The sequence below is a fragment of the Rosa chinensis genome, chromosome 2, assembly GCF_002994745.2.
Source record: "Rosa chinensis cultivar Old Blush chromosome 2, RchiOBHm-V2, whole genome shotgun sequence".
In the NCBI taxonomy this organism is placed as follows: Eukaryota; Viridiplantae; Streptophyta; class Magnoliopsida; order Rosales; family Rosaceae; genus Rosa; species Rosa chinensis.
In genome coordinates, this window is record NC_037089.1 from 82,447,508 (window position 1) to 82,591,686 (window position 144,179).

At 37.9% G+C, this 144,179-nt stretch overlaps 6 protein-coding genes, 8 long non-coding RNA genes and 2 pseudogenes across 23 annotated transcripts in view; 10 read left to right on the forward strand and 6 right to left on the reverse strand.

Annotated features, from left to right (window-relative positions):
• Positions 1–7,520: 7,520 nt before the first annotated feature.
• Positions 7,521–8,171, reverse strand: LOC112185636 (annotated as a pseudogene).
• Positions 8,172–23,392: 15,221 nt separating this feature from the next.
• On the reverse strand, positions 23,393–24,172 carry LOC112185205. Its single transcript, XM_024323410.1, has 2 exons — positions 23,919–24,172; positions 23,393–23,768 (listed from the first exon to the last, which is right to left on the reverse strand). The coding sequence occupies exons 1-2, from the start codon at positions 24,170–24,172 to the stop codon at positions 23,393–23,395; spliced, it is 630 nt and encodes a 209-aa protein (XP_024179178.1).
• A 4,170-nt stretch (positions 24,173–28,342) lies between these two features.
• On the reverse strand, positions 28,343–31,084 carry LOC112185206 (disease resistance protein RPM1). Its single transcript, XM_024323411.1, has one exon. It carries the CDS (start codon positions 31,082–31,084, stop codon positions 28,343–28,345), a length of 2,742 nt encoding a protein of 913 aa, XP_024179179.1.
• A 6,592-nt stretch (positions 31,085–37,676) lies between these two features.
• LOC112183309 lies at positions 37,677–46,653 on the forward strand. 2 transcript variants are annotated; one of them, XR_005806145.1, is made up of 3 exons: positions 37,677–38,340; positions 39,016–39,086; positions 45,990–46,653. It is a non-coding gene; the product is annotated as an uncharacterized LOC112183309 (long non-coding RNA). The 2 variants fall into 2 exon arrangements; XR_002929829.2 differs by lacking the exon at positions 45,990–46,653 and adding an exon at positions 39,988–40,211 and having other exon boundaries at positions 37,678–38,340.
• A 4,148-nt stretch (positions 46,654–50,801) lies between these two features.
• LOC112185207 lies at positions 50,802–53,061 on the forward strand (annotated as a pseudogene).
• An 851-nt stretch (positions 53,062–53,912) lies between these two features.
• LOC112189151 lies at positions 53,913–56,040 on the forward strand. Its single transcript, XR_002931750.2, has 5 exons — positions 53,913–54,009; positions 54,107–54,159; positions 54,243–54,340; positions 54,642–54,740; positions 55,666–56,040. It is a non-coding gene; the product is annotated as an uncharacterized LOC112189151 (long non-coding RNA).
• Positions 56,041–59,067: 3,027 nt separating this feature from the next.
• LOC112186388 lies at positions 59,068–69,677 on the reverse strand. 2 transcript variants are annotated; one of them, XR_002930774.2, is made up of 4 exons: positions 68,717–69,677; positions 67,971–68,041; positions 59,651–59,707; positions 59,068–59,281 (listed from the first exon to the last, which is right to left on the reverse strand). It is a non-coding gene; the product is annotated as an uncharacterized LOC112186388 (long non-coding RNA). The 2 variants fall into 2 exon arrangements; XR_002930773.2 differs by lacking the exons at positions 59,068–59,281; positions 59,651–59,707 and adding an exon at positions 66,838–67,088 and having other exon boundaries at positions 68,717–69,673.
• On the forward strand, positions 61,798–62,567 carry LOC112186387. Its single transcript, XR_002930772.2, has 3 exons — positions 61,798–61,866; positions 62,149–62,222; positions 62,489–62,567. It is a non-coding gene; the product is annotated as an uncharacterized LOC112186387 (long non-coding RNA).
• Positions 69,678–74,166: 4,489 nt separating the features above from the next.
• On the forward strand, positions 74,167–76,909 carry LOC112185208 (disease resistance protein RPM1). Its single transcript, XM_024323413.1, has 2 exons — positions 74,167–75,379; positions 75,534–76,909. Exons 1-2 carry the CDS (start codon positions 74,167–74,169, stop codon positions 76,907–76,909), a joined length of 2,589 nt encoding a protein of 862 aa, XP_024179181.1.
• Positions 76,910–87,424: 10,515 nt separating this feature from the next.
• Positions 87,425–87,998, forward strand: LOC112186386 (ubiquitin-conjugating enzyme E2 10). The gene has a single exon (XM_024324783.2). The coding sequence runs from the start codon at positions 87,433–87,435 to the stop codon at positions 87,892–87,894; it is 462 nt and encodes a 153-aa protein (XP_024180551.1). The 5' UTR covers positions 87,425–87,432; the 3' UTR covers positions 87,895–87,998.
• A 2,083-nt stretch (positions 87,999–90,081) lies between these two features.
• LOC112190316 lies at positions 90,082–95,625 on the forward strand. Its single transcript, XR_002932350.2, has 3 exons — positions 90,082–90,211; positions 94,547–94,617; positions 95,490–95,625. It is a non-coding gene; the product is annotated as an uncharacterized LOC112190316 (long non-coding RNA).
• Positions 95,626–105,013: 9,388 nt separating this feature from the next.
• Positions 105,014–106,172, reverse strand: LOC112183356. The gene is made up of 3 exons (XR_002929848.2): positions 105,983–106,172; positions 105,680–105,812; positions 105,014–105,074 (listed from the first exon to the last, which is right to left on the reverse strand). It is a non-coding gene; the product is annotated as an uncharacterized LOC112183356 (long non-coding RNA).
• A 28,201-nt stretch (positions 106,173–134,373) lies between these two features.
• On the reverse strand, positions 134,374–134,833 carry LOC121051742. Its single transcript, XR_005806778.1, has 2 exons — positions 134,660–134,833; positions 134,374–134,552 (listed from the first exon to the last, which is right to left on the reverse strand). It is a non-coding gene; the product is annotated as an uncharacterized LOC121051742 (long non-coding RNA).
• A 2,689-nt stretch (positions 134,834–137,522) lies between these two features.
• LOC112189399 lies at positions 137,523–139,566 on the forward strand. 2 transcript variants are annotated; one of them, XR_002931909.2, is made up of 3 exons: positions 137,523–137,796; positions 138,437–138,512; positions 139,176–139,566. It is a non-coding gene; the product is annotated as an uncharacterized LOC112189399 (long non-coding RNA). The 2 variants fall into 2 exon arrangements; XR_005806777.1 differs by lacking the exon at positions 139,176–139,566 and having other exon boundaries at positions 138,437–138,752.
• A 1,042-nt stretch (positions 139,567–140,608) lies between these two features.
• Positions 140,609–143,824, forward strand: LOC112189398 (thylakoid membrane protein TERC, chloroplastic). Of its 5 annotated transcripts, none has more exons than XM_024328730.2 (5): positions 140,609–140,945; positions 141,270–141,691; positions 141,802–141,882; positions 141,995–142,051; positions 142,435–143,824. In XM_024328730.2, exons 2-5 carry the CDS (start codon positions 141,557–141,559, stop codon positions 142,555–142,557), a joined length of 396 nt encoding a protein of 131 aa, XP_024184498.1. In that variant the 5' UTR covers positions 140,609–140,945; positions 141,270–141,556; the 3' UTR covers positions 142,558–143,824. The 5 variants fall into 5 exon arrangements, with proteins under 5 accessions (XP_024184498.1, XP_024184500.1, XP_024184499.1 ...); XM_024328732.2 differs by having other exon boundaries at positions 140,609–140,899; XM_024328731.2 differs by having other exon boundaries at positions 140,609–140,895; positions 141,260–141,691.
• A 333-nt stretch (positions 143,825–144,157) lies between these two features.
• The window catches only part of LOC112185209 (DNA polymerase alpha catalytic subunit), a 1,558-nt gene continuing 1,536 nt past the window's right edge, over positions 144,158–144,179 (forward strand). For all 3 annotated transcript variants that reach the window (XR_005806762.1, XM_024323414.2, XM_040514896.1), the window contains exon 1: positions 144,158–144,179. This exon is cut by the window's right edge and continues 234 nt beyond it. The gene's annotated coding sequence lies outside the window, so the exon portion shown is untranslated.

Below are 144,179 nucleotides of genomic sequence, written 5' to 3' on the forward strand. Positions count from 1 at the left end.
AACCACTATGGATACCCAACAATGTCACTACAATCAATACCCAAAATTGCATTTAACCATTTCACCTAAAATCCATAACCACAGAAACACTCTCTCGACTAATATCATTTACAGAGAGTTGATTCTAAATCTCTCCATTATTTACCGACCAAGATCAACTCCATTGCAAACTTTAAGTGTTCCGCCTACTTAAACTTAAAACACAAAACAACCTCAAATTCACTTCAGTCCATCTCCACACTACGATCCAAAACTTAAGAAAACTAGTTCACAAAATCAATTTCCTTTATTTAAATAAAATTATGTCCACAAGTCATAGTCAGGTCAACAGACCAAGGTTTCCAAACGGAGAATTTCCAATCCAGTTGTCTTTGTGAATCACAAAATATCATTCAAAAATGATGCTCGTAACATCAACCACGTATATAAAACACGTTCCTCGAACTCGATTCAAAGTCAGAACCACTATTACTACCACAAGTCTCATTCCTACCAACAATCCTGATTTCATAATCATTATGGTACTTAGAGACAATCCCAAACATATTGTCTCCGTCACTCAAACAAAACCTTAAACTTTGGTTTCCGCACCTAAATCCTTGCCCCAACAAACTTGTTGGCATAGAGGAAAAGACACCACAACATTTTCCTCGAATCACATTTCATAGCACAACTCAAAACTGTAGAATAGGTTTACTCTACCATCACTAGGGATAGGCGCAAGACAGTTAACCAATCGAATACTCAAAGAAAGTACTAGGAGGCTAGTGTACAAAAGGAATAGCACCAGAAGAAACCAACTAGCTTTGTACCTTACACACTTGAAGAATACCACAACAATCTCGTTCCTAACTACAACACTACTCACAAACTCCTCATGAGTCAAGAATCTATTCAAAAACATCTATATGTCCAACTTAAGAAGGCAAAATTACTATCGATTAATACTCGTATCCACATTAGATACATGCATAGGTCAACACCATGCCTTCAACCAAACACTCCAACAACCAAAAGATCCTCATTTCCATAAAACAATTCTCACTTACTCAACAGAGTTAAATCCGAAGGTTCCCATTCCTCAAAGATTGTAACACGCGACAACTGAACTTATTCTAATACGAACCTTCACGACAACTTTACGGTTCTAAGTACTACCCCTTTGAATATCCATCACCTAAGATGTCACGCCTCGAATTTTGAATAAGTAATTCAAAATCCGAAACATGAAAAATCAACTACAACCCAAGTCACTCAAATTTCAAATCTCAAAATATTTATTACAACTCATTTATACAAAGTAAATTTGTAAAGCTCAAATTGAGCATCACTCACCTTACTATTACAATCACTGTAAAACTACAACAAATAATCTAACCCGCACGATCACGCCCTGATTCTCCTAACCTGCAAGATTACCCGCTACACAATTTGAATAGTGTACCGGGATTGCAACAACACCAAACCCGGTAAGATTTTGACAGCTCGTGAGTAAATAAGAAAGAATTGTTGATTTTATAACACATTTATTTTAACTCAAGTAAAAATCAACAATCTCAACATCTGCAAGGAAACATCAAAACAAAACACAAAAAATCCCCAACAAATACATTTCCACAATTCTCTACCCACATTACTACCACTTTGGTCCATCCCAACTGTTTGGATCCAACTATATCTCGGTTAATTATTTAACCGGCGGTCTTCGGACTTTTCCCTTGTCCTCAGAGCACTACATCTCGGTTATTATCTAACCGGCGGTCTTCGGACACCCAGTCCTCAGAGCACTACATCTCGGTTATTATTTAACCGGCGGTCTTCGGACTCCCAGTCCTCAGAGCACTACATCTCGGTTATTATCTAACCGGCGGTCTTCGGACTCCCAGTCCTCAGAGCACTACAATTCTACCCTCTAATCAACTCAGAAGATCAACATAATTATCACACACATTTATCGGTTAACATCATCATAAACAATCATGGTAATTTCCAATACAATATCATATCTCAACCAAATTATCATAATTCCACACCCACCTCAATGTCACACCATTCCATATATATATCCACGTAAATATATATATACGTAATCATCCGCACAGGGATAATCACTAATACCAACTATAAATCACACACAAGAAAATCAGGATATTCATTTTGTATAATTAAAACATTTTACTTACCTATGGACCGTAGTTGATCAAGTCCATATGATTAAAAACAAATATTTATTCCATAAATATTTTTCACACAATTACGACAAAATAAATTAATTAACAGTACTCGGTTCGTAATATGAACCGCGTGAGATTTACTCACCTCTAATCCCGCTGCGTCTTCAATTTTACAAAACACGCCACAACCGCTCACCAAGGAAGACCGTCAATCACCTAAATCCAATATGATCATAACTTAGCTAACAACTCATAATTAAAATAAAGATGATCCAACGGTCGGATCGAAATTATATGATGATCCAACAGTCGGATCCTCACGGATCGCCCATCGGATCATCCCCCAAAATTATCACGAAGATCCAACGGTCGGATCTTCCTGAATCATCCTTATCAACATCTCCACAAAATTTCATGAAAATCCGACGGTCGGATTCTCACGAATCGCCTTCCAAAACCCTAATTCACAATTATACGAAGATCCAACGGTCAGATCTTCTCCCGTGACCTCACAAGGTCACCGGGACAGTCATACGATCAACATATCAAAACTACAAGTCCATCGGACGGTCCGATCTTCGCAAAACATTAATTGGATTATCGAAATCGATCGAAACCGTAAAAATTCATAACTAAATCATACGATATCCAAAAATTATGAATTATATATGCAAACGATCGTATCGAAACGTAGAATCTAAAACTGTAAAGAAATCACTTTTTTGACCCCCGGAGGTGGCCGGAAAAGGCCGCCGGAAAAAGGGACAGAGCTGCCGCCGACCACTGCGAATGGTGTCGGGGCCTGGCTGCTCCTCTTCCTCTCATCAAGCCCAATAATTTTCATAACTAGTACGAAGTCTGAAAATGACCGGAAGTGGTCGAAAAAGCTACCTGTAAGTCACGGTTCGCCGGAATTTTTCCAGAAACTGGCAGCTGCTCTGTTCAACGTGAAAACGTCCACCACTCGCTTCGATTTCTTCATGAAAGTGATTCAGAACTTCATTCCGAGTGCATCTGTCCAAGAATCTCAAAGATTGAACATCTAGAACTCAAGATATCGGCGTTGACTCAAAATTGAGCAAAAACCGGTTCTTCCTTGCTACGGCGGCTACCGGCGGAGATAGGTTGAAAGGAGGCCATGGGGAGGTGCGCAAGGTTGAGGCGAAGCTACCCTGAAAATTTCATGACCTATGGTGGCCGGATGAGGAAGAAATGGAGGAAGGAAGAATTTTGGCGATTTCCGGCCGGTTTCGCAGCCAGCGCCCGACTCCCTCCCATTTTTGATTTTTTTGACTTTTTTCAGAAATTTCCGAAAATTCATATATTTATACTAAATTGGAATTTCTTCAAAAAATCATAACTATTTCATACGTTCTCCGATTTTTGCTTTCCACATATGCACGCGATCATATCGACGAGTTCTACAACTTTCATGAAGGAAATTTTCTCAAATTCGGTACGTATAAAAAGTCACTTTTTGAGACACCCCTAAATGACGTACGATTTCAAAATAAAATTGTTTCGAGCTAAAATCACAACCCTCAAAGCTTCGTACTTCCTTCCATGACCACGAAATCATTCTAAAATGTCCTCGGAAAATCAATTGAATTTTCGGGGTATTACATAAGAAGTATAGTATGTTTGGCTAATACACGTATAACACTTAAAACACAGTATAAGTCAAATACAAGTCCATATTAATCAAGTCAATACTACATGGAAGGTATTCACGTTCCTAAAATGACCTAGCGGCCTAAACAACTCCCAGCTCTCACACATACCCAATGACTTAGCCAATACCGAAGAGCACACGATGGGGATCCGCTGCAGACGGGCCATCACTCGGAAGCTATTGACACATCACCGAATATGTACCTTACGCTCTGATACCAAACTGTCACGCCCCCGATTTTGAATAACCAATTCAAATCCGAAACATGAATAATTACAATTACAAATAACGTCCTGAATTTTTTTCTCTCAACAATCACACTTCACACCTCTCATTAATACAATAAACCAAATCCTCAAGTTATTTATTACAGCACACTCTCACCAATCAAATTGTAAGGCTCAAATGAGCTTAACTCACCTCACTATTACAATTTATGTAAATCTATAACAAATACTCTAACCCGCACGATCACCGCCCAGATTCTCCTGACCTGCAGGATTACCCGCTACACAATTTGAATAGTGTACCAGGATTGCAACAACACCAAACCCGGTAAGCTTTTGATAGCTCGTATGAGTAAACAAGAAGGAACTGTTGATTTATTAAATTATAATTCTTACAATTCAAGTAAAAATTCAACAGTAATACGTCTGCAAAGAGACATCAAACCACTCATGGAAAACCACAAGGAATACATTTCCGCAATCCTCAAATCACAATACACCACACTGGTCCTACAGACACCCAACCCACATAACACCACTTTGGTCCATACTTCGGTTAATAATAAACCGTCGAACTTCCCCCGTCCTCAGAAAAAAATACTTCGGTTAATAATAAACCGTCGAACTTCGGACACCCCCGTCCTCAGAACAAAATACTTCGGTTAATAATAAACCGTCGAACTTCGGACAGCCCCGTCCTCATAACACAAACACTCCGGTTATCCTTAACCGTCGAACTTCGGACATCCCCGTCCTCAGAACCCTACATTCTCCACTCTATACCTCCTCCAATATAAATCATGATTATCAACAAGAACTCATTAATCATGTTCATCACATATAAATATGGTACGTCACATCTCAATCCAAAATAAATAAATCATCACCATTTCACACTCTTCAATGTCACACCAATCCGTATATAATCACGTAAATATATATATATATATATATATATATATATACGTAATCACCCACTCAGGAGTGACCACTAATACCAACTATAGTTCACACAAGAAAATCGGGAAATTCATTTTGTATAATTAAATCATTTTACCTACCTATGGACCGTAGTTGATCAAGTCCATATGATTTAAAACAAATATTTATTTCATAAATATTTTCACACAATTACAACAGAAAATAAATTAATTGAAGGTACTCGGTTCGTAATATGAACCACGTGAGGTTTACTCACCTCTAAATTCCCGCTGCGTATTCTTAACAACTCAAACAACGATTTCACGAATCGTCCGCCAAATCAAACCGTCGATCACCTAATCCAATATGATCATAACTTAGCCAACAACTCATAAACAAAATTAAACGACGATCCAACGGTCAGATCGAAATTATATGTTGATCCAACGGTTGGATCCTCACTGATCGCCCTTAGGTTCATCCTCCAAAATTATCACGAAGATCCAACGGTCGGATCTTCCTGGATCTTCCTTATAAACATCTCCACAAAATTTCATGAAAATCCGACTGTCGGATTCTCATGAATCGCACTCCGAATTACTATTTCACAAATATACGAAGATCCAATAGTCGGATCTTCACTCATGACCACACAAGGTCACTGGGATAGTCATACGATAAACATATCAAAACTACAACTCCACCGGACGGTCCGATCTTCCCAGATCATTAATCGAACAATCGAAATTGATCGAAATCGTAAAATTCATAACTAAATCATACGATATCCAAAAATTATGAATTATATATGCAAACGATCGTATTGAAATGTAGAATCTAAAAATGTAAAGAATTCACATTTCTGACCCCCGGAGGTGGCCGGAAAAGGGCCGGAGTTAGGGTAGAGCCGCTGCCGACCACCGCCAATGGTGTCGGGGCTCGGCTGCTCCTCTTCATCTCATCAATCCTAACCACTTTCCTAACTAGCATGAAGTCAGAAAATGACCGAAAGGGGTCGAAATTACCTAGAACAGTCGAGGTTGCCGGAATTTTTTCAGAATCCGGCGAAGAATGCAGAAACTGGCGAGCTTGATTTCGAAGTAAAAACTTCAACTTCAGGCCTCGATCCCTTCTGGACAGTTGTTAAGTACATCAAGGGGAACTCACTGGTTCAAGAATCAATCAAAACGATGCTCTACAACTCGAGATATCACGATCGAAAGGTTTTGGTTTTCGATCGAAAACCGGTCGAGCTCCGACGAACGTGAATCCCGTCACTCCAGGTGCAATCCTTCTGGGATGATGATCTGCAGGTTGAGGCGAGTTCATAGAGGTAAGGATCGGAAGTTTTGGTGGCCGGAGCTAGGAGAAAACCAGCGTTGACTCAAATCGAACTCAAATCGGTTTAAGCTCCCCGCCGCCGCTACAGGCCGCGCCGCCTCTACAGGCCGCGCCGCCGTGCAAGGCTGCCACAGACAGGTGCGCAAGGACCAGGCGAAGCCAATGGAAGAAGTCTGGTGAGGATTGGTGGCCGGAGGAGGAAGATATGGCGGTGGAAAATTTCGGGCGATTTCCGGTCGGGGGAGGGGCTGCAGCTCTCAGTTTCTATTTTTGGAAATTTCTGAAAATTATTTCGGAAATTTCCGAAAATGGAAGCTTTATACTAATTTGGAAACTTTTTCAAAAAATCATAACTAATTCATACGAACTTCGATTTTTGCGTTCTGCATATGTACACGATCGTATCGACGAGCTCTACAACTTTTATGAAGTAAGTTTTTCTAAATTCCATAAGTATAAAAAATCAACTTTCGCGTGCCCCTAAATAACGTACGTTTTCGAAAATAAAAACGTTCGAACTAATTCCACAACTTCTCCAAGCTTTGTGCTCGCTCCCAAGTCCGCGTAATCATTTCTAAAAATCCACGGAATTTAATTTGGATTTTTCGGGGTATTACATAAAATGTGATTTTTTTTCCCCTCTTTTGTGTCTTAATTGGTAATTTATCATGAGTTGACAAAGTCAATTATTACTTGAAAAAAAAAAGAGGTCCAAATGTCAATTTTGGAAGTATGAATAGAAGCTCCCTTAATCCAAAGATTGAAACAAAGCTCCCTTATTATTAGGTCTTATTTATTGGAAAGGCTCTTATTTGGAGCTTATAGTTCTGTTCAGCTACTCTATAAATTATATGCTCAATCAATACTCAGCTATCGTTAGATTTAGATTCAATAATGAATAATAGCTAAGAAAGTAAGTAAATTTCAACTACCTTATTATTCTCCACCTTGTGATCTAAATCCAACAGTAGTTTAGCACAACTGAGCAGAGATTTCATGCATCAAGTATGTAGACATGACTGTAAAGCCTATTTGACAATATAGTTTAATTATATATACATGCGTGTTCACGCATGTACGTGGAAGGCCCCTCCTTTAAAAGAGGTACAATTTGCATTATTTTTTAACTCTGCTCATTGGAAACTGTCTTTTTTTTTCTTTTTCTTTTTTTTCAGACACAAGGGATGTGTTTCATAGTCATAACTTAAATTTCGCATAACAATTCAAAGCAATTTCTGTTCCGAGGGCAGAAAACTCTCCCTTTTGGTCCATTTATGTGAAGAACAGATCACAACAATACCATTCATACGTCTGATCAAAAGATCAATGCCAAAGGGAAAGATGCCGTCCTCACAGAGTCCTAGCAGCACACTAGCCCATGGCGTACTTCTGGGTCCAGCTCAGTGGTCTCATACTTGTTCTTGTCGGTCTTGTACATATGGGCAATCTCTGGCACCAAAGGATCATCAGGATTTGGGTCTGTCAACAGGGAGCAAATCGAAAGCAATACCTTCGATATGGTCAGCGCAGGACTCCACTGTTCCTTCAAAATGTCAAGGCAAATGCTGCCGTTGCTATTAATGTTTGGGTGAAACACCTTTGTCCTGAATGCAACCTTTGGTGGCTTAAAAGGATAGTCTGGAGGAAAGTGTATGGTGACAAGAAACACTCCACCTGCGTAGGGACTGTCTGCAGGACCCATGATTGTCGCCTGCCAGTGAAACATGTCTTCTGCAACTGGGCCAGCGCTGCAAGAGGTAGGGGGATCTTTCTGGAGATCCTTGAGCTCCTTCAAGATCCGCTTGGACGCCATCACCTGAAAGACCCTCCTGTTTTGTTTAGTCCAGCTATGCGTGTGTAAAAGGTTTCGCTCACGCATGCATTATAATTTTCATACAATGTAATACCGATAAGTCATATTTTAACTGCAGCTTGCCGGCATACAAATTTAAGATTTCCGATGCTATATATATTGTGCTAAAGGGTTGTCAAAAATTGCTCCGAGATTGGAAAAACTTATAGGACCAGAAGACCACCGTTTGTGTAAAGTAAACTTCCAAGGAAATGTAGGGTGTATTGTTGAATGAAAATCAAAATAAAGGCTTGCTAGAGCCTAGGGTAAATAATTTTTTTTTCAATAGCTAGAACCTAGTGAGAGATCTCTGCTCTAAATTTAAAAAATAATAATAATAAATAATAAAAAAACCAAAATGGGTGGACATATTGCCAATACCCAAAATAAAGAAGTGTATACAAATATATCATGAAAGTAATTACAAACCTATATAGGCAAACAAAAATAAAACTAATAATTAAAATACATGCACGCTAGATATATGGTGATCATATGCCAAAAAAAAAAAAAAAAATCTGATGGAGATCAGTCCTCCTGCTTTTCCTTGTTTACTTTTATAGCCTTCCTCATGACCTCCGGTTAATCTTCCCTCCACCACTACCAAGAGCCAAAGACAGAGCCTCAAAATGGTTACACTGAAGTTCATTGGCCTCAAGCAAAATATATTACTGTAATACCCGCAATTTTAATTTCGTCTCGTAATATTGTGCAAATTGATTTATGTGCTTTTGCACGAATATTGCTCGAAATAATTCATCATTTTGAATTAATCGAAGTTTCGAAATATTCGTTTTGACAAAGAGTTCGAAACTATTCGTTTCAAGAAAATCGACTTTTTCTACGTAAGGAATTTGGGAAAATTTCCTTCATGAAAGTTGTAGAGCTCGTCTATACGATCGCGTGCATATGCGGAACACAAAAATCGGAGTTCGTATGAATTAGTTATGATTTTTTGAAAATATTTCCAGTTTAGTATAAATTTCCAAAATTGGAAATTTCCAAAATCATTTTTCTGCGTTTCCATTTCGGGAAACCCCGAAACCCATTCTCTCTCTCTTCCTCACGAAACCGAAGACGACGGAAAACAGAGCAAATGAGCTCCGGCCGATTTCTCCACCCTCCGGCCACCAAACGATGCCAAACCACCTCCCTTGCCTTCGCCTCGACGCCTCCTCTCCACCGGACTCGATCGTTTCCACCGGGAAAGCCTCAAACTCCGGCAGACTGGAGTTGCTAACTTTGAAACAAAAACGGTCAACCCCGTTTTTCTCCTAGCTCCGGCCACCAAAATTTCCGATCCTTAGCTCCATGAACTCCCCTCAACTTGCTGATCATCATACTAGAAGGATCGCACCTGGAGTGACCGGTTTCAAGTTCGTCGGAGATCGGTCGGTTTTCTATCCGAAACCAAAATCTTTCGATCGGGATATCTCGAGCTGTAGTGCATCGTTTTGATTGATTCTTGATCCAGTGGGTTCGCCTTGATGTTCTTAACAACTCTTTAGAAGGAATCGAGGCCTGAAATTGAAGTTTTTACGTCGAAAATCGAGCTCGCCGGTTTCTGGAAATGTTCCGGCCACCTTCATACGGTTCAAGGTAATTTTCGACCCCTTCCGGTCATTTTCAGACTTTGTGCTAGTTATGAAAATTGTTGGGCTTGATGAGAGGAAGAGGAGAAGCCAGGCCCCGACACCATTGGCGGTGGTCGGCGGCAGATCTGCCCTTTTTCCGGCCACCCTTTTCCGGCCACCTCCGGGGGTCAAAAATGTGATTTCTTTACAGTTTTATATTCTACGTTTCGATACGATCGGTTGCATATATAATTCATAATTTTTGGATATCGTATGATTTAGTTATGAATTTTTACGTTTCGATCGATTTCGATAATCCAATTAATGCTTTTCGAAGATCGGACCGTCCGATGGACTTGTAGTTTTGACATGTTGATCGTATGACTGTCCCGGTGACTTTGTGAGGTCACGGGTGAAGTCTGACCGTTGGATCTTTGTATAATTGTGAATTAGTGATTTGGAAGGCGATTCGTGAGAATCCGACCGTCGGATTTTCATGAAATTTTGTAGAGACGTTTATAAGGACGATTCAGGAATAGCCGACCGTTGGATCTTCGTGATAATTTTGGAGGATGATCCTAAGGGCGATCCGTGAGGATCCGACCGTTGGATCATCTTTATTTTTGAATCTGACTGTTGGATCGTCGTATAAATCCGATCTGACCGTTGGATCATTGTATAAATTCGATTAGACTGTCAGATCGTCATTTATTTTATTTTATGAGTTGTTGGCTAAATTCAAGTCACTTATGATTTGGTGTTTGACGGTTTGATTTGGCGGACGAATTGTGATTCTTATTCGAGTTATAAGAAGACGCAGCGGGATTAGAGGTGAGTAAACCGCACATGGTTCATTCACGAACCAGAGTTCTAAATATTTATATTTAATGCTATAATATTTATAGCTGTTAATACATGTGCGAATGACTTTATACATAAATAAAATATACGTGTTGTTGGGTTGTGTTGAGTTTATTGTTGAAAAGCAACATATTGTGAGAGGTGTTGAGTTTATTGTTGAGAAACAATATATTGAGAGAAGTGTTGAGTTTTATTGTTGAGGAACAATAAATTGTTGGGTCATGAGGTGACCATGGCATACTATTAGGGAACCACGCTCTCGCGCCGGGTAGGTGGAACTGATAGTATTAAATCATGAACCACGCTCTCGCGCCGGGTAGGTGGAAACGATCAGTTAGAGCTCTAGTCTGTCTGCCTAATGTTGTGTGACCTTATGAGCAAAATCGAGAGTAACTCATAAGTGTCTATATATATATATTTATATATAAGAGTGAGAAAGTGACGTGGTTTTGTGGTGACCTTATGAGAGAAATTGAGAGTAACTCATAACTGTCTATATATATATATATATATATATATATATATATATATATTGGAGAGTGAGAAAGTGAGGTGGTTTTGTGATTGTGATATTATTACAATTTCATTTGCTTGAATTGAAATTGTTATATTAAAATTGTGCAATCCTTTCGTTTACTCATACGGGCTGTCAAGCTCACCGGGTTTGTGTTGTTGTAATCCCGGTACACTATTTATATTGTGTAGCGGGAAATCCTACAGGTCAGGAGAATCGAGAAGGTGATCAGGCTGCTTAGAGTAGTGGCATTTGACTTACAGCATTATTGTGAGTTTCGTTATGTTCATTTTGAACTTATCAATTTGGAATTTGTGATAGTGTGCTGTAATAAGAAATTGAGGAGTTGGGTATTGTAATATTGAGTGGTGTGAGGCGTATTACTCTGAAAGAAAAATTTAGATTGGTATTTGTATTTTTTTTTAATTATTTCATGTTTCGGATTTGAATTTATTATTCAAAATTCGGGGCGTGACAGTTTGGTATCAGAGCGTAAGGTGCATATTTGGTGACATGTCAATACCTTCCGAGTGATGGCCTGTCTGCAGCGGATCCCCATCGTGTGCTCTTCGGTATTGGCTAAGTCATTGGGTATGCGTGAGTGTTGGGAGTTGTTTAGGCCGCTAGGTCGTTTTAGGAACGTGAATACCTTCTCTGTTGTATTGACTTGGTTAATATGGACTTGTATTTGACTTACACGGTGTTTTAAGTGTTATACATGTATTAGCCAAGCATACTATGCTTCTTAGGTGATGGATATTCGAAGGAGTAGTACTTAGGACCATAAGTTGTCATGGAGGTTCGTATTAGAATAAGTTTAGCTTCCGCAGGTTGTAATTTTCGAGGAATAGAAACCTCTAGATTTTACTCTAATGAGTCAGTGAGAATTGTTTTATGGATGTGAGGTTTCTTTGGATGTTGAAGTGTTTGGTTGAAGGCATGATGTTGATCTATGCACGTATCTAGTGTGGATACGAGTATAAATTGATAGAACTTTGCCTTCTTAAGATGGACGTACAGATGTTTTGATGGGATGTAAGTATTAAGGATTAGATATCCTGTTCGATAATGAGATGTCTCAGTGGAATTTTGGTGATTGACATGAGGTACGTGTTTAATGTGACTCTCAGGCAATTATGCTGACTTTGTGTGAGATTGAATTCTTAGTGTAGACTAAGAAGGTTGTGTGGTGATTTTATATACACTACGTGATGAACTTTTAGAATGAAAAGTTATGAGTAAAAGTATGGGTTTTTCCCTTATGTCTATAGTAGACTTATGCATATGGCAACCTTTGTAGCAGTACCAGTAGTGTTTTTGTAACAGTTTTTATGGCAGTGCTTGTAGTGCTTGTAGTGCTTGTGTGACGTGACCATTTGTTAGAATTTATTTTGGTTAGAGTGTTAAACAGTGAATGAGATTCTTGACTCATGTGGAGTTTGTGAGTAGGGTTGTGGTTAGGGAAGAAATTATTGTGGTTAATTCTTCCTTGTGCTTTTAAGTTGTTAAGCAGGGTTTAAGGTGCTAGACCAGAGTTTTATTTTGTACTCGATGGTTAGAGATGAGCGACCATTGTTTGGGCTGTCGCTGAGTACTATAATTCCTTCAGAATCAGGATTGTTGTTAGAATTGGAACTAGTAGTAGTAATAGTGATTCGGAAACTGAATCGAGTTTGCGGGATGTGCCTTATATACGTAGTTGATGTTGCGAGCATCATTTCGGAACTATACTTTGCGATACACAAAGACAACTGGATTGGAAATCCTCCGTTTGGACACCTTGGTCTGTTGACCTGACTATGACTTGTGGACATAGTTTTATTTAAGTAAAGGGAATTGATTTTGTGAATTAGTCTTCCTAAGTGTTGGATCGTAGTATGGAGATAGACTGAAGTAAATTTGAGGTTGTTTTGTGTTTTAGGTCTAAGTAAAGTTTTGCAATGGAGTTGATCTTGGTCGGTAATTAATGGAGAGATTTAGAATCTACTCTCTGTAAATGATATTAGACGAGAGTGTGTTTCTGTGGTTATGGATGATAGGTGAATTTGGTTAAATGCAATTTTGGGTATTGATTTTGGTGACATGGTTGGGTGTCCATAGTGTTTCAAGTGAATTACTATGTGATTTGGAGTTTGATTCAGATTCTGAATATTGAAATTATAGGGTTTGAATTGTGGTAAGTTGATGGAGCAATTGATTGATGAAATGGTTGAGATGTTATTGAAGGAATGGATGAATTTCAAAACTTTTTAATTAGTGCGGAATTAGTTTAACCATTAAACTACTAACTAAACATAAAATCCATTCCTTTAACCCATGATCTTGGCTTATTGTGATATGTATATAAACATAGCATGTATAGTAAGGAAGAACAAAGAGGGAGTTTATGTTCTACTCACCCTTGGAGCGTGATCTCAATCCGATCCAAGTGAACCACCAAAGTTCCTCTCCTTGATCTCTCCTTGTGTGTGTTTCCTCCACCTTGAAGCACCTTGAATTAAGAACTCCTTCTTGTACTCCTTCTTGTGCTTGTGATCTTCTCCTTGATGTAATAAGTAAAGCCACAAAAAGATATGGCCTCTAAGGATCTTCACCAAGTGAATCAAGAGATGAAGAAAGATGAAAGAAAAGAAGAAATTATGCAAGTGTTCTTCTTTCCTTTAATTTTGTAATGGACCAAGAGAGAACTCTTTCTCTCTCTCTCAAATCTCAAATCTGAAAATAATAGTGTGGAGACACACTTATTATTATGTCCATGCTTTCACTTTTATATAATAGGAAATAACTCCAATTACTAAAAGAAAAATATTGGCTTTCATAAAGCCAATATGTTGGCTGGTCCATACATGTTATTGGGCACTAAAAATGTGTCTTGGGCTTTCATTTAAATCTCATTTAGTGAAGCCCAAGTCCACACCAAAAACCCGACAATCGTTTAGGCCCAATAGGTTCGGTTTTACCCGAAAATCCTAATTATGTCCAAATAATAAATCTAATTAATTATTTGGTCATAACCAACTCTTGTTTAATCTTCTTCATATACAATCTCAATGATCCACTTATATGGTGTGCGATCTCTTAGGTTCTAATTAACAAGGCAGTGAAGTTTATAGAAACCATTCTATTTTGTTTACGAATCAAAAACTCCATTTTTGATTCTCCCTTGTTATTAGGATTATAAATGTTTATTAATCCTCGGGGACTTCACAAGTCATGAGTGACGTCTTGCAACATATCATGACTACCCTAGTTAATGTAGAATGACAAAGAACCTATTCAATTGGAATTACAATACAATACGGTCCTTCTCTAACACTATGTTCTAAATCACATCATCGGGGTATGGAATTGATATGTCAATCCCCTAATGTGATTCTCATTCTTATGTGATTCTTAGAATGTGATTAGAAACTCCTTTTTAATCTCATTCAATGCTTTGGCCAAAGACTTATTGAATCACATCTTTGAACATACACCTTATTTACTTAAGGATAGAGATTCCTTATTGTACACTCACATGTCTCCATGACCGAATTGATTATACCAATGAATGCATCTATTATATCCATTAAGGGACACAATATTATTGCATCATCAAGAAATAATCAATTCACTCATAAGACAACTATGGTGTCTCAGGTCAAAGGACTAATTTGTATTATTGCAATTTAGAGTTCAAGTTTGACATGTAAGTAAGACTCCATACAAGAACTCTAATGATCGCGTTCAGTGTACTCTTTAAATTAAGAGCACCCACATACTTGTATTAGTGTCTCCACACAAATGACAAGAGACATATCATCCTCCATATTGAGCATACATAGTATGTGCTAGTCTTTCCGGATTATCAATGTCCAAGTGATAATCCTATGACTAGGAACCTTTTAGGATAAGAGTGTGAAAGAGTAAAGGTCTCACACATCTAACTCTTTAGATTACTTTCTCTTTAACTCATATTCCATGGACCTTGTTCAATCAAATATCAAATATAAGCAATGAACAATAAACTTGCCCTTTTGATTAATAATAATTACAATAATAATTACATCAAAATGATTGTTTTAGGACACAATTCCTTCAATCTCCCACTTGTACTAAACCCAATCAGCCATGAAACGTACACCCATCTTCTCAAGATGTTGTTCTAGCTTTGCTTGTGATAAAGGCTTAGTGAATGGATCTGATATGTTATCAACAGATGCTACTTTGAGAATGTTAATGTCTCCACGATTAACAATCTCCCTTATGATATGGAAACGTCTTTCGATGTGTTTGGATTTTTGATGAGACCTTGGTTCCTTGGCTTGAGCAATTGCCCCATTGTTGTCACAATAAAGTGGAATCGGTGACTCAATGGTAGGAACAACATCAAGTTCAGTGATGAACTTTTTCATCCAAACTGCTTCCTTTGCAGCATCTGATGCTGCAATGTATTCTGCCTCAGTAGTGGAATCTGCAGTAACGCTTTGTTTGCAGCTTCTCCAATTTACTGCACCTCCATTCAAGGTGAAGACAAACCCTGATGTGGATTTTCTGTCATTCACATCAGATTGAAAATCTGAGTCTGTGTATGCTTCCACTTGCAACTCTGATTGCAAATCACCACCTCCATAAACGAGGAATAAATCTTTAGTCCTTCTCAAGTACTTAAGGATATTCTTAACAACATTCAAGTGTTCTAAACCTGGATTGGACTGATATTGACTAGTTATGCTTACGCCATAACTAATATCAGGTCTTGTGCATAGCATCGCATACATGAGGCTCCCTATTGCAGATGCATATGGGATCTTGCTCATCTTTTGCACTTCCTCAATCGTTTGTGGGCACATTTTCTTAGAAAGGTGAATGCCATGTCTGACAGGCAGAAAACCCTTCTTAGATTGTTCCATGTGAAATCTATTCAGCACTTTGTCTATGTACAAGGATTGAGATAATCCAATTAATCTCTTTGATCTATCTATATAGATCTTTATTCTTAATACATAGGCAGCTTCTCCAAGATCCTTCATAAGGAAGGTTTTGGACAACCAAATTTTAATTGAAGATAACATTCCTACATCATTCCCAACAAGTAGGATGTCATCTACATAAAGTGCAAGCAACACAACAACACTCCCACTGACCTTCTTGTAAACACAAGGTTCATCCATACTTTGTGTGAAATCAAAAGATTTGACTGCATCATCAAAACGGATGTTCCAACTCCTTGAAGCTTGCTTATATCCGAATAGATTTAACCATGGCAACAGGAGAGAACGTATCTTCATAGTCAATGCCCTCTCTTTGCTTATAGCCCTTTGCCACCAACCTAGCTCTGTAGGTCTCTATTTTACCATCTGAACCTATCTTTTTCTTGAAGACCCATTTGTTTCCAATTGGTCTAATACCAGGTGGAGGGTCAACGAGAGTCCAGACTTGATTGGTATACATAGAGTCAATCTCGGATTCCATGGCTTCTTGCCATTGCTTTGAGTCAACATTTGACATTGCTTCATTATAACTAGAAGGATCATACAGGTTTTCATTGTCACCAAGGAGATTTAACTCCCCAAGGCTTTCATGACACAAACCATACCTCTTGGGAGGTATCCGGATCCTACTAGAAATTCTTGGATTTTGTGTTATAGTTGGTTCAGGAAGTTGTTCAATGGGAAATGGAGTGTTAGTTTGTGGCTTGTTGGACACTTCCTTGAGTTCTACCATTTGCTCAACATTTCCATCAAGGACGTAGTCCCTTTCAAGGAAAGTGGCATTCCTGCTAACAAACACCTTTTGTTCTTCAGGTTGATAGAAATAATATCCTAAACTATCTTTAGGATATCCCACAAATAAACACTTGCTTGATCTAGCTTCAAGCTTGCCTGCTTCTAGTCTTTTGACATAAGCTGGACAACCCCAAATCTTAATATGATTGAGACTTGGTTTCTTCCCATGCCACATCTCATATGGTGTAAGAGGGACGGACTTGGAAGGCACTTTATTCAACAAATAAATTGCTGTTTGAAGTGCATATCCCCAAAAGGATATAGGTAAATCAGTATAGCTCATCATGGAACGAACCATGTCTAACAAAGTTCGATTTCTCCTTTCAGAGACACCATTGAGTTGTGGTGTTCCAGGAGGAGCTAATGAAGAAACAATGCCTTCTTGTTTGAGATAATCAATAAACTCATTGCTTAAGTATTCGCCTCCTCGATCAGATCTTAGAGCCTTAATACTTCTGTCGGTTTGTTTCTCAACTTCATTCTTAAATTCTTTGAACTTTTCAAAGGCTTCAGATTTGTTCTTCATAAGGTATAAATAACCAAACCGAGAATAATCATCGGTAAAGGTTATGAAGTATGAGAACCCACCTCTACTAATAGTGGACATGGGACCACATACATCGGTATGTATTAGGCCTAGGAGTTCTTTAACTCTTGTTCTTTGTCCACCATAATGTGACTTGGTCATTTTTCCTTTTAGACAAGACTCACAAGTAGGCATAGGATCAGATCCTAATGACTCTAAGTATCCATTTTTGGATAATTTGTGAATTCTATCTTGGCTAATATGACCAAGTTTAAGGTGCCACATCTTAATGGGGTTAACCGTTTCTCGAGATCTCTTAGATCCCAAAGCATTTTCCTTCATACAGTTAATACTACCATCTAAAGCTAGATGAAAGAGACCATCAATAATATTAGCATGACATATCATGCATTCATTAATAGATACAAAACCACTTAGTTTATCAAAAACTACTCTATAACCATCCTTCAAAAGCATGGAGATGGAGATAAGGTTCTTTATACATATAGGAAGATAAAGACAATTATTTAACTCCAATGTATCTCCTGATGGTAACTTCAAAATATAAGTCCCCACGGCTTTGGCGTCAACTCTTGTGCCATTTCCTACACGTAGGGTGATTTCTCCAGCTTTAAGCTTCCTTGCTCCCACTAGGTCCTGCAACGAAGTGCAAACATGGTGGGATGCAACTGAATCAATTATCCAAGTGGAAGTATTATTAACTGTAAATATCGATTCAATCACATTGATCGTACCTTCTGTTGAAGACTTATTCTTCAAGGATGCAAGATAAGCTTTGCAATTCCTCTTCCAGTGCCCATCTTTGTTGCAAAAGAAACAAATACCTTTTGGTTCCTTTTGTTCCTTCTTCTTCTTCTTTTGGACTACTCCCTTAGGCTTTATCACTTGTTTCTTCTTCCCTTTGCCTTTACATTTGGACTTACTGGATGAAGAAGAAGCGATAATAGCCGCACTCCCACTCTCTTTCTTAATTTGCTTCTCAGCTATTACCAGCATATTAAGAAGATCAGAAAGAGTATGATCCATTTGTTGCATATTATAGTTCATTATGAACTGAGAAAATGAATCATCTAGGGAGGAAAGAAGAAGATCTTGAGCTAGCTCCGCATCAAGTGCAAATCCAAGGTCTTGAATTTGCTCAATAAGGCCTATCATTTTTAGACCATGTTGATGAACAGGTGCACCCCTCACATGCTTTGTCTTAACAAGCTCATTGACTACTGTGAAGCGCACATTTCTATTTCTCTCACCAAACAATTCAGTGAGATGAAGTAATATAGAACTGGCGCTATCCATATTCTCATGTTGCTTCTGAAGTTGTGAGTTCATGGATGCAAGCATAACACATTTAGCTTGAGTGTCATCATCCTTATGCTTTTGATAAGCAACACGTTGCTCATCGGTTGCATCTTGAGCCAAAAGAGTGTGAGGGGGTGCATTTTGTAAGACATAAGCGATCTTATCGAATGTCAATACAATTTTCAAATTGCGGAGCCAGTCATTGAAGTTTGGGCCCTCAAGACGATTTTCATTGAGAATTTTGGTGATAGGGTGTCCTGACATATTGCAATCTACATAACATAAAAAATAAAATAAATAAGATTTATTTTAAAACCAAGTGACTCGGGTCTTAAGAATCAAATGGCACCCTCTCACTATTTTATCAAATTCCAAATCCCTCAAGGAATTCGAGAGTATAAATTAAAACTCTTAGTGAGTATGGAAGACTCATATTCATTAAGCCAACCGCATCATAATAGAACTATAAGTCAACTTAATTTCCATGAGAGGATACTCTTATCCAATCACATCAAATGTGAATATCCATAACTTTGGCCTCTAAAGTAATTAAGTCTCACCATAATAGGATATTGATAAATTACTTTAGTTAAGCTATACCCATCATCTCATGTAAGTATAGAGATCAAAAATTAAATCTCATCATAATAGAATATTGACCAAGATTTGTCCCTACCTTACAACATCAAATGTTGAATAACCTCTGTTTAATGCTCCTAGCAAGAAATACCTCCGTTCGGAATGATATTCACATGCAAGAACATCTAATAGGAGATTACAATGTTGGAAGGCCACAAAGAAGCATTCATAATGTCTTCTTCGTTTTTCAACTTAATATCACTTTGAGGGAATTTTAAGGTCTCATCTTTAATAATCTTATTAATAACAATCACATTGCATTTGCTTTGATCCTATTGCAATCACACATTCATTATACTTGATCTATAATAAAATACTCCCACTAATTGTTTTCAGAAAAACAATTTGATTTCATCAAAAACATTTTTCAAATGGAATCATGGGAAATATAAAATTACTTGATCAAGTGCAATGGACATGCAATTATAATAGGTTACATAGGATGATTATGGACTTGTTGTTTGATCCAACATGAGCCAACATGTTGGATCAAGGTTATGTTTGGGTGGTTGATTTTAATTACGCGTAACGATTACGAAAATTAAATAACTAAGCTAAGCTATTACACTTTGCACTTGAACTTCTTTCAAGGCTAGATGACTTCAAACTTCTTCTTTGGATCATCCTCATGTGCATCCATCTTCGATTACAAGAGTGGATTAGGGGCATACAAGCTCCCATTTAAATTTAATCAAACTTGAATAAATTAAATAAGCTACTTAGTTACACAACCAAATGAATTAACTACTTTAATTACATAACCCAAATGAATTAACTACTTTAATTACATAACCACATTCATTCAAAATGAATAGTCGGCCAATCACATGCTCAATTATATTTGGCCATAGTCCATAATCATCCTTTAATTAACCAAGATTAATAAGGTTAATTAAACAAGCATAATTAACTCAATCAAAATAAGTTAACCACTAAATTACTTTAATTTAATGCAAGTAAATTAGTTGAGTGATTTAGGGGATGATGATGTCTTACATCATGCATCACTAACTTTTGGTGAGTAATTTAGGGGATGATGTCTCACATCACTTTTGATGAGTGATTTAGGGGATGATGTTTTACATCATGCATCACCAACTTTTTGGTGAGTGATTTAGGGGATGATGTTTTACATCATGATTCACCAACTTTTGGTGAGTAATTTAGGGAGACATGTCTCTTATCTTATTCCAACTTTTGGTGGGTAATTTAGAGAAACTAATAGTAAAGATGACTAACTCTACCAACCTTTTGGTGAGGGAATCATGGAAATGATTTTATGTCATCACTAACTATTGGATAAATTTCAATTCATGAATTTATGGATCAAAAGTGAAAGCAAACACCATGAAAAATTAGCTAGTTCATAACTAGTTTAGACATGTTCCAAAGCTGGAAATAAAATTCCAGTTTTGTGTTCTTCCATTGAACATTTGTTTACTTCATCTTTGAAGCCAAAAATCATGCATACCCTAAGGCATATATAATCTAATATGTTTCTAAGATTAACACCTTAATTAAGAAACATATAGAATCCCTTAATACATATCTCATATGCATCAAAGTTTCATAAAACTTAAACCACTTCTTACATGTAATTTCCAGAAAACTTTTTCTAGCTATCATAAAATCTACCTTACATCACATGCTTCATAACTTTTATGATAAAGCAAATTTTATGATCTAAATTACATATTACTCTAAGCTTAAGAAAATCACATCAACCAACATACTTAGCCATGTTTATAACATATCAAAATTAAGCCAATGGCTCTGATACCAATTGAAGGAATGGATGAATTTCAAAACTTTTTAATTAGTGCGGAATTAGTTTAACCATTAAACTACTAACTAAACATAAAATCCATTCCTTTAACCCATGATCTTGGCTTATTGTGATATGTATATAAACATAGCATGTATAGTAAGGAAGAACAAAGAGGGAGTTTATGTTCTACTCACCCTTGGAGCGTGATCTCAATCCGATCCAAGTGAACCACCAAAGTTCCTCTCCTTGATCTCTCCTTGTGTGTGTTTCCTCCACCTTGAAGCACCTTGAATTAAGAACTCCTTCTTGTACTCCTTCTTGTGCTTGTGATCTTCTCCTTGATGTAATAAGTAAAGCCACAAAAAGATATGGCCTCTAAGGATCTTCACCAAGTGAATCAAGAGATGAAGAAAGATGAAAGAAAAGAAGAAATTATGCAAGTGTTCTTCTTTCCTTTAATTTTGTAATGGACCAAGAGAGAACTCTTTCTCTCTCTCTCAAATCTCAAATCTGAAAATAATAGTGTGGAGACACACTTATTATTATGTCCATGCTTTCACTTTTATATAATAGGAAATAACTCCAATTACTAAAAGAAAAATATTGGCTTTCATAAAGCCAATATGTTGGCTGGTCCATACATGTTATTGGGCACTAAAAATGTGTCTTGGGCTTTCATTTAAATCTCATTTAGTGAAGCCCAAGTCCACACCAAAAACCCGACAATCGTTTAGGCCCAATAGGTTCGGTTTTACCCGAAAATCCTAATTATGTCCAAATAATAAATCTAATTAATTATTTGGTCATAACCAACTCTTGTTTAATCTTCTTCATATACAATCTCAATGATCCACTTATATGGTGTGCGATCTCTTAGGTTCTAATTAACAAGGCAGTGAAGTTTATAGAAACCATTCTATTTTGTTTACGAATCAAAAACTCCATTTTTGATTCTCCCTTGTTATTAGGATTATAAATGTTTATTAATCCTCGGGGACTTCACAAGTCATGAGTGACGTCTTGCAACATATCATGACTACCCTAGTTAATGTAGAATGACAAAGAACCTATTCAATTGGAATTACAATACAATACGGTCCTTCTCTAACACTATGTTCTAAATCACATCATCGGGGTATGGAATTGATATGTCAATCCCCTAATGTGATTCTCATTCTTATGTGATTCTTAGAATGTGATTAGAAACTCCTTTTTAATCTCATTCAATGCTTTGGCCAAAGACTTATTGAATCACATCTTTGAACATACACCTTATTTACTTAAGGATAGAGATTCCTTATTGTACACTCACATGTCTCCATGACCGAATTGATTATACCAATGAATGCATCTATTATATCCATTAAGGGACACAATATTATTGCATCATCAAGAAATAATCAATTCACTCATAAGACAACTATGGTGTCTCAGGTCAAAGGACTAATTTGTATTATTGCAATTTAGAGTTCAAGTTTGACATGTAAGTAAGACTCCATACAAGAACTCTAATGATCGCGTTCAGTGTACTCTTTAAATTAAGAGCACCCACATACTTGTATTAGTGTCTCCACACAAATGACAAGAGACATATCATCCTCCATATTGAGCATACATAGTATGTGCTAGTCTTTCCGGATTATCAATGTCCAAGTGATAATCCTATGACTAGGAACCTTTTAGGATAAGAGTGTGAAAGAGTAAAGGTCTCACACATCTAACTCTTTAGATTACTTTCTCTTTAACTCATATTCCATGGACCTTGTTCAATCAAATATCAAATATAAGCAATGAACAATAAACTTGCCCTTTTGATTAATAATAATTACAATAATAATTACATCAAAATGATTGTTTTAGGACACAATTCCTTCAGTTATAAGATTAGTACGAGTAACTCTAAGGATGTGGGTTTTCCTAGTTAACTCAGGAAATATTTAGCTTTATTAGTTCCTAATTCTAGCGACGGAATTATTTGTGTTTGGTTTGGCTAAGAGGATGCTAGCTAGACCACTAAGTGACTTAATTGATTGTTAGGTTTTGAATGATTGTTTTTATTTACGTCATTCTGAACAATGCGTGCAATAGAATCGGCTAAGGTTTTGATAATGTATTGGATGACCAAGGTTCGATCCTTGGTGTCGTTGTTAGTTTAACAAAAAGAAGAAACGACATACATCCAATCTTATTGATTTAGTTATATTACAAAATAAACAAACAGAGGACTACACTATTCTAAGCTAGGTCAGCAGCTCCGAATGGGTTGAGGCTGAGCTCAAGAGAAACAGGTGAGCCACTGTTGTAACTGCCTGAGCCACCGGAATAGTAACCAAATGTGCTACCTTCCTCGGATGTAGTCTTCGGGTTACCAAGGATGTCTTCACCGTGCTCAGGGAACAGGGGAAGAGTCTCGACCTCCTGGTGATCTCCTCCACGTCGTTCCATGAATGATGGTCCTCCTGTTGTACAAAAATAGGTAGTATTGGTATTAGCGTTGAAAGGTGAGGAGGAATATGGGTCAACACCATAGCCGACGCATGACCTAAGGGTTAGATCGATCAATCCATCATCACCAGTAGAACCAGTGGAATCAAAGTTGAGATCGATGGATCTGCCACCATCAGTAGAACTTGTGGATCCAAATTTGAGATCGAGGGATCCACCAACCCGAACGTTCCGAATTTCCTTCAACTTCTGCCTCTCACGAGCCTTGAGGTTCTGGAACCAAAAGAAGACGTTCTTGTTCTCGATCTGCCCATACGGTTTCAGATGGAGACAGATCCCTTGAATCTGCTCTGGAGTTGGGTTTTTAAGCGCCCTGTCGTAGTAAAGCTCCTGGAGGATCCTCAGTTGAGCTGGTGTGGGAGTCCACCGGTTATTGGTTGGCCTGATAGGCGTGTTGGTACTACTCCCGGCTGCTTGGTCGTTTCCTCCATCCTCGACTTGTTGCTGGGCTTGTAGTTCCATTTGCTGTTGGGTTTGAAGCTTCATTAGTTGCAGAGTTCGTGGTTCCATGGTGATGAGTTGAGAGAAAGTGAAAATTGAAGAACGAAGTTTGTTGAGTGTTTAAGGGAAAGTGTGGTTAAAAGGATTGAAGTTGATAAAGTGGAGTTGGGGATCTGAAGTTCTCAGATGAAGGAAGAGGTTGAGTCTTTCAGATGGAAGAAAAGGATCTGAGAGAGAAGGATTGAAGATTGGTGAAGGAAAGACTGGAGATTTGAGAAGAGAAGGCTGAAGAGTTTGAGAGAGAATGGCTAAAGCTCGGAATGAAATTCTTTTCCTTTAGAGTGAACAGTCGTTTCCTCAGAATGTACCTATTTATAGAACGAGGTGAGCAGATCTCCACCGTTGGATGAACGATCTCAGAAATTCAATCTACGCGTTGGATTAAAAGTTGCCTGAAAACACGGAAAGGCTGTTGGCGCATGGAGAGCGTGTAATGGGACCGAGGGAATCTCGAGGCGCTGTGGCAGACAGCTTTAGCCGAAAGTAAAAATTGACTGCCGTAAATCACGGAAGGGATAAGCCGTGGCAAGTGGGCCCTACCTGGACTTGTCTCGGATCAATGCACTCACTGTAGTTGTGGGTGGAGGCCCGGTGGGCTGAGTTTCTGAAATAGTTTTGGCGAAATTCATGGGCCGGATTCTACAACAGTTTTGGATATGTTGGGCCGGATTTCTGTAACAGTTTTGGACATGTTGGGCCGGATTTCTGTAACAGTTTTGGATACGTTGGTCTGGATTTCTGCAACAGTTTTGGGTGTTTTGGGCCGGTTTGTTGAAACAGTTTGAAACCGCTTGGTTTAAATAAAAGGATTGGTATGGATATTAACGTGAGCAACTCGTGCTCGAGTGGTTGAGTGTAGAGTTCGTGTACAAGAGGTCTGAGGTTCGAACCTCGCCTCTCGTTTATTTTTATTATGTTTGTTTATGACATAATAAGTATAAAATTTGTACACATTCTATTAAGCACAGCTTGTGCTCCAGTGGTTGGGGGCAAAGCTTTTGTACAACAGGTTAAGGTTTCGAACCTTGCCTTCTGTTTTATTTATTTATGTCACTTGTGACATAATAAATATAACACATGTGCATATATTAATGAGAGCAGCTCCTGCTTCCGTGGTAGGGAGCAAAGTCTTGGTGTATAAGGTCGGGAGTTCGAACCTTACCTCTTACATTATTTTTTTGAATCGTGTATACGCTCAGTATAGGGACGTATTTTTATACATCAAGTCATATCCTTGGTGTATACGCTCAGTATATGGACGTATTTTTATACGTCTAATCGTATCCTTGTAGTTTTCTACAGTTTATTCTGTATAAACTACAGAAAACTTTAATCGGGAGGAATGGCCTCGCGATTAAATTTCGGGACGAAATTTCTTTAAGGAGGGTGGATTGTAATACCCGCAATTTGAATTTCGTCTCGTAATATTGTGCAAATTGATTTATGTGCTTTTGCACGAATATTGCTCGAAAAAATTCATCATTTTGAATTAATCGAAGTTTCGAAATATTCGTTTTGACAAAAAGCTCGAAACTATTCGATTCAAGAAAATTGACTTTTTCTACGTAAGGAATTTGGGAAAATTTCCTTCATGAAAATTGTAGAGCTCGTCGATACGATCGCGTGCATATGCGGAACACAAAAATTGGAGTTCGTATGAATTAGTTATGATTTTTTGAAAATATTTCCAGTTTAGTATAAATTTCCAAAATAGGAAATTTCCAAAATCATTTTTCTGGGTTTCCATTTCGGGAAACCCCGAAACCCATTCTCTCTCTCTTCCTCACGAAACCGAAGACGACGGAAAACAGAGCAAAGGAGCTCCGGCCGATTTCTCCACCCTCCGGCCACCAAACGATGCCAAACCACCACCCTTGCCTTCGCCTCGACGCCTCCTCTCCACCGGACTCGATCGTTTCCACCGGGAAAGCCTCAAACTCCGGCAGACTGGAGTTGCTAACTTTGAAACAAAAACGGACAATCCCGTTTTTCTCCTAGCTCCGGCCACCAAAATTTCCGATCCTTAGCTTCATGAACTCCCCTCAACTTGCTGATCATCATTCTAGAAGGATCGCACCTGGAGTGACCGGTTTCAAGTTCGTCGGAGCTCGGTCGGTTTTCGATCCGAAACCAAAATCTTTCCATCGGGATATCTCGAGCTGTAGTGCATCGTTTTGATTGATTCTTGATCTAGTGGGTTCGTCTTGATGTTCTTAACAACTCTCTAGAAGGAATCGAGGCCTGAAATTGAAGTTTTTACGTCGAAAATCGAGCTCGCCGGTTTCTGCATTTTCTCGCCGGTTTCTGGAAATTTTCCGGCTACCTTCATACTGTTCATGGTAATTTTCGACCCCTTCCGGTCATTTTCAGACTTCGTGCTAGTTATGAAAATTGTTAGGCTTGATGAGAGGAAGAGGAGCAGCCAGGCCCCGACACCATTGGCGGTGGTCGGCGACGGCTCTGCCCTTTTTCCGGCGACCCTTTTTCGGCCACCTCGGGGGTCAAAAATGTGATTTCTTTACAGTTTTAGATTCTACGTTTCGATACGATCGTTTGCATATATAATTCATAATTTTTGGATATCGTATGATTTAGTTATGAATTTTTACGTTTCGATCGATATCGATAATCCAATTAATGGTTTTTGAAGATCGGACCGTCCGATGGACTTGTAGTTTTGATATGTTGATCGTATGACTGTCCCGGTGACTTTGTGAGGTCACGGGTGAAGATCCGACCGTTGGATCTTCGTATAATTGTGAATTAGTGATTTGGAAGGCGATTCGTGAGAATCCGACCGTCGGATTTTCATGAAATTTTGTAGATACGTTTATCAGGACGATTCAGGAAGATCCGACCGTTGGATCATCTTTATTTTTGGATCCGACCGTTGGATCGTCTTTATTTTTGAATCTGATCGTTGGATCGTCGTATAAATCCGATCTGACCGTTGGATCATTGTATAAATTCGATTAGACTGTCAGATCGTCATTTATTTTATTTTATGAGTTGTTGGCTAAATTCAAGTCACTTATGATTAGGTGTTTGACGGTTTGATTTGGCGGACGAATTGTGATTCTTATTCGAGTTATAAGAAGACGCAGCGGGATTAGAGGTGAGTAAACCGCACATGGTTCATTCACGAACCGGAGTTCTAAATATTTATATTTAATGCTATAATATTTATAGCTGTTAATACATATGCGAATGACTTTATACATAAATAAAATATACGTGTTGTTGGGTTGTGTTGAGTTTATTGTTGAAAAGCAACATATTGTGAGAGGTGTTGAGTTTATTGTTGAGAAACAATATATTGAGAGAAGTGTTGAGTTTTATTGTTGAGGAACAATAAATTGTTGGGTCATGAGGTGACCATGGCATACTATCAGGGAACCACGCTCTCGCGCTGGGTAGGTGGAACTGATAGTATTAAATCGTGAACCACGCTCTCGCGCCGGGTAGGTGGAAACGATCAGTTAGAGCTCTAGTCTGTCTGCCTAATGTTGTGTGACCTTATGAGCGAAATCGAGAGTAACTCATAAGTGTGTATATATATATATATATATATATTTATATATAAGAGTGAGAAAGTGATGTGGTTTTGTGGTGACCTTATGAGAGAAATTGAGAGTAACTCATAAATGTCTATATATATATATATATATATATATTTGAGAGTGAGAAAGTGAGGTGGTTTTGTGATTGTGATATTATTACAATTTCATTTGCTTGAATTGAAATTGTTATATTAAAATTGTGCAATCCTTTCGTTTACTCATACGGGCTGTCAAGCTCACCGGGTTTGTTGCAATCCCGGTACACTATTTATATTGTGTAGCGGGAAATCCTACAGGTCAGGAGAATCGAGAAGGTGATCAGGCTGCTTAGAGTTGTGGCATTTGAGTTACAGCATTATTGTGAGTTTCGTTATGTTCATTTTGAACTTATCAATTTGGAATTTGTGATAGTGTGCTGTAATAAGAAATTGAGGAGTTGGGTATTGTAATATTGAGTGGTGTGAGGCGTATTACTCTGAAAGAAAAATTTAGATTGGTATTTGTATTTTTTTTTAATTATTTCATGTTTCGGATTTGAATTTATTATTCAAAATTCGGGGCGTGACAATTACAATCGAAGGAAAAAAAAAGTAACGAAATGATTGAATTGAGTGCTTAATTACCTCCATTTTGATGGAGAAAGATCTTTGAATCCATCAGATTGGTAGCTTCCTGGATGCCGAGAATAATGAATGACTCCAACATGCTTTAAATCCTCACGTCGTTCGCTGTCTGTTTCAAACTCAGCAATGAATTCATTGGGCATGTCAAATAGAAGCAATTCTTCCAGCAATTCAAGATCACCACTTGAAAATGGAAGTAACTTCAAATCCGGACATCTCGAGATGGTTAGCTTCTTGAGCATAGGCATTGCCTTCTCACCTATTGAGATCAAATTTAGCTTATCAAATTTGTCTATACTTAATGCCACTAGTTTCTTGAAAGTTTCATCTCCGAAACCCAACACCTGGCCAGTGTAATAGTCAACCAAATCGAGCTCCATGAGGTTGGGCAAATCTTGAAGGGCCGTAAGTGGCTCAGCGTCAGCATCCATCTTTGACCATTTTAAACCAATCTTTTTGAGACTGGTAAGCTTGGGAATCCACTCTGGTACCCTTTTTAGCCGCCCTTTTAAATATAGATGTTGGAGAAGGAGAGGCGGGGAGCCGGATTGCATGTGATCCAAGTCAAGATATTCATCCTCGCTTGTTGCTCTTACATCCAATGTCGAAAGATCATCCATTTTCTGAATGGTGCAACACAATTCTCTTCCATCTTCTCTATGAAGATCTACCAGCCCCAACCTTCTAAGATCTTTCAACTCTCCTAAGGCTTTCAAGAATTTTTTGTTGGTGTTTACCTTAATCAGAGACAACTTTTGTAACGAATTTGAAATAGATAAAGCACTTATTTTGCTAGTAGAAAACTCCACTCCTTGTGCAGCTCCAAACATCATATTATTGTTGACAGCATTGCAATACACCAAAAGGTGGCGCAAATGGTGGAGTTTACCAATCCCTTTTGGCAAATTGGTCACCAGGGTGTCTTTAAGTTCTAAGGTTTCCAACAATCCAAGCTTCTCTATGGATCTTGGAACACTTTCAATGTTGGTTTGCCTGACACTCAAGTACCTTAATAAGGTGAGACTAATTACAGATTCCGGAAAGTTCACCAATTCAGGTACACCTTGCAAACCGAAGACCCGTAAGAGCTTACAGGCTTTAAGCACCATATGAAGCTCAGACCTATTGGCTGTCTGCCGGAAAACTAGTAAGGTACGAGTATGAGTCATACGACTCAGGTCTATGTTCCTTAACAAATTGATATCACACTGAACTGAAAGGCGTCGAATTTTCTCACCTGAATCCCGAACAATATTTCCAACACTCTTGGCTTCCAAAACAGTGATGAAATGCTTTGCTTTGGAAATGATGAACTCACGAACAAGGTTGGAAACACGACAATTCTTGACTCGTCCATCGATTTCCCTCGCACTGACCACAACCAAATTTCTGTCAATGAGATTAGTCAGAATAGTCTGTGCAACTGCCTCCACCGTTTTTACTCCGTCTGGTCTCACAAATCCTTCGGCTATCCACAACCGTATTAGCCTCTCTCGGCTGATGGTTTCGTCTTCTGGAAACATACCGAAGTACAGGAAACATTCTTTGTGATTGCTTGGCAGATCCCTATAATGTGAAATACTGCTAGCAATGGAGAGATCGGATCCTAGTGTGTCATGCATCTTCTTCCACTCAACTGCTACTCTCGGCGTCCTTGCTAGCAAAGTGCCGATTTGTGAAATTGCCCAGGGCATACCTTCACACCTCGTTACAATCTGTTCAGCCCAGTCCTCCAGATGGGTTGGACAAATATTTCGTACAACATCAGGAAAGGCCTTCTTGCAGAATAGCTGGTTGGCTTTCTTCGATGATAACCCAGCACACAAATCATGAATATAATTGGAGGAAACCGGAGCTACATCAATGTTCCGAGTAATTACGATTAGTTTACTACCCTCCGTTTTTGGTAGTGCATTTACAATGGATTCGAAAGCTTCGTGGCTCCAAACATTATCCAGGACAACCAAAAACTTCTTATTCTCCAAAATTCTTCTCAGTTTCTCTTGAAGGTCACTGATATCTTCATGAGGATCTACTTCCTGCTTAAATCTTCTTAACAACTTCGGCAGGAGTTGGTCAAGATCGAGTGGCACATCAATCCAAGCTTGAAAATGAAACAAGCTGCTGACCCTTTCGCTTTGGTAAACATTCTTTACGAGTGTAGTTTTGCCGGAGCCTCCAGGACCTACAATCACAATTGTCAAAAGCTCTGGATTTCTTTCTCCCAAGTGTTGGAAAAGTCGTGTTTTCTCTTCATCATAGCCCACTATTTCATGGTCTTCAAGAAATCTGTGGGTCAAAGTTGCCCCCTGAGGTCCTGTGCTGGAGCTTGGGCGGCCTTCTTGGGGACCATTTGAATGTACTGAATCTAGTAACGTAACCAAATTCAGGTCTCGTTCCAGTTCATCAATGCTGGAGGATAACTTACTGCTTGCTATCCAGTCGGGGATGAAATGATCAACGTTGTGCGCCAGCTTAGAGAACCGATTGGTATGGGAATGCTGTGAAACCTGAAGCAGGTACTCGTTAATAGCATCCTCAATATTACAAGCCAAATCTTGGACCTGTTTCTCCCTAGCTTGGGGATTTGTGTGATTATCCCACTGTTGCAACCTCGCCAAACAATTCCGGGCCCTTTCAAGATCCTTACGGACACTACTCGTACGACTGTGTAATTGGTCGGTGCAGATTATCGCCGTCTCAACTAACAGCAATGCGGCTGAAATAGCATCAGCCATTTTTTGTCTAGAAAGACAAATTTCTAGCTTGGACAAAATTGCTTCCTAGGTGGTGAGACTGGAAACTGAATTGGACTTTTGATTTAGTAATTCAGGGGATAATAGATCTATTGGGAAATAAAGAGATATGGCACGAGCCTTGTACAAATAAATCTTAGAACAAAAAAAGAACTCTAAGCCAAAAGAACAACCAAATTGGGAAAAAACTGGAAAAGATCGATAAGGAGGTTTGGAGAGGAAGAGGTTTATGGAATAATTTTGGTGCATGAAGGCTTCATATGAAAGCTGTCAGTACTTGTGTAGTTGTGTTGGTACTATATTTGTACAGTGCTGGTGTGAGTACTATATTTATAGAGATACTGAGAAGCTTTAGACAAATAACTAAAACAGCAATTATCTTATTTTATTCTTTTATTTTATTTTCTTTTAAATAAGTATACCTCATAATTATTGATCAATAAGATGTCATTGTTACTCTCAATTATCCTATTTTATTCACCAAAATATATGCGAAGTGCATATGCAACTTGTAGCTCTTAGAAATATTAACTCTGGTTGAAAAGTCGATTCAAATATAAACACAGATAATTTCCTTGGGAATAATTAACATTATAGAGAGTACTACTCGTTGATTTATATAGGCATTAGATTAATACCAAGATCACAACCAACTCTTTTTTTTGTTTCGAAGTTATTAAGAGAAAAAATAAATTTATCGTTAATTGGGTATTTCATCTGTCATGTCCGACTCGATAAAATGGATTGTCCACACATAAAGAGGTGGGTCATAATTATTACGGAAAACCAGCATGGCCAAATGATCTTTTATATATTTTTCCAGTAGTAATTTTAGGTACTATTGCATATAACGTAGGCTTAACTGACTTTTAAGTTCTTATCAATAACTGAAGAGAAGAAAGGGATTCAAATTTCGCGTCTTAAATGATTAAATGAAATGGGCAGACTAGAATTAGTCGTGTTCTATGAAATATTATAGTATATATGGTAGAAAGAAATATCTGAATCTTTATTTGAACACAACAAATGCCCAAATAACATAGAAAATTATAAAGAGTACAATGCAATATATAGAAAACACGGTTTTCCAGTCAATACTATGACCATGAAAGAGCGGTCCTCCTCCTCTGCCTAACTGTTATGAAAAATTCCCATCATACCATATCGAACATCATATTTTATATTAAAAGAAGACTATTCCGTTCAAACAAGCTGGACATGCATGCAGAATCAATTTGTCATTTAGCTTTCTTTATCCACCACCACCACAAACTCTCTCTCTCTCTCTCTCTCTCTCTCTCTCTCTCTGCAATGACCAAAATATTGAGTTTCGAGGAAATATTGTGGTCCCGAAAACGGAAATATCATGGATATATCGATTTCGGTAAATAATCAAGAAAGATGATGGATATTTGAAGAAAAATATGAAAATTTTAAGTAAAACGTTTGGATATATGTTTGTTTTTATCAATTATCTAATATATATGAAAAGAAAACCTTGAATAAACATTGTTATATAATGAGTTGTAATAATTTAAAATGAAACAGTAAATGCTGAATCGCCGACAACTCTTAAATTTTTTGAAGGGTTAAATACTACTTACTCCCTATACTTATAGGGTTTCATCGTTTCAGTCTCTGACCTTCGAATTTTACCTAAAAAGTCCCTGAACTCCCAATTGGTCCCTGCCGTCAAGCATCGGTCAAAAACTCTATTATTTTCCCCTAAAAAGTCTATTATACCCTCATTTACTTAAAATATATATATATATATATATATATATATATATTTGTCTTCCCCCCTTTTTTATTTTTTATTTATTTTATTTTTTTCTTTTTACATTTTCTTCGTCCAGCACTCTCGCCTCCTTATGTTCGTCTCCCCATCAAGATGGTTCCAATCCACAAACATTCAAGAGGTGAAATGAAAAAAAGAAATAAAAGAGAGAGAAAATAAATTAAGAAGAAAAAAAAGTAAGTGAGGGCATAATAGACATTTTCAATAACTTTAACAGAAAAAATGTAACAGAAAAAGTAACTTAGAACCACACTGAAGACCTACGATCGAGGTACAAAATCTTCACAATCTTCATCATCTCTATTTGTAGAGACTTGAGTATATTGTGAAGAATAGTAATTAAATGAAACCTCCCCTGTGAAGAAAGAAACTTGTAGTTTCCTTCGGTGCAAGGAATCAACGGGACAGACTAGAATTAGTCATATTCCAAGAAATACAATAGTATGGTAGAAATAAATATTTGAATCTTTATTTGAACACACCTAACGCCTAAATAACACAGAAAATTATAAAGAGTACAGTGCAATATATAGAAAACAAGGTTTTCCAGTCGTTACTATGACCATGAAAAAGTGGTCCTCCTCCTCTGCCTAACTTTTATGAAAAATTTCCCATCATACTAAATCGAACATCATATTTTCTTTCAAAAGAAGACTTTTCCATTCAAAGAATCTGGACATGCATGCAGAATCAATTTGTCATTTAGCTTTCTTTATCCACCACCACCACCACACACATACACACACTCTCTCTCTTCCTCCCTGCAATGACCAAAATATTCAGTTTCGAGGAAATATGGAGGGTCCCGAAAATTTCGACAGAAATATCGTGTATATATTTATTTCGGTAAATAATCAAGAAAGATGATGGAAATTTGAAGAAAAATAAGAAAATTTTAAGTGAAACGTTTGAATATGTTTGTTTTAACAATTATCTACTATAGATGAAAAGAAAACCTTGAATAAACATTGTTATATTGTGAGTTGTAATAATTTAAGAAGAAACAGAAAATGCGGAATCACCGACAACTCTTAAAATTTTTGAAATAAACATCTAATTTTTTTTATGGCTGGAAACTCAATGGAAGGCTAGGCCATCACGCCTTACATACATTCTTTGTACATATCATACATTACACCTTGAATTACATGAATAACTTAGAACCACACAGAAAAACTATGAGAGGTACAAAATCTTCACTATCTTCAACATCTCTATTTGTAGAGACTTGAGTGTATTGCAAAGAAAAGTCATTAAATGATAGCTCCCCTGTGAAGAAAGAAACTTGTAGTTTCCTTCGTTGCAAGGAATGAATTGGGCAGACTAGAATTAGTCGTATTCTATGAAATACGATAGTATCTTACAAAGAAATATTTGAATCTTTATCTCTAACGCCCAGATAACACAGAAAATTATAAAGAGTACAGTGCAATATATAGAAAACACGGTTTTCGAGTCGATAATATGGCCATGAAAAAGTGGTCCTCCTCCACCTAAGTTTTATGAAAAATTCCCTACCATACCCGATCAATCATCTGATTTTCTATCAAATGAAGACTTTTCCGTTCAAAGAAGCTAGACATGCATGCAGAATCAATTTGTTAGTTAGCTTTCTCCATTTACCACCACCACCACCACAGCCACACACACACACACACACACACACACTCTCTCTCTCTCTCTGCAATGACCAAAATATTGAGTTTTGAAGAAATATTGATGGTCCAAAAAAAGGAAATTTCGAAGGAAATATCGTGGATATATCGATTTCGGTAAATGTTAAAGAAAAATGATGGAAATTGGAAGGAAAATATGGAATTTTTAAGTGAAACTTTTGGGTATGTTTGTTTTATCAATTATCAATTATCTATGAAAGAAAACCTTTAATTAAAATTGTTATATAGTGAGTTGTAATCATTTAAGATGAAACGGTAAATGCGGAATCGCCGACAACTCCTAAATTTTTTTAAATAAACATCTAATTGTTTTTTTGATGGCTGAAAACCCAATGGGAGGCTATGCCATCACACCTTATATACATTCTTTGTACGTATATATCATACATTACACCTTGAATTACATGAGTAACTTAGAACCACATAGAAGACCTATGAGGTAAAAAAATATTCACTATCTTCATCATCTCTATTAGTAGAGACTACAGTGTATTGTGAAGAAAGTCATTAAATGATACCTCCCCTCTGAATAAAGAAACTTGTAGTTTACTTCGGTGCAGGGAATGAATGGGGTAGACTAGAATTAGTCGTATTCTAAGAAATACAATAGTATGGTAGAAAGAAATATCTGAATCTTTATTTGAACACACGTAACGGCCAAATAACACAGAAAATTATAGTGCAATATATAGAAAACACGGTTTTCCAGTCGATACTATGACCATGAAAAAGTGGTCCTCCTCCTCCGCCTAACTTTTATGAAAAATTTCCCATCATACTAGATCGATCATCATATTTTCTTTCAAAATAAGACTTTTCCATTCAAAGAATCTGGACATGCATGCAGAATCAAATTGTCTTTTAGCTTTCTTTATCCACCACCACCACACACATACACACACTCTCTCTCTCCCTCCCTGCAATGACCAAAATATTCAGTTTCGAGGAAATATGGAGGGTCCCGAAAATTTCGACAGAAATATCGTGTATATATTTATTTCGGTAAATAATCAAGAAAGATGATGGAAATTTGAAGAAAAATAAGAAAATTTTAAGTGAAACGTTTGAATATGTTTGTTTTAACAATTATCTACTATAGATGAAAAGAAAACCTTGAATAAACATTGTTATATTGTGAGTTGTAATAATTTAAGAAGAAACAGAAAATGCTGAATCACCGACAACTCTTAAAATTTTTGAAATAAACATCTAATTTTTTTTATGGCTGGAAACTCAATGGAAGGCTAGGCCATCACGCCTTACATACATTCTTTGTACATATCATACATTACACCTTGAATTACATGAATAACTTAGAACCACACAGAAAAACTATGAGAGGTACAAAATCTTCACTATCTTCAACATCTCTATTTGTAGAGACTTGAGTGTATTGCAAAGAAAAGTCATTAAATGATAGCTCCCCTGTGAAGAAAGAAACTTGTAGTTTCCTTCGTTGCAAGGAATGAATTGGGCAGACTAGAATTAGTCGTATTCTATGAAATACGATAGGATCTTACAAAGAAATATTTGAATCTTTATTTCTAACGCCCAGATAACACAGAAAATTATAAAGAGTACAGTGCAATATATAGAAAACACGGTTTTCGAGTCGATAATATGGCCATGAAAAAGTGGTCCTCCTCCACCTAAGTTTTATGAAAAATTCCCTACCATACCCGATCAATCATCTGATTTTCTATCAAATGAAGACTTTTCCGTTCAAAGAAGCTAGACAAGCATGCAGAATCAATTTGTTAGTTAGCTTTCTCCATTTACCACCACCACCACCACAGCCACACACACACACACACACACACTCTCTCTCTCTCTCTGCAATGACCAAATATTGAGTTTTGAAGAAATATTGATGGTCCAAAAAAAGGAAATTTCGAAGGAAATATCGTGGATATATCGATTTCGGTAAATGTTAAAGAAAAATGATGGAAATTGGAAGGAAAATATGGAATTTTTAAGTGAAACTTTTGGGTATGTTTGTTTTATCAATTATCAATTATCTATGAAAGAAAACCTTTAATAAAAATTGTTATATAGTGAGTTGTAATCATTTAAGATGAAACAGTAAATGCGGAATCGCCGACAACTCCTAAATTTTTTTAAATAAACATCTAATTGTTTTTTTGATGGCTGAAAACCCAATGGGAGGCTATGCCATCACACCTTATATACATTCTTTGTACGTATATATCATACATTACACCTTGAATTACATGAGTAACTTAGAACCACATAGAAGACCTATGAGGTAAAACAATATTCACTATCTTCATCATCTCTATTAGTAGAGACTACAGTGTATTGTGAAGAAAGTCATTAAATGATACATCCCCTCTGAATAAAGAAACTTGTAGTTTACTTCGGTGCAGGGAATGAATGGGGTAGACTAGAATTAGTCGTATTCTAAGAAATACAATAGTATGGTAGAAAGAAATATCTGAATCTTTATTTGAACACACCTAACGACCAAATAACACAGAAAATTATAAAGAGTACAGTGCTATATATAGAAAACACGGTTTTCCAGTCGATACTATGACCATGAAAAAGTGGTCCTCCTCCTCCGCCTAACTTTTATGAAAAATTTCCCATCATACTAGATCGATCATCATATTTTCTTTCAAAAGAAGACTTTTCCATTCAAAGTAGCTGGACATGCATGCAGAATCAATTTGTCATTTAGCTTTCTTTATCCACCACCACCACAAACTCTCTCTCTCTCTCTCTCTCTCTGCAATGACCAAAATATTCTGTTTCGAGGAAATATGAAGGGTCCGAAAAATGAAAATTTCGACAGAAATATCATGTATATATTTTGTAATACCCCGAAAAATCCAAATTATTTTCCGAGGACATTTTAGAATGATTTCGTAGTCATGGGTGATTGTACGAAGCTTGGAGAAGTGTGGAATTAGTTCGAACGATTATATTTCGAAAACGTACGTTAATTAAGGGCACGCGAAATTGACTTTTTATACGTACAGAATTTGGGAAAACTTCCTTCATGAAAGTTGTAGAACTCGTCAATACGATCGCGTACATATGCGGAACGCAAAAATCGGAGTTCGTATGAATTAGTTATGATTTTTCGAAAACGTTTCCAATTTTATATAAAGCTTCCATTTTCGGAAACTTCCAAACTTATTTTCATTTCTTTCCCTTCTGGGAAACCATTGTCCCTTTCTCTCTCTTCCTCCCGCGTTCAAGACCGACGGAACTGGACGAATTTCGTCCGGTTAGTTCTTCCTCCTCCGGCCACCAATCCTCACCAAACTTCTTCCATTGGCTTCGTATGGTCCTTGCGCACCCGTCTGTGGTGGCCTTGCATGGCGGCGCGGCCTGTAGCGGCGGTGGTGATCTTGTTTCGATTTGAGTTCGATTTTAGGCAACGTCTGTTTTCTCCTAGCTCCGGCCACCAAAACTTCCGATCCTTAGCTCCATGAACTCGCCTCAACTTGCTGATCATCATAGTAGAATGATCGCACCTGAAGTGACCGGTTTCACGTTCGTCGGAGCTCGGTCGGTTTTCGATCCGAAACCAAAATCTTTCGATCGGGATATCTCGAGCTGTAGTGCATCGTTTTGATTGATTCTTGATCCAGTGGGTTCGCCTTGATGTTCTTAACAACTCTCTGGAAGGAATCGAAGCCTGAAATTGAAGTTTTTAAGTCAAAATCATGTTCGCCGGTTTCTGCATTTTCTCGCCGGTTTCTGGAAATTTTCCGGCCACCTTCATACTGTTCAAGGTAATTTTCGACCCCTTCCGGTGATTTTCAGACTTCGTGCTAGTTATGAAAATTGTTGGGCTTGATGAGATGAAGAGGAGCAGCCAGGCCCCGACACCATTGGCGGTGGTCGGCGACGGCTCTGTCCTTTTTCCGGCGACTCTTTTCCGGCCACCTCCGGGGGTCAAAAATGTGATTTCTTTACAGTTTTAGATTCTACGTTTCGATACGATCGTTTGCATATATAATTCATAATTTTTGGATATCGTATGATTTAGTTATGAATTTTTAAGGTTTCGATCGATTTCTATAATCCAATTAATGTTTTTTGAAGATCGGGCCGTCCGATGGACTTGTAGTTTTGATATGTTGATCGTATGATTGTCCCAGTGACCATGTGTGGTCATGGGCGAAGATCCGACCGTTGGATCTTCGTATAATTGTGAATTAGTGATTCGGAAGGCGATTCGTGAGAATCCGACCGTCGGATTTTCATGAAATTTTGTGGAGATGTTTATAAGGACGATTCAGGAAGATCCGACCGTTGGATCTTCGTGATAATTTTGGGGGATGATCCTAAGGGCGATCCGTGAGGATCCGACCGTTGGATCATCATATAATTTCGATCCGACCGTTGGATCATCGTTTAATTTTGTTTATGAGTTGTTGGCTAAGTTATGATCATATTGGATTTAGGTGATTGACGGTCTTCCTTGGTGAGCAGTTTTGGTGTGTTTTGTGAAATTGAAGACGCAGTGGGATTAGAGGTGAGTAAATCTCACGTGGTTCATATTACGAACCGTGCACTTTTAATTAATTTAATTGTCGTAATTGTGTGAAAAATATTTATGGAATAAATATTTGTTTTTAATCATATGGACTTGATCAACTACGGTCCATAGGTAAGTAAAATGTTTTAATTATACAAAATGAATTTCCTGATTTTCTTGTGTGATTTATAGTTGGTATTAGTGATTATCCCTGTGCGGATGATTACGTATATATATATATTTACGTGTATATATATATGGAATGGTGTGACATTGAGGTGGGTGTGGAATTATGATAATTTGGTTGAGATATGATATTGTATTGGAAATTACCATGATTGTTTATGATGATGTTAACCGATAAATGTGTGTGATAATCATGTTGACCTTCTGAGGTGATTAGAGGGTAGAATTGTAGTGCTCTGAGGACTGGGAGTCCGAAGACCGCCGGTTAGATAATAACCGAGATGTAGTGCTCTGAGGACTGGGAAACCGAAGACCGCCGGTTTGATAATAACCGAGATGTAGTGCTCTGAGGACAGGGGAAAAGTCCAAAGACCGCCGGTTAAATAATAACCGAGATGTAGTGCTCTGAGGACAGGGGAAAATTCCGAAGACCGCCGGTTAAATAATAACCGAGATATAGTTGGATCAAAACAGTTGGGATGGACAAAAGTAGTGATATTGTGGATTAGAGGATTGTGGAAATGTATTCGTTGTGGATTTTCCGTGTTTTGGTTTGATGTTTCCTTACAGATGTTGAGATTGTTGGTTGTTTACTTGAGTTAAAAGAAATATGATTTAAAATCAACATTCCCTTCTTATTTACTCACGAGCTGTCAAAAGCTTACCGGGTTTGGTGTTGTTGCAATCCCGGTACACTATTCAAATTGTGTAGCGGGTAGTCTTGCAGGTCAGGTGAATCGAGAAGGTGATCTGGCTGCTTAGAGTAGTGGGATTGGAGTTACATCTTTATTGTGAGGTTTTCATTTAAATTTGGAGAGAGTGTGTTGTAATATTAAATTCTTGAGGATTTGGTTTATGTATTAGTGAGTGAGGTGAGTTGTGTTTATCTCTGAGAAAAAAATTCAGAACGTTTAATTGATTACGTTGTTTAATTCATGTTTTGGATTTTGAATTTTTTTATTCAAAATTCGGGGCGTGACAGTTTGGTATCAGAGCGTAAGGTACATATTTAGTGACGTGTCAATACTTTCCGAGTGATGGCCGTCTGCAGCGGATCCCCATCGTGTGCTCTTCGGTATTGGCTAAGTCATTGGGTATGTGTGGGTGTTGGGAGTCGTTTAGGCCGTTAAGTCGTTTTAGGAACGTGAATACCTTCCCTGTAGTATTGACTTGGTTAATATGGACTTGTATTTGACTTATACTGTGTTTTAAGTGTTATACGTGTATTAGCCAAGCATACTATACTTCTTAGGTGTTGGATATTTGAAGAAGTAGTACTTAGAACCGTAAAGTTGTCTTGTAGGTTCGTATTTGAATAAGTTCAGTTGCCGTGAGTTATAATCTTTAAGGAATGGGAACCTCTAGATTTAATTCTGTTGAGTTAGTAAGAATTGTTTTATGGAAGTGAGGTTCTTTTGGATGTTGAGGTGTTTGGTTGAAGGCATGATGTTGGCCTATGCACGTACCTAGTGTGGATATGAGTATGAATTGATGGAATTTTTGCCTTATTAGTTTGGACATACAGATGTTTTTGATTTAATTCTTAACTCATGTGGAGTTGTGGGTAGTGTTGCGGTTTGGGAATGAATTATTGTGGTTAATTCTTCCAAGTGTTTGTAAGTTGTTGAGCAAGGTTTAAGTTGTGAGAACGGAGTTTGACCTCGTGTTTGAGTGATTGAGACGAACGACTATATATATTTGAGGTTGTTTTGTGTTTTAAGTTTCAGTAGGCGGGGTACTTAAAGTTTTGCAATGGAGTTTGACTTTGGTTGATAGATAATGGGGAGAATTGGAATCAACTCTTTGTTATTGATCTTGGACGAGAGTGTGCGTCTTTGATCATTGATAGGTGAATTTGGTTAAATGCAATTTTGGGTATTGATTTTGGTGACATGGTTGGGTATCCATAGTGGTTCAAGTGAATTACTATGTGATATGGAGTTTGATTCGGATTCTGAATATTGAAATCTTAGGGTTTGAATTGTGGTAAGTTTGATGGAGCATGTTTTAGAGGGAATGGTTGAGATTTTATAAGATTAGTATGTGTAACTCTAAGGATGTGGGTTTTCCCTAGTTAACTCAGGAAGCGTTTAATTTTATTAATTCCTAATTTTAGCGACGGAATTGTTTGTGGTTGGTTTGACTCAAATGATACTAGCTAGAGCACTGTGTGACAGAATTGATTGTTGGGTTTTGAATTGATTGTTTGTGATACATTTTTATGAACGTTGTGTGCAGCAGAGTTGGCTAAAATTTTAAAAGAGTATTGGATGACCAAGGTTCGATCCTTGGTGTCGTTGGTTTAACGAAAAGAAGAGACGACATGCACACAATCTTATTGATTTAGTTATATTACAAAATAAACAAAAAGAGGACTATGCTATACTAAGCCAAATCAGCGGCTCCGAATGGGTTGAGGCTGAGCTCAAGACAAACAGGAGAGCCACTGTTGTAACCGCCTGAGCCACCAGAATAGTAACCAAATTCGCTACCTTCCTCGGATGTAGTCTTCGGGTTACCAAGGACGTCCTCACCGTGCACGGGGAACAGAGGAAGAGTCTCGACCTCCTGGTGATCTCCTCCTCGATGTTCCATGAAAGATTGTCCTCCTGTTGTGCCAAAAGAGGTAGTACGCGTATTAGTGTTGAAGGGTGAGGAGGAATATGGGTCAACACCATAGCCGACGCATGACCCAAAAGTTAGATCGATTGACCCATCATCACCAGTAGAACCAGTGGAACCAAAGTTGAGATCAATGGACCTACCATCATCAGTAGAACTTGTGGATCCAAAATTGAGATCGAGAGATCCACCAACCCGAACTTTCCGAAATTCCTTCAACTTCTGCCTGTCACGAGCCTTGAGGTTCTGGAACCAAAAGAAGACGTTCTTGTCCTCGATCTGCCCATACGGTTTCAGATGAAGACAGATCTCTTGAATCTGCTCTGGAGTTGGGTACTTGTGACCCTTGTCATAGTAGAGCCCCTGAAGGATTCTTAGTTGAGCTGGTGTGGGAGTCCACCGGTTAGTAGTCTGCCTGATAGGCGTGTTGGCACTACTCCCGGCTGCTTGGTTGTTTCCTCCATCCTCGACTTGTTGCTGGGCTTGTAGTTCCATTTGTTGCTGGGTTTGAAGCTCCATTAGTTGCAGAGTTTATGGTTCCATGGTGATGGGTTGAAGGGATGTGAAGATCGAAGATTAAAGTTGTTGAGTGTTTGAGGGAGATTGTTGTTAAAGGGATTAAGGTTGATGATGGTGTGTTGGAGATCTGAAAGTTCAGAGGAAAGATGAGATTGAATTAACTTGATGGAAGAGAAGATTGGGAGGAGAAGGAATTGATGATGAGTGAGGGAAGGACTGGAGATTTGAGAAGAGAAAGGCTGAAGAGTTGAGAGAGAATGGCTAAAGCTTAGAAGAATTTTCTCTTCCTTTGGAGTGAACAGTCACTTTCTCAGAATGCACCTATTTATAGAACGAGGTGAGCAGATCTCCACCGTTGGATGGACGATCTCTGAGATTAAATCTACGCGTTGGATTAAAGTCGCCCGAAAACACGGAAAAGCTGTTGGCGCGTGGAGAGCGTGTAGGGGGACAGGACGAATCTCGAGGCGCTGTGGCAGACAGCTTTAGCCGAAAGTAAATTTGACTGCCGTAAATCACGGAAGGGATAAACCGTAGCAAGTGGGCCGTACCTGGGCTTGTCTCGGATCAATGCACTCACTGTAGCTGTGGGTGGAGGCCCGATGGGCCGAGTTTCTGAAATAGTTTTGGCTAAATGCATGGGCCGGATTTCTGCAACAGTTTTGGATATGTTGGGCCGAATTTCTGCAACAGTTGTAGATATGTTGGGCCGGATTTCTGTAACAGTTTTGGATATGTTGGGCCGGGTTTCTGCAACAGTTTGGGGTATTTTGGGCCAGATTGCTGAAACGGTTGAGTTTAAATAGAAGGATTGGTATGGATAATAACGTGAGCAGCTCGTGCTCGAGTGGTTGAGTGTGGAGTTTGTGTACCAGAGGTCCGAGGTTCGAACCTCGCCTCTCGTTTATTTTTATTATGTTCGTTTATGACATAATAAGTATAAAATTTGTACACATTATATTAAGCACTGCTTGTGCTCCAGTGGTTGGGGGCAAGGCTTTTGCGCAGCAGGTTAAGGGTTCGAAACCTTGCATCCCCTTGTATTTATTTTTATGTCGCTTTTGACATAATAAATATAACACATGTGCATATATTATTGAAAGCAGCTCTTGCTTCAGTGGTTGGGAGCAAAACCTTGGTGTAGGAGGTCTGGAGTTTGAACCTTACCTCTTACATTATTTTTTTTTAATCGTGTATACGCTCAGTATACAGACGTATTTTTATACGTCGAGTTGTATTCTTAGGATTTACGCTCAGTATACGGACGTATTTTTATACATTGAACCGTATTTCAGTAGATTTCTACATTGTTGATAAAGTTGGAGATAGTATAGTCAAGCGTGGTAGTTAAAGTAAGAATTGTGGTGATCAAGTTTGGTGCTTGGTTAGTGTTCTGTATAATTTACAGAAAACTTTAATCGGGAGAAATTGTCTCGCGATTAAATTTCGGGAAGAAATTTCTTTAAGGAGGGTAGATTGTAATACCCCGAAAAATCCAAATTATTTTCCGAGGACATTTTAGAATGATTTCGTAGTCATGGGTGATTGTACGAAGCTTGGAGAAGTGTGGAATTAGTTCGAACGATTATATTTCGAAAACGTACGTTAATTAAGGGCACGCGAAATCGAATTTTTATACGTACAGAATTTGGGAAAACTTCCTTCATGAAAGTTGTAGAGCTTGTCAATACGATCGCGTGCATATGTGGAACGCAAAAATCGGAGTTCGTATGAATTAGTTATGATTTTTCGAAAAAGTTTCCAATTTTATATAAAGCTTCCATTTTCGGAAACTTCCAAAATTATTTTCATTTCTTTCCCTTCTGGGAAACCATCGTCCCTTTCTCTCTCTTCCTCCCGCGTTCAAGACCGACGGAACTGGACGAATTTCATCTGGTCAGTTCTTCCTCCTCCGGCCACCAATCCTCACCAAACTTCTTCCATTGGCTTCGTATGGTCCTTGCGCACCCGTCTGTGGTGGCCTTGCACGGCGGCGCGGCCCGTAGCGGCGGTGGTGAGCTTGTTTCGATTTGAGTTCGATTTTAGTCAACGTCTGTTTTCTCCTAGCTCCGGCCACCAAAACTTCCGATCCTTAGCTCCATGAACTCGCCTCAACTTGTTGATCATCATACTAGAAGGATCGCACCTGGAGTGACCGGTTTCACGTTCGTCGAAGCTCGGTAGGTTTTCGATCCGAAACCAAAATCTTTCGATCGGGATATCTCGAGCTGTAGTGCATCGTTTTGATTGATTCTTGATCCAGTGGGTTCGCCTTGATGTTCTTAACAACTCTCTAGAAGGAATCGAAGCCTGAAATTGAACTTTTTAAGTCGAAATCATGTTCGCCGGTTTCTGCATTTTCTCGCCGGTTTCTGGAAATTTTCCGGCCACCTTCATACTGTTCAAGCTAATTTTCGACCCCTTCCGGTGATTTTCAGACTTCGTGCTAGTTATGAAAATTGTTGGGCTTGATGAGATGAAGAGGAGCAGCCAGGCCCCGACACCATTGGCGGTGGTCGGCGGCGGCTCTGTCCTTTTTCCGGTGACTTTTTCCGGCCACCTCCGGGGGTCAAAAATGTGATTTCTTTACAGTTTTAGATTCTACGTTTCGATACGATCGTTTGCATATATAATTCATAATTTTTGGATATCATATGATTTAGTTATGAATTTTTACGGTTTCGATCGATTTCGATAATCCAATTAATGTTTTTTGAAGATCGGGCCGTCCGATGGACTTGTAGTTTTGATATGTTGATCGTGTGACTGTCCCAGTGACCATGTGTGGTCATGGGCGAAGATCCGACCGTTGGATCTTCGTATAATTGTGAATTAGTGATTCGGAAGGCGATTCGTGAGAATCCGACCGTTGGATTTTCGTGAAATTTTGTGGAGATGTTTATAAGGATGATTCAGGAAGATCTGACCGTTGGATCTTCGTGATAATTTTGGGGGATGATCCTAAGGGCGATCCGTGAGGATCCGACCGTTGGATCATCATATAATTTCGATCCGACCGTTGGATCATCGTTTAATTTTGTTTATGAGTTGTGTGGCTAAGTTATGATCATATTGGATTTAGGTGATTGACGGTCTTCCTTGGTGAGCGGTTTTGGTGTGTTTTGTGAAATTGAAGACGCAGCGGGATTAGAGGTGAGTAAATCTCACGTGGTTCATATTACGAACCGTGCACTTTTAATTAATTTAATTGTCGTAATTGTGTGAAAAATATTTATGGAATAAATATTTGTTTTTAATCATATGGACTTGATCAACTACGGTCCATAGGTAAGTAAAATGTTTTAATTATACAAAATGAATTTCCTGATTTTCTTGTGTGATTTATAGTTGGTATTAGTGATTATCCCTGTGCGGATGATTACGTATATATATATTTACGTGTATATATATATATATATATATATATATGGAATGGTGTGACATTGAGGTGGGTGTGGAATTATGATAATTTGGTTGAGATATGATATTGTATTGGAAATTACCATGATTGTTTATGATGATGTTAACCGATAAATGTGTGTGATAATCATGTTGACCTTCTGAGTTGATTAGAGGGTAGAATTGTAGTGCTCTGAGAACTGGGAGTCCGAAGACCGCCGGTTAGATAATAACCGAGATGCAGTGCTCCGAGGACTGGGGAAAAGTCTGAAGACCGCCGGTTAAATAATAACCGAGATGTAGTGCTCTGAGGACAGGGGAAAAGTCCGAAGACCGCCGGTTAAATAATAACCGAGATATAGTTGGATCCAAACAGTTGGGATGGACCAAAGTAGTGATATTGTGGATTAGAGGATTGTGGAAATGAATTCGTTGTGGATTTTCCGTGTTTTGGTTTGATGTTTCCTTACAGATGTTGAGATTGTTGGTTGTTTACTTGAGTTAAAAGAAATATGATTTAAAATCAACATTCCCTTCTTATTTACTCACGAGCTGTCAAAAGCTTACCGGGTTTGGTGTTGTTGCAATCCCGGTACACTATTCAAATTGTGTAGCGGGTAGTCTTGCAGGTCAGGTGAATCGAGAAGGTGATCAGGCTGCTTAGAGTAGTGGGATTGGAGTTACAGCTTTATTGTGAGGTTTTCATTTAAATTTGGAGAGAGTGTGTTGTAATATTAAATTCTTGAGGATTTGGTTTATGTATTAGTGAGTGAGGCGAGGTGTGTTTATCTCTGAGAAAAAAATTCAGAACGTTTATTTGATTAAGTTGTTTAATTCATGTTTCGGATTTTGAATTTTTTTATTCAAAATTCGTGGCGTGACATATTTATTTCGGTAAATAATCAAGAAAGATGACGGAAATTTGAAGAAAAATATGGAAATTTTAAGTGAAACGTTTGAATATGTTTGTTTTTATCAATTATCTACTATAGATGAAAAGAAAACCTTGAATAAACATTGTTATATTGTGAGTTGTAATAATTTAAGAAGAAACAGAAAATGCTGAATCACCGACAACTCTTAAAATTTTTGAAGTAAACATCTAATTTTTTTTTTTATGGCTGGAAACCCAATGGAAGGCTAGGCCATCACGCCTTACATATATTCTTTGTACATATCATACATTACACCTTGAATTACATGAATAACTTAGAACCACACAGAAAAACTATGAGAGGTACAAAATATTCACTATCTTCATCATCTCTATTTGTAGAGACTTGAGTGTATTGCAAAGAAAAGTCATTAAATGATAGCTCCCCTGTGAAGAAAGAAACTTGTAGTTTCCTTCGTCGCAAGGAATGAATGGGGCAGACTAGAATTAGTCGTATTCTATGAAATACGATAGTATGTTACAAAGAAATATCTGAATCTTTGTTTCTAACGCTCAGATAACACAGAAAATTATAAAGAGTACAGTGCAATATATAGAAAACACGGTTTTCCAGTCGATACTATGGCCATGAAAAAGTGGTCCTCCTCCACCTAAGTTTTATGAAAAATTCCCAACCATACTAGATCGATCGTCTGATTTTCTATCAAAAGAAGACTTTTCCGTTCAAAGAAGCTACACATGCATGCAGAATCAATTTGTTAGTTAGCTTTCTCCATTTACCACCACCACCACTACAGCCACACACACACACACACACACACACTCTCTCTCTCTCTCTCTCTCTCTCTGCAATGACCAAAATATTGAGTTTCGAAGAAATATTGATGGTCCAAAAAAAGGAAATTTCGAAGGAAATATCGTGGATATATCGATTTCTGTAAATATTCAAGAAAAATGATGGAAATTTGAAGGAAAATATGGAATTTTTAAGTGAAACTTTTGGATATGTTTGTTTTATCAATTATCAATTATCTATGAAAGAAAACATTTAATAAACATTGTTATATAGTGAGTTGTAATCATTTAAGATGAAACAGTAAATGCAGAATCACCGACAACTCATAAAATTTTTTAAATAAACATCTAATTGTTTTTTTGATGGCTGAAAACCCAATGGGAGGCTATGCCATCACACCTTATATACATTCTTTGTACGTATATATCATACATTACACCTTGAATTACATGAGTAACTTAGAACCACATGGAAGACCTATGAGGTAAAAAAAATTTCACTATCTTCATCATCTCTATTTGTAGAGACTTCAGTGTATTGTGAAGAAAGTAATTAAATGATACCTCCCCTCTGAATAAAGGAACTTGTAGTTTACTTCGGTGCACGGAATGAATGGGGTAGACTAGAATTAGTCGTACTCTAAGAAATACTGGTAGAAAGAAATATCTGAATCATTATTTGAACACACCTAACGACCAAATAACACAGAAAATTATAAAGAGTACAGTGCAATATATAGAAAACACGGTTTTCCAGTCGATACTATGGCCATGAAAAAGTGGTCCTCCTCCACCTAAGTTTTTTGAAAAATTCTCTACTATACCAGATCGATAATCTGAGTTTCTATCAAAAGAAGACTTTTCTATTCAAAGAAGCTAGACATGCATGCAGAATCAATTTGTCAGTTAGCTTTCTCCATTTACCACCACAGCCACACACACACACACACACACACACACACACACACTCTCTCTCTCTCTCTCTCTCTCTCTCTCTCTCTCTGCAATGACCAAAATATTGTGTTTCGAAGAAATATTGATGGTCCAAAAAAAAGGAAATTTCAAAGGAAATATCGTTGATATATTGATTTCGGTAAATATTTCAAGAAAAATGGTTGAAATTGGAAGGAAAATATGAAATTTTTAAGTGAAACTTTTGGATATTTTTGTTTGATCAATTATCAATTATCTATGAAAAGAAAACCTTGAATAAACATTGTTATATAGTGAGTTGTAATCATTTAAGATGAAACAGTAAATGTGGAATCGCCGACAACTCCTAAATTTTTTTAAATAAACATCTAATTGTTTTTTTTATGGCTGAAAACCCAATGGGAGACTATGCCATCACACATTATATACATTCTTTGTACGTATATATCATACGTTACACGTGGAATTACATGAGTAACTTAGAACCACATAGAAGACCTATGAGGTAAAAAGATCTTCACTATCTTCATCATCTCTATTAGTAGAGACTTCAGTGTATTGTGAAGAAAGTCATTAAATGATAGCTCCCCTCTGAATAAAAAAACTTGTAGTTTACTTCGGTGCAAGGAATGAATGGGGTAGACTAGAATTAGTCGTATTCTATGAAATACGATAATGTGGTATAAAAAATATATCTGAATCTTTATTTGAACACACCTAGCGCCTAAATAACACAGAAAATTATAAAGAGTACAGTGCAATATATAGAAAACACGGTTTTCCAATCGATACTATGACCATAATCATCCATGTACTTCAAAATTGCATAAGCCACGTCCAAATTTGATAAATTCAGCTAATTGTGCCAACAACTGATAACGTGGCACCAACATGTTTGCGCAATTTTAGAGTCAGGGCTCGCATGAATGGCTAAATTCCTAAAATAAGTTAAATAACCTTTGTGCTAAATTCACATAAAATTTTTAAAAAAAAAAATCCTTACCATGTAACCTATTGCTTCTTCATCTTCATTCTATGTTCTGAAATCCAAAAGGGTAGCGAAAGCCATGACTATGTTGATGTATTCTTGTTCCTTTTCAATGGTAACGGCCGCATAAGCTCAGTCTCGGACATGGCCAAACTCTTTACTTCACATGTTGTCAAGGTCACCATAGTGACCACCGCTCAAACTACACTACTACAAAAAGTTAATCACACAACACTAATCACACAACGGAACAGAAATCATCTGTTGTGTGTTTAAGTAAATTTTATTGCACAACGGTGTTTGTTATATTCTGTTGTGTGAATGCCAACAAAGTGAAAACTTTTTTATCAAAACTACATTGCACAACAGAAATGAAGTAATGTCTGTCGTCTGAGTCTTAAAAAATTTAGCGGCAGATTTCCCTCCACTTTGGAGTCTTGGTTGGCTCTTGAAACACTGAAAGTTGGGCTACTAGGACAACGGGTTTTACTATTTCCGTTGTGTGATTGAAAAACTAGGCATCAAAGTTTGTGGAAGCTTGCTTGAATGTCTTCCCCTAGATAAGCCTAGTGCAAGCTGTTGTAATTGTACAACAGGTTTAAGATTTTCTGTTGTGTGAAGATGGAACTGGGCGGCAACATTTTGAGGTAAAATGCTGAAAGCGCCATGTTTCCCTCCATGATTTCACATTTTGATTTTTAGTGATGCACTCAGACAACGGTTGGTGATGTTTCTGTTATGTGAATAACTTTGAATTTTTTGCTAGGTTTAATTGCCATGCCACATCGTGTCCAAAAGGGAAAAGAAAGAAAACAAAACCTAGCTAGCCTCTCGATCCTCTCTCTCGACAGAAAACATCTCGACCTCTCAGGTTTTGAACCCTCTCGACCCTCTCTCTCTCAATTAGAGTTAGATTGTTGTCCTTCACCATCCCCCTCCGCCTAAAATGTCTGCGGTGCCCCTAATTCACTTTTTCTTTCTAAAAAATTGGGATTATGGTTTTTTGCTGAATCCTCAAATTGTGCTGAAGAGATTAGCGGTGGTTTGGGTTCGGCAAACTAAAGACCATCTCGCTTCAATTTGTCATCAGTCCCTTCAATTTCAAGTCCTTCACCTCCATCAGTCCATCGTTTCCTTCTCTCTTTCACCGGTTATTCTCTTAGCTGACCCTTCCTCTCTCAAGCTTTCACTTCCATTTCCTAATCCTATTTCTATTAGACTCATAAAATCCCTCAATCTCTGAAGAGCTAATTTTGATTTCAATTTTTATCAGGACGCGAACAATCTCAGATGCTCTCAAATACTCGGCTCAGATGCTCTTCGAGCTCCGAATCTCGAGGCTCTCTCCCTCACTCCTCTATTCTGTTCACGAGTCATGGTGGGTCGAGCCCTGAATTCCGACCACCTTGGACAGCCCATACGAGCCGGTGACCGTGTCACTAGACCTCAATTTGCTGGACAGAGATCCCAGAGTTAGCCGCTGTGGTATGGGCTTCGAGCCGAGAAAATTATGATTCAATTTCGATATCCTAGTCTTAAGGTTAGTAGTGATACTAATTGCCTTCAATTCTAGTCTTAAGATTATAGCCATCTTAATTTTCCTATTGCTGTAAATCATGCCATCCTATTAAAGCACCTGTCGAGATGATGCCTTCTGATATATGCCATGTACTTCAAGTATATGATTTGTGAAAACATTAATGTTGTATACTGTTAGTATGCTGATCCCCTACATAAGAACTATTTGTTCTGTAAAACCCATTTCACTTTTGTTCCTGATCCCCTACATAAGAATTGAGGAAGATGAAGAAGAAATAGTAAAGATTTTTATTTTTTATTTTTTTGGTTTTTGGCAGGTGAGGTTTCTTTGCCAGGTGGGAAAACAGAGGATGGAGACAAGGATGATGGTGACACAGCAACAAGAGAAGCGAAAGAGGAGATTGGTTTGGATCCTAAGCTTGTGAATGTTGTCACTGTTCTTGAACCATTTTTGTCAAAGGTAATAGCTTTTATCTTTTTCGGTTTGATCAAACACTTGGTGGTTGATGTTATTTGTGTTACGTCTGTATATGACTGAGCTTACTTCAGTCTATTCCAAGTATGTAAAGCTTGGAGCTTTGGGTTAGTACTAAGTTTCAATTGGTGCCTTGAGCTTTTCTCTGTAGTTGAGGTTAAAGCTTGAGACTTTCAGTTAGTACTTTTGTTTTTGCAAACGAAAGTTTAAAGTTTGGAAACTTAGTCCAGAAAAAAAAAAAAAAGAGGAAATAGATTGATAGATTAAAGGGGACTATAATGAGTGTCAGACCAAATTAAGAATTTTCTAAGAGAGGTTATTAGAGGTGTAATGTCTATTTAGTTGCTTCCTGCCGTTCTCATTTTTTTTACTACTTTTCATGCGTATCTTATTTTGAAACTAGAATTTCAAAATATTTGATGTTCTTGTAATCCAGTTTGGGTTTGATGCCATACATCTATGCACATAAGGCATTCCAAAATGTAGGAAGTTCTAATGGGAAAGAGAGTGGTTAGTCTGATTAGTTGCATAAGTGTCTAAGATTGAATCACAAAGATAGGACTAGGGAAAGAGCAAGTACTTGGTGTTATTTCCTCAACTGATGTAATGCAGCATACCACGGACTCCAACTTTCAACTTGAAAAAGGTTTCTAGACTTAAATAAGTTATCCTTGGATTTCTGTGCAGCACCTACTGAGAGTTGTACCTGTTATCGGTATACTTAACGATAAGGAAGCATTCAAGCCTGCTCCAAATCCGGCCGAAGTGGAATAAGTATTTGATGCTCCCTTGGAAATGTTCATCAAGGTTTTTTTCTCATTAGTTTCACTTCTGTCCTAGTCAACATATGAAATTGCTTTCGTCTGTTTTATTGATCATTGTGTATCCATTTGCTTCAGGATGAAAACAGGAGGGCAGAGGAGAGAGAGTGGATGGGTAACAAATACCTGATTCATTTCTTTGACTATGAAACCAACAACAAGAAGTACATGATATGGGGCTTAACTGCTGGTATCTTGATTAGGGCTGCATCAATTGTATATGAACGGCCTCCACCTTTTGTTCCTTTTATTACTTGAACTTTGTATTGAGATGGTCTGCAAGCCTGCACTGTGTTGGGCCATTATTTTTTTTTGGTATATGGCTTTGGTGCTTTTAGTATCACGACTTTCTTCTTGTTCATTTTTTCAAACTACTCAGCTTCATGAATTTTGGTCTTATATAACTCAATTCAGACTATTATACTTAACTGCTCGGTTTCTTAGTTATTCAACTTGAATTTCTGTTTTGTCTTTGTTGTGGAAGGAAGAAAATGAAACACCTGGATGGACCCAACTGAAGCTTCCTGGTCAAGCTCCTTCTGCACGTTGTGGCCATACCATCACATCTGGAGGACACTATGTAATTGACATTTCACAAGTTTTATTAGTTTTTCTGTCTTTGTTTTGTGCCTGTCAATAAACTGATGACAAAATGTCAATTAAGATTAAGATCCTCCTTTGAATTCACATAAAAAATGGAGAGTGGGAAATCCTGAAGTATTCATGAATTTGATTATCTAAAACCTTTTGTTTCTTCAATCCATATTACCCACACAAACACAATAATTTTGACAATCCTGTACCACTGGCACCCTGAAGTTTATATTTCTGACATTATTCATGGACAGTTTTAATTAGTACTTTGGTTTAGTTTATTTTGTAATGCAATATTGTTATTATGGAAAAATTGTATATGGTAGATAAATTTAGTTAGGCTGAAAGTAAATCTTAAAATTTGGGAGGTAAATTTGTCAGTTGCCCAATATAAAATACCCTATCTCTAGGCAGGAAGACACTCATTTTCTGAACCATGGCAGTAGCATAAAACTGAAAAGATTTTTGCAATTATTGAATAAAATAGGATGTTTTCAACTGTATGTAAAATTTTCAGCTCTGTCGTTCTAGGGTGGGTGGAAGGATCATAATTTAATAATGGTGTTGGAGATATATATTAACTTATCGTAGAATTTTTTTATTATTTATTTATTTATTTTTATATTGAAGTTCACTCTATTTTGTTGATGTTCTTTGTAACTGAGTTCAAAACCATTTATGCAGCTGTTGCTATTTGGAGGCCATGGAACTGGTGGCTAGTTGAGTTGTTATGACATCTATTACAATGACTGCATCATCTTAGACAGGGGTGAGTGCTTCTTGCCTTTACTCTCAAATTATTAGCTGATACTGAGTTGACTATCATAATGTATTGACCATCCATCTTTCACCATGCTACTATGATGTATTTACTTGCTAGATGATACAGTAGACAAATGTATACAATGCCCCACTCCCCACCCAAAACACACATAAGGGAGTAGAAAAAAGGGTGCAAAAGTAGAGTAATATCCTTCTTACCATGTGGATAGAGATTCTCTAATGCTCTTATTGTTAATTGGTGGTTCCCTTGTATACCCCCAAGACAACATTAATGTTGAAATCAGGAAAAGAGACAGTTGTTTTGTTCATAACCATATATCTCTACACCGACATGCATCAACTCTTCTTGCAGACAGCGATAAAATTATACGGTAAGATGATCAGTTTTAGTCCTCGATAAAGGCTTGATAGAGGTTGGGTTTCTGTTTCATACAGCTAATAAAACCTTTTTTTCTGTTGAAACGGAAGAAAAGAAGAGAAGAAGAAGAAGAGGTACTTTACCTGTAAATTGATCATCCCAGGTACTTTACCATGGCATCTAATTTGTTTGATTTTTTTCATTTACCATGGCTTCTAATTTGTTTCATTTATTCTTTGAAAGTAGTTGATTCCTTTCATCTTCGGGGAGCCGCTACTACCATCTAGATTCACTGTTAGTCAAGCTCAACCTGAACAATCGAAATCAAGAACAGTGAAAGCTTGGTAAGATTTCAGTTAAGTAAAATCAAGATGAATATCATAGTTGTTCATCTTCTGTTCATATACCCAAAGTGATTACCTTTAATTCACTTTCCGTTTTTATGTTTTCAGCTGTAGTAACTAATTTGTCAGCTTTTATTATCTTTCAAGACAAAACCTTTTATTGTTTCTTTGTTTTGTTAATCGAAGTTAGCTAACGATTGGATCTAAGAGGGATGTGGGTCTGGGTTTGTTTTGGATTGCTCATCTATCTTTTTTTTTTTTTTCCTGTCTGATATTGGGTTTTTGGTTTGAAATGCTCCAGGAATTGCAAGTTTAGTCATCGTGTTGGAAGGGAGTGTGAAAAAAGAAGAGGTATTCGTTCACAGCGACCGTTGCGTTATCATTCATCTACTCAAAAAAGGTAATCGTTGGTGACTTCCTCTTCCGTCTTAATCTGGTGTTTGAATGATTGATTACTGATTCACTGTTTCATTGTCTTATGTTTGATGCTCGGGTTGGACTGAAAGTCAGTAAGAGAGTTGGTTGTTGAAGTTTTAGATTAAAAATCCGTGTATACATATGTATATAATATTTTATGTATGTATATATATGATTGTTGTCATCATCAATCCAGTTGTTCTGATATTTCTTGATGAAATTTGCCAATTTTTCATTCTCTATACAAAATTGATCTACTATTTCATATGTTGAAGTAGAAATAAAATGCCTAATTTGTAATACAGTTTATGATGTTCGAAAGAAGAAGTTATTGAGAAAATAAAGTTTTATACATGACTCATTGCCTTTGCTGCCATCCCTTTGGTTTATTTCCATGTAGAATTTGCGGTAGTTACATAATTACCTTTGTATGGGCTGCCTTTCCATAGGTATTTCCTACACGCTAACTATTGAATTTGAAGTTTGTATACATATATATACACACAGAATTTTATATGTGTGTGTGTGTGTTATAATAATAATCATCGTCATCAACTCATTCCTTTTGGTGTTTATTGATGATACTTGCCAACTCTTTGTTTTCTAAACAAAATTGACGATCGAAAGATAGACAGAGAAAAAAAGAGAGAGAGAGAGAACAGTTTTTCTTCTCTTTGTTAAATCTGAAATTTTAGAGTCTGAGATTTTGATCTGTTGTTGGGCATCTATCCCACCTTCTTCTTCATGAGCAGTGCTTATAAATTGTTAGAAGCTCAATGTAATATGTTCAGATATGCGTACGTACTTTGATAGAGTATCTAATAGTTATCTAGTTTGCCTCTTTTACCAATCCTCAAGATCTCATTATATGTTTTATTGATCTGCCATGTTTTTTTTTTATAATGCAGAAATAGGATGCTTGCAACTGCTGCAACTGCCCTTGGCATCCAAGTTGGGTGTGGATTCAGGCCTAAGATTCCATGTAGGAGATGAATGTAGAGCTATGAGGGGGGTGCATAATCACAGGCCATATTACTTTCTTATATGCAGAGGCAGCTGCTGCAACTGTCATGGGCATCCAAGTTGGATGTGGATTGCATTCAAGAGATGAGTCTGGAGCTAATGTTGCACAAGATAATGAACTTGTCCATCAGATTCTTCAAGCATATGCTGCACAAGATGGAAATTGGATTGCTCGTATTGCAGCATTACTTGTGGGTGAGGATTGAACACAATCTTGTATAGCTTATGAAATTGGAAGGCATAGTTCAATGAAATGTTTAAATGCTTGTAATGTTGTATATGGTGAATGGATTAGAGTTTGTTTAATGTATCAAAGTTACTTTTAACATTAATATAAAATTATTGTTTATTGGTAATAATCTCTAGCATTGAATTTGTACAATTTCACCTAGCATTGATCTCATACAACACAATACAAAACAATGTGTTGTATGACTGTAAAGAGTTCAAAACTAAGGCTTTTCTTACAACAGTCATTGGCTATTAGTCAGTTTGATTACAATAATCACACCACAGTTAACTAAATATAGTTGTTGTGTGAACTAACAACCAACAACATAAGAAAACAAAATTTTGTTGTGTGAGATTCATAACACACAACGGAAATAAGGTATCTCCGTTGTCTGAGTAAATCATCAGACAAGGGAGATACTTTCACTTCGGTTGTGTGTTACTTACCTCGGACAACAAAGAGAGAGTTGTATCTGTTGTCTGTTATTAATCTCAGACAACAAAGAATTAGTCATACCTGTTGTGTGTTATGAATCTCAGACAACAAAGAATTAGTCATACCTGTTGTGTGTTATGAATCTCAGACAATGAAAAAATTTCATCTTCTGTTGTCTGAATGTGACGAGGCATCGCCGCGCATGCCATGCCAGGCACATGCTGCGCAGAACTCACACAACGGAAATAGGTATTTCTGTTGAGCAAACTATTATCACACAACGGTGCAATCACCGTTGTCTGATTTTTCAATCACACAACACTCACTTAGACCACGGTGAGCTTGGTCATCACACAACACAAATCCACCGTCGTCTGATAACCTTTTTGTAGTAGTGCTAATCACGCCTCGATTTTTTAAAAAATTAAAAATCAAGATAATCTTACAATTATATTTGACGTGAATGGTTCAGTCATCAATACAAAATACCTAAAAAGTTTTTTCCTTTTAAACCAAGTACATACTGATGCCTTGAATACACAATGTCTATATAGACTTGCTCCGTAGAGTCATATATTGCATTACACAAGTTTACGAATTAAGTTGCAATAACAAAATAATAAGTAAATGCTCCTCAAAGCTCACTACATAGCGGAAGTCTTAACATTAATAAAGCCACAATATTAGCTTCCTACCCATACAGCTACTACTAGAACTCAACTTCACCCTCGATTACCCTGACCTACAAATTAACCCCTACACCATCGAATAATGCACCGGGTTGCCACACAACAAACCCGGTAAGCTTTTAAAAGCTTGTATGAGTAAACTCAAATACAAGAACCACATAACTAGCATGATTAACGAGGCAAACCTTTCAACTCAAATAAAATAACTCACACCAAGATCACGAGGAATCCACCGATTCAATTTAAGGAAGCAACAGACAAAAATCCTGAGGAAAACGTTTCAACTCAAGGCAAAGAAACACACACCAAGATTCCTTAAAAACCTAATATTCTTTTCCCAAAAGAAATAACATAAGTCACACCGTGGCAAATCATAGAAAATGTTAACCTAACAAATCAATATGAAAATCTAGTCCAACCTGGACAATAAAAGTCAACTCAGTGACAAAATCATATGAATCATTAACCTAACAATTCAATATGAAAGTCTGGTCCAACCTGGACAATAAAAGAAAGTACACAACCGAAACTCTCTTTTAAAAACATATATCCACAAGTGCCATAATACAAAGTTATGCCCCATGACAGTACTATAAAACCTTATTATAAAAACAGAATAAGAAACCAGCATACACCTCCAAGTACACCTACATTTTTGAAAGTCCACACACTTTTATTCTTTTGTAAACCTAGAACTCTGAAGAATCAATAAAAGAACTACAGAGTAGGTTTTTGCGACCTATTCTCTCAAAAAGAGATAAACATGGTCATTTCATTCCCCTTATAAAAAAGAGGAATAAAGACCGAAAATAAAATAATGAATAAAAACTTAAATTTTGATAGGCCGAGAACAACCAAGCAAACCCTAACCCATTAAGGCCAAAACAATCAGCCCAACACGAAGGTGACAGGTCCAACCAATTCTTGACCTAACTAGAGGGAAGATTGGTCCAAGCTAGCCCGCCCTCCACTTCGTCTTGCTCCCCTGCAATGCAGCTGCAGTCACCGCGCGCCGACCAACTTGTCACCGTCGCCATAGCACCAGTAGTCCTGTACCGTCACCATAGCCTATGTTGGTTCCCGACAAAATAATTTTTTTGTTTGGTCTTGACTTTCTTTTGAATGTACCTAAGCTTAATTAGAAAATTTTAGTTATCTAATGAACATCCGATTGTTGTTATCTAAATTTTATGGGTCTAACCGTCTAACACTGCAGTGACTGCACTATTTTCCTTGTGAATTGTTCATTGTTCTTGTAGTTTACTTGAATTAAGGTATATGGGTATTGCAATGTTTAGGGAAATTTCCATATCATATTTTCTAGAAGAAAGAGTATATTATTTCCAAATGGCAGTAAATTAGCCAGTCTAATATTTTGTTCGTTTATGCAATATTCTTCATACAAGATGCTTCCATATTATGCCTTGGCGTATGCACTTGGTGGATGTGACAGATAATTTATTAGCTAGAAGAGCTTCAAAGATAGGATGCTTATATTAAAATGTGCATTATCTAGGTTCTTTAATAACAAGGGGAAAGTTGCATGCAATTTCACTTAGCAACTTGGACCTCTAAAATTAATCCATAGAAGTCGTACTCGATCAGTCAAGTTGCTTCATAATATATGATATCGATTGATACGGACGAAAATGTTTTTCTTTCTATTTTTAACTAGGGGTGGGTTCGGTACGGTACCGGATCTTGAAGCTCAATACCACGTACCGTACCAAACTAAGTTGGTACACAAAAAAGCCTACCATTACCGGCCACAGAAGTCGGTATACCAACTTTTCGGTATACCGATATCTCGGTTCGGTTTCGGTTGGTTGGGCCTAGTACCGAGTTTAAAATTGGGCCAGATTTCAGCTAAGGCCCAACTAAAATTTTAAAAGCCCAAACCTGTCAACAAATGAAAAAAATGCAATCCTCACATCAATTTGAAGGGCCAACCTGGAAATGAAAAATAAACTAAAAACTCTCATACATCAACTTCACTACTTGAGTTCATCACTTATTCACTCATACATCAACTCCCTTCATCACTCCATAGTTCATACAATTTTTAAGTCAATAATTCATAGTTCACAGTTCACCCAAATGAGGCCTTGATTAGTTGATTCTGCAAATTCAGTTGAGTACCTATAGCTGCAAAAAAGAAGAAGATAGAAACAAAACATACAAACATCAAACATAAATATAACAGTTCACAATAGCTTTCAGTTTCTGTCAAATGCACCTATCATCAACCTAACGAGGATATTATTCCTAAAATTTCATAAAAATGGAATCTTTCACTGTATTTCATGCTTTTTCCTAAGCACACATTTGGCAACAGACACAAACCAACTTCAACTTCTTCTACAGAAGTTCAAAACTTCAAATATCTTAGAAAACCACAACACAGGTCTATCATAAAACTAAAAAATCCACAACCTTTCTCACAAATTCAAAAATTTAGCAGGAAACGAAAAAAAATAAAAGAACAAGCTTTACCAACAAAAAAAAAGCACATACCCAGAGCTGAGGCTTCACTCATCTGAGAGCTCCTCACGTCTCTCCTTCTCCATCAGCCTAAAACAACCAACAGCAAAAAAGAGCACATAAAATTAGTAAAACTATTAGAGAATCCATAAACAACCGGGTGCTCAAGCAAAAATCCAAAAGGGTATTCCAATTCACAACACCCACCAATCAGGCAAGCAGAATCAAGAAAAACAAATCCTGAATCTAGAATTGAATAAAAAAGATTAAGTCTTTGGATATCAAACTGGTATAAAGGGGACAAAAAACACAAAAAACCCAGAAAAAAGAAACGTATTACTAGCATCTTCATGAGTCAAACAAAGATCTGAGCAGCAGCACTGACCAAAAAGAGAGTACGAGGACATGAATCGAATGAATTGATACGAGATTTTCTGGGTTTGATTCGAATCGAACTTCAAAGGAGAGGTCCAGAGGCGGAGAGTTCTGGGTTTGAATCGAAAGAACTTCAAAGGAGAGGTCGAGAGGGCGGAGAGGCGGAGATTTCTGGGTTTGAATCGAAACGAGAAGCAGAGAGAGGGCGGAGCCGCGGAGAGGCGGAGATCGGGAGATGTCTGGGTTCGAGCCTTCGGGGCCTCGAGGGAAAGAGTGGCTGAGGGGAAGAGTGAGGGAACTGGATTAGGTTAATAGGTTCTGTACTCTAATCAACGGTTATAATAAGATTTGAAATCAAACTATTAATGATCAACGGTTCAGATCGATAGATGTAAAATATATTTAAATAAATAAATAATATATATAATATACGGTACGGTACGGTATACCGTATTTATCTGAAAATCAGTACCAGTACCGTACCATTATCTAGAAATCGGTTCGGTACTACCGTACCAAAGTCTCGGTAACTGACATAGTTGGTTACCAACATTGTTGGTTCGGGTGGTAATCGGTTGGTTGGTTTGGATCGGTAGAATTTGCCAGCCCTATTTTTAACTAGTCAGGAATTTTTTTTCAAAGTCATTCTCACAAGTTCTTCATTTGTTGAACGAGTATTGCTATTCACTTAGATCTCCGCTTTTAATATTTAGACCTCCATATATTCCTAATTTTATACATCAAACTTTCAATTTTACTCTCATTTTGTCTTTTCTATTTTTCTGTCCATTCCACCTTCACACAACCCACCTCCATCTCTACCTTCACATGTCTCTGGTAACATAAGATTAGCCACCTCTCTCTCTTAGGGGTGGGCTCGCGAAACCGAAAACCGAAAAAAACCGCACCGATACCCGAACCGCAGCCGAAAAAAACCGCACCGAAAAGCACCGCACCGAACTAGGAAAAACCGCACCGCACCGCACCGAATCTGTTCGGTTCGGTTTTCGGTTTCGGCCCGGAAAAACCGAACCGAACCGCAAAAAACCGAAACACTGTTCATTAGGGCAAAACGACGTCGTTTTGTTTATTAGGGTTTACTTACCTAGTTACCTCCGCACCTCGCTGTCGCCTATCGCTTCCTCTGTTCCTCACTTCCTCGGCTAAACTCTCTCGAGTGAAGTCGCCTACTCGCCGTCTCGCCCAGTCGCCCGGCCTCGCTTCCTCTGTTCCTCACTTCCTCGGCTAAACTCTCTCGAGTGAAGTCGCCTACTGGCCCAGTCGCCCGGCCTCGCTTCCTCTGTTCCTCGCCCAGTGGCTAAACTCTCTCGGCCCCGAGTCTCTCAATCGTATCCTCGCCGCCACCGGACGCCGCTAATCAATTCCGGCGACACACAGACCGCAACGCTGGAAGACTGGAACTCCGTCTTTGATTTCCACCGATTTCCATCTCTCTTTCCATCGGTTAGGTTAGTCGAACTCCGTCTTTGATTTCCATCGATTTGTGTGTAGCTAGTTGATTGTATGAGCTAGTGTCTGGGCTCAGCGATAATGGACTTTGATTTTGATTATCTTCAGTTTCGATTTATCTGTTTATCTGTATCGATTTCAGTATCTGGGTTTGGGTGTTTGGGATTGGGTATCGATTTATCTGTTTTCAATTAATTTCAGTATCGATTTATCTGTTTTCGGTGTTTGGGGCTTTAATTTGGGATTGGGTTGGTGGTTTGCAAATTTGTTTACTGAATTGAATATTGATAATTTCTGGACTGAGATTTTTGATTTTGTGTGGATTACAGGTTTCGATATTGATAATTTCTGCAATGAGATTCTGCATTGAAGAAGACTCGGCTTCAGAGATTGAAGAATTCCAGGTTAGGTCTGATCCAAATTGAAAGGGTTTCTTGATTTCGTGGATTACTTGATGCTATTTGGTTTTTGATCTGGACATTCTCTTGTGCTATTGTTGTAGATTAGCTTGGAATTATAGTAACAGATTTGGGCTAGACTTTGGTCAGTTGGTGTTTATAGCTATGATCTTTCTGGATAAGGTAAGAGCCGAGGCATGGAATTGTGGAATGTTTATGTCATGTTGTGTATATTGTGGAATGTTCTTGCTGGACATGGAATTGAGACATTGAGTATGTTAGTTTCAGGTACTCTGCATTTGTTTTGGCTGAGTGGTTCTAGACTTTCAGCCCCGATGAATAAATCATCTTCATCATCTCAGGTAGCATTTTTTTGTTTAAAATCAGTTTATGTTTGTTGATGTAAGCTAATTGCAGTAAGCTAATTGCAGTAAGCTATAAATCTGGGCTATATATGCAGTAAGCTAAATATTTTACTGTTATATATATGCAGTATGCTAATCAAAATCTGCTTATATATATGCAGACTGCAGTAAGCTATAAATCTGGGCTATATATGCAGTTAGCTAAATATATTACTGTTATATATATGCAGTAAGCTAATCAAAATCTGCTTATATATATGCAGTAAGCTAATTGCAGTAAGCCAAATATATATGCAGTAAGCTAATGAAGAGGCAATCAAAATCTGCTGCTACTAGTTCCAGTGCTAATCCGAAATCAACTTCTTCATCTCAGGTAGTACCAATCTAAATCTCTGCAGTTTGTTTTTCTGTTTTGTGCTGGCATTATTGCAGTTTCTGCCTTTTGAGTCTAGCCACACACTGAAAAAATCAAATCAATTTTGAAAATAGGCTTTCCTATTACACTGAAAAAATCAAATCAATTCTGTTCTGTTTTGCAGATCAACACTAGTGTTGGTGAATCTATAACACCAATAACTCCCCATGAAGGAACTTCTACTGCAACTCCGGAAGTTCAAGGAACTCAAGCAACCGAGCTTGAAGATGAGATTATGCTATTGCCCTCATTCATATGTTGATGTTGGTTCGTTTTTTTTTTTTATGTTTAATCTTTTAGTCAACTTATAAATTTTTAATTTGTGAGGTTAGTGTTGATGTAATGATGGACTTTTATAAACTTTGGACTCTATATTTTTTGACAATTTCATATATTGATGTTAGAATTTGATGGACTATATGAAATTATGAATTGAATTATATGGACTATGGAGTATCGAATTAGAGATTATTGTTTAGTGAAGTACAAAACATGCATTAGTAAACTTGTAAACTTCTTGTTATAGATTATAATTACAGGTTTATAGAAACAAAAACTTCTCGAGTTACAATACCAAAGGTGTATTAGGTAAAATCTGTTTTTCAAAAAAAAAAAAAAAAAAAAAAAAAAACCGAACATGGACCGAACCGACCCGAACCGATCGGTTCGGTTCGGTTTTAAGTGCCAAGTTTCCAAAACGAAAAAACCGCACCGAACCGCACCGAATGTTATTTCGGTTCGGTTTTCGGTTTAGGCTCGGAACCGAACCGATCGGAACCGAACCCACCCCTACTCTCTCTCTCTCAAAATAATGAAATATATTAGAGTAATAAAAGTCTTAATCTGCTGCAAACATAAAATTTCTAGAAAGAAATCCGAGGCTGTCCCACTGACCTCGTCCATTAACAATTTCCCAGAATATGCAGCCATCTAGACCTGGTTATTTCAGGAGCACGGCCCCGTTCACATGGTCACCTACTGACCAAATGATATTTGGTCAGTCACCGTTCGATTGAGATCAGACGGTTGACAGCTCTCATCTCATATTTCATCACTTAGCTGTCAACCGTCCGATGTCAATCGAACGGTGACTTACCAAATAATATTTGGTCAGTAGGTGACCAGGTGATCATGACTGTTCAGGAGCATATTTGAAGTGCTTCTTCTCTGATCTCTAGTGAACGAGATTATGAGATCTATGAAGCAGTCGGAAAGTAACCCTAGATTTCCAAGCAATAAACCTAAAACAAGAATTCTGGAGTCCACCAGAGATAGTTGAGAAAACACTTAATTTGATTGATAATATGATAAAAGATATGTTCTGCAACCGTTTAAGGTTGCTTATATATGAGAAAAGAAACCCTAGGGCAACTAACAATGAAACCCTAAAGCTTACGGGTCAAAATGAAACAAATCCCAATCAACTAGAAAACCAAAAATGCTGAAAAACAGTAAATTGCAGTTTTGAGGCCCGAAAGTGACTATTATGAACACGAACGATTCAGGTTGGACAGATTCGGTTTGTTCATTGATTTAATCTAGTTCGATACCTTAACGATCATCAATTTGGTTGAAAATTTACAGAAGTGATCTATACATTATGACCTAAAAACTGAACGGTCGAGATGTGGATATGCAATTGAAAAATGAGTCTATTCAAGAAAATTCGCATATTTTAAAATATGCAGAGGTCCTTAGCAGAGAATGATTGCATATACGAACGGTTTAGGTTGGACAAATTTGGTTCGTTCATTGATTTAATCTAATTCGGTACCTTAACGATCATCAATTTGGATGAAAATTTGCATAAGTGATCTATACATTAGGACCTAAAATCTGAACAGTGAGTCTATTCAATGAAATAAGCAAATATTAAAATATGCGGAGGTCCTTAGTAGAGAAGGACTGCATATATGTGTGTGTGTGTGTGTGTGTGTGTATCACTACACCAAAAAGGTTAACAGACAACACTTTTTGCACAATGAATAAAAAAAGTGTTGTGTGATGAAGAAAAGTGAATCACACAACATGTTTACTAAACTTTCGTTGTATAAGGTGGTTAAAATTCTGAAGTTTTTTTTAGAAGGTCATTGCAAAACGGTTACAAGAATAATCTGTTGTGTGAATCATAAAAAAAATAGCGGCAGATTTCCCCCTAGATCGACTCAAATTTGGCTCCAAATTGGTACTACATGATACAACAGTATAGTTATATATGTTGTCTGAGTATAGCATGCAAAACATTCATACAACGGTTTTGTACTTTCTGTTGTGTGATAAAGTGGGAAATATTTGCATATGCCTTTATTTGGCCCAAAATGGCACTGAAGCCCCCCAACAACCTCTAAGTTTTGATTGAAATATAGCACCAGATTGATGATCCCATAACCAAATGAGTTGTTTCCGTTGTGTAAATGAGCATTGCCTAGCTTGTTACTTCGGTTGCATATTATAGCGGGAACTTTTCCCTCTTCGGAACCTTAGCTGAGGTCTAATTTGTTCACAATCAGACAACAAAACTTCGTCTTTATGTTGTCTGATTCATAAAGCAAAAATTAAAATCCCGCCTTTGACAACTTAATTCGGTAGGTAGCTAGGTTTATTGGATTTGCTGTCTCCCCGTCAACACTTTGTCAAAACAACCGTTTCCTCTCGTCGAGCAGCTCTCTTCTCAACTTCATCAAAAACCACCACTCTGTCATGAAAACACCATCTGTCATGAAAACACATCTCGATTAGGTCTATCCCGTTGAAGCCATGCCAACCCATTCCCTCTCTCATCTCCCCTCACCAGCAAACCAAAAAGGAAGAAACTCGGAGTTTTGATTCTAAGCAAAATCACCACGAGGTAATTCCCACCTCAACCAAAACGGTGCGGCTTTAAGTTTAATTAACATACAGAAGCACTGACCTTGTTGTTCTTGCGCAACCGACTTGAAACCACTGAGCAGATCTCTCTCTCTCTTTCTCTTTTCTCTCCGTCACTCGCTATTAATGCTGCTCCAGCCACGAACAGGTCTGTAGTGAGCAGTTTGATGGCGGATCCTACCAGACTTAACCTCCACCTAGATCTGTCGAAGCTTGTGGGTTCAGGTAAGATTCCAATTCCACAAATTCTCATTCTCTAGTTTTGGTCTGTTCGCCCCATTCTACCATGTTTGGATTTCCTGATTTTGATTTTAGGGTTTTTGAGGATATTATGGTTTTTTGTGGATTTTTTTCAAGGGAAAAGACTGTTGCTTTAGGAAATTGGATAACTGATTTATCAAAATGGAGATAAGGTTTTTGACATAAGTAAATTGTTCAGATAATATTGTAACAAATAGCAGTTCTATTTGATTAGAGTCCTGGGAACAAAATAGTATTTGATTGGTTTAGACTTACAATTTATAATATCTAAATTGGTGGTGAGTTGATGGTGTTAGTGTTAGGAATATGATTTGATCTTTTCATGATATTGTTAGACCCCAGAAAGTGAATTTAGTTTACGCTTAGCAGATTCAGTGTTCTTTTTGCCTTTGCCTTGATTGAAGATGTATATTCTGTGCAGTAAATTGATTGTAAATTCATGGAAAAATAGAGGGTTCGGTTACAATAATGAAAGTTTGGAGTATCATGGTGACTTTCAGTTTCCATTGGCTTGTATTGCTTGAATGTTGAATGTCAATCTTACATTCCTAGATGAAATGTAGTGATTTTTCTTCAATTAGTATTCCAGAGGTCAAGGATAGTATTTCAAAGAGGCCTGATTGTTTTTTGGACTAAATACTGTTTAGTCCTTGAGCTTTAACCATAAAACACTTCAGTCCCTGACTTTCTAATTTCACACGTTTAGTCCCTGTACTTCAAACTTTCAGACCAATAGGTCATTCCTGTCTAAAAGTTGCGGCGAAATGTCTATTATGCCCTAAGTTCTTTTTTTTCTTAATTAATTAATTAAATTTTGTTTTTTTGGAAAATGAATTTTTTTTTTTTCCCTTTCTTTCTTTCTGTTTATTTTTTTCTGTTTTTTCCCCTTTCTTTGTTTCTGTTTGAAAACTAAGAATAAATAAAATAAAATAAAAGAATAAATAAAATAAAAAAAGGAATAAATTTATTTTAAAAAAAAGAACTGAGGGCATAATAGACATTTCACCGCGACTTTTAGACGGCAAGGACCAATTGGTCTGAAATTTTGAAGTACAGGGACTAAACGTATGAAATTAGAAGGTCAGAGACTGAAGTGTTTTATGGTCAAAAACTCAAGGACTAAACAGTATTTAGTCCTTGTTTTTTTGTGTACAACACACTAATCCTCAAGAATTTAATATTACAACACACTCTCTCCAAATTTAAATGAAAACCTCACAATAAAGATGTAACTCCAATCCCACTACTCTAAGCAGCCTGATCACCTTCTCGATTCACCTGACCTGCAAGACTACCCGCTACACAATTTGAATAGTGTACTGGGATTGCAACAACACCAAACCCGGTAAGCTTTTGACAGCTCGTGAGTAAATTAGAAGGGAATGTTGATTTTAAATCATATTTCTTTTAACTCAAGTAAACAACCAACAATCTCAACATCTGTAAGGAAACATCAAACCAAAACACGGAAAATCCACAACGAATACATTTCCACAATCCTCTAATCCACAATATCACTACTTTTGTCCATCCCAACTGTTTTGATCCAACTATATCTCGGTTATTATTTAACCAGAGGTCTTCGGACTTTTCCCCTGTCCTCAGAGCACTACATCTCGGTTATTATTTAACCGGCGGTCTTTGGACTTTTCCCCTGTCCTCAGAGCACCACATCTCGGTCATTATCTAACCGGCGGTCTTCGGACTCCCAGTCCTCAGAGCACTACATCTCGGTTATTATCTAACCGGCGGTCTTCGGACTTCCAGTCCTCAGAGCACTACAATTCTACCATCTAATCACCTCAGAAGGTCAACATGATTATCACACACATTTATCGGTTAACATCATCATAAACAATCATGGTAATTTCCAATACAATGTCATATCTCAACCAAATTATCATAATTCCACACCCACCTCAATGTCACACCATTCCATATATATATACACGTAAATATATATATATATACGTAATCATCCGCACAGGGATAATCACTAATACCAACTATAAATCACACAAGAAAATCAGGAAATTCATTTTGTATAATTAAAACATTTTACTTACCTATGGACCGTAGTTGATCAAGTCCATATGATTAAAAACAAATATTTATTCCATAAATATTTTTCACACAATTACGACAATTAAATTAATTAAAAGTGCACGGTTCGTAATATGAACCACGTGAGATTTACTCACCTCTAATCCCGCTGCGTCTTCAATTTCACAAAACACACCAAAACCGCTCACCAAGGAAGACCGTCAATCACCTAAATCCAATATGATCATAACTTAGCCAACAACTCATAAACAAAATTAAACGATGATCCAACGGTCGGATCGAAATTATATGATGATCCAACGGTCGGATCCTCACGGATCGCCCTTAGGATCATCCCCCAAAATTATCACGAAGATCCAACGGTCAGATCTTCCTGAATCGTCCTTATAAACATCTCCACAAAATTTCATGAAAATCCGACGGTCGGATTCTCACGAATAGCCTTCCGAATCACTAATTCACAATTATACGAAGATCCAACGGTCGGATCTTCGCCCATGACCACACATGGTCACTGGGACAGTCATACGATCAACATATCAAAACTACAAGTCCATCGGACGGCCCGATCTTCAAAAAACATTAATTGGATTATCGAAATCGATCGAAACCGTAAAAATTCATAACTAAATCATACGATATCCAAAAATTATGAATTATATATGCAAACGATCGTATCAAAACGTAGAATCTAAAACTGTAAAGAAATCACATTTTTGACCCCCGGAAGTGGCCGGAAAAGGGTCGCCGGAAAAAGGACAGAGCCGTCGCCGACCACCGCAAATGGTGTCGGGGCCTGGCTACTCCTCTTCATCTCATCAAGCCCAACAATTTTCATAACTAGCACGAAGTCTGAAAATGACCGGAAGGGGTCGAAAATTACCTTGAACAGTATGAAGGTGGCCGGAAAATTTCCAAAAACCGGCGAGAAAATGCAGAAACAGGCGAGCCATGATTTCGACGTAAAAACTTCAATTTCAGGCTTCGATTACTTCTAGAGAGTTGTTAAGAACATCAAGACGAACCCACTGGATTAAGAATCAATCAAAACGATGCACTACAGCTCGAGATATCCCGATCGAAAGATTTTGGTTTCGGATCAAAAACCGACCGAGCTCCGACGAACGTGAAATCGGTCACTCCAGGTGCGATCCTTCTAGTATGATGATCCGCAAGTTGAGGCGAGTTCATGGAGCTAAGGATCTGAAGTTTTAGTGGCCGGAGCTAGGAGAAAACAGACGTTGACTAAAATCGAACTCAAATCGAAACAAGCTCACCACCGCCGTGCAAGGCCACCACATACGGGTGCGCAAGGACCATACGAAGCCAATGGAAGAAGTTTGGTGAGGATTGGTGGCCGGAGAAGGAAGAACTGACCGGACGAAATTCGTCCAGTTCCGTCGGTCTTGAACGCGGGAGGAAGAGAGAGAAAGGGACGATGGTTTCCCAGAAGGGAAAGAAATGAAAATAATTTTGGAAGTTTCCGAAAATGGAAGCTTTATATAAAATTGGAAACTTTTTCGAAAAATCATAACTAATTCATACGAACTCCGATTTTTGCGTTCCGCATATGCACGCGATTGTATTGACGAGCTCTACAACTTTCATGAAGGAAGTTTTCCCAAATTTTGTACGTATAAAAAGTCGATTTCGCGTGCCCTTAATTAACGTACGTTTTCGAAATATAATCGTTCGAACTAATTCTACACTTCTCCAAGCTTCGTACAATCACCCATGACTACGAAATCATTCTAAAATGTCCTCGGAAAATAATTTGGATTTTTTGGGGTATTACAAAATATATAAATGATATTTCTGTCGAAATTTTCATTTTGCGGACCCTTCATATTTCCTCGAAACTGAATATTTTGGTCATTGCAGAGAGAGAGAGAGAGAGAGAGAGAGAGAGAGAGAGAGAGAGAGAGAGAGAGAGAGAGAGAGAGAGAGTTTGTGGTGGTGGTGGATAAAGAAAGCTAAATGACAAATTGATTCTGCATGCATGTCCAGATTCTTTGAATGGAAAAGTCTTCTTTTGAAAGAAAATATGATGATCGATCTAGTATGATGGGAAATTTTTCATAAAAGTTAGGCGGAGGAGGAGGACCACTTTTTCATGGTCATAGTATCGACTGGAAAACCGTGTTTTCTATATATTGCACTATAATTTTCTGTGTTATTTGGCCGTTACGTGTGTTCAAATAAAGATTCAGATATTTCTTTCTACCATACTATTGTATTTCTTAGAATACGACTAATTCTAGTCTACCCCATTCATTCCCTGCACCGAAGTAAACTACAAGTTTCTTTATTCAGAGGGGAGGTATCATTTAATGACTTTCTTCACAATACACTGTAGTCTCTACTAATAGAGATGATGAAGATAGTGAATATTTTTTTACCTCATAGGTCTTCTATGTGGTTCTAAGTTACTCATGTAATTCAAGGTGTAATGTATGATATATACGTACAAAGAATGTATATAAGGTGTGATGGCATAGCCTCCCATTGGGTTTTCAGCCATCAAAAAAACAATTAGATGTTTATTTAAAAAAATTTAGGAGTTGTCGGCGATTCCGCATTTACCGTTTCATCTTAAATGATTACAACTCACTATATAACAATTTTAATTAAAGGTTTTCTTTCATAGATAATTGATAATTGATAAAACAAACATACCCAAAAGTTTCACTTAAAAATTCCATATTTTCCTTCCAATTTCCATCATTTTTCTTTAACATTTACCGAAATCGATATATCCACGATATTTCCTTCGAAATTTCCTTTTTTTGGACCATCAATATTTCTTCAAAACTCAATATTTTGGTCATTGCAGAGAGAGAGAGAGAGAGTGTGTGTGTGTGTGTGGCTGTGGCTGTGGTGGTGGTGGTGGTAAATGGAGAAAGCTAACTAACAAATTGATTCTGCATGCATGTCTAGCTTCTTTGAACGGAAAAGTCTTCATTTGATAGAAAATCAGATGATTGATCGGGTATGGTAGGGAATTTTTCATAAAACTTAGGTGGAGGAGGACCACTTTTTCATGGCCATATTATCGACTCGAAAACCGTGTTTTCTATATATTGCACTGTACTCTTTATAATTTTCTGTGTTATCTGGGTGTTAGAAATAAAGATTCAAATATTTCTTTGTAAGATACTATCGTATTTCATAGAATACGACTAATTCTAGTCTGCCCAATTCATTCCTTGCAACGAAGGAAACTACAAGTTTCTTTCTGCACAGGGGAGCTATCATTTAATGAGTTTTCTTTGCAATACACTCAAGTCTCTACAAATAGAGATGATGAAGATAGTGAAGATTTTGTACCTCTCATAGTTTTTCTGTGTGGTTCTAAGTTATTCATGTAATTCAAGGTGTAATGTATGATATGTACAAGGAATGTATGTAAGGCGTGATGGCCTAGCCTTCCATTGAGTTTCCAGCCATAAAAAAAATTAGATGTTTATTTCAAAAATTTTAAGAGTTGTCGGTGATTCCGCATTTTCTGTTTCTTCTTAAATTATTACAACTCACAATATAACAATGTTTATTCAAGGTTTTCTTTTCATCTATAGTAGATAATTGATAAAACAAACATATTCAAACGTTTCACTTAAAATTTTCTTATTTTTCTTCAAATTTCCATCATCTCTCTTGATTATTTACCGAAATAAATATATACACGATATTTCTGTCGAAATTTTCGGGACCCTCCATATTTCCTCGAAACTGAATATTTTGGTCATTGCAGGGAGGGAGAGAGAGTGTGTGTGTATGTGTGTGGTGGTGGTGGTGGATAAAGAAAGCTAAATGACAAATTGATTCTGCATGCATGTCCAGATTCTTTGAATGGAAAAGTCTTCTTTTGAAAGAAAATATGATGTTCGATTTAGTATGATGGGAAATTTTTCATAAAAGTTAGGCAGAGGAGGAGGACCACTTTTTCATGGTCATAGTATCGACTGGAAAACCTTGTTTTCTATATATTGCACTGTACTCTTTATAATTTTCTGTGTTATTTAGGCGTTAGGTGTGTTCAAATAAAGATTCAAATATTTATTTCTACCATACTATTGTATTTCTTGGAATATGACTAATTCTAGTCTGTCCCGTTGATTCCTTGCACCGAAGGAAACTACAAGTTTCTTTCTTCACAGGGGAGGTTTCATTTAATTACTATTCTTCACAATATACTCAAGTCTCTACAAATAGAGATGATGAAGATTGTGAAGATTTTGTACCTCGATCGTAGGTCTTCAGTGTGGTTCTAAGTTACTTTTTCTGTTAAATTTTTTCTGTTAAAGTTACCGAAAATGTCTATTATGCCCTCACTTACTTTTTTTTTTCTTAATTTATTTTCTCTCTCTTTTATTTCTTTTTTTCATTTCACCTCTTGAATGTTTGTGGATTGGAACCATCTTGATGGGGAGACGAACAGAAGGAGGCGAGAGTGCCGGACGAAGAAAATGTAAAAAGAAAAAAATAAAATAAATAAAAAATAAAAAAATAAAAAGGGGGGAAGACAAATATATATATATATATATATATATATTTTAAGTAAATGAGGGTATAATAGACTTTTTAGGGGAAGATAATAGAGTTTTTGACCGATGCTTGACGGCAGGGACCAATTGGGAGTTCAGGGACTTTTTAGGTAAAATTCGAAGGTCAGAGACTGAAACGATGAAACCCTATAAGTATAGGGAGTAAGCAGTATTTAACCCTTCAAAAAATTTAAGAGTTGTCGGCGATTCAGCATTTACTGTTTCATTTTAAATTATTACAACTCATTATATAACAATGTTTATTCAAGGTTTTCTTTTCATATATATTAGATAATTGATAAAAACAAACATATATCCAAACGTTTTACTAAAAATTTTCATATTTTTCTTCAAATATCCATCATCTTTCTTGATTATTTACCGAAATCGATATATCCATGATATTTCCGTTTTCGGGACCACAATATTTCCTCGAAACTCAATATTTTGGTCATTGCAGAGAGAGAGAGAGAGAGAGAGAGAGAGAGAGAGAGAGAGAGTTTGTGGTGGTGGTGGATAAAGAAATCTAAATGACAAATTGATTCTGCATGCATGTCCAGCTTGTTTGAACGGAATAGTCTTCTTTTAATATAAAATATGATGTTCGATATGGTATGATGGGAATTTTTCATAACAGTTAGGCAGAGGAGGAGGACCGCTCTTTCATGGTCATAGTATTGACTGGAAAACCGTGTTTTCTATATATTGCATTGTACTCTTTATAATTTTCTATGTTATTTGGGCATTTGTTGTGTTCAAATAAAGATTCAGATATTTCTTTCTACCATATATACTATAATATTTCATAGAACACGACTAATTCTAGTCTGCCCATTTCATTTAATCATTTAAGCGCGAAATTTGAATCCCTTTCTTCTCTTCAGTTATTGATAAGAACTTAAAAGTCAGTTAAGCCTACGTTATATGCAATAGTACCTAAAATTACTACTGGAAAAATATATAAAAGATCATTTGGCCATGCTGGTTTTCCGTAATAATTATGACCCACCTCTTTATGTGTGGACAATCCATTTTATCGAGTCGGACATGACAGATGAAATACCCAATTAACGATAAATTTATTTTTTCTCTTAATAACTTCGAAACAAAAAAAAGAGTTGGTTGTGATCTTGGTATTAATCTAATGCCTATATAAATCAACGAGTAGTACTCTCTATAATGTTAATTATTCCCAAGGAAATTATCTGTGTTTATATTTGAATCGACTTTTCAACCAGAGTTAATATTTCTAAGAGCTACAAGTTGCATATGCACTTCGCATATATTTTGGTGAATAAAATAGGATAATTGAGAGTAACAATGACATCTTATTGATCAATAATTATGAGGTATACTTATTTAAAAGAAAATAAAATAAAAGAATAAAATAAGATAATTGCTGTTTTAGTTATTTGTCTAAAGCTTCTCAGTATCTCTATAAATATAGTACTCACACCAGCACTGTACAAATATAGTACCAACACAACTACACAAGTACTGACAGCTTTCATATGAAGCCTTCATGCACCAAAATTATTCCATAAACCTCTTCCTCTCCAAACCTCCTTATCGATCTTTTCCAGTTTTTTCCCAATTTGGTTGTTCTTTTGGGTTAGAGTTCTTTTTTTGTTCTAAGATTTATTTGTACAAGGCTCGTGCCATATTTCTTTATTTCCCAATAGATCTATTATCCCCTGAATTACTAAATCAAAAGTCCAATTCAGTTTCCAGTCTCACCACCTAGGAAGCAATTTTGTCCAAGCTAGAAATTTGTCTTTCTAGACAAAAAATGGCTGATGCTATTTCAGCCGCATTGCTGTTAGTTGAGACGGCGATAATCTGCACCGACCAATTACACAGTCGTACGAGTAGTGTCCGTAAGGATCTTGAAAGGGCCCGGAATTGTTTGGCGAGGTTGCAACAGTGGGATAATCACACAAATCCCCAAGCTAGGGAGAAACAGGTCCAAGATTTGGCTTGTAATATTGAGGATGCTATTAACGAGTACCTGCTTCAGGTTTCACAGCATTCCCATACCAATCGGTTCTCTAAGCTGGCGCACAACGTTGGTCATTTCATCCCCGACTGGATAGCAAGCAGTAAGTTATCCTCCAGCATTGATGAACTGGAACGAGACCTGAATTTGGTTACGTTACTAGATTCAGTACATTCAAATGGTCCCCAAGAAGGCCGCCCAAGCTCCAGCACAGGACCTCAGGGGGCAACTTTGACCCACAGATTTCTTGAAGACCATGAAATAGTGGGCTATGATGAAGAGAAAACACGACTTTTCCAACACTTGGGAGAAAGAAATCCAGAGCTTTTGACAATTGTGATTGTAGGTCCTGGAGGCTCCGGCAAAACTACACTCGTAAAGAATGTTTACCAAAGCGAAAGGGTCAGCAGCTTGTTTCATTTTCAAGCTTGGATTGATGTGCCACTCGATCTTGACCAACTCCTGCCGAAGTTGTTAAGAAGATTTAAGCAGGAAGTAGATCCTCATGAAGATATCAGTGACCTTCAAGAGAAACTGAGAAGAATTTTGGAGAATAAGAAGTTTTTGGTTGTCCTGGATAATGTTTGGAGCCACGAAGCTTTCGAATCCATTGTAAATGCACTACCAAAAACGGAGGGTAGTAAACTAATCGTAATTACTCGGAACATTGATGTAGCTCCGGTTTCTTCCAATTATATTCATGATTTGTGTGCTGGGTTATCATCGAAGAAAGCCAACCAGCTATTCTGCAAGAAGGCCTTTCCTGATGTTGTACGAAATATTTGTCCAACCCATCTGGAGGACTGGGCTGAACAGATTGTAACGAGGTGTGAAGGTATGCCCTGGGCAATTTCACAAATCGGCACTTTGCTAGCAAGGACGCCGAGAGTAGCAGTTGAGTGGAAGAAGATGCATGACACACTAGGATCCGATCTCTCCATTGCTAGCAGTATTTCACATTATAGGGATCTGCCAAGCAATCACAAAGAATGTTTCCTGTACTTCGGTATGTTTCCAGAAGACGAAACCATCAGCCGAGAGAGGCTAATACGGTTGTGGATAGCCGAAGGATTTGTGAGACCAGACGGAGTAAAAACGGTGGAGGCAGTTGCACAGACTATTCTGACTAATCTCATTGACAGAAATTTGGTTGTGGTCAGTGCGAGGGAAATCGATGGACGAGTCAAGAATTGTCGTGTTTCCAACCTTGTTCGTGAGTTCATCATTTCCAAAGCAAAGCATTTCATCACTGTTTTTGGAAGCCAAGAGTGTTGGGAATATTGTTCGGGATTCAGGTGAGAAAATTCGACGCCTTTCAGTTCAGTGTGATATCAATTTGTTAAGGAACATAGACCTGAGTCGTATGACTCATACTCGTACCTTACTAGTTTTCCGGCAGACAGCCAATAGGTCTGAGCTTCATATGGTGCTTAAAGCCTGTAAGCTCTTACGGGTCTTCGGTTTGCAAGGTGTACCTGAATTGGTGAACTTTCCGGAATCTGTAATTAGTCTCACCTTATTAAGGTACTTGAGTGTCAGGCAAACCAACATTGAAAGTGTTCCAAGATCCATAGAGAAGCTTGGATTGTTGGAAACCTTAGAACTTAAAGACACCCTGGTGACCAATTTGCCAAAAGGGATTGGTAAACTCCACCATTTGCGCCACCTTTTGGTGTATTGCAATGCTGTCAACAATAATATGATGTTTGGAGCTGCACAAGGAGTGGAGTTTTCTACTAGCAAAATAAGTGCTTTATCTATTTCAAATTCGTTACAAAAGTTGTCTCTGATTAAGGTAAACACCAACAAAAAATTCTTGAAAGCCTTAGGAGAGTTGAAAGATCTTAGAAGGTTGGGGCTGGTAGATCTTCATAGAGAAGATGGAAGAGAATTGTGTTGCACCATTCAGAAAATGGATGATCTTTCGACATTGGATGTAAGAGCAACAAGCGAGGATGAATATCTTGACTTGGATCACATGCAATCCGGCTCCCCGCCTCTCCTTCTCCAACATCTATATTTAAAAGGGCGGCTAAAAAGGGTACCAGAGTGGATTCCCAAGCTTACCAGTCTCAAAAAGATTGGTTTAAAATGGTCAAAGATGGATGCTGACGCTGAGCCACTTACGGCCCTTCAAGATTTGCCCAACCTCATGGAGCTCGATTTGGTTGACTATTACACTGGCCAGGTGTTGGGTTTCGGAGATGAAACTTTCAAGAAACTAGTGGCATTAAGTATAGACAAATTTGATAAGCTAAATTTGATCTCAATAGGTGAGAAGGCAATGCCTATGCTCAAGAAGCTAACCATCTCGAGATGTCCGGATTTGAAGTTACTTCCATTTTCAAGTGGTGATCTTGAATTGCTGGAAGAATTGCTTCTATTTGACATGCCCAATGAATTCATTGCTGAGTTTGAAACAGACAGCGAACGACGTGAGGATTTAAAGCATGTTGGAGTCATTCATTATTCTCGGCATCCAGGAAGCTACCAATCTGATGGATTCAAAGATCTTTCTCCATCAAAATGGAGGTAATTAAGCACTCAATTCAATCATTTCGTTACTTTTTTTTTCCTTCGATTGTAATTGTCACGCCCCGAATTTTGAATAATAAATTCAAATCCGAAACATGAAATAATTAAAAAAAAATACAAATACCAATCTAAATTTTTCTTTCAGAGTAATACGCCTCACACCACTCAATATTACAATACCCAACTCCTCAATTTCTTATTACAGCACACTATCACAAATTCCAAATTGATAAGTTCAAAATGAACATAACGAAACTCACAATAATGCTGTAACTCAAATGCCACTACTCTAAGCAGCCTGATCACCTTCTCGATTCTCCTGACCTGTAGGATTTCCCGCTACACAATATAAATAGTGTACCGGGATTACAACAACACAAACCCGGTGAGCTTGACAGCCCGTATGAGTAAACGAAAAGATTGCACAATTTTAATATAACAATTTCAATTCAAGCAAATGAAATTGTAATAATATCACAATCACAAAACCACCTCACTTTCTCACTCTCAAATATATATATATATATAGACAGTTATGAGTTACTCTCAATTTCTCTCATAAGGTCACCACAAAACCACGTCACTTTCTCACTCGTATATATAAATATATATATATATATATAGACACTTATGAGTTACTCTCGATTTCGCTCATAAGGTCACACAACATTAGGCAGACAGACTAGAGCTCTAACTGATCGTTTCCACCTACCCGGCGCGAGAGCGTGGTTCACGATTTAATACTATCAGTTCCACCTACCCGGCGCGAGAGCGTGGTTCCCTGATAGTATGCCATGGTCACCTCATGACCCAACAATTTATTGTTCCTCAACAATAAAACTCAACACTTCTCTCAATATATTGTTTCTCAACAACAAACTCAACACCTCTCACAATATGTTGCTTTTCAACAATAAACTCAACACAACCCAACAACACGTATATTTTATCAAAAATAAAATATGTATAAAGTCATTCGCACATGTATTAACAGCTATAAAAATTATAGCATTAAATATAAATATTTAGAACTCCGGTTCGTGAATGAACCATGTGCGGTTTACTCACCTCTAATCCCGCTGCGTCTTCTTATAACTCGAATAAGAATCACAATTCGTCCGCCAAATCAAACCGTCAAACGCCTAATCATAAGTGACTTGAATTTGGCCAACAACTCATAAAATAAAATAAATGACGATCTGACAGTCTAATCGAATTTATACAATGATCCAACGGTCAGATCGGATTTATACGACGATCCAACGATCAGATTCAAAAATAAAGACAATCCAACGGTCGGATCCAAAAATAAAGATGATCCAGCGGTCGGATCTTCCTGAATCGTCCTTATAAACGTATCTACAAAATTTCATGAAAATCCGACGGTCGGATTCTCACGAATCGCCTTCCAAATCACTAATTCACAATTATACGAAGATCCAACGGTCGGATCTTCACCCGTGACCTCACAAAGTCACCGGGACAGTCATACGATCAACATATCAAAACTACAAGTCCATCGGACGGTCCGATCTTCAAAAACCATTAATTGGATTATCGAAATCGATCGAAACGTAAAAATTCATAACTAAATTATACGATATCCAAAAATTATGAATTATATATGCAAACGATCGTATCGAAACGTAGAATCTAAAACTGTAAAGAAATCACATTTTTGACCCCCGGAGGTGACCGAAAAAGAGTGGCCGGAAAAAGGGCAGAGCCGCCGCCGACCACCGCCAATGGTGTCGGGGCCTGGCTGCTCCTCTTCCTCTCATCAAGCCTCACAATTTTCATAACTAGCACGAAGTCTGAAAATGACCGGAAGGGGTCGAAAATTACCGTGAACAGTATGAAAATGCAGAAACCGGCGAGAAAATGCAGAAACCGGCGAGCTCGATTTTTGACGTAAAAACTTCAATTTCAGGCCTCAATTCCTTCTAGAGAGTTGTTAATAACATCAAGAAGAACCCACTGGATCAAGAATCCATCAAAACGATGCACTACAGCTCGAGATATCCCGATCGAAAGATTTTGGTTTCGGATCGAAAACCGACCGAGCTCCGACGAACTTGAAACCGGTCACTCCAGGTGCGATCCTTCTAGTATGATGATCAGCAAGTTTAGGGGAGTTCATGAAGCTAAGGATCGGAAATTTTGGTGGCCGGAGCTAGGAGAAAAACGGGGTTGTCCGTTTTTGTTTCAAAGTTAGCAACTCCAGTCTGTCGGAGTTTGAGGCTTTCCCGGTGGAAACGATCGAGTCCGGTGGAGAGGAGGCGTCGAGGCGAAGGCAAGGGTGGTGGTTTGGCATCGTTTGGTGGCCGGAGGGTGGAGAAATCGGCCGGAGCTCCTTTGCTCTGTTTTCCGTCGTCTTCGGTTTCGTGAGGAAGAGAGAGAGAATGGGTTTCGGGGTTTCCCGAAATGGAAACCCAGAAAAATGATTTTGGAAATTTCCTATTTTGGAAATTTATACTAAACTGGAAATATTTTCAAAAAATCATAACTAATTCATACGAACTCCAATTTTTGTGTTCCGCATATGCACGCGATCGTATCGACGAGCTCTACAATTTTCATGAAGGAAATTTTCCCAAATTCCTTACGTAGAAAAAGTCAATTTTCTTGAATCGAATAGTTTCGAGCTTTTTGTCAAAACGAATATTTCGAAACTTCGATTAATTCAAAATGATGAATTTTTTCGAGCAATATTCGTGCAAAAGCACATAAATCAATTTGCACAATATTACGAGACGAAATTAAAATTGCGGGTATTACAATCCACCCTCCTTAAAGAAATTTCGTCCCGAAATTTAATCGCGAGGCCATTCCTCCCGATTAAAGTTTTCTGTAGTTTATACAGAATAAACTGTAGAAAACTACAAGGATACGATTCGACGTATAAAAATACGTCCATATACTGAGCGTATACACCAAGGATATGACTTGATGTATAAAAATACGTCCGTATACTGAGCGTATACACGATTCAAAAAAATAATGTAAGAGGTAAGGTTCGAACTCCCGACCTTATACACCAAGACTTTGCTCCCTACCACGGAAGCAGGAGCTGCTCTCATTAAATATATGCACATGTGTTATATTTATTATGTCACAAGTGACATAAATAAATAAAACAGAAGGCAAGGTTCGAAACCTTAACCTGTTGTACAAAAGCTTTGCCCCCAACCACTGGAGCACAAGCTGTGCTTAATAGAATGTGTACAAATTTTATACTTATTATGTCATAAACATAATAAAAATAAACGAGAGGCGAGGTTCGAACCTCAGACCTCTTGTACACGAACTCTACACTCAACCACTCGAGCACGAGTTGCTCACGTTAATATCCATACCAATCCTTTTATTTAAACCAAGCGGTTTCAAACTGTTTCAACAAACCGGCCCAAAACACTCAAAACTGTTGCAGAAATCCAGCCCAACGTATCCAAAACTGTTACAGAAATCCGGCCCAACATGTCCAAAACTGTTACAGAAATCCGGCCCAACATATCCAAAACTGTTGCAGAATCCAGCCCATGAATTTCGCCAAAACTATTTCAGAAACTCAGCCCATCGGGCCTCCACCCACAACTACAGTGAGTGCATTGATCCGAGACAAGTCCAGGTACGGCCCACTTGCCACGGCTTATCCCTTCCGTGATTTACAGCAGTCAATTTTTACTTTCGGCTAAAGCTGTCTGCCACAGCGCCTCGAGATTCCCTCGGTCCCATTACACGCTCTCCACGCGCCAACAACCTTTCCGTGTTTTCGGGCAACTTTTAATCCAACGCGTAGATTGAATTTCTGAGATCGTTCATCCAACGGTGGAGATCTGCTCACCTCGTTCTATAAATAGGTACATTCTGAGGAAACGACTGTTCACTCTAAAGGAAAAGAATTTCATTCCGAGCTTTAGCCATTCTCTCTCAAACTCTTCAGCCTTCTCTTCTCAAATCTCCAGTCTTTCCTTCACCAATCTTCAATCCTTCTCTCTCAGATCCTTTTCTTCCATCTGAAAGACTCAACCTCTTCCTTCATCTGAGAACTTCAGATCCCCAACTCCACTTTATCAACTTCAATCCTTTTAACCACACTTTCCCTTAAACACTCAACAAACTTCGTTCTTCAATTTTCACTTTCTCTCAACTCATCACCATGGAACCACGAACTCTGCAACTAATGGAGCTTCAAACCCAACAGCAAATGGAACTACAAGCCCAGCAACAAGTCGAGGATGGAGGAAACGACCAAGCAGCCGGGAGTAGTACCAACACGCCTATCAGGCCAACCAATAACCGGTGGACTCCCACAGCAGCTCAACTGAGGATCCTCCAGGAGCTTTACTACGACATGGCGCTTAAAAACCCAACTCCAGAGCAGATTCAAGGGATCTGTCTCCATCTGAAACCGTATGGGCAGATCGAGAACAAGAACGTCTTCTTTTGGTTCCAGAACCTCAAGGCTCATGAGAGGCAGAAGTTGAAGGAAATTCGGAACGTTCGGGTTGGTGGATCCCTCGATCTCAAATTTGGATCCACAAGTTCTACTGATGGTGGCAGATCTATCGATCTCAACTTTGATTCCACTGGTTCTACTGGTGATGATGGATTGATCGATCTAACCCTTGGGTCATGCGTCGGCTATGGTGTTGACCCATATTCCTCCTCACCTTTCAACGCTAATACCAATACTACCTATTTTTGTACAACAGGAGGACCATCATTCATGGAACGACGTGGAGGAGATCACCAAGAGGTCGAGACTCTTCCCCTGTTCCCTGAGCACGGTGAAGACATCCTTGGTAACCCGAAGACTACATCCGAGGAAGGTAGCGCATTTGGTTACTATTCTGGTGGCTCAGGCAGTTACAACAGTGGCTCACCTGTTTTTCTTGAGCTCAGCCTCAACCCATTCGGAGCTGCTGACCTAGCTTAGAATAGTGTAGTCCTCTGTTTGTTTATTTTGTAATATAACTAAATCAATAAGATTGGATGTATGTCGTTTCTTCTTTTTGTTAAACCAACAACGACACCAAGGATCGAACCTTGGTCATCCAATACATTATCAAAACCTTAGCCGATTCTATTGCACGCATTGTTCAGAATGACGTAAATAAAAACAATCATTCAAAACCTAACAATCAATTAAGTCATTTAGTGGTCTAGCTAGCATCCTCTTAGCCAAACCAAACACAAATAATTCCGTCGCTAGAATTAGGAACTAATAAAGCTAAACACTTCCTGAGTTAACTAGGAAAACCCACATCCTTAGAGTTACTCGTACTAATCTTATAACATCTCAACCATTTCATCAATCAATTGCTCCATCAACTTACCACAATTCAAACCCTATAATTTCAATATTCAGAATCTGAATCAAACTCCAAATCACATAGTAATTCACTTGAAACACTATGGACACCCAACCATGTCACCAAAATCAATACCCAAAATTGCATTTAACCAAATTCACCTATCATCCATAACCACAGAAACACACTCTCGTCTAATATCATTTACAGAGAGTAGATTCTAAATCTCTCCATTAATTACCGACCAAGATCAACTCCATTGCAAAACTTTACTTAGACCTAAAACACAAAACAACCTCAAATTTACTTCAGTCTATCTCCATACTACGATCCAACACTTAGGAAGACTAATTCACAAAATCAATTCCCTTTACTTAAATAAAACTATGTCCACAAGTCATAGTCAGGTCAACAGACCAAGGTGTCCAAACGGAGGATTTCCAATCCAGTTGTCTTTGTGTATCGCAAAGTATAGTTCCGAAATGATGCTCGCAACATCAACTACGTATATAAGGCACATCCCGCAAACTCGATTCAGTTTCCGAATCACTATTACTACTACTAGTTCCAATTCTAACAACAATCCTGATTCTGAAGGAATTATAGTACTCAGCGACAGCCCAAACAATGGTCGCTCATCTCTAACCATCGAGTACAAAATAAAACTCTGGTCTCGCACCTTAAACCCTGCTTAACAACTTAAAAGCACAAGGAAGAATTAACCACAATAATTTCTTCCCTAACCACAACCCTACTCACAAACTCCACATGAGTCAAGAATCTCATTCACTGTTTAACACTCTAACCAAAATAAATTCTAACAAATGGTCACGTCACACAAGCACTACAAGCACTACAAGCACTGCCATAAAAACTGTTACAAAAACACTACTGGTACTGCTACAAAGGTTGCCATATGCATAAGTCTACTATAGACATAAGGGAAAAACCCATACTTTTACTCATAACTTTTCATTCTAAAAGTTCATCACGTAGTGTATATAAAATCACCACACAACCTTCTTAGTCTACACTAAGAATTCAATCTCACACAAAGTCAGCATAATTGCCTCAGAGTCACATTAAACACGTACCTCATGTCAATCACCAAAATTCCACTGAGACATCTCATTATCGAACAGGATATCTAATCCTTAATACTTACATCCCATCAAAACATCTGTACGTCCATCTTAAGAAGGCAAAGTTCTATCAATTTATACTCGTATCCACACTAGATACGTGCATAGATCAACATCATGCCTTCAACCAAACACTTCAACATCCAAAGAAACCTCACATCCATAAAACAATTCTCACTGACTCATTAGAGTAAAATCTAGAGGTTTCTATTCCTCGAAAATTACAACCTGCGGAAGCTAAACTTATTCTAATACGAACCTCCATGACAACTTATGGTCCTAAGTACTACTCCTTCGAATATCCATCACCTAAGAAGCATAGTATGCTTGGCTAATACATGTATAACACTTAAAACACCGTGTAAGTCAAATACAAGTCCATATTAACCAAGTCAATACAACAGAGAAGGTATTCACGTTCCTAAAACGACCTAGCGGCCTAAACAACTCCCAACACTCACGCATACCCAATGACTTAGCCAATACCGAAGAGCACACGATGGGGATCCGCTGCAGACAGGCCATCACTCGGAAGGTATTGACATGTCACCAAATATGCACCTTACGCTCTGATACCAAACTGTCACGCCCCGAATTTTGAATAATAAATTCAAATCCGAAACATGAAATAATTAAAAAAAAAATACAAATACCAATCTAAATTTTTCTTTCAGAGTAATACGCCTCACACCACTCAATATTACAATACCCAACTCCTCAATTTCTTATTACAGCACACTATCACAAATTCCAAATTGATAAGTTCAAAATGAACATAACGAAACTCACAATAATGCTGTAACTCAAATGCCACTACTCTAAGCAGCCTGATCACCTTCTCGATTCTCCTGACCTGTAGGATTTCCCGCTACACAATATAAATAGTGTACCGGGATTACAACAACACAAACCCGGTGAGCTTGACAGCCCGTATGAGTAAACGAAAAGATTGCACAATTTTAATATAACAATTTCAATTCAAGCAAATGAAATTGTAATAATATCACAATCACAAAACCACCTCACTTTCTCACTCTCAAATATATATATATATATATAGACAGTTATGAGTTACTCTCAATTTCTCTCATAAGGTCACCACAAAACCACGTCACTTTCTCACTCGTATATATAAATATATATATATATATATATATAGACACTTATGAGTTACTCTCGATTTCGCTCATAAGGTCACACAACATTAGGCAGACAGACTAGAGCTCTAACTGATCGTTTCCACCTACCCGGCGCGAGAGCGTGGTTCACGATTTAATACTATCAGTTCCACCTACCCGGCGCGAGAGCGTGGTTCCCTGATAGTATGCCATGGTCACCTCATGACCCAACAATTTATTGTTCCTCAACAATAAAACTCAACACTTCTCTCAATATATTGTTTCTCAACAATAAACTCAACACCTCTCACAATATGTTGCTTTTCAACAATAAACTCAACACAACCCAACAACACGTATATTTTATCAAAAATAAAATATGTATAAAGTCATTCGCACATGTATTAACAGCTATAAAAATTATAGCATTAAATATAAATATTTAGAACTCCGGTTCGTGAATGAACCATGTGCGGTTTACTCACCTCTAATCCCGCTGCGTCTTCTTATAACTCGAATAAGAATCACAATTCGTCCGCCAAATCAAACCGTCAAACGCCTAATCATAAGTGATTTGAATTTAGCCAACAACTCATAAAATAAAATAAATGACGATCTGACAGTCTAATCGAATTTATACAATGATCCAACGGTCAGATCGGATTTATAGGACGATCCAACAGTCAGATTCAAAAATAAAGATGATCCAACGGTCGGATCCAAAAATAAAGATGATCCAACGGTCGGATCCTCACGAATCGCGCTTAGGATCATCCTCCAAAATTATCACGAAGATCCAACGGTCGGCTATTCCTGAATCGTCCTTATAAACGTCTCTACAAAATTTCATGAAAATCCGACGGTCGGATTCTCACGAATCGCCTTCCAAATCACTAATTCACAATTATACGAAGATCCAACGGTCGGATCTTCACCCGTGACCTCACAAAGTCACCGGGACAGTCATACGATCAACATGTCAAAACTACAAGTCCATCGGACGGTCCGATCTTCGAAAAACATTAATTGGAGTATCGAAATCGATCGAAACGTAAAAATTCATAACTAAATCATACGATATCCAAAAATTATGAATTATATATGCAACCGATCGTATCGAAACGTAGAATGTAAAACTGTAAAGAAATCACATTTTTGACCCCCGGAGGTGGCCGGAAAAAGGGCAGAGCCGCCGCCGACCACCGCCAATGGTGTCGGGGCCTGGCTGCTCCTCTTCCTCTCATCAAGCCCAACAATTTTCATAACTAGCACAAAGTCTGAAAATGACCGGAAGGGGTCGAAAATTACCTTGAACAGTATGAAGTTGGCCGGAAAATTTCCAGAAACCGGCGAGAAAATGCAGAAACCGGCGAGCTTGATTTTCGACGTAAAAACTTCAATTTCAGGCCTCGATTCCTTCTAGAGAGTTGTTAAGAACATCAAGGCGAATCCACTGGATCAAGAATCAATCAAAACGATGCACTACATCTCGAGATATCCCGATCGAAAGATTTTGGTTTCGGATCGAAAACCGACCGAGCTCCGACGAACTTGAAACCGGTCACTCCAGGTGCGATCCTTCTAGTATGATGATCAGCAAGTTGATGGGAGTTCATGGAGCTAAGGATCGGAAATTTTGGTGGCCGGAGCTAGGAGAAAAACGGGGTTGACCGTTTTTGTTTCAAAGTTAGCAACTCCAGTCTGCCGGAGTTTGAGGCTTTCCCGGTGGAAACGATAGAGTCTGGTGGAGAGGAGGCGTCGAGGCGAAGGCAAGGGAGGTGGTTTGGCATCGTTTGGTGGCCGGAGGGTGGAGAAATCGGCCGGAGCTCATTTGCTCTGTTTTCCGTCGTCTTCGGTTTCGTGAGGAAGAGAGAGAGAATGGGTTTCGGGGTTTCCCGAAATGGAAACCCAGAAAAATGATTTTGGAAATTTCCAATTTTGGAAATTTATACTAAACTGAAAATATTTTCAAAAACTCATAACTAATCCATACGAACTCCGATTTTTGTGTTCCGCATATGCACGCGATCGTATAGACGAGCTCTACAAGTTTCATGAAGGAAATTTTCCCAAATTCCTTACGTAGAAAAAGTCGATTTTCTTGAATCGAATAGTTTCGAACTTTTTGTCAAAACGAATATTTCGAAATTTTGATTAATTCAAAATGATGAATTATTTCGAGCAATATTCGTGCAAAAGCACATAAATCAATTTGCACAATATTACGAGACGAAATTAAAATTGCGGGTATTACAGTAATATATTTTGCTTGAGGCCAATGAACTTCAGTGTAACCATTTTGAGGCTCTGTCTTTGGCTCTTGGTAGTGGTGGAGGGAAGATTAACCGGAGGTCATGAGGAAGGCTATAAAAGTAAACAAGGAAAAGCAGGGGGACTGATCTCCATCAGATTTTTTTTTTTTTTTTTGGCATATGATCACCATATATCTAGCGTGCATGTATTTTAATTATTAGTTTTATTTTTGTTTGCCTATATAGGTTTGTAATTACTTTCATGATATATTTGTATACACTTCTTTATTTTGGGTATTGGCAATATGTCCACCCATTTTGGTTTTTTTATTATTTATTATTATTATTTTTTAAATTTAGAGCAGAGATCTCTCACTAGGTCCTAGCTATCGAAAAAAAAATTATTTACCCTAGGCTCTAGCAAGCCTTTATTTTGATTTTCATTCAACAATACACCCTACATTTCCTTGGAAGTTTACTTTACACAAACGGTGGTCTTCTGGTCCTATAAGTTTTTCCAATCTCGGAGCAATTTTTGACAACCCTTTAGCACAATATATAGCATGGGAAATCTTAAATTTGTATGCCGGCAAGCTGCACTTAAAATATGACTTATCGGTATTACATTGTATGAAAATTATAATGCATGCGTGAGCGAAACCTTTTACACACGCATAGCTGGACTAAACAAAACAGGATGGTCTTTCAGGTGATGGCGTCCAAGCGGATCTTGAAGGAGCTCAAGGATCTCCAGAAAGATCCTCCTACCTCTTGCAGCGCTGGCCCAGTTGCAGAAGACATGTTTCACTGGCAGGCGACAATCATGGGTCCTGCAGACGGTCCCTACGCAGGTGGAGTGTTTCTTGTCACCATACACTTTCCTCCAGACTATCCTTTTAAGCCACCAAAGGTTGCATTCAGGACAAAGGTGTTTCACCCAAACATTAATAGCAATGGCAGCATTTGCCTTGACATTTTGAAGGAACAGTGGAGTCCTGCGCTGACCATATCGAAGGTATTGCTTTCGATTTGCTCCCTGTTGACAGACCCAAATCCTGATGATCCTTTGGTGCCAGAGATTGCCCATATGTACAAGACCGACAAGAACAAGTATGAGACCACTGCAAGGAGCTGGACCCAGAAGTACGCCATGGGCTAGTGTGCTGCTAGGACTCTGTGAGGACGGCATCTTTCCCTTTGGCATTGATCTTTTGATTAGACGTATGAATGGTATTGTTGTGATCTGTTCTTCACATAAATGGACCAAAAGGGAGAGTTTTCTGCCCTCGGAACAGAAATTGCTTTGAATTGTTATGCGAAATTTAAGTTATGACTATGAAACACATCCCTTGTGTCTGAAAAAAAAAAAAAAAAAAAGAAGACAGTTTCCAATGAGCAGAGTTAAAAAATAATGCAAATTGTACCTCTTTTAAATGAGGGGCCTTCCACGTACATGCGTGAACACGCATGTATATATAATTAAACTATATTGTCAAATAGGCTTTACAGTCATGTCTACATACTTGATGCATGAAATCTCTGCTCAGTTGTGCTAAACTACTGTTGGATTTAGATCACAAGGTGGAGAATAATAAGGTAGTTGAAATTTACTTACTTTCTTAGCTATTATTCATTATTGAATCTAAATCTAACGATAGCTGAGTATTGATTGAGCACATAATTTATAGAGTAGCTGAACAGAACTATAAGCTCCAAATAAGAGCCTTTCCAATAAATAAGACCTAATAATAAGGGAGCTTTGTTTCAATCTTTGGATTAAGGGAGCTTCTATTCATACTTCCAAAATTGACATTTGGACCTCTTTTTTTTTTCAAGTAATAATTGACTTTGTCAACTCATGATAAATTACCAATTAAGACACAAAAGAGGGGAAAAAAAATCACATTTTATGTAATACCCCGAAAAATCCAAATTAAATTCCGTGGATTTTTAGAAATGATTACGGGGACTTGGGAGCGAGCACAAAGCTTGGAGAAGTTGGGGAATTAGTTCGAACGTTTTTATTTTCGAAAACGTATGTTATTTAGGGGCACGCGAAAGTTGACTTTTTATACTTATGGAATTTAGAAAAACTTACTTCATAAAAGTTGTAGAGCTCGTCGATACGATCGCGTACATATGCAGAACGCAAAAATCGAAGTTCGTATGAATTAGTTATGATTTTTTGAAAAAGTTTCCAAATTAGTATAAAGCTTCCATTTTTGGAAATTTCCGAAATAATTTTCAGAAATTTCCAAAAATAGAAACTGAGAGCTGCAGCCCCTCCCCCGACCGGAAATCGCCCAAAATTTTCCACCGCCATATCTTCCTCCTCCGGCCACCAATCCTCACCAGACTTCTTCCATTGGCTTCGCCTGGTCCTTGCGCACCTGTCTGTGGCAGCCTTGCACGGCGGCGGGGAGCTTAAACCGATTTGAGTTCGATTTGAGTCAACGCTGGTTTTCTCCTAGCTCCGGCCACCAAAACTTCCGATCCTTACCTCTATGAACTCGCCTCAACCTGCAGATCATCATCCCAGAAGGATTGCACCTGGAGTGACGGGATTCACGTTCGTCGGAGCTCGACCGGTTTTCGATCGAAAACCAAAACCTTTCGATCGTGATATCTCGAGTTGTAGAGCATCGTTTTGATTGATTCTTGAACCAGTGAGTTCCCCTTGATGTACTTAACAACTTTCCAGAAGGGATCGAGGCCTGAAGTTGAAGTTTTTACGTCGAAATCAAGCTCGCCGGTTTCTGCATTCTTCGCCAGATTCTGAAAAAATTCCGGCCACCTCGACTGTTCTAGGTAATTTCGACCCCTTTCGGTCATTTTCTGACTTCATGCTAGTTAGGAAAGTGGTTAGGATTGATGAGATGAAGAGGAGCAGCCGAGACCCGACACCATTGGCGGTGGTCGGCGGCGGCTCTGCCCTAACTCCGGCCCTTTTCCGGCCACCTCCGGGGGTCAGAAATGTGAATTCTTTACATTTTTAGATTCTACATTTCAATACGATCGTTGCATATATAATTCATAATTTTTGGATATCGTATGATTTAGTTATGAATTTTACGATTTCGATCAATTTCGATTGTTCGATTAATGATCTGTGAAGATCGGACCGTCCGGTGGAGTTGTAGTTTTGATATGTTGATCGTATGACTATCCCAGTGACCTTGTGTGGTCATGAGTGAAGATCCGACTATTGGATCTTCGTATATTTGAGAAATAGTAATTCGGAGTGCGATTCATGAGAATCCAACAGTCGGATTTTCATGAAATTTTGTGGAGATGTTTATAAGGAAGATCCAGGAAGATCCGACCGTTGGATCTTCGTGATAATTTTGGAGGATGAACCTAAGGGCGATCAGTGAGGATCCGACCGTTGGATCATCATATAATTTCGATCTGACCGTTGGATCGTCGTTTAATTTTGTTTATGAGTTGTTGGCTAAGTTATGATCATATTGGATTAGGTGATCGACAGTTTGATTTGGCGGACGATTCGTGAAATCGTTGTTTGAGTTGTTAAGAATACGCAGCGGGAATTTAGAGGTGTGTAAACCTCACGTGGTTCATATTACGAACCGAGTACCTTTAATATTACAACACACTCTCTCCAAATTTAAATGAAAACCTCACAATAAAGATGTAACTCCAATCCCACTACTCTAAGCAGCCTGATCACCTTCTCGATTCACCTGACCTGCAAGACTACCCGCTACACAATTTGAATAGTGTACCGGGATTGCAACAACACCAAACCCGGTAAGCTTTTGACAGCTCGTGAGTAAATAAGAAGGGAATGTTGATTTTAAATCATATTTCTTTTAACTCAAGTAAACAACCAACAATCTCAACATCTGTAAGGAAACATCAAACCAAAACACGGAAAATCCACAACGAATACATTTCCACAATCCTCTAATCCACAATATCACTACTTTTGTCCATCCCAACTGTTTTGATCCAACTATATCTCGGTTATTATTTAACCGGCGGTCTTCGGACTTTTCCCCTGTCCTCAGAGCACTACATCTCGGTTATTATTTAACCGGCGGTCTTTGGACTTTTCCCCTGTCCTCAGAGCACTACATCTCGGTTATTATCTAACCGACGGTCTTCGGACTCCCAGTCCTCAGAGCACTACAATTCTACCCTCTAATCACCTCAGAAGGTCAACATGATTATCACACACATTTATCGGTTAACATCATCATAAACAATCATGGTAATTTCCAATACAATATCATATCTCAACCAAATTATCATAATTCCACACCCACCTCAATGTCACACCATTCCATATATATATACACGTAAATATATATATATATATACGTAATCATCCGCACATGGATAATCACTAATACCAACTATAAATCACACAAGAAAATCAGGAAATTCATTTTGTATAATTAAAACATTTTACTTACCTATGGACCGTAGTTGATCAAGTCCATATGATTAAAAACAAATATTTATTCCATAAATATTTTTCACACAATTACGACAATTAAATTAATTAAAAGTGCACGGTTCGTAATATGAACCACGTGAGATTTACTCACCTCTAATCCCGTTGCGTCTTCAATTTCACAAAACACACCAAAACCGCTCACCAAGGAAGACCGTCAATCACCTAAATCCAATATGATCATAACTTAGCCAACAACTCATAAACAAAATTAAACGATGATCCAACGGTCGGATCAAAATTATATGATGATCCAACGGTCGGATCCTCACGGATCGCCCTTAGGATCATCCCCCAAAATTATCACGAAGATCCAACGGTCGGATCTTCCTGAATCGTCCTTATAAACATCTCCACAAAATTTCATGAAAATCTGACGGTCGGATTCTCATGAATCGCCTTCCGAATCACTAATTCACAATTATACGAAGATCCAACGGTCGGAATTGATGATGAGTGAGGGAAGGACTGGAGATTTGAGAAGAGAAAGGCTGAAGAGTTGAGAGAGAATGGCTAAAGCTCAGAAGAATTTTCTCTTCCTTTGGAGTGAACAGTCACTTTCTCAGAATGCACCTATTTATAGAACGAGGTGAGCAGATCTCCACCATTGGATGGACGATCTCTGAGATTAAATCTACGCGTTGGATTAAAGTCGCCCGAAAACACGGAAAAGCTGTTGGCGCGTGGAGAGCGTGTAGGGGGACAGGACGAATCTCGAGGCGCTGTGGCAAACAGCTTTAGCCGAAAGTAAATTTGACTGCCGTAAATCACGGAAGGGATAAGCCGTAGCAAGTGGGCCGTACCTGGGCTTGTCTCAGATCAATGCACTCACTGTAGCTGTGGGTGGAGGCCCGATGGGCCGAGTTTCTGAAATAGTTTTGGCTAAATGCATGGGCCGGATTTCTGCAACAGTTTTGGATATGTTGGGCCGAATTTCTGCAACAGTTGTAGATATGTTGGGCCGGATTTCTGTAACAGTTTTGGATATGTTGGGCCGGGTTTCTGCAACAGTTTGGGGTATTTTGGGCCAGATTGCTGAAACGGTTGAGTTTACATAGAAGGATTGGTATGGATAATAACGTGAGCAGCTCGTGCTCGAGTGGTTGAGTGTGGAGTTTGTGTACCAGAGGTCCGAGGTTCGAACCTCGCCTCTCGTTTATTTTTATTATGTTCGTTTATGACATCATAAGTATAAAATTTGTACACATTATATTAAGCACTGCTTGTGCTCCAGTGGTTGGGGGCAAGGCTTTTGCGCAGCAGGTTAAGGGTTCGAAACCTTGCATCCCCTTGTATTTATTTTTATGTCGCTTTTGACATAATAAATATAACACATGTGCATATATTATTGAAAGCAGCTCTTGCTTCAGTGGTTGGGAGCAAAACCTTGGTGTAGGAGGTCTGGAGTTTGAACCTTACCTCTTACATTATTTTTTTTTGAATCGTGTATACGCTCAGTATACAGACGTATTTTTATACATCGAGTCATATTCTTTGGATTTACGCTCAGTATACGGACGTATTTTTATACATTGAACCGTATTTCTGTAGATTTCTACATTGTTGATAAAGTTGGAGATAGTATAGTCAAGCGTGGTAGTTGAAGTAAGAATTGTGGTGATCAAGTTTGGTGCTTGGTTAGTGTTCTGTATAATTTACAGAAAACTTTAATCGGGAGAAATTGTCTCGCGATTAAATTTCGGGACGAAATGTCTTTAAGGAGGGTAGATTGTAATACCCCGAAAAATCCAAATTATTTTCCGAGGACATTTTAGAATGATTTCGTAGTCATGGGTGATTATACGAAGCTTGGAGAAGTGTGGAATTAGTTCGAACGATTATATTTCGAAAACGTACGTTAATTAAGGGCACGCGAAATCGACTTTTTATACGTACAGAATTTGGGAAAACTTCCTTCATGAAAGTTGTATAGCTCGTCAATACGATCGCGTGCATATGTGGAACGCAAAAATCGGAGTTCGTATGAATTAGTTATGATTTTTCGAAAAAGTTTCCAATTTTATATAAAGCTTCCATTTTCGGAAAATTCCAAAATTATTTTCATTTCTTTCCCTTATGGGAAACCATCGTCCCTTTCTCTCTCTTCCTCCCGCGTTCAAGACCGACGGAACTGGACGAATTTCGTCCGGTCAGTTCTTCCTCCTCCGGCCACCAATCCTCACCAAACTTCTTCCATTGGCTTTGTATGGTCCTTGCGCACCCGTCTGTGGTGGCCTTGCACGGCGGCGCGGCCTGTAGCGGCGGTGGTGAGCTTGTTTCTATTTGAGTTCGATTTTAGTCAACGTCTGTTTTCTCCTAGCTCCGGCCACCAAAACTTTCGATCCTTAGCTCCATGAACTCGCCTCAACTTGCTGATCATCATACTAGAAGGATCGCACCTGGAGAGACCGGTTTCACGTTCGTCGGAGCTCGGTCGGTTTTCGATCCGAAACCAAAATCTTTCGATCGGGATATCTCGAGCTGTAGTGCATCGTTTTGATTGATTCTTGATCCAGTGGGTTCGCCTTGATGTTCTTAACAACTCTCTAGAAGGAATCGAAGCCTGAAATTGAAGTTTTTAAGTCAAAATCATGTTCGCCGGTTTCTGCATTTTCTCGCCGGTTTCTGGAAATTTTCCGGCCACCTTTATACTGTTCAAGGTAATTTTCGACCCCTTCCGCTCATTTTCAGACTTCGTGCTAGTTATGAAAATTGTTGGGCTTGATGAGATGAAGAGGAGCAGCCAGGCCCCAACAACATTGGCGGTGGTCGGCGACGGCTTTGTCCTTTTTCCGGCGACCTTTTTCCGGCCACCTCCGGGGGTCAAAAATGTGATTTCTTTACAGTTTTAGATTCTACGTTGCGATACAATCGTTTGCATATATAATTCATAATTTTTGGATATCATATGATTTAGTTATGAATTTTTACGGTTTCGATCGATTTCGATAATCCAATTAATGTTTTTTGAAGATCGGGCCGTCCGATGGACTTGTAGTTTTGATATGTTGATCGTGTGACTGTCCCAGTGACCATGTGTGGTCATGGGCGAAGATCCGACCGTTGGATCTTCGTATAATTGTGAATTAGTGATTCGGAAGGCGATTCGTGAGAATCCGACCGTTGGATTTTCGTGAAATTTTGTGGAGATGTTTATAAGGATGATTCAGGAAGATCTGACCGTTGGATCTTCGTGATAATTTTGGGGGATGATCCTAAGGCGATCCGTGAGGATCCGACCGTTGGATCATCATATAATTTCGATCCGACCGTTGGATCATCGTTTAATTTTGTTTATGAGTTGTTGGCTAAGTTATGATCATATTGGATTTAGGTGATTGACGGTCTTCCTTGGTGAGCGGTTTTGGTGTGTTTTGTGAAATTGAAGACGCAGCGGGATTAGAGGTGAGTAAATCTCACGTGGTTCATATTACGAACCGTGCACTTTTAATTAATTTAATTGTCGTAATTGTGTGAAAAATATTTATGGAATAAATATTTGTTTTTAATCATATGGACTTGATCAACTACGGTCCATAGGTAAGTAAAATGCTTTAATTATACAAAATGAATTTCCTGATTTTCTTGTGTGATTTATAGTTGGTATTAGTGATTATCCCTGTGCGGATGATTACGTATATATATATTTACGTTTATATATATATATATATATATATATATATATATATATATGGAATGGTGTGACATTGAGGTGGGTGTGGAATTATGATAATTTGGTTGAGATATGATATTGTATTGGAAATTACCATGATTGTTTATGATGATGTTAACCGATAAATGTGTGTGATAATCATGTTGACCTTCTGAGTTGATTAGAGGGTAGAATTTTAGTGCTCTGAGAACTGGGAGTCCGAAGACCGCCGGTTAGATAATAACCGAGATGTAGTGCTCCGAGGACTGGGGAAAAGTATGAAGACCGCCGGTTAAATAATAACCGAGATGTAGTGCTCTGAGGACAGGGGAAAAGTCCGAAGACCGCCGGTTAAATAATAACCGAGATATAGTTGGATCCAAACAGTTGGGATGGACCAAAGTAGTGATATTGTGGATTAGAGGATTGTGGAAATGAATTCGTTGTGGATTTTCCGTGTTTTGGTTTGATGTTTCCTTACAGATGTTGAGATTGTTGGTTGTTTACTTGAGTTAAAAGAAATATGATTTAAAATCAACATTCCCTTCTTATTTACTCACGAGCTGTCAAAAGCTTACCGGGTTTGGTGTTGTTGCAATCCCGGTACACTATTCAAATTGTGTAGCGGGTAGTCTTGCAGGTCAGGTGAATCGAGAAGGTGATCAGGCTGCTTAGAGTAGTGGGATTGGAGTTACAGCTTTATTGTGAGGTTTTCATTTAAATTTGGAGAGAGTGTGTTGTAATATTAAATTCTTGAGGATTCGGTTTATGTATTAATGAGTGAGGCGAGGTGTGTTTATCTCTGAGAAAAAAATTCAGAACATTTATTTGATTAAGTTGTTTAATTCATGTTTCGGATTTTGAATTTTTTTATTCAAAATTCGTGGCGTGACATATTTATTTCGGTAAATAATCAAGAAAGATGACGGAAATTTGAAGAAAAATATGGAAATTTTAAGTGAAACGTTTGAATATGTTTGTTTTTATCAATTATCTACTATAGATGAAAAGAAAACCTTGAATAAACATTGTTATATAGTGAGTTGTAATAATTTAAGAAGAAACAGAAAATGCTGAATCACCGACAACTCTTAAAATTTTTGAAGTAAACATCTAATTTTTTTTTTATGGCTGGAAACCCAATGGAAGGCTAGGCCATCACGCCTTACATATATTCTTTGTACATATCATACATTACACCTTGAATTACATGAATAACTTAGAACCACACAGAAAAACTATGAGAGGTACAAAATATTCACTATCTTCATCATCTCTATTTGTAGAGACTTGAGTGTATTGCAAAGAAAAGTCATTAAATGATAGCTCCCCTGTGAAGAAAGAAACTTGTAGTTTCCTTCGTCGCAAGGAATGAATGGGGCAGACTAGAATTAGTCGTATTCTATGAAATACGATAGTATGTTACAAAGAAATATCTGAATCTTTATTTCTAACGCCCAGATAACACAGAAAATTATAAAGAGTACAGTGCAATATATAGAAAACACGGTTTTCCAGTCGATACTATGGCCATGAAAAAGTGGTCCTCCTCCACCTAAGTTTTATGAAAAATTCCCAACCATACTAGATCGATCGTCTGATTTTCTATCAAAAGAAGACTTTTCCGTTCAAAGAAGCTACACATGCATGCAGAATCAATTTGTTAGTTAGCTTTCTCCATTTACCACCACCACCACTACAGCCACACACACACACACACACTCACTCTCTCTCTCTCTCTCTCTCTCTCTGCAATGACCAAAATATTGAGTTTCGAAGAAATATTGATGGTCCAAAAAAAGGAAATTTCGAAGGAAATATCGATTTCTGTAAATATTCAAGAAAAATTGACAGGACCCGACCCAGGAATCACCCAATTACCTGGATACGAGCCTGCGGGGCCCACATTAAGTGAAATCCTACCGAAAATTCGGCAGAACCTCCCCTAAGTATGGGCTACCCAAAATTTCACAAACCTGGACATGATTTCAACTATATCTTCTACTCAACCTACGATATCAAATTTACAATCCAAGCACATATATTACATCCGAAAAGCTCAAATCCCAACATAATCCTCTGTAAGCAACAACAACCCAAACAACAACCTCCATCAAACTTCAAAGAAAAGGTTTATCAGAGCAACACTAAACTAAGCCGATATCATACAAGGTAGGTTAAGTAATAACCTACGGACAAAAACGGAAGCGCTGATTCCCAAGTTCTTGAGCCTGGACGCAATCTCTGCTAATCTGAAATCTGGGCATTTGAAAACGAAGGGCCCAGGGGAAAACATGTAAAATCTATTAGAGTGAGTGGACAAAACCGAAACTAGAATCAAAACAATTTATGGTATGCTTCCCCATTTCTCTTTTTAACAAAACCATCATGCAGCGATACTTCAGGAAAATTTCCAACTCAATCCCTTTTTCCAAGAAACTCATTTGATTACTAGGAAGGACTGCTTCCTAGGCATCTCATGCCATCGGGGAGGGACTGCCACCCGATGACGCATCGGAAGGGACTGCCAACCGGATAGGAGGCGGTGATTAGTTGGGACTGCCAACTAGCCACAGGTAGTAGACGGGACTGCCGACTAACTACTTCAAGTCATCTGGAAGGGACTGCCAACCAGGTGCGTCGGATGGGACTGCCAACCGAGCTGTAGTCTAGACGGGACTGCCGACCAGACTATTACCTAGAAGGGACTGCCAACTAGGTAAGATACGCATGCGCCAAACTGGCCTCCTTGTCAACTGCTTCCTTTTTAATCCTTTTCTTTCCATAAAATCACATTTCAAAACTTAATGCCATGCTGCATGAATTATTTAAATAAAAATAAAGGTCCACTCACAAGTGAGTCTCGCAGCTAACCCTGCTGCCTGCCTGTGTCCTCCTCGCTCGAGGGCTCAGTACGTCCTGTCACAATTGCATAGGATATAATTAACCATAATAATGAAATACTCTCAAAACAACCAATTCCCCTTGGAATAAGCGTCTATTAATCACAAATTTACAATCTCAATGCCCTCTAACTCATAACCACTCAATCGATTCCTTAACCATTCAAAGACTTCACTTAATCTAAACCTTCACAAGGGCCGTTCGATAACTAAATCAATTTAATCTCACTTCCTTCATCACAAAAATACCACCAATTATCATAAAAATCCTTTCCAAACATTTCCACATTCAATCTTAATTTTCCCCATTTCCACTCACAATTCCATCTCTAAAATTTAACTCCTCTCTAAATTTTCTTTTCCAAAACACAATCTCCATTCCAAACTCCTCCACAAAATAGAACAATTTCACAATAACATTGATAGTAAATTATCAAGAGATTCACCCATAAAATTTATAATCCATACTATCCAAAATAACAATAACTACACCAAAATTCCAAAAAAAAACTCAAACCAAACAATCCTCAAGTTTAACACAAAACATCAAAGGTGGAATCCAATTCCAGTCAACCTATTTAGCTCAAAATTATCTCCACAACACCCCCAACAATTCTATACCTGCAATCACATCCAAAACAAGCAGAAAAAGCTGGAAATTCCAAACCCAAACTCAAGAACTCGGATGGAACTGTTCACGCTACTGTTCACGTCCCAAACACCTTCAATTCTTCCTCCACAGCCCAAAACAAGCTGCAACAAGGTTAGGAACTCGTTCAGCAACTCACCAACAACCAAAACCCAAAGAAATTCGACCGGAAATCGCCGGAAAACCGAGATGGGAGCCAAACTCCGGTTTTCCCCTTTTCTGCAAATTCTCTTCAAAACTCAAAAACTAATGATACCCATGGTGAAAAACTTACATAGCTAGAAGGAGAAGGAAGAGAGGATCACGCCGTGCCCAACGATGCGTCTTGGGGTGGCCGGACGGCGACGAATTCGCCGGAGAAGGGAAGAGCAGCGACGGAAGAAGAAAAAAGAAAATGGGAGGGGGGTGACTCGGGTTCTACCCGTGCTCTCTCTCTTTCCTTTTAATTTTTTTCTGATTCTTTCCCTTTCTCTCTCTCCCATCTGATTTTTAACCCCTCCTTACCACATATAGTACCTCACAAAAAAAGAAAATCAAGCCCAAAATAGAAATTTCTATTTTTGGTCATAACTTTTCCGATATAAATCCAATTTAAACAAACTACGTGTCCACGAACTCGATTTTGCGTATTCTACGACAATCTCAAATAAATTTCCTATTTTACCGGACTAAAGAAAAAGTAATTTCTCGGTCAACCACGGTAAAAAGTAACTAGTAGGTACGGGGCATTACAATCTCCCCTCCTTATAAAAATTTCGTCCTCGAAATTGTACCTGTCAAGGAAAAAGATGTGGATACTGTTGCCTCATTTGATCCTCTGGTTCCCAAGTAGCTTCTTCAATCAGGTGATTCCTCCACAATACCTTAACCAAAGGTATAACCTTACTTCGGAGTACTTGCTCACGACGATCAAGGATCTGTACTGGTTCTTCTTCATATGTTAGATCTTCTGTAAGTGTAATGGGTTGAGCTGGTAACACATGTGAAGGATCAGTGATGTACTTGCGAAGCATGGAGACGTGGAATACATCATGTACTTGAGATAGTTGTGGAGGTAAAGCCAAGCGGTAAGCGACCAGACCAATTCTTTCCACAATCTCATAGGGACCAATATACCTTGGACTTAGTTTCCCTCGTTTACCAAACCTTACCACACCCTTCCAAGGAGATAACTTCAGAAATACCCAATCACCAACTTGAAATTCAAGATGCTTCCTGTGTTTATCTGCGTAGCTCTTCTGTCTGCTTTGGGCCGTCTTAAGTCTCTCTCTGATCACCTTAACTTTATCTGTTGTGATTTCAATAATCTCAGGACCAATAAGTTGTCTTTCTCCCACTTCATCCCAACACAAGGGGGTCCTACACTGTTTCCCATACAAAGCTTCGTAGGGAGCCATACCAATACTCGAATGGTAACTGTTGTTATATGCAAACTCCATCAAGGCCAAGTGCTTATCCCAACTTCCTTTAAATTGTAGAGAACAAGCCCTCAACATATCTTCCAAAGTCTGTATAGTCCGCTCAGATTGTCCATCAGTTTGAGGATGGAAAGCAGTGCTAAATTGTAATTCTGTTCCCATAAATTTGTGAACCTTCCTCCAAAACTTTGATGTGAATCGAGCATCACGATCAGAAACAATGGACTCGGGAACTCCATGAAGCTTTACAATTTCATCCACATACAACTTTGCCAATTTATCCAAACTAAAGGTTTCCTTAACTGCCAGAAAATGAGCTGATTTGGTGAGTCGATCTACAATCACCCAAATACCATCATTACCATCCTGCGTACGAGGTAGCTTGTAAATAAAATCCATGGTGAGATGATCCCATTTCCATTCCGGAATTGACAAAGGTTGCAACAACCCCGACGGTTTTTGCCTTTCCGCTTTCACTTGCTGGCACACTAGACATTTACTCACAAAAGCTGCAATTTCTCTTTTCATATTTGGCCACCAATAATACTCTTTGAGAGTCCGATACATTTTTGTACCACCAGGATGCAGGGCATACGCGGAGTTATGTGCTTCATCAAGTATTTCTCGTTTAAGTGCTTCAACATTAGGAACACAAAGTCTCTTCCCAAACATCAATGTTCCATCTCTTCGAATAGAAAACTCAAGCTGCCAACCACCACGAACACCTTCTTTAATCCCTTCAATTCTTGGGTCAAGAGGTTGGTTTTCCCGTATTTTATCAATGAATGGTGGTCTCACATGAAAACTAGCCACCAGAGTACCAACCTCATCAACCGATAATTCAACCCCCGTAGATCTCAACTCTGCCAATAGGGGTACACGAGTGGCCCTTAAATATGACAAAGTCACGGATGGATTCCTACTAAGTGCATCCGCCACCACATTTGCTTTACCGGGATGGTACTCAATGGTACAATCATAATCTTCAATCAACTCCATCCATCTTCGTTGTCTTAAATTCAAATTCGGTTGTGTAAACACATACTTGAGGCTTTTATGGTCAGTGAAGATCTGACATCTGGCTCCATACAGATAATGCCTCCACAACTTAAGAGCAAGTACAATAGCTGCCAATTCTAAGTCATGTGTGGGATAATTCAACTTATGTGGCTTCAATTGTCTAGAAGCATAAGCAATCACATTACCATGCTGCATTAATACACAGCCTAAGCCTTGTCTAGAGGCATCGCTGTAAATTACATACTCCCCACTATCATCAGGCAAGGATAGAATTGGCGCACTAGTCAGCCGACTCTTAAGTTCTTGGAAGCTCTGCTCACAATTTTCAGACCAAACAAATCTGATACCCTTCCTCGTTAACTTAGTAAGAGGAGCGGCAATTCTAGAAAAGTTTTGCACAAAACGTCGATAATAACCAGCAAGACCCAAGAAACTACGAATTTCCGTCACATTGGTAGGTCTTTCCCAATTCAACACGGCCTCTACTTTTTGGGGATCCACACTAACACCACCAGCTGTAATGACGTGACCCAAGAATGTTACTTGGTCAAGCCAAAACTCACACTTACTGAATTTAGCATACAATTGGTGTAGCCGTAGAGTCTCCAACACAATTTTCAAGTGCTTAACATGTAACTCCTCACTCTTAGAATAAACCAATATGTCATCAATGAACACAATCACAAAACGGTCAAGATATGGGCGAAACACCCTGTTCATGAGATCCATGAAAGCAGCGGGTGCATTAGTCAACCCAAAAGGCATAACAAGGAACTCATAATGACCATAACGTGATCGAAAAGCAGTTTTGGCTACATCCTCCTCTTTAATCCGTAACTGATGATAACCAGACCTCAAATCAATTTTTGAGAAAACTCTAGCACCCCTCAACTGGTCAAACAAATCATCAATGCGGGGCAAGGGATATTTATTCCTTATAGTCACCCTGTTTAGTTTCCGGTAATCAATACAAAGCCTCAAAGTACCATCTTTCTTCTTCACAAACAACACAGGTGCACCCCAGGGAGATACACTAGGTCGTATAAATCCCTTATCCGTTAACTCCTGCAACTGTACATACAACTCTTTCAATTCCGCCGGTGCCATTCTATAAGGTGTTTGAGAGATGGGTGTTGTACCTGGAAGTAAATCAATGGTAAAGTCTATCTCTCGCACCGGGGGCAATCCAGGCAATTCTTCTGGAAATACATCTGGATAGTCACCAACAACAGGAATTTGGCTAAGATCCATAACTTCGGCATTTGAATTCACCACATGTGCCAAATAAGCTTGGCAACCCTTACTCAACATCTTCTTAGCAGTTAAAGCTGAGATTATGCAAGATGGGAGAACCTCCCGTTCACCATAAAAGGTGACAACTGGCTTACCCGGACTCCGAAATAATACAGTACTACAAAAGCAATCCACTAAGGCATGATGCATCCGAAGGAAATCCATCCCTAGGATTACATCAAACTCCACTAACTCAAATGGAATCAAGTCCGCCTCTAAGCAAACTCCTTCTACAAACACTCCACAAAAACGATGTACCCACTCAATTCTATGTCTTTCCCCCGATGGTAGAACAACATGCCACTCTCCGAGTAGGAGAGATGGGGGCACATTAGCAAAGAAAGAAAACCTCTTAGACATAAAGGAGTGAGAGGCTCCAGGATCAATCAAAATAAAAGCTGGTTGGCCAAAAACAACTAACATACCCATAATGACGTTCGGTGCAGTGCGACCCTCCTGCTGGGTCATAGCATGAAGACGGGCCTGGGTCACTGGACGCCCTCTCTGTCCACGACCCGGCTGTGTGCTGCTCCTGCCTGACAAACTGCCATAAGAACCCGAACTAGTAGCACCCACAGAGGTCTGACCCATACTCTGACTAGTAGTAGTGAAGACTCCCTGGGTCAACTGAGGGCATTCTCTCCTGTAGTGACCCCACTGGCCACACTGGTAACAAGTCCCCACACCTGCCTGACACGGGCCCACATGGTGCCTACCACAAGTAGCACACTCGGGATAGTCTTTCGGAATCGCCTGTCTACCAAAGCCTCCACTGGAACTAGCAGTGCCACCCCTGAACTGTCTCCTACCTGTCTGTCTAGGCCTCTTGAAGCGTCCCCTGAAACGCTGACGAGAGCTAGAATCTGAACTGCTCGGCCTACTGCCTGATGACGATGCAGAACCCGAACTAGAGGCAATTCTCTTAGATGGCCCCTGACTAGGACCGCCAATCTCTAAAGGTCGGGAACCGTCCAGATATCTAGCCTCACACCTCATAGCAGCCTCCACAGCTAACTTAAAAGTCGAATAATCATGAGGCGCCAACCAATCCCGATATACAGGTAGAAGGCCATTGATAAACTGATCAACCTTCAACTTTTCTGTCGCCACCAACTCAGGGGCAAACCGAGACAAAGCAATGAAACGCTCCTCATACTGTAACACAGTCATCTCTTCAGTCTGCTTCAACTGCATGAACTCAAATCGGAGACGGTGCTGGGATGCCTGATTATAGTACCGATTTGAGAACTCCGTTTTGAACTCTTCCCAAGTCATGGTAGTTGGGTCATAACCCATATTCCTGATACCCTGCCACCAAAGCCATGCATCCCCGTCTAGGAGGTCAATAGCCAAAGGAACCCTCCTAGCAGCTGGACAACCCAAGGACTCAAATACTCTCTCCATGCGGGTAATCCAGTCTCCTGCTACAGACTCCGTAGGAGCACTAGAGAAAGTATACGCCCCATGGCGTCTGGCACGCTCCACAGTAAAGTCAATCCTAGGATTGGGGAGTGCCGCTGAAAAACGCTCAAACAACCGCTCCACAGTCCGTAACAACCCGCGAGGAACCTGCTCATCATCACCCTCACTAGCGGGTGAATGGTTCCTGCCAGCACGAGATCTGCGTCCGGGTCTCATTCCACCTGAAATTCCCATAACTGAGTTACACCAAAATATTTATACCAACAACAACTATCTTACATACTTGATTGGTACGTCAGCACCGAAGAGTATACGATGGGGAACCGCTGCAGTCGGGCCATCACTCGGGAGGTACTGAATACTATCAAGCATGTAAGACAACTATAAGAAGATATCGGCCACAGAATCTAATAACCTAGTGCTCTGATACCAACTGACAGGACCCGACCCAGGAATCACCCAATTACCTGGATACGAGCCTGCGGGGCCCACATTAAGTGAAATCCTACCGAAAATTCGGCAGAACCTCCCCTAAGTATGGGCTACCCAAAATTTCACAAACCTGGACATGATTTCAACTATATCTTCTACTCAACCTACGATATCAAATTTACAATCCAAGCACATATATTACATCCGAAAAGCTCAAATCCCAACATAATCCTCTGTAAGCAACAACAACCCAAACAACAACCTCCATCAAACTTCAAAGAAAAGGTTTATCAGAGCAACACTAAACTAAGCCGATATCATACAAGGTAGGTTAAGTAATAACCTACGGACAAAAACGGAAGCGCTGATTCCCAAGTTCTTGAGCCTGGACGCAATCTCTGCTAATCTGAAATCTGGGCATTTGAAAACGAAGGGCCCAGGGGAAAACATGTAAAATCTATTAGAGTGAGTGGACAAAACCGAAACTAGAATCAAAACAATTTATGGTATGCTTCCCCATTTCTCTTTTTAACAAAACCATCATGCAGCGATACTTCAGGAAAATTTCCAACTCAATCCCTTTTTCCAAGAAACTCATTTGATTACTAGGAAGGACTGCTTCCTAGGCATCTCATGCCATCGGGGAGGGACTGCCACCCGATGACGCATCGGAAGGGACTGCCAACCGGATAGGAGGCGGTGATTAGTTGGGACTGCCAACTAGCCACAGGTAGTAGACGGGACTGCCGACTAACTACTTCAAGTCATCTGGAAGGGACTGCCAACCAGGTGCGTCGGATGGGACTGCCAACCGAGCTGTAGTCTAGACGGGACTGCCGACCAGACTATTACCTAGAAGGGACTGCCAACTAGGTAAGATACGCATGCGCCAAACTGGCCTCCTTGTCAACTGCTTCCTTTTTAATCCTTTTCTTTCCATAAAATCACATTTCAAAACTTAATGCCATGCTGCATGAATTATTTAAATAAAAATAAAGGTCCACTCACAAGTGAGTCTCGCAGCTAACCCTGCTGCCTGCCTGTGTCCTCCTCGCTCGAGGGCTCAGTACGTCCTGTCACAATTGCATAGGATATAATTAACCATAATAATGAAATACTCTCAAAACAACCAATTCCCCTTGGAATAAGCGTCTATTAATCACAAATTTACAATCTCAATGCCCTCTAACTCATAACCACTCAATCGATTCCTTAACCATTCAAAGACTTCACTTAATCTAAACCTTCACAAGGGCCGTTCGATAACTAAATCAATTTAATCTCACTTCCTTCATCACAAAAATACCACCAATTATCATAAAAATCCTTTCCAAACATTTCCACATTCAATCTTAATTTTCCCCATTTCCACTCACAATTCCATCTCTAAAATTTAACTCCTCTCTAAATTTTCTTTTCCAAAACACAATCTCCATTCCAAACTCCTCCACAAAATAGAACAATTTCACAATAACATTGATAGTAAATTATCAAGAGATTCACCCATAAAATTTATAATCCATACTATCCAAAATAACAATAACTACACCAAAATTCCAAAAAAAAACTCAAACCAAACAATCCTCAAGTTTAACACAAAACATCAAAGGTGGAATCCAATTCCAGTCAACCTATTTAGCTCAAAATTATCTCCACAACACCCCCAACAATTCTATACCTGCAATCACATCCAAAACAAGCAGAAAAAGCTGGAAATTCCAAACCCAAACTCAAGAACTCGGATGGAACTGTTCACGCTACTGTTCACGTCCCCAAACACCTTCAATTCTTCCTCCACAGCCCAAAACAAGCTGCAACAAGGTTAGGAACTCGTTCAGCAACTCACCAACAACCAAAACCCAAAGAAATTCGACCGGAAATCGCCGGAAAACCGAGATGGGAGCCAAACTCTGGTTTTCCCCTTTTCTGCAAATTCTCTTCAAAACTCAAAAACTAATGATACCCATGGTGAAAAACTTACATAGCTAGAAGGAGAAGGAAGAGAGGATCACGCCGTGCCCAACGATGCGTCTTGGGGTGGCCGGACGGCGACGAATTCGCCGGAGAAGGGAAGAGCAGCGACGGAAGAAGAAAAAAGAAAATGGGAGGGGGGTGACTCGGGTTCTACCCGTGCTCTCTCTCTTTCCTTTTAATTTTTTTTCTGATTCTTTCCCTTTCTCTCTCTCCCATCTGATTTTTAACCCCTCCTTACCACATATAGTACCTCACAAAAAAAGAAAATCAAGCCAAAAATAGAAATTTCTATTTTTGGTCATAACTTTTCCGATATAAATCCAATTTAAACAAACTACGTGTCCACGAACTCGATTTTGCGTATTCTACGACAATCTCAAATAAATTTCCTATTTTACCGGACTAAAGAAAAAGTAATTTCTCGGTCAACCACGGTAAAAAGTAACTAGTAGGTACGGGGCATTACAAAAATGATGGAAATTTGAAGGAAAATATGGAATTTTTAAGTGAAACTTTTGGATATGTTTGTTTTATCAATTATCAATTATCTATGAAAGAAAACATTTAATAAACATTGTTATATAGTGAGTTGTAATCATTTAAGATGAAACAGTAAATGCAGAATCACCGACAACTCATAAAATTTTTTAAATAAACATCTAATTGTTTTTTTGATGGCTGAAAACTCAATGGGAGGCTATGCCATCACACCTTATATACATTCTTTGTATGTATATATCATACATTACACCTTGAATTACATGAGTAACTTAGAACCACATAGAAGACCTATGAGGTAAAAAAATCTTCACTATCTTCATCATCTCTATTTGTAGAGACTTCAGTGTATTGTGAAGAAAGTAATTAAATGATACCTCCCCTCTGAATAAAGGAACTTGTAGTTTACTTCGGTGCACGGAATGAATGGGGTAGACTAGAATTAGTCGTACTCTAAGAAATACAATAGTATGGTAGAAAGAAATATCTGAATCATTATTTGAACACACCTAACGACCAAATAACACAGAAAATTATAAAGAGTACAGTGCAATATATAGAAAACACGGTTTTCCAGTCGATACTATGGCCATGAAAAAGTGGTCCTCCTCCACCTAAGTTTTTTGAAAAATTTTCTACTATACCAGATCGATAATCTGAGTTTCTATCAAAAGAAGACTTTTCTATTCAAAGAAGCTAGACATGCATGCAGAATCAATTTGTCAGTTAGCTTTCTCCAATTACCACCACCACCACCACAGCCACATACACACACACACACACACACACACACACACACACACACACACACACTCTCTCTCTCTCTCTCTCTCTCTCTCTGCAATGACCAAAATATTGTGTTTCGAAGAAATATTGATGGTCCAAAAAAAAGGAAATTTCAAAGGAAATATCGTGGATATATTGATTTCGGTAAATATTCAAGAAAAATGGTTGAAATTGGAAGGAAAATATGAAAATTTTAAGTGAAACTTTTGGATATTTTTGTTTGATCAATTATCAATTATCTATGAAAAGAAAACCTTGAATAAACATTGTTATATAGTGAGTTGTAATCATTTAAGATGAAACAGTAAATGTGGAATCGCCGACAACTCCTAAATTTTTTTAAATAAACATCTAATTGTTTTTTTTATGGCTGAAAACCCAATGGGAGACTATGCCATCACACATTATATACATTCTTTGTACGTATATATCATACGTTACACGTGGAATTACATGAGTAACTTAGAACCACATAGAAGACCTATGAGGTAAAAAGATCTTCACTATCTTCATCATCTCTATTAGTAGAGACTTCAGTGTATTGTGAAGAAAGTCATTAAATGATAGCTCCCCTCTGAATAAAGAAACTTGTAGTTTACTTCGGTGCAAGGAATGAATGGGGTAGACTAGAATTAGTCGTATTCTATGAAATACGATAATATGGTATAAAAAATATATCTGAATCTTTATTTGAACACACCTAGCGCCTAAATAACACAGAAAATTATAAAGAGTACAGTGCAATATATAGAAAACACGGTTTTCCAATCGATACTATGACCATAATCATCCATGTACTTCAAAATTGCATAAGCCACGTCCAAATTTGATAAATTCAGCTAATTGTGCCAACAACTGATAACGTGGCACCAACATGTTTGCGCAATTTTAGAGTCAGGGCTCGCATGAATGGCTAAATTCCTAAAATAAGTTAAATAACCTTTGTGCTAAATTCACATAAAATTTTTAAAAAAAAAATCCTTACCATGTAACCTATTGCTTCTTCATCTTCATTCTATGTTCTGAAATCCAAAAGGGTAGCGAAAGCCATGACTATGTTGATGTATTCTTGTTCCTTTTCAATGGTAACGGCCGCATAAGCTCAGTCTCGGACATGGCCAAACTCTTTACTTCACATGTTGTCAAGATCACCATAGTGACCACCGCTCAAACTAATCACGCCTCGATTTTTTCAAAAATTAAAAATCAAGATAATCTTACAATTATATTTGACGTGAATGGTTCAGTCATCAATACAAAATACCTAAAAAGTTTTTTCCTTTTAAACCAAGTACATACTGATGCCTTGAATACACAATGTCTATATAGACTTGCTCCGTAGAGTTATATATTTGTTGTGAAATTTTAATTAAAACTCGCAAGCGCACGAATCGTCGTTAGTATAGTGTGCCAGTACGAGGTCGTTCCAACTGAGGATTGAAAATTAATTTAAATCCTAACCTAATTAATCCAAACACAAAAACACATAAACAATTAAACTAAAGAAGATATGGTTTTTGGATTTTTGAATAAAGAAATAATATGAAAATTAAAGAAAGAAAGAAAGAAACAAATAATGATAAAACTTAGGGTTTCATAATCAACCACTAACAATCATATTCATGTTTCAATGCAATTAACAGATTCTTTTGTTTCTCTAGATGATAATTCCCGTATCTAAGTCCAGGTACGGCACTTAGACCATAGTTTTCCTTAAGTGTATGATTCTCTCCAGGTACGGCAGAGGTCGTATATCCTAACATGCAGTTTATCCAGGTACGGCATAAATTTAACACATAGGACTCATTACGTACTAGAAAACAAGAGAATCATGCAAACCATTACTTCAGGTACGACAATAATGTAATTCACAACTCTTAATCACAAGAAGCTAATTTGAATTATATTGCAGGTACGCCTCAAATTCATCTTCTAATTACTAGATGCAAAGCCCTAAGGTGATCAATCAAAGAACTTAAACATAAAGCATCAATTCAAATAGTGACTAAGAATTCATCATAAAGAAACTATAAATCCATCAATAAATCATCAAAGTACATAAACAATCATGATAGGGCATCATCCTAACCCTAGAAAAAGGTTTAGCAAAATATAACTAAGTAAAACATAGGAAAAACATAAAAAGAATGGAAAGGGAAAAGAAGGGGAAGATGGGTGAGTCGTCTCCGCTCCTTAGGCATCTTCAATGTGCTCCGAGACTCCCCTCCTCATGTAAATTCGTGCTCCCTTATATAGGGAAGATTTCTGCTCATCTTTGGCTTCAAGTTTCCTTGTAAGACTTGGATTTGGATTCCTTTCTTCATTTGGAATGGGAAAACCTTGAAATATCTCTTGTAGAAGTAGGAATACATGTATTCTTGAATCCTCATCTGAATTAACTTCCTTGAAACATTAGGATTGACGATCTTGTGCCGCGAAACTTGAGTTCTCCATGAATGGTTGTAAATTCCCGAGCAGGTTTCCTGTCTGACCTATCTTCACTCAAATAATCATAACTTTCTCCAGAAGTATCGAAATCAAGATCCGTAAAATTCTACAGAAAATAGACATCCGTATCTTTCCATGAATATAAGGCTCATTGTCTGATTCGATCTGAGTAACTCCCAGTAATTCGGCGAAGTTGGGTGTTCTACACAGGCAGATTCTGGAACTTGAAATTGCATATTATCTTTCAATCCTACTTAGCTCATTTTGGCTTCTTTTCTTCTCTTTATGAGACAAACCTACAAAAACACTATAACAACATAAATGACTCGAAATAAGGAGAACTAAACATAAATACCAAGATTAAGAGGCATAGAAATATAGGATAATATGAGCATATCAAATACCCCCACACTTAGACTTTGCTAGTCCTCGAGCAAAACAATGAAACTAAAAACACAAAGACACAAAACAAAACAAATGAAACACACTAAGCCTTTCAACGTTAGTCTAAAAAAAATCTCATACTTTCATGGCATCAAGATTAGCACAACAACCAAGAATCAATCCAACATTTATTCGAGAGTTAACAAAAACATATAACTTAACATATAAACATGTAGGACATGGGGGCAACATTGGTGATATTAATCTCAGCATGCTTCAAACAAGTTATGACTCAAATCCTCACCGGTTTACCCTCTTTCTTCTCTCAGATTCACGGCTTATGCAAAAGCATATATTCACTCAAGATATATGTGAGAGAGATAATATATAAGACAAACAAATAACTCACATATAATAGAAATAAAAAGCTTTTTCTGAAAATATTTTTCAAGTATGATCTCATGAAGGATATCAACTACTTGCACAAATGGACCCAAACCATAAGTTCAACTCTTTTAACTCATCTCCACAGATCAAAGGCTGCTCTTTTCAAGGATCAAAGAGGTCTTATAATTAAGGTTGTAATTGGGCCAAGGCTTAGGGTTTATAGAAACGAGGGGATAGGAAAATAACAAAGTATCCTAAAAACCTAGTAGAGCTCTTGTTGATGTAGAGAGACAATCTTGAAATTCCACTTTAATAGAAACATCATAGACTCCTTTTCCTTTGAATGCTTGTGAATCGGACAAAGACCAAATTTTTTTTCTTGTATGGGCCTTCACTTCAAAGCAAACTCCAAATCCACATGGGGAGACTAAAATCCACAAACACTTATCATATTTTTTCTTTTGCCGTCACATATAATTTTTTTCTTTTTTCTTCTTTTCTTCTCACGGCACATACATACATGCATTTTTTTTTCTATGGACAAGTCTTACCCCCACACTTAAACTTCCTTCTCTTCTCCATCTTCATTCTTGATGCCAAAAACCTCTTGTATGTCTCAAAAATTAGCTCCACTATGTCTTTAGAACATGGGTAAGGATAAAACTATACTAAGGTTTAGGGTTTAAGGATTATGAGGGTGATGAAAGAAAAGACTCAATGTAGGCTCAAAGAGGTTTATCTATGGGGGTGTACATCTTGTATACACAAATAGGGACACATGGCAATTTGGCAATGGTGATAATTTCCTAAGGTGCCTTTATCTTTTCCAAGGTCCAAGCATATATTGATAAAAGTCTTGACAAGTATAAGAGTGAATTCTAGCATTCTATAGTTCATTAAATTTAATCTTTGGCAAGCAATCAATCAAGATGAAAGAATAATGAGATCAACAAAATCATCGCCAAGAAAATGAGATGACATATATATATATATATATATATATATTTTTTTTTTTTTCATTCAACACTCAACAAAGAAAAGGCAAATAGGCTCAAATATCTCACATAGGTTATGTATGAATCAAAAACTTGTCTTAACATGCTCTTTTCTGTACCATGTAAACAAGACCACATCCACTACACATACATATGACAATCATACATCCTTGTTAACCAAAAAAAATAAAGTCAGACATCATCTCAATTTATGATTCTCTTAAGCCATAATTTCTGAAATATATACTCATCATAGTTGTTGAAAGGCCTAAGACTCAAGAAAACAAAAATAAAAAATAATGACTCACAAATAACAGAGAAAACACAATTTTTTAATTTTTCGTTTTTCATTTATAAACCCACAAAACTAACAACCTAATAGAAACAAAAATCAAAATCTCTTCCCCCACACTTAAATCTAACATTGTCCTCAATGTTGAAAGAATTAAAGCATGCAATGCACATAAAAGCATGGAGAAGACATAAGTGAAAAATAAAAACAAGAAAGTAAACAGAAGAGTTTAGAGCTCCCTGGGATTTAGTGAAGAATAGCACAAAGCCGATGTTGAAGTCAAAACGATCACCCAAGTTGTCGGAGAAAAATTTTCGCGCAGATTGAGCACTGATCGGTATCTCTCAAATATCTCTAAGCTCACAGCTCCGAATGATGATCTGCTTGGTGCGTTGGAAACTAGACTCATGTAGCTTTCCGGTGATATGCAATAAGCCCATTAAAACTTCCAAAAAGATGTCCAGAATCTACGTCAAAAAGAAGGTACAGAACCTGAAAAGATAAAAAGAAATTTCACATCAGCAATTTCAAAATTGAAAATTATAGAAAATAGAGAAACAAAAGAACAAACAAAAAGAAAACAAAATTGGTAATCAAGTTAGAATCAAAATCAATTGTCAATCCCCGGCAACGGCGCCAAAAACTTGTTGTGAAATTTTAATTAAAACTCGCAAGCGCACGAATCGTCGTTAGTATAGTGTGCCAGTACGAGGTCGTTCCAACTGAGGATTGAAAATTAATTTAAATCCTAACCTAATTAATCCAAACACAAAAACACATAAACAATTAAACTAAAGAATATATGGTTTTTGGATTTTTGAATAAAGAAATAATATGAAAATTAAAGAAAGAAAGAAAGAAAGAAACAAATAATGATAAAACTTAGGGTTTCATAATCAACCACTAACAATCATATTCATGTTTCAATGCAATTAACAGATTCTTTTGTTTCTCTAGATGATAATTCCCGTATCTAAGTCCAGGTACGGCACTTAGACCATAGTTTTCCTTAAGTGTATGATTCTCTCCAAGTACGGCAGAGGTCGTATATCCTAACATGCAGTTTATCCAGGTACGGCATAAATTTAACACATAGGACTCATTACGTACTAGAAAACAAGAGAATCATGCAAACCATTACTTCAGGTACGACAATAATGTAATTCACAACTCTTAATCACAAGAAGCTAATTTGAATTATATTGCAAGTACGCCTCAAATTCATCTTCTAATTACTAGATGCAAAGCCCTAAGGTGATCAATCAAAGAACTTAAACATAAAGCATCAATTCAAATAGTGACTAAGAATTCATCATAAAGAAACTATAAATCCATCAATAAATCATCAAAGTACATAAACAATCATGATAGGGCATCATCCTAACCCTAGAAAAAGGTTTAGCAAAATATAACTAAGTAAAACATAGGAAAAACATAAAAAGAATGGAAAGGGAAAAGAAGGGGAAGATGGGTGAGTCGTCTCCGCTCCTTAGGCATCTTCAATGTGCTCCGAGACTCCCCTCCTCATGTAAATTCGTGCTCCCTTATATAGGGAAGATTTCTGCTCATCTTTGGCTTCAAGTTTCCTTGTAAGACTTGGATTTGGATTCCTTTCTTCATTTGGAATGGGAAAACCTTGAAATATCTCTTGTAGAAGTAGGAATACATGTATTCTTGAATCCTCATCTGAATTAACTTCCTTGAAACATTAGGATTGACGATCTTGTGCCGCGAAACTTGAGTTCTCCATGAATGGTTGTAAATTCCCGAGCAGGTTTCCTGTCTGACCTATCTTCACTCAAATAATCATAACTTTCTCCAGAAGTATCGAAATCAAGATCCGTAAAATTCTACAGAAAATAGACATCCGTATCTTTCCATGAATATAAGGCTCATTGTCTGATTCGATCTGAGTAACTCCCAGTAATTCGGCGAAGTTGGGTGTTCTACACAGGCAGATTCTGGAACTTGAAATTGCATATTATCTTTCAATCCTACTTAGCTCATTTTGGCTTCTTTTCTTCTCTTTATGAGACAAACCTACAAAAACACTATAACAACATAAATGACTCGAAATAAGGAGAACTAAACATAAATACCAAGATTAAGAGGCATAGAAATATAGGATAATATGAGCATATCAATATTGCATTACACAAGTTTACGAATTAAGTTGCAATAACAAAATAATAAGTAAATGCTCCTCAAAGCTCACTACATAGCGGAAGTCTTAACATTAATAAAGCCACAATATTAGCTTCCTACCCATACAGCTACTACTAGAACTCAACTTCACCCTCGATTACCCTGACCTACAAATTAACTCCTACACCATCGAATAATGCACCGGGTTGCCACACAACAAACCCGGTAAGCTTTTAAAAGCTTGTATGAGTAAACTCAAATACAAGAACCACATAACTAGCATGATTAACGAGGCAAACCTTTCAACTCAAATAAAATAACTCACACCAAGATCACGAGGAATCCACCGATTCAATTTAAGGAAGCAACAGACAAAAATCCTGAGGAAAACGTTTCAACTCAAGGCAAAGAAACACACACCAAGATTCCTTAAAAACCTAATATTCTTTTCCCAAAAGAAATAACATAAGTCACACCGTGGCAAATCATAGAAAATGTTAACCTAACAAATCAATATGAAAATCTAGTCCAACCTGGACAATAAAAGTCAACTCAGTGACAAAATCATATGAATCATTAACCTAACAATTCAATATGAAAGTCTGGTCCAACCTGGACAATAAAAGAAAGTACACAACCGAAACTCTCTTTTAAAAACATATATCCACAAGTGCCATAATACAAAGTTATGCCCCATGACAGTACTATAAAACCTTATTATAAAAACAGAATAAGAAACCAGCATACACCTCCAAGTACACCTACATTTTTGAAAGTCCACACACTTTTATTCTTTTGTAAACCTAGAACTCTGAAGAATCAATAAAAGAACTACAGAGTAGGTTTTTGCGACCTATTCTCTCAAAAAGAGATAAACATGGTCATTTCATTCCCCTTATAAAAAAGAGGAATAAAGACCGAAAATAAAATAATGAATAAAAACTTAAATTTTGATAGGCCGAGAACAACCAAGCAAACCCTAACCCATTAAGGCCAAAACAATCAGCCCAACACGAAGGTGACAGGTCCAACCAATTCTTGACCTAACTAGAGGGAAGATTGGTCCAAGCTAGCCCGCCCTCCACTTCGTCTTGCTCCCCTGCAATGCAGCTGCAGTCACCGCGCGCCGACCAACTTGTCACCGTCGCCATAGCACCAGTAGTCCTGTACCGTCACCATAGCCTATGTTGGTTCCCGACAAAATAATTTTTTTGTTTGGTCTTGACTTTCTTTTGAATGTACCTAAGCTTAATTAGAAAATTTTAGTTATCTAATGAACATCCGATTGTTGTTATCTAAATTTTATGGGTCTAACCGTCTAACACTGCAGTGACTGCACTATTTTCCTTGTGAATTGTTCATTGTTCTTGTAGTTTACTTGAATTAAGGTATATGGGTATTGCAATGTTTAGGGAAATTTCCATATCATATTTTCTAGAAGAAAGAGTATATTATTTCCAAATGGCAGTAAATTAGCCAGTCTAATATTTTGTTCGTTTATGCAATATTCTTCATACAAGATGCTTCCATATTATGCCTTGGCGTATGCACTTGGTGGATGTGACAGATAATTTATTAGCTAGAAGAGCTTCAAAGATAGGATGCTTATATTAAAATGTGCATTATCTAGGTTCTTTAATAACAAGGGGAAAGTTGCATGCAATTTCACTTAGCAACTTGGACCTCTAAAATTAATCCATAGAAGTCGTACTCGATCAGTCAAGTTGCTTCATAATATATGATATCGATTGATACGGACGAAAATGTTTTTCTTTCTATTTTTAACTAGTCAGGAATTTTTTTTTCAAAGTCATTCTCACAAGTTCTTCATTTGTTGAACGAGTATTGCTATTCACTTAGATCTCCGCTTTTAATATTTAGACCTCCATATATTCCTAATTTTATACATCAAACTTTCAATTTTACTCTCATTTTGTCTTTTCTATTTTTCTGTCCATTCCACCTTCACACAACCCACCTCCATCTCTACCTTCACATGTCTCTGGTAACATAAGATTAGCCACCTCTCTCTCTCTCTCTCAAAATAATGAAATATATTAGAGTAATAAAAGTCTTAATCTGCTGCAAACATAAAATTTCTAGAAAGAAATCCGAGGCTGTCCCACTGACCTCGTCCATTAACAATTTCCCAGAATATGCAGCCATCTAGACCTGGTTATTTCAGGAGCACGGCCCCGTTCACATGGTCACCTACTGACCAAATGATATTTGGTCAGTCACCGTTCGATTGAGATCAGACGGTTGACAGCTCTCATCTCATATTTCATCACTTAGCTGTCAACCGTCCGATGTCAATCGAACGGTGACTTACCAAATAATATTTGGTCAGTAGGTGACCAGGTGATCATGACTGTTCAGGAGCATATTTGAAGTGCTTCTTCTCTGATCTCTAGTGAACGAGATTATGAGATCTATGACGCAGTCGGAAAGTAACCCTAGATTTCCAAGCAATAAACCTAAAACAAGAATTCTGGAGTCCACCAGAGATAGTTGAGAAAACACTTAATTTGATTGATAATATGATAAAAGATATGTTCTGCAACCGTTTAAGGTTGCTTATATATGAGAAAAGAAACCCTAGGGCAACTAACAATGAAACCCTAAAGCTTACGGGTCAAAATGAAACAAATCCCAATCAACTAGAAAACCAAAAATGCTGAAAAACAGTAAATTGCAGTTTTAAGGCCCGAAAGTGACTATTATGAACACGAACGATTCAGGTTGGACAGATTCGGTTTGTTCATTGATTTAATCTAGTTCGATACCTTAACGATCATCAATTTGGTTGAAAATTTACAGAAGTGATCTATACATTATGACCTAAAAACTGAACGGTCGAGATGTGGATATGCAATTGAAAAATGAGTCTATTCAAGAAAATTCGCATATTTTAAAATATGCAGAGGTCCTTAGCAGAGAATGATTGCATATACGAACGGTTTAGGTTGGACAAATTTGGTTCGTTCATTGATTTAATCTAATTCGGTACCTTAACGATCATCAATTTGGATGAAAATTTGCATAAGTGATCTATACATTAGGACCTAAAATCTGAACAGTCAAGGTGTGGATATATGATCGAAAAGTGAGTCTATTCAATGAAATAAGCAAATATTAAAATATGCGGAGGTCCTTAGTAGAGAAGGACTGCATATATGTGTGTGTGTGTGTATCACTACACCAAAAAGGTTAACAGACAACACTTTTTGCACAATGAATAAAAAAAGTGTTGTGTGATGAAGAAAAGTGAATCACACAACATGTTTACTAAACTTTCGTTGTATAAGGTGGTTAAAATTCTGAAGTTTTTTTAGAAGGTCATTGCAAAACGGTTACAAGAATAATCTGTTGTGTGAATCATAAAAAAAATAGCGGCAGATTTCCCCCTAGATCAACTCAAATTTGGCTCCAAATTGGTACTACATGATACAACAGTATAGTTATATATGTTGTCTGAGTATAGCATGCAAAACATTCATACAACGGTTTTGTACTTTCTGTTGTGTGATAAAGTGGGAAATGTTTGCATATGCCTTTATTTGGCCCAAAATGGCACTGAAGGCCCCCAACAACCTCTAAGTTTTGATTGAAATATAGCACCAGATTGATGATCCCATAACCAAATGAGTTGTTTCCGTTGTGTAAATGAGCATTGCCTAGCTTGTTACTTCGGTTGCATATTATAGCGGGAACTTTTCCCTCTTCGGAACCTTAGCTGAGGTCTAATTTGTTCACAATCAGACAACAAAACTTCGTCTTTATGTTGTCTGATTCATAAAGCAAAAATTAAAATCCTGCCTTTGACAACTTAATTCGGTAGGTAGCTAGGTTTATTGGATTTGCTGTCTCCCCGTCAACACTTTGTCAAAACAACCGTTTCCTCTCGTCGAGCAGCTCTCTTCTCAACTTCATCAAAAACCACCACTCTGTCATGAAAACACCATCTGTCATGAAAACACATCTCGATTAGGTCTATCCCGTTGAAGCCATGCCAACCCATTCCCTCTCTCATCTCCCCTCACCAGCAAACCAAAAAGGAAGAAACTCGAAGTTTTGATTCTAAGCAAAATCACCACGAGGTAATTCCCACCTCAACCAAAACGGTGCGGCTTTAAGTTTAATTAACATACAGAAGCACTGACCTTGTTGTTCTTGCGCAACCAACTTGAAACCACTGAGCAGATCTCTCTCTCTCTTTCTCTTTTCTCTCCGTCACTTGCTATTAATGCTGCTCCAGCCACGAACAGGTCTGTAGTGAGCAGTTTGATGGCGGATCCTACCAGACTTAACCTCCACCTAGATTTGTTGAAGCTTTTGGGTTCAGGTAAGATTCCAATTCCACAAATTCTCATTCTCTAGTTTTGGTCTGTTCGCTCCATTCTACCATGTTTGGATTTCCTGATTTTGATTTTAGGGTTTTTGAGGATATTATGGTTTTTTGTGGATTTTTTTCAAGGGAAAAGACTGTTGCTTTAGGAAATTGGATAACTGATTTATCAAAATGGAGATAAGGTTTTTGACATAAGTAAATTGTTCAGATAATATTGTAACAAATAGCAGTTCTATTTGATTAGAGTCCTGGGAACAAAATAGTATTTGATTGGTTTAGACTTACAATTTATAATATCTAAATTGGTGGTGAGTTGATGGTGTTAGTGTTAGGAATATGATTTGATCTTTTCATGATATTGTTAGACCCCAGAAAGTGAATTTAGTTTACGCTTAGCAGATTTAGTGTTCTGTTTGCCTTTGCCTTGATTGAAGATGTATATTCTGTGCAGTAAATTGATTGTAAATTCATGGAAAAATAGAGGGTTCGGTTACAATAATGAAAGTTTGGAGCATCATGGTGACTTTCAGTTTCCATTGGCTTGTATTGCTTGAATGTTGAATGTCAATCTTACATTCCTAGATGAAATGTAGTGATTTTTCTTCAATTAGTATTCCAGAGGTCAAGGATAGTATTTCAAAGAGGCCTGATTGTTTTTTGGACTAAATACTGTTTAGTCATTGAGCTTTTAACCATAAAACACTTCAGTCCCTGACTTTCTAATTTCACACGTTTAGTCCCTGTACTTCAAACTTTCAGACCAATAGGTCATTCCTGTCTAAAAGTTGCGGCGAAATGTCTATTATGCCCTAAGTTCTTTTTTTTCTTAATTAATTAATTAAAAAAATTTTTTTTGGAAAATGAATTTTTTTTTTCCCTTTCTTTCTTTCTGTTTATTTTTTTTCTGTTTTTTCCCCTTTCTTTGTTTCTGTTTGAAAACTAAGAATAAATATAAAAAAAAGAAAGGAATAAATTTATTTAAAAAAAAGAACTGAGGGCATAATAGACATTTCACCGCGACTTTTAGACGGCAAGGACCAATTGGTCTGAAATTTTGAAGTACAGGGACTAAACGTATGAAATTAGAAGGTCAGAGACTGAAGTGTTTTATGGTCAAAAACTCAAGGACTAAACAGTATTTAGTCCTTGTTTTTTTGTGTACAAATATCGTTTTGAAGTTTGGATATATTTGTTTTTCATCTCAGGTATGATAGTGTATGAAAAGCAAGGTGTCAATATGCACTTTAAAAACATGTATCTATTTGGTTGGAACTGGTTTTCTAAGCTTTTATTTTTTTAGTTTCTTCTTGTTGGGATAGGGAAGAATGAGTTTTATTGGCTTGCAATGAATTATTTCATGCTAATTAATCTTGCTTATAGAAAGTGATGTGATTATTGTTAAGGGGAGGAAATGTAGTGGTAAAAGCTTTTAGGGAAGAAGGGAGTCCTATGATATATGTGGTTAAGACCTTTCTTCTTACAATCATATGAAGAGTCTTATCCCTCTTGGGAATTGATAGGGTGGAAGAGGAGAAGGTCAAAAGACTCAAATACCTAGGCCTCGTCAACGGTGATTTTTAATAAGTGGGCTTGGTTCAATGGGTGGGAGCCCAAAAGCCAAAATTTTACACCCCCACAATGCCCCCTTTTTCCTAATAGCTCCGAGTGCTGGAAGGAAAAACAATCATTTACGGGATACTTAAATAGAAATTAATTCACTATGCTAGAAAAGTAATTAGACAACAGAGGAGATCTGTCGTCTGATTAAAAAAAAATTATGTTGTCTAGTACAGTGCCGTCTCTTGGGGGTATCAGACGACAGAGGAAATCTGTCGTCTAAAAAATCAGACGACAGAAAGTTTTTAGGTCTTCTGTTGTCTGATGAATTTTCAGACGACAGAAAGTTTTAGGTCTTCTGTTGTCTGATGAAATCAAGACACTAGTGAATTCAAACGACAGATAAATGTCATGTGATGTGCAAACAAATAACAGTTCCTTATAATTTGTATGATCTAATGCTTATTCCAAAGACAGAAATATGTCATTTCTCTGGTTTGAATGCACTGAAGTATAAGATATGAAATCCTATCTATTGTCTGAATGGACTTATAATAACAGTTAAGTATTATTTTTGTTCCAATTCAATAACAGTTAACTGTCATTCGTATTCAGTTCAGAATACAATTATCTATCGTTTTTAGTTGCCTACGATGACATTTATATGTTGTTTTATATGCATCATAGTCATAGATAAGTGTGCATTGAACTTAGTTAATACCATATTTATTTACCAGTTGAGTTTAGTCACAGATGACAGTTAAATGACGTTTAAAAGGAAACAAAATAACAATTATCTGTTATTTTTATTAACTTATAATAATAGTTATCTATTGTGGCATATAACCTGAAATTACAATTAAGTGTAATTTAAAAGTTGTTAAGGTTACATTTATCTATTGTTGTGGTTTATACTCTACAACAGTTAACTGAAGGTTGAAGAGCGCAGACATGACAATTATTTGTTGCTTGAAGCTAATTTGAGCCACAGTTAAATGTTGTTTCATTTTGTTTGTAACCATAGAATTTTGGTTCTATCTGTTGATTGACTATAATTTTATGTGGTTGTTTCAGTTTTTAGTCAACAAATTTTTTTCGACTCTATCTTTGATTTGACCTGAAGACGACAATTATCTATTGTTTGAGTGCATATAAAACAACATATTTGGATATCATTATGTTGTTGCTTTCTATTTTAGATGACAATTTTCTGTTGTTTGAGAGTCCAAATAAGAACACATTTATCCTTGTTTCTGTTGTTCTTTGATACGTCCAACAACATCATTTTGTTGTTGCTTTCTATTCCAGATGTCACACTCGTATCCCTATTGTTGCACAATCATATAAATCTAGGAACTACACAATGCATTCATCAAATATGGAATCCATTCACAAATACCAATATTTGATCAATCTGTTCTTATAGCTATACATACATCCAAAATGGAGCTAAACTTAATAAACATCAGTTCAATAACCCATAGCAGTTGGCATGATCAGTAACCCAAAAAAAACTGATATCTCATACTACTGATACACTGTACTTGCAGGCCAAAAATAGATACTTAGACCAACTGCATAACTAGTTAATATAGGTTATAGATAATGCATGTCCAAAATTAGAATCTATCTCGACACACTAGTTTTGTTGAAACTGGCTAACATACTTTGCTCACTCGGCTCGGACCTGATCAATATCTTTTTGTGTGTAGAAGTGATTTGCTTTCCTTTCCCACTGCAAGTTTTTTTTTTTTAAATACAAGTTAATGTGAATGGATATGTTTCATAACATTAATCAGAATTGGAAGGAGTTGATATATATATACACACACACACCTTAGCACTCCACTGTTGATTTTTATCATCCACTATGTCTTTCATGTAATGCATAATCCACAGTCCACAAGTTTTATCGGCCAATTGCTCCGGAATGCCCTGAAACATCATAAGATTGTTGAATACCTGGCTGATGCTATGGAATAAATAGAACATTTGTTGAAGTAAAATCAAATAGCATATAGTTAGCTGGTTTGCAACTCGTACCGCACAATTTTTCCATTGACCTATTTTTCTGCCTTTCTTATTTTTCTGTGCATTGTATATTCTGATGGAACTGAAACAGCATGACGAGAACAACAATCAGCCAGAAACTGAACAACTTACAAAGTAACATTTAGATAGAAATTTCCAACAAAATGCAAGTATAACAACCAATTTTACATTGGACCAAACTGAATGTAGAAGCCACTTACTCGTCCACAATAGTTTTCCATTCACCGGTGATGAGTCGCCTATTTAATGGATCCATGAAGTGCACCACTTCTTCACTGAGGTTCACAACCGTCAACATCCAATGACAACTAACATTAAAATGTTCAACTCAATACCCAACTAAATTAATGAAGATAACATGCATATATACTGTAGATATTAGGACGTAAGGTCTAAATCAAAATTGCTTACCCTGAGTTATAGGGAACTAGAAAAACCTGGCCAGGCTTCCCATTTCCATACCGAACAGCTAGAGAACGAGCTCGTTCTGTTGGATTTCCACACCTAAGTGCACCAGTGTGAGCAGGGTCTATGAAGGCGATCATTTCCAGCATATTTGTTTTCTTCAAAACCTGATAGAGGTAGCTACAAAAACAGCAGATTTAGTTTCACAGCAATTACACATTGAAGATGGCCACCAAACAACCTAATACAATTTAACATATTTAATGTGCACTACAAACCTCATATACATCACTAATGAGCTGCTCGATATCTTTTTCATGTTGGTCATGGCATACACATCCCTCCTGAAGATAGCTACCTTCTTTGGATGGCTAAAAAGCTCTTCTCCCAAAGTGGTCTGGATGGTGAACCCATCCTTTAAGAATGTGTTGGCCCATTGGCACAACATCTTTAGGGGTAAAGGCAACTTGGCTAGCAGGTTTTGAAGGTCATCATGATCATTATCATATATGTCTCTATTTCTCTTCTTCACAATTTTGCGCTTTTCTCCTTGCTATATTTGTAAACAATAACATGCATCATTATTAGATAAAAATAGTTTAGGATTTCTAAAAATGTACTAATTAAAAAATGAAATTACCTTTTGCTCAACTGTGGGGGGTATAATCAAGTTTTTAGGCCAAGGAACGCATGTGCCAATCGCATCGCATATTTTGACAATATCATCTTTGATAGGAAATGGTAACAAAGCATCTTCAACAATAGCTTTGGTGACTGATACACGCACATTTTCCTCTCCCATTGGAACACCATGGATTGTTTGTTTGCTGGCCTCAATATCAACTTCAACGATGGTTCCAAGAGCAACTACATTATCCAACGAATTTATTGCTAGCTTAAACTCCAACTTTACCTGAACTTCTTCCCAGAATTTAGTCTTGATGAGATGTCTACCAACTTTCCCCAACATCATCCTCAATAACCGATGCAGATTTGTTGCTCAATTTACTATCCATAAGCGGTATAGCAGTCTCCTCTTCAACATCCACTTGTGCAGCTTTGTTCAAGATTAACTTCTTCTTGACAGTTCTAGCAAGATCAGTTTCACCAACCTTCATTCCCTTGTCATTTTGCCTAGAACAGCTGCCTTGTCCAGAACCAATATCATTCAACGGTGTCAATGTTTTGGATTAATCATTGTCAACCTCTTTCCTCGCAACCTTTTCTTCCAACTTCTTAAACCTATCCTCCCAAGCAGCTCTTTCCTTGGCAATGTGTTGTTCCATCTCCAGCTCCCATTTAGCTCTTTCATTGGCAATGATAGTTTCTTTCTCTTCAGCTAATATCCTCTTCACACTCACCCTCAAGGTGTCTTCTACAGATTCCTTTCAGCATTTTGGTATATTAAAGTAAGTAGCCAGCTTGACAAAGCCACCAACACCTCTTACCCTGCCAGGGGCCTCAGGGTTTCCCAATGCCAATGTTAGAATATCATCTGATCCTGAAGTATTCACTTCACCTTCACACAATTTTTGCTTTAGTTTGTCCTGTAAACATAAAATAAAAGCATCAGATGCATGAATGATGCAAATTAATTATAAAAAATCACAACAAAATAATTACACTTGTAATTGAACTTACAATTTTTTCAACTGTCTTCTTTACTGTCGGCCCGTTGAAGTTGCCGGTCTTGTCTTGTCGTGCCTTTACCCACATTGTCGCATGATCAAGTTCTTCAATCGATATTGTTTCAGACTATATGAACATGGAGGGTATAATGATCATTACTCTGTCCTAAATCTAAGGAAGAACAATTATACAGTAAAGTACTCTAGGAAAGGCTATACTAACCAGTTTTTCCTGAAGATTAGCATATCCTTTTCGCGCCATTCGATGAGGGTACTTATTCTCCTTCCGCTTTTGTATTTGTGCCTCCCGGAGTTCCTTCAAAAAGTATGCAGAAGTGTCCACAATATTAGAGCGCCTTGAAGATTTTAACCGATATTGACATAGAAGAAAAACATTATCTGTAATTGGACTAAAATCATCTAGTTGGCAAACCTGAAATTTTGCGGTAGTCCTATCAGCAACAAACTTATCCCAGTCATGCTGGTCAATCGATCGATAATCATCTAGAGGGAACTCCAACAGTTCAAGGTTATCCAAATATGGCATAATGTACCAGTTTGTCAACTTGCTCTTGAATTCTCTCCATTTATTGGCGGCTGAGGTAATAACCAATTTCTTCCACTCCTTAGGCACCACAAATGCTTCATGCACATGTTCAAAACCATAAGCGGGAACCCTTCTTTAATATTTGCTCATTGTTAATGAAAATAAGCAGAATACAAGTAACACAGCTATAATAACAACATGATCATACAATTAAATATATAGTCAGATTAATTACCTCAATACTTTCCCAGATTTTGTCTTTCCCATCTAATTTCACTCCTCTCCAATCCTTTATAGATATTGGGATCCTTTTACGTGCCAATACCCCAATATAGGATTGCATCTCCTTAGCTGCTTTTCCAATTGGTTCCCCTTGAGCATTACACTAAACTTTCAGCCTCTTTCCACGAATAAGTCGCCTTGAAATGCGATTCATCGTTACCATCCCACGCTTAAGTAACCTTAGTCCACCGGTGAGGTTGTCCTCTTCATCAGGGGCCTTGCTCTTTCCAACATTACGTGCATATGCTGCCTTCTTGGACTTACCAACTTGCTTGGATACACTTCTCTTTGGGGATGCAGATTTCTTAGAGTGAGCAAGTCTCAACATTTTTTTTCTTGATGTCGCTTGAGCTTTCTTGGGGGTTGCAGCTTTATTAGGGGCTGCATCTTGCTTAGCAAAGGTAGATTTGGGTGGTACATCAGTCTCTTCAACAGCTGGTTTTGACACGATCTTTTTACCTCTTTTCATTTGCAATGCCTTCATCCTTAGTGCTATTCCTATAGCTTTGGCTGTGTTGTTGGACCGGGGTGCCATGACCTGAAAGAAACAAGTAAACAGTTAGCAATATGTATAAATAAATGGCTGCCCAGAAATATATATCACAGCGCAGTATACAAAAGTACACAACACATTAGCAGCTAAATTGAACCCAGTACTAACAAAACAACTAACATATTAAAAGGGTTCATATATTTCATCAATAATCACATAGTACAAAGACGCCTGAAGCAAACAAAAGTGCAAGGAAACAACCCTATTATCTAATCCTATAAGTGACGATGACTATTTCCATTCTCAACCCATATGGCTTCATCTCCAGGTTGCATATAATTGATGTGATCATCACCAACTATGTCATCAAAAGTCTCAACAGATGGCAATGTGGCATTAAATGGCTGCTGTTCCACTTCAATATCTTGTAGCTCCTCATCATCATTAGCCTCTTCATAGTCTTTATATGGACACCTTACTACCACTGACCATTGCTTATCAAGGGGGTCTTGTATGTAAAATATTTGCTTAACATGGGTAGCTAAGGCAAAAGCATCATTTAAGTGACCTATCTTATTCAAATTTACCAAAGTAAACCCAAGTTCGTCTACTTTGATGCCCCTAACATTCTCTAGCCAATCACATTTGAATAAAGGTATCCTGAACTTGTAGTAGTCCAACTCCCATATATGCTTAATCACACCGTAAAAGTGCATATCATCTACTCTAGGGTTTTTATCTCTTGCATTAGAAATCTGCATTGCATCAGCAAGCAAAAATACCCCACTGTTTTGAACATATCGAAGATTGTCACGCTCCTTAGTGTTGAAATCAATACCACTAACCTGGTATCAACTAAATGTTGGTACTTCATTCTTTGGTCCACCTGCCATCCATCTCATTGTGTGTGAAACATTATTGTCAGCAAACATGAGTTCATTTGATACCTGCAAACAGTACATACATTACATAGCCATCAAAAGATAATATTTTGATGTTGCAAATGTATCAATAATGAAGAACTTACCCTCTCTTTTAACTAGTCCGAAAAGGTCTGATTCTGTTTATTCTTCAACCACGTTTCATTTCTGGAGAACTTAGGATAAAGCAACTTTAATAACTCCAAATGTTCACTGCATGGAGGAGAAAAACCAAACACTTAGCAAGACAGGAAATAATGAAGGGAAATGTTGACATTATAATTAAAAAAAAGAGAAGGAAAATGAAATAAGTAATGACTTACCGGAAATACGGCAACGCATCCTCCGTATTCTGCAATACACAAAGATGTGCTTGATGCATTTCTTTTCCATAAACAGAAATCATGGAAGCACCTGATAGCGGTTTGGATGTATTTCGAAATTCTGCTTTGCTACTTTCTGGGATTCCAGCAGTACCAGCATTATCAGGCATACATTCAGCACAAAACTCAACAGCCTCTTCGACAATGTAACACTCCGCTGTACACCCTTTAGGGTGCCTACGACATCTCACCCATCCTTTGAACACTTACTTGTATCTCTCAAAGGGATACATCCATCGAAAAAATACTGGACCACAAAGCTCTACTTCTCTCACAAGATGCACAGTCATATGAATCATGATATCGAAAAAGGATAGTGGGAAGTACTTCTCAAGCAAGCAAACTATAATAACTAGGTATGCTTGCATTTTTTCTAGCTTGGAAACATCAATCACTTTGGCACATATAGCCTTGAAGAATAGGCAGAAGCGAATGATTGCATACCTAACTGGCTTCTCAAGAACAGATCGTAAAGCAACAGGGGGCAGAATTTGCATGATAGTGTGACAATCATGCGATTTAAGACCAACAAGTCTTAAATCATCGATAGAGACAAGGCTCCTAACATTTGATGAAAACTGCACAGGCACTGTCATATTGAAAAAAGAGTTGCAAACTATTTTCTTTTCATTTAGCAGCAAATTCCAACTAGCTAAAGGTAACTTGTCTCTTTTGGCACCAATTTTGGGATTCAAACCAGTCCTAATGCCCATTTCAATCATGTCTAAACGAGCTGCAACCCCATCCTTTGTCTTCCCAGGAATTATTAGCAACGTACCAATGATGGCATCATAACAGTTCTTCTCAATGTGCATTACATCGAGATTATGTCGTATAGGAATATATCTCCAGTACTCTTGTTCAAAGAGAACTGACATCTTCTTCCAACAAGGCTTGCTTTGGTCTTCAACACTCTTTGCAGGACGACACTTTTTTCCAAATGCACTGTTCATACCCTCTACTCTAGCAAACACCTCCTCTCAGGTTAATGGTACAGGAGCAAGCTCCTCCTCTACTGTATTGTCGAAAGCAGCACGCTGTTTTAGATAGGGATGATGTCTAGGTAGGTACAAACGATGCCTCATGAATGACATTTTATTACCTTTCTTCAACCTATATGGTCGACTCTTATAAACGCATACCGGACAAGCATTGTATCCTTTGACAATGCTACCTGACAAGTTCCCATAAGCGGGAAAATCATCAATGGTCCAGATGAGTATTGCTCTTAGTTTAAAGTAGTCCCCTCTGAAGGCATCATATACTCCCTCAACCCCATCCCACAAGACTTTTAGATCATCTATTAAACGCTGCAGATATATGTCGATATCATTACCAGGTTGTTTTGGTCCAGAGATCAGCAGCGTTAACATCATATACTTCCTCTTCATACATAGCCATGGCGGAAGATTATATGTGACAAGTATAACAGGCCAGCAAGAGTACCTGCTACTTAGAGAACTATGAGGATTAAACCCATTAGATGAGAGGGTTAGTCGAAGGTTCCTAGGCTCACTTCCAAATTCCGGCCATTTCTTGTCAACTAAATCCCATGTCGGGGAATCAGCTGGATGCCGCATCATTCCATCTTTCTTTCTTCCATAATCATGCCAAGTCAGATTCTTAGCTGTATTGGCCGATTGGTAAAACCGTTTTAACCTCGGGATTGGTGGAAAGTACCATAATACCTTGGCAGGTATCCCTACTTTTTCAGTTTTATCCTTGCCTAATTTCCACCTTGAAGCACCACAAGTGGGGCAGATAATAGCATCTGCATGCTGCTGTCTATACAAGATGCTGTCATTTGGACAAGCATGAATCTTATGGTACTCCATACCTAATGCACTAAGTGATTTTTTTTCCTCATATAAAGATGCAGGAACCTCATTTCCTTCAGGAAGCAAACCCCCGATCATTATCAGCATGTCAGAATAGCAGGAATCAGTCATTGCATGCTTTGCTTTCAGATTGAATGTCTGAATCAAACCATTTAACTTGGTTGTCTTGGTACAACCAGGGTACAAAGTCTTATCGGCATCCTCCACATACTTCAGAAAATCATTTGAGTCTTATGAAATCTCCTCATCCTCACTCTCTCCTTCTACATCATTCTCCCCAATCCTACTACCCCCATCCCAATCTACAGTTTCAGATTCCCCTCTTCTATTGCCAGAAATGGCAGCTGTACTAGGTTCTCCATACCACCTCCAATGCTTATAACTACTATCAATATCATTCCAAAAAATATGGTCCCTAACAACACCAATGGAAAATCCATCAGTATTGCAGCATTTTAGGCAAGGACAACGTATTTTTGTTTTGTTGTTGGCATTAGCAGAGGCAAACTTCAGAAACTATCCTACTCCTAACTCAAACTTGCGTGACCCTCTATCAGCATGCATCCATGATTTATCTATCTTATACAAAAAAAGTAAAATAATCAATATTCACTTGTTCCTACATACATTTATATATCCCAAACACAATACATACTATACTGCTCAGTACATAACTTTCTATAAGTTTAAAGACTTGCATTATATTCACAAAAACAATATTGTTTTCAACAATTGAAATGCAGTTACTATTGTACTCATTAGTAATTGCATTTCAATAAAACTCTAAGCTTTACAAACATACTCACATGAGCCAAAAGCCTCAAAACTAACTATAGCAGTAAAAAATAAAAATATACAAGATCAATCCTGCTCAATCGTCTATATTTAATGGAAAAAACTATACCAGAGCTGCAAGTCATGCATTGAGATACGATGTTAAGAAAAACTTACTTGCAATTGCCTGATGATATGCCTGAACTACGACCTTGCTGGAATACCAGTTCACAATGAAGTTAGCAACAATCTCAGCAACCTGTACAGATGTATCAAAACATTAGATAAGCCACACAATGTAATTATCAAAGATAAAAGAAATAATATTAATATCATTTAATAATTGCATTAGGCTGCCAGAGATGCCAGAACATACTCAAACAAGAATTAAATCATTTAGTGACATCCAAAATGAATTGGTTGATAAGTGTTTCATTTGATAAGTTTGTTTAGGTCATAGGAAGTGAAAAGACACCAATGCAGCCATAAGCATTACAACATGGAATCTCCATCTTATGGAAAAATCAAAAAGAGCAATCAAGTAGTCTTCAAAGAGAACACCTCAAAAAGACCCCCCCCCCCCTCTTGGATGGATGGTTAATCCCTCTTCCTTAATATAGACAGGTTCCTTCAACCTACAATGCCCCATCTCCCTCTCACTCTCACTGAATGCACATATATATCGCACATATACCTGCAACATATATTTCAGATATGTCGCAATGCAAGACAATTAACACATTAACAAGTGTTGGCATTCTAACAGATATAAGATTTAAAGAAGCAAAAGAAAGAAGTCAATAAACAGGCAAGTTCTCCAAATTGAATGATAATACCAAAGTGACTAGAAGAAGCATGATTGAAGAATATGACAGAATACCAATTCAGTTATTCGAAACAATATTACAAATGAAATCTCCCACATTGAAATTCCAAATGAGAAAACAAAAACCCGTCAAAGATAATACACTATGCCAAAAACTGCATCACACTACACTTTTTGGACAACGAAAAAAAAATTTCCGTTGTGTGATCACTGAAACTGCTTCACACAACAGGTTTAATGAGATTAGCGTTGTATAAGGAGGTCGTACATCAATTTTTTTGGGTCCAGGATTATTGTACAACAGTTTTAAGGATTTGTCTGTTGTCTGAATGAAAAAAGAAATTCCCTCCCACCTTGCTTAAATTTGGTTCAAAATTTTGACTCAACTTGTACAACAGTATAGTTGTATCCGTTGTATGAGAGTAAATAACAAACTATCATACAACACATTTTTTATTTCTGTTGTGCAAGTTTGGAAGTGAGAGTTATTACCCCCAAAACGGTCAATTTTTGGGTGAAATGCTTGTAAGCTCCTACAACAGAATGAGTTATTTCTGTTGTGTGAATGTGAGATGGCAAACCTAGGCGGGAGAATTGAGTTTGTAATTCGCACTAGCTAGGCGGGAGACTTGCTTGTTGGGTCTCAAAATTTCAGGTGTAGACTATCAGACAACCAAAATTCATTTATGCGTTGTCTGAATTGATTATGCAATGTAAAAAATTACATTTAATGCGCCTCTATCTATGCACATTGTCTCACACCTAGCCGTTTTCAAGACTTAGCTAGTCTTCCAAAAAAACTGCAAAACCCATCTTCTAGCTTCTGAAAGCAGAACCCATCTTCTTCTTCTCTTAAAGAATCGAATCCATCTTCTTCTGGAAGCCCATCTTCTCAAAACACCATATTCTGAAAACACTCGACTAGGTTTGATCTACTCGAACAAAGAAAAAAAATTCACACTTCCCCTCTCTCATTTCACTTTTCTCTCTGCGATTCTCTGAGTCACAAACCCTAACCTCTCTTTTCTTCGATCTTCGATTTTCGGTTTTCAAGATGTGGGAGATTCTCCTGTCTCTACTCTCTCGACTTGAGATTGGGGTTCCATTCGTAAAGGAGAATTTCAGGTCTCTCTTATCTCTACTCTCTTGACTGAGGTCCGTGGCTAGTGCCATAGCTGCCTCTCTAATACCGGCCGCCCATGCCTCTTCTTCCTCTCAATCTTTCTGATTCCCTAAACTCCAAAGCTTTCCTTTCTCTCCTCCTCCTCCCCAAACCCAAATCTTCTGTTCCTCGCTACAAGCCTTACCCACTCTCCCTCAGCTCTCCACATGAACGCTCCCACATTGGAACGGAAGCCCTCCTTTCAGGTCTCAATGCAATTCTCACACCCTTCTTTGTTTTCTGTTCATTCTTTGATGGGTTTAATCTGATTCGTCGATTTACTTAAATTTCATTGATGGTTTCTATTGTAAATCTTCAAGTACTTAACTTTTCTTTACTGATTCTACAAATTTTATTGCACCTGATGTTAAAAAACATGTTAACATCAGTTTGTGAAGAAACCGATTTCTATGGTTATTATAGACATCAGTCATCAAATAAAACGATGAGAAAAGTTTTGTTCAAAAAATTTTAAAAAACGCGGAGGGACTAAGTTTTAAAGTTTGAGAACGCGGGGACTAATAATTTCATTTCCCCCCATACTTGGTATTTTTTTCCGCTTTCTCTAAAACTTTCGAACCCTACCTCCAGCAGCTCACCTTGTGGACCTCGTCATTCTCTAAAACTTTCGAACCCTACCTCCTTCTTCAGCAGCTCACCTCGTCGACCTCACCTTGTCGACCTCATCATTCTCCAAGCCGCCTCCGACCTGACCCCGAGTCCCCGACATCAGTCTCTGACCCCGTGTTCCCCTGCCTCACTCTCTGACCCCGAGTCCCCGATCTCGTTCTCCAGACCTCTAGACCTCGAGCTTGATCTATCATCATCTGCACTCCCAATCCAATTGATCGATCTATTTGCCTCTTTCTCTCGCCAGTCGCACTGAACCCAGTCCAAATCGCTCTCTCTCCACTCGAATCAATAAATTTCTCTCACTCTCCTCGCACAGAAATACAAAACCAAAGAGATAGAGATCTGTCTCCTGCTCAAAATCTCAAACTTGCTACGTACTGCTCCGTTTATTCTTTTGAGGTTGTTTTGGTAAGTCTGGATCTTTTCCATTGCTTTAGTAATGGGTATGTTATTTTTAGAGACTTTCTGTTTCTGTTCCTTCTTATTCAATCAGTTTAAATTTTTGCCAATCCAATTCAACACAAACTCAGTCCGTCTCATACTTCATTTGCACACCATATATACTCACAGTATGTATATGTTTCCTACAGATTGATCGACTTTGGTTCAATCTTGAATGTCTAATTGCTAGCAGGGTTCAAATCTTATTCATTTGCTTCTGAGATCAACATCAGAGCCAACGCAGACTCGATTACAAAATTCATCAGTTGAGGTGAATCCTCATCAGTATATACAATCCAACTTATTGATCTCTTCTTTTGCAGGAACCAGATGTCATTTGGGTGACCAAAGAGACAGAAATTCGGGTTAGTCTATCTCAGGTACTTCGGCAAGTAAAGCATTGGATTGGAGAAGTTGATTCCGATTATGATAATGTGAGTGTGTTTCTCTTTGAAAACTATAAAAAGTAAATTTCTTAGTGGTAAAACCATGTAAAGGTTCAAACTTTGAAGTTTATTGAGTTAATCTTTGTGATCAGGTAGTGTTGGTTGGATTGGATTGTGAGAATGAAGGAGTAATACATTTGAGGCTCTGGTCTGAGCCATTCATTTTTTTTCTTTCTGAGAATTTCAAATGCTTTCTTAGTATGCTTACCTTGACATACTCACTGCCGATCTTTACTAAGTGACTGGAATTTGGTAGAATCTCCCACAGTAGAAGCAGTGTAGTGGTCAGCTTCAGAAACAATGGCCTATTATTTTAGTAATTTGCATCATTCTGAGAGAATTCTACATGTTTTTGTTCGTAAAAATTATCACTTTGTTGTTGAATTTTGCCTCTTTTTTCAGGTATATGAATTTTGCCAGAGCTACTGGTAACTTCCAACCTTCAAGAATTTACTTAATTTTGGTTTAACTATATCAAATTGCATCTGTTTCTATTGAGAAATTTTGATTAGGATATGAGTTTCTTGGGCTGGAGTAGATTTGATGTTTATTTCAAAGGAAACAGTTATCTATACTGGCGTTTTTTAGTTATGAAAATTAAGGGTATGCTGATCTTGCTGAAAATCTGAACTGTTAGTTTTGGTTGGTAACAAACAGAGTACATGGTAGATATGAAATGTGAGGGTTGTGTTAAGGCTTTCAAGAAAATGCTACAAGTTGTTGATTGTGAGACTTTTGAGCTACTAAATTATACTTGAATTTTATGCTGTTTTGCCTCTCATCAGTAGCAATTATCACTACTAGGATAAAGTTCATAGACATCAGTTCACAATTGATGTTAAAAAAAAAATCCGATGTCTTAGTGGGTGATGTTAAAGATCGCCAAAACTAAGACATCGGTTCACAACTGATGTCTATTTTGCAACGAGACATCGGTTTAAGGTTCAAAACCGATGTAAAAACGTTAATGTGATCACCATTTTTGTGTGTTTAGCTATTGTCAAACCTTCATATTTTGGCATTAGATGCTTAATGAAATATAGGTCTAACAACACAATTATCTATTTTAACATCGTTTCTGATTTAGAAACGATGTCTGATAATATTTTACACATCGGTTCTCATAAATTTTTGCTTGTGGTTCATAAGCTTTTTGTGTGTTTGGTACATAATATTTCACTAGACATTCAATCTACATTATGTAGTATAGTTTGAACTGATGTCCATATTTATGCTAGAAATCGGTTTTGTTTATGTATCGATGTCCATAGTTATTCTAGACATCAGTTTTTCTTTATATATCGATGTCCATATTTATTCTACACATCGGTTTTTGTTTATATCTCGATGTCCATATTTATCCTAGACATCGGTTTTGTTTATATATCGATGTCCATAGTTATACTAGACATCGGTTTTTGTTTATATATCGATGTCCATAGTAATCTAGACATCAGTTTTTGTTTATATCTCGATGTCCATATTTATACTAGACATCGTTTTTGTTTATATATCGATGTTCATAGTAATGCTAGACATCGGTTTTTGTTTGGTAACTGATATATTTTCTCATTCTTGACATCGATTTTTGTTTCCAAACTGATGTATTTTCTCTTTTCTGACATCGGTTTTTGTTCTTTTTGGTTCAATTTCTAGTTTAAAAGTGGTTTGCTCTCTATGTGCATAAACCGGATTCTTTGCTAGAAAAATATCACAATAAAAATAAAAGTGTAACCAAAAGAAAATTCTCATTAATATTATTTTTGATAAAATGAGTACCAAGGAGTAGGGAGAAGGGGAAATATGGCCTAAACTTCTCCATATACAATAACAATTGAAGTCTCCTAAAGAAATTAAAATACTTGTAACTTAAGGTTCCAGTCCTTAGTGCATCGCCAATGGACCTAGCAAAAACATGTGCCAAAGAGTTGAGAACTAGTATCATAGAGAAAAGACATTACTTTCTGTAATTTTCTATTTAAGAGAAAAAAAAGAGGAAATTTATGTGTACATGGAGTTGCTACCCTTGAACTGGTGAACATGAGCACTAATCTTTTTGAAGTCTACACTTGGCTACTCTCTGTGCAATGAAAAGAAAAAAAAGGAAAAGCACATGAACAACAAAACCGAAGTATTCAAAAGCAAAGCATGAGCACAAACCAAGCAAACCAAGAGCTCAAAAATGACCAAACAAAATCAAGAACAAAACAAAAAAAGGCAAAACCAACCAAAATACAACAAAATCAAAACACATTCCATTATCTGAAAATTATTCATAAATCTCAACATTTTATGTTCCTTACCTCCAGAAACAAGGACTTTGTGTAGCTGAAAGAAGGAGTTGACATTCTTAGTTTAAAATGGGAGAAAAATTGGCTAAGCAAGAGGGTAAAATGGAAATTCAAAACACCTGTTAGAGGAGAGAAAGCAAAGGGAGATATAACATTTGCAAAGGGAGATATAACATTTGCAAAGGAGCATATGCCTGAAATGCACCCTTGAGCCTTTCCCAGAAAATAAAGAGTTACAGATAGCAAAGAAAACTTAAGAGCCCAAAAGGGTAAGTTATATGCTGCATACCAATACTTTCTTATGCAGAACACTTCATCTGCAAAGGATCAGCTTAAATGAAATCAATAAAATTGATAACAAGCTTATAAACCAGCATTAACCAGGAAATTTGGCAAACTGGTTCTTGTATCTAGCAACAAGCATAAATGTAAAACTACGCCCACTTCTTGAATTAATTTGAACCTACAGAGTATTCCTTAAGCCTAGTAAGGATCAGGGCACAAACCAAGACCCATAAGACAAACATTACAATACCACCATCACAAGCAAAAGCACAACTACTGTCCAAACTAACAGCTATTATCTAAAGCCCCAAGTAACGCAACATTTAAGTAAAACCCCACCACAAGCAAAAGCAATCTCAAGTAAGCATCAGAACAACACCGACTTCAACATCTACAAACCAAACAAACCCAAATATCATTTCCAGCTTCTCTGCACAAACGAGATGCAGAAGAATATAATTTACCAATTTGCTGTACTTTGACCACCTGACTTAAGCATACATTCTACTTTGCAATTGCCCACAATCAAATTTACATCCAAAGATGTTAAGTCACAAGCAACACCAGGTAAATGCGGTTAATTAAAACATATAATTTTAATTTCACAATGAATATACACTTGAGATTGCCAAAGAAGTTGCGAGTAGGTATCCAGAAGGACCACGCAAGCTTCATCCAAAAACATCTGCAATCAGTAAGCAGATGATTAGATAAGAGATTACTGTGCATGTCAAGACTCTTACAAACAAGATCGAACCTTTGTGGCTTGTCTAGAACTAAATAATTGCAGCCAGATGCTTACAGGTCAGCAATCACAGATAACAAAACCTACACATGTTAAACTCAAATACCCATAATTTTAAACTCAAAAACCCAGTTAAAAGATTCAAACTTTATCATGAAAAACATAAACTCAAACCATTATCAAATCCCAGAACACTTCACCTCAAAACCCACATAAAAAACCAAACTTTCTTCAATTAGAAAGCAGAGATAAAGTTTCTTTAGCTAACCTTCCACATGGGCCTCTCCATGTTTGAACTCTCCCACAACTAATTTCTTATCTAACACAATGAAAGCCAAATTCAATTCTTTAAAACCAAAACCAAGATGACCCTCCAATCTGATTCTTTGACGTCCCTGAGGCTGGGAATTACAAAGGTAAACAGAAGGCTCTATCCAATCTGATTCTGTCCCAAATGAAGATACTCGCTGCACCGAACCAGAAGCACTCAAAATCAGATCAGCTACATCCTTGTCCAAGTACTCGGAACCAAATTTATAACAGATAAACTGGGGGTGATGAGTTGGACTGAACACCCTATTAATGTAAAATCATATCAATTTAACACCATCTCATGAATAATGACAGTTATGGCGTGAAATGCAATGTCAATATAAACCAAGCTATGCTTAATTCAAAAACCAACGATCATAACCAAGTCACAAAAAGCACATAAGACCAACTAACTAATTTATATATAGGGTACGTAGCAAATCATATATATATTTCAAAACATATGCTATTCAAATAGCCAACTTTTGTGATCATAGTATCATGCATACAACATTTTTGTCCATATAAATGAATATAAAGAAAGAGAGAATGTAATAACCCAAAAATTTCAAATTATTTTCCGAGGAATTGATTTCGTGAACATGCAGCACGCTCAAATTAGAGTCCACATAAATAAACTGCGATCTGCAGAAACTTTCGTTTTATTTTCGGAATTCATTGGAATGAGCAAAGGAGACTTTTCGCTTTTGCTAAAGTTTCCAAGTGGGAAACACAAACCTCTTTCTTTATTTTTCTTTTTCTTTCTTTTCTCTCTTTTCTCCCTTTCGGCCGCACTCACACCTCATCATTTTTCTCTTTGTATCGTCTTCTTCCTCTCCCTGTCACTGACCATGGAGCAGAAGAAGGAGAAAGAGGCTTGCGGAACAGTGATGGATCTGCAGCAGATGCCGGAGGGTTGCATAGCCAACATCGTATCGTTGACGACTCCTGAAGAGGCCTGCCGCCTGTCGTTGCTCTCTAAGAAATTCAAGTTAGCGGCGGAATCCGACGCCGTTTGGGACAAGTTCCTTCCGCCTGAGACACCCACGATCCAGTCCCAGTCCGGCGAATCTGGATTATTGGCCGCCTGATCCAAGAAGGAGCTTTACCTCGCTCTCTGCAACAGACCTGTCCTCATCGACGATGGAGGTGGCTGAGCTTCTTCTTGTTGGCTGGCTTGAAATCAGTGGGAAACTTGAAACACGCATGTTGTCCCCATCGACTCTGTACAAAGCTTACCTTGTGGTCAAGTTTGCTTGAAATGCTTTTGGATTTAAACACCTACCTGGGGAGGTCTCTGTAGGTCTGGAGGGAGGAGAACGTACTAAGCAGACTCTGCTTCTTCACATCGATGGAAAACTACGAAAGAGAGATGGCTTACTCAAAAGAGAGGGGTGATGCCGAAGGGGACACAGTGCGTGAAGTGGTGATCAATGACGACCGATACCAGAGGGAGAGCCCCGAGTGGTTGGAGATTGAGCTCGGCCACCATATTTTTTCAGGCCACTTATTTGGGTAATCTTCGTACCCTTTTTGGTTTAAAAAATTGGTTGTTGTGAATTGGAAAGCCTATACTTGTTTTATTAGTTTGGGAACTGAAGTGTATAGAATTATAAAATTGTGAAGTTTTGGAGAAGTTGGAGGTCGTGGAGTTGGTTTCGATTGAAGTTGATTTTGGGTTAAATTGATGGTGAATGACAGATTATACAAATATACTGTTGGATTAGTCACCTATTAGTGCAGGGAATGATTGATTGGTAAGGGCAAAGTGACCATATAATTGCTATTATTGTTTGGTCAAATTAATAAATTTATGGAGTTTTTAGTTGTAATTAGAATGGTTTCAATTTTATATTTGATGGTGTTTATCGGATGTTGGATTTTGATGAAATTGGCAAGTGAAGAAGGGTTGAAAACGGTGTGGAGAGGAAATTGTTAGTGAGTGGGCTTTTGTTTAATTATTGATTTTTGGAAGATCAGGCCACCGTTTTTACTTCAAATTTTAGTATGTTGAACGTATGACAATTCCGTTGACATTGTGAGGTCGCAGGCGAAGATCTGACCGTCGGATAGTCGTATAAATTCTATCCGACTGTTAGCTCGTCGTTTATTTATATTTTGAGTTAGTGGCTATGTTAAGACCGTATTGGATTAGGTGATCGACGGGATGATTTGGCGGACGATTCGTAAAATCGTGGTTGTGCTGCTAAGAAGACGCAGCTGGATTGGAGGTGAGTAAACCGCACATGGTTCATTCACGAACCGGAGTTCTAAATATTTATATTTAATGCTATAATATTTATAGCTGTTAATACATGTGCGAATGACTTTATACATATTTTATTTTTGATAAAATATACGTGTTGTTGGGTTGTGTTGAGTTATTGTTGAAAAACAGCATATTGTGAGAGGTGTTGAGTTTATTGTTGAGAAACAATATATTGAGAGAAGTGTTGAGTTTTATTGTTGAGGAACAATAAATTGTTGAGTCATGGCATACTATCAGGGAACCACGCTCTCGCGCCGGGTAGGTGGAAACGATCAGTTAGAGCTCTAGTCTGTCTGCCAAATGTTGAGTGACCTTATGAGAGAAATTGAGAGTAACTCATAAGTGTCTATATATATATATATATATATATATGAGAGTGAGAAAGTGATGTGGTTTTGGGGTGATCTTATGAGAGAAATTGAGAGTAACTCATAAGTGTCTATATATATATATATGAGAGTGAGAAAGTGACGTGGTTTTGTGATTGTGATATTATTACAATTTCATTTGCTTGAGTTGAAATTGTTATATTAAATTTGTGCAATCCTTTCGTTTACTCATACGGGCTGTCAAGCTCACCTGGTTTGTGTTGTTGCAATCCCGGTACACTATTTATATTGTGTAGCAGGAAATCCTACAGGTCAGGAGAATCGAGAAGGTGATCAGGCTGCTTAGAGTAGTGGTATTTGAGTTACAGCATTATTGTGAGTTTCGTTATGTTCATTTCGAACTTACCAATTTGGAATTTTTGAGTGTGCTGTAATAAGAAATTGAGGAGTTGGGTAATGTAATATTGAGTGGTGTGAGGCGTGTTACTCTGAAAGAAAAAATTTAGATTGGTATTTGTTTTTTTAATTATTTCATGTTTCGGATTTGAATTTATTATTTAAAATTCGGGGCGTGACAGTTTGGTATCAGAGCGTAAGGTGCATATTCGGTGATGTGTCAATACTTTCGGAGTGATGGCCCGTCTGCAGCGGATCCCCATCGTGTGCTCTTCGGTATTGGCTAAGTCATTGGGTAGGAGTTGTTTAGGCCGCTAGGTCGTTTTAGGAACGTGAATACCTTCCATGTAGTATTGACTTGGTTAATATGGACTTGTATTAGACTTATACTGTGTTTTAAGTGTTATACTTGTATTAGCCAAGCATACTTTACTTCTTAAGTGATAGATATTCGAAAGGAGTTGTACTTAGAACCGTGAAGTTGTCTTGTAGGTTGGTATTAGAATAAGTACAGTTGCCGCGAGTTATAACCTTTGAGGAATGGAGACCTTAGGATTCAACTCTGTTGAGTCATTGAGATTTGTTTTAAGAAGTGAGGTCCTTTTGGATGTTAAAGTGTTGGGTTGAAGGCATGATGTGGACCTATGTACATACCGAGTGTGGATACAAGTATAAATTGACAGAAGTTTTGTCTTCTTAAGTTGGACGTATAAATGTTTTTGGATGGGATGTACGTATCAAGGTTTAGGTATCTTGTTTTGTATCGAGTTGTTTTAGTGGAGTTTGGAAATTGATTTGTGATACGTGTTTAAAACGGCTTTGAGGTATTTATACAAATCTTATGCGAGATTGAGTTATTAGTATAAATTGAGAATCAATGAGCAGTTGGAACGAGAATTAATCTCACTAACTCAAGATGATAGGAGTGTGAGAGATTATAAGACAGAATTCTCAAGACTATTTTGGTTTAGGAGACAAATTGATGCAAAGGGATGGTCGTGAAGTTTCAGCTAGGGCTGAATACTTTCCTTTAGTGTAACGTAACACTACTAGAATAATGTCATTAGACATCGCCACTATTAAATCGGTCAGGATTGCACCTGATGTTAAAAATCGTTTTAACATCAGTTTGTGAAAAAACCGATTTCTATTATTATTATAGACATCAGTCACTAACTGAACCGATGAGAAAGGTTTTGTTGGAAAAAATTTTAAAACTGCGGAGGGACTAACTTTGAAAAATTTGAGAACGCGCGGGGACTAAAATTTCATTCCCCCCAACACTTCGTATTTTTTCCGCTTTCTCTAAAATTTCGAACCCTAGCTAATGACTTCGCAGCTCACCTTGTCGACCTCATCATTCTCCAAGCTGAAGTTCTTCGAGTCCCGACCTCCTTCTCCGACCCAAGCCGACTGGAGCCGCCTCCAACCTGACCCCAAGTCCCCGACCTCAGTCTCTGATCCCGTGTTCCCCTGCCTCGCTCTCTGACCCCGAGTCCCTGATCTCGTTCACCAGACCTCGAGCTTGAGATCTGATCTGACCTGGAGCTTATCGCCGGACCTGAGCTTGTCATTCTCCAACTTGAGCCAGCTCTAGCTAGTTCTCCAACGTCTAGTCTTGTAGGTCCTCTCTCTCCTCTTCGTGACCACCAATACTGATTTCCTGTCAGGTTTTGATCTAAAGTTCAGTCTTTTTTGTTTAATTCTTGTGTATTTGAGTTGGGTTTGTCTTTGAATGGCTTAAATCTGTGGTATTTTTAGCTGATGCCTGTTGATTGTGTTTGATTTTAGTTCTTGCACATGTTGATTGTCCGGTTTTGATCTAAAGTTCATAAAGTTTGCTGCATTTTTTTTTCCGTTTCGTCTTTTTGTTTTCTTGTTTTATTCAGAAGAAAAATCAAGTGAGGAAATTCGTTTGCTAAGCATCTTTTAGCTTAATTGCAAAATTGTTGATGTCGACGGTGCTGATCAATATTGATGTTAGTTGTCTTTAGGTGTGTGCAGCGGTAGCATTTGGAGTTGGTGTGGGTTTTAAAGACGGCGTTTGCAAGGCAACCGAGTTTTTTTCCGGGTATGAAGAAATGTGTGGTTTATGATCTTGTTAGTAGCTGATAGAAAGTTGAGCTCTCTTTATTTTCTAAACATTTAGTCATTTGACTACCTTAGTAGGTGAAAACATATATAGTGTTTAATTCAAAAGAATAGGGAACAAGCAGTTTGATCTGGTGATAGTTTTCATCTGACTGCATGGTTTGTGTATTGTGTTTGTCTGTGAGTCTACATGTTATTATCATTTGCTGCATCTACTAAGTGTTGGGACTTTTTCAGGTATTTACTGGAGCAAAGTTTGTCAGTGGACAACTTGTTTGTGTTTGTTCTGATTTTCAAGTACTTCAAAGTGCCACTTATGTATCAGGTCTTTTGTAATCCTTTTAGCATTCTAATTTGTGTTCCATATGTTCTCAAAATTTCTATGTAGGTATTGTTTTTGAAGGAATTGTGAATAGTTTGCTCGTTTGACTACAGGTTCGTGTTCTTTCATATGGTATTGCTGGTGCAATCATCTTTAGGTTGACATTGATACTCCTCGGAACAGTCACACTTCAGGTTAATATAACTCCTTTTTGTGTGTGTGTGTGTGTGTGTGTGTTTGTCTATCTGTGCTGGTTTCTGGTTTGTATTGCTCTTTCTGAAATGACCTACTGTGTTGTTTTTCTAGAGGTTTGAGGCAGTAAATCTTTTCCTCGCTGCAATATTACTTTACTCATCCTTCAAGGTATATATTCTTTGCTCTGAAAATGGTGTGGTATTTGTTATCTTAGATTAGTTTTTGAGTTAAAGATCCACTTTTGCACTTAGAGACTAGGGTGTCTCTGAAGATTTGATTAAGAACCTGATAGTTGGCTAAGGTGGTTCCATGAATATGGTTCTGTAAACCTAGTTTCGTTTTTTATTTATCTTGAAAACCATTTCCACCTTACACACAACAATGAGGACAATGTGATAGGAACTTGATTCACAACTTCTGATCTTTATGTGCTTCAGTCTGTCACTATAGGACTATATCTTTGAAATATCCTTGCTCATTTTATTGCGAGTCCATTTTTCATCAAAGAAATGCAGATGTAGGTTCTCACGATGTTTATTTTCTTGTTCTAGTTATTTTCCAGTGAAGAAGATGACACCGATCTGTCTGACAACTTTGTTGTGAAGACATGCCAGAAATTTATCCCTTTCACCGGTAATGATTTGGCTGTGTATATAATTCATTTATATAGTTGAATTTTTGTTTTCTGATTTTGTGTACGCAATTAAAACTATATCACAATTAGATAGTTTTAAGATTATTGGGGGCCTTGGCCTTGGGGATAAGCCATATGTTGCTTAAGCTTATTTTGAACTCAATATGAGTATATAAGGTTCAGCACAACCATAAAATATAAGTCTAGGAGTTCATGCTTAGGATGAACACTTTTCTTTGTCAAGAATTTCCTCACTTGATTTTTCTTCTAAATAATATTAAGAAAAGTCAAGAATTTCCTCACTTGATTTTTCTTCTAAATAATACTAAGAAAAATCAAGAATTTCCTCTTTACTTTCTAGGATAAACAAATCATTTCATTGGTTACTCTTTTGCCATCTCTTCCGTTGGCAAATACTTACCTTTGTTTGCTATAATTCTAAAATTCTGATTACTTCTTTCTCTGCGATATTGGGGTTATGTTTACTGATTGTTCGTGTTTCATGCAAAAGACTAGGGAATTTTGGCTGCATGGTTTTGATTTAGTCAGGCTCACTTTCTCGGTAACAGTTGGGGTTTGTTGTTTGTAAGTTTACTTTGTTGTTTCTGAGATTGACTTGGTTGGTGTGCACTAGTATCTCATTGAGCGAGGCAGCAAAATATGAGGTGTATGTTAAACACTACGTTTTTCCGCCAGTAATGGTTTTCCTATTGTTAGGTTATCAGATAAAAGATTGCTTTTGCATTGTTTTATAACTTTTAGGATTAGTTGTTGATGAAAATATTTGGATGAAGAACGAAGGCAAGGTAGCAGGTAGCATCCTCATCAATCTTTTTTCTCTCTGGCCTCTCTGCCAGTGACTTTGCTTTTCTGAACAAGTGTGCAGTACCATTGCAAAATACAGTTATAGTCTTAGATTCTTTGAAAATTTAAGAAACTCCATGGATTTGGGTGGTTACCACTTACTGCTGCTTTGATGAGTATCCCATTTGCCTTCCTCCTCTGTTGTTAATGATATTGATAGAGTACCTCAAGTTGGAGTTGTTTGTTTAGTTTAATGTTGTTGTTTGGGTCTTTCCCCCTCATTTTTCCCAAGAGGAAGTTTTAATGGTGAGTCTAAGTACAGTAAACTCAATATTAGTGAAAAAAAATGTAAAGGTCACCTAACCAGCTCTTATGTATCTATTGTAATGCTAATTGCATTATCTTGTAGAGCAAGGCCAATCAAATCTTTATGTACTGGTATTTATTCAGTATAATTACGATATTGCACGTGTCATGACCAAAATGTCAGTTGTTTTTTCCTTATAATGTACTATTCAAGTTTCTTAGACTCTTATCTCACTGATTTCTTGTGTTGTACTTGGCTTACCACTGTTGCTCAGGTCTTTGGTATTACTGATGATCCTCAGCCTGGATTAGAAGGACATGTTTTCCCTAATCCTGTTGACACGAAAAGCTACATAGTAATGTTGTGTTACAAGAATGGGTCTCCAGCTCGTGAAGGTAGTATCATGTGCTGATACATATCGCTAATGGTTAAAATGGTGATATAGCGACTTGTTACTTAGTATGACCTCAATCTTTATTTTAGGTATTCGGAACTGCTAAGAGAGTTTAATTTACTGATTCCAGGCTCGAGCAGTAGTAGAGGGCCAGATC

What these genes read in the sequence shown, in the direction of transcription:
- LOC112185205 (XM_024323410.1), bottom strand. Translation starts at nt 24,172, where the DNA reads ATGGAACCACGAACTCTGCAACTAATGAAGCTTCAAACCCAACAGCAA. An exon ending in ATCTGTCTCCATCTGAAACC is followed by an intron (nt 23,769 to 23,918) that starts GTATGGGCAGAT and finishes TGATGGTGGCAG; the next exon opens with ATCCATCGATCTCAACTTTG.
- LOC112185206 (XM_024323411.1), bottom strand. Translation starts at nt 31,084, where the DNA reads ATGGCTGATGCTATTTCAGCCGCATTGCTGTTAGTTGAGACGGCGATA.
- LOC112185208 (XM_024323413.1), top strand. Translation starts at nt 74,167, where the DNA reads ATGGCTGATGCTATTTCAGCCGCATTGCTGTTAGTTGAGACGGCGATA. An exon ending in AGAATGTTTCCTGTACTTCG is followed by an intron (nt 75,380 to 75,533) that starts GTATGTTTCCAG and finishes GGTTGTGGTCAG; the next exon opens with TGCGAGGGAAATCGATGGAC.
- LOC112186386 (XM_024324783.2), top strand. Translation starts at nt 87,433, where the DNA reads ATGGTCTTTCAGGTGATGGCGTCCAAGCGGATCTTGAAGGAGCTCAAG.
- LOC112189398 (XM_024328730.2), top strand. Translation starts at nt 141,557, where the DNA reads ATGTTATTATCATTTGCTGCATCTACTAAGTGTTGGGACTTTTTCAGG. An exon ending in AAGTGCCACTTATGTATCAG is followed by an intron (nt 141,692 to 141,801) that starts GTCTTTTGTAAT and finishes GTTTGACTACAG; the next exon opens with GTTCGTGTTCTTTCATATGG. An exon ending in TACTTTACTCATCCTTCAAG is followed by an intron (nt 142,052 to 142,434) that starts GTATATATTCTT and finishes TTCTTGTTCTAG; the next exon opens with TTATTTTCCAGTGAAGAAGA.